General features: G+C 46.8%; 1 protein-coding gene across 1 annotated transcript; it reads right to left on the bottom strand.

Moving 5' to 3' along the window:
• Nucleotides 1–56,090: 56,090 nt before the first annotated feature.
• On the bottom strand, nt 56,091–131,246 carry LOC143768469 (beta-microseminoprotein-like). The gene is made up of 4 exons (XM_077257150.1): nt 131,172–131,246; nt 111,937–112,045; nt 111,347–111,452; nt 56,091–56,357 (listed from the first exon to the last, which is right to left on the bottom strand). Exons 1-4 carry the CDS (start codon nt 131,172–131,174, stop codon nt 56,231–56,233), a joined length of 345 nt encoding a protein of 114 aa, XP_077113265.1. The 5' UTR covers nt 131,175–131,246; the 3' UTR covers nt 56,091–56,230.
• Between the last annotated feature and the right edge of the window lie 12,933 nt (nt 131,247–144,179).

Here is a 144,179-nt window from a genome sequence, read left to right as displayed (position 1 = left end):
GCGCACCCCAAATTTGGGGTGAAAATTGCAGAAAAAAAGATTTTTTATAAGATGGGGGTCCATCTTATTGTCCGAATTTACAGTATCTTACCTGAAGGCTGGCGGTGGCAGAGCAGGGTCACAGGAGGCATGGTGTCGGCAGAGGTGGGGTGATGCGGTACGGCGTGCACCTGAGCAGGGTCCCTTCCTGCTTAGGTGGGCGACGCCACGGCCTGGTGTCCATGGGAGAGTTGCAGCACTGGTTACCGGCAGAGGTGCTGGGATGAGGAGGTGCTGGGATGAGGAGGTGCTGGGATGAGGAGGTGCTGGGATCAGGAGGTGCTGGGATCAGGAGGTGCTGCTATCAGGAGGTGCTGCTATCAGGAGGTGCTGCTATCAGGAGGTGCTGCGATCAGGAGGTGCAGGGATCAGGAGGTGCTGGGATCAGGAGGTGCTGGGATCAGGAGGCGCAGTGACAGGTATGGTGTGAGAGGGTCCCTTTCCCCGGTGAGGTGATGCAGCAGCCCGGTAAGCAGCAGAGCCGGGTGAATGCTGTTGTTATCGGTGGTGGCGGCCATCTTCCGGGGGCCGTGCGTGCGCAGATGAAGCGCTCTGCTTCCCGGGGCTTCAGGTAAATGGCCGCGGGAGGCCGCGCGTGCGCAGATGGAGATCGCGCGGCCATTTTCCTGAAGCTAAGAACTTTAGAAAAATGGCCGCCGCAATCCCCATCTGCGCAGGCGCGGCATCCCGCGGCCATTTTCCTGAAGCCCCGGGAAGCAGAGCGCTTCATCTGCGCACGCGCGGCCCCCGGAAGATGGCCGCCACCACCGATAACAACAGCATTCACCCGGCTCTGCTGCTTACCGGGCTGCTGCATCACCTCACCGGGGAAAGGGACCCCGCTCACTGCGCCTCCTCATCTCCGCACGTCTGCCGCCGCACCTCTGCCGCCGCACCTCTGCCACCGCACCTCTGCTGCCACGGGTAAGCCTGCATTTCGACTATTAGACGCACCCCCCATTTTCCCCCCTTTTTTGGGGGGGAAAAAGTGCGTCTTGTAGTCCGAAAAATACGGTAGTTGCGGTTTCCTCAGCATTTTTCCTCAAAGTAGGCAACATTTTTTTCACAGTTTGGGAAAGGATCACTTTTTCACTAATGTTTTTGTTATGACTTTGGCTATGATAGTGATGCTGTATGATGAGCGGAGGGGGATGTGTTTTATGAGGGGAGGGGGCGTGTAGAGGGCAGAGAAGCAGCGGAGTGTAATTTTTTTTTTTTAAATAACTTAATGTGTGTACATTCCTGCAGCCAATCATGGCACAGAAACCATCCACAACGTCATGACACGAGGGATTCTGTCATTGGCTGCTGAAGTCATATGTCCCTCTCCATATAAAAAGTAGACATGTTGTTTTGCTTGCACCATTTTCTCAGTGTAACAGTGCAGAGAGGCAGCTCCTGCTGCTGCAAGTTAACCTGTTACATAGTTAGATAGGATCCTGTCTTGTTTTAAATCGACTTTCCAGCATATTACCATGTTGGTGCTAATAGTGTTGTGTAGGCAGGAGTCCACATTTCCTATGCAAAATAGTTTGGGCTAAAACAGTGTAGCAGTCAGGACTCAGGAGGCCCCATTTGCTAATGAAAATCGTTAGGCCTAATATTGGGGTGCAGCCAGGGGACCACATTTGCTAATCAAAATTGTTAGAGCTAATAGTGTTGTGCAGTTCGTAGTCCACATTTCCTGCTCAAAATCATTTAGCCTAATACCGTGTTGCAGTCAGGACTCCGGAGGTCCCATTTGCTAATCAAAATAATTAGGTCTAATATTGTTGTTTAGCCAGGAGGCCCCATTTGCCAATCAAATTGTTAGGGCTAATAGTGTTGTTCAGGCTGGAGTCCACATTTCCTGCTCAAAATTGTTTGGGCTAATACTGTGTTGCAGTCAGGACTCAGGAGGACCCATTTGCTAATCTAAATAGTTAGGTCTAATATTGTTGTTTAGACAGTAGGCCCCATTTGCCAATCAAATTGTTAGGGCTAATAGTGTTGTTCAGGCTGGAGTCCACATTTCCTACTCAAAATTGTTTGGGCTAATACTGTGTTGCAGTCAGGACTCAGGAGGACCCATTTGCTAATCTAAATAGTTAGGTCTAATATTGTTGTTTAGACAGCAGGCCCCATTTGCCAATCAAAATGTTAGGGCTAATAGTGTTGTTCAGGCTGGAGTCCACATTTCCTGCTCAAAATTGTTTGGGCTAATACTGTGTTGCAGTCAGGACTCAGGAGGACCCATTTACTAATCTAATAGTTAGGTCTAATATTGTTGTTTAGACAGTAGGCCCCATTTGCCAATCAAATTGTTAGGGCTAATAGTGTTGTTCAGGCTGGAGTCCACATTTCCTACTGAAAATTGTTTGGGCTAATACTGTGTTGCAGTCAGGACTCAGGAGGACACATTTGCTAATCTAAATAGTTAGGTCTAATATTGTTGTTTAGACAGGAGGCCCCATTTGCCAATCAAAATCATTAGGGCTAATAGTGTTGTGCAGGCCGGAGTCCACATTTCCTACTCAAAATTGTTTGGGCTAATACTATATTGCAGTCAGGACTCAGGATTCCCCATATGCTAATAAAAATCATTAGGGCTAATATTGGGGTGCAGCCAGGAGGCCCCATTTGCTAATCAAAATTGTTAGGGCTAACAGGGGTTAATTTTTAATAACTTAATGTGTGTACATTCTGGCAGCCAATCAATGCGCAGAAACTATCCACAACATCGTGACACGAGGGATTCTGTCATTGGCAGTCAAATGTCCCTCTCCATATAAAAAGCGAATATGTTGTTTTTCTGGCACCATTTTCTCAGTACAGACAGGCCGCTCCTGCTGCAAGTTACCTTGTCATATAGTTAGATAGGATCCTGTCCTGTTTGAAATTGAGCTTCCAGCATCTAGCTAGTTTGTGCTAATAGTGTTATGTAGGCAGGGGTCCACATTTCCACATGCAAAATCGTTTGGGCTAAAACAGTGTAGAAATCAGGACTCAGGAGGCCCCATTTGCTAATCAAAATCAATAGGGCTTACATTGGGGTGCAGCCAGGAGGCCCCATATGCTAATCAAAATCATTTGGGCTATTAGTGTTGTGCAGGCCATAGTCCAATTTCCTACTCAAAATTGTTTGCGCTAATATCGTGTTGCATTCAGGACTCAGGAGTCTCTATTTGCTAATCAAAATAGTTAGGGCTAATATTGTTGTTCAGGCACACTATCTCAGAAAATAAATACTGACTGTTCATTTAGTGGCAGGAGACTGACAGGTTTGGGCCTAAAGCTCTGAAACAGCTGGTTAAATGAAGGGTAGGGTGCATGCATCATGAGTGTGGATCATGGTGGAAGGAAAATAGGCTTGGTGTTCGACGTGTGCATGGGTTAAGTGGTAATGTTACTGAAAGCTCTACTGAACAAACATCATTTTGTCCTATCCGAAGACAACTGACAACATTTGTTGCTGGACTGGCTACTTGACTCCCTTTCTTTGGCAGCCACACATCAGGATGCCTTTTAGATGAGGGTCAGAAAAAGCATGCGTTCCAGTGGCTGGCAAGTGCTGCATCAAGTGGCCTCTGCTCCTCTTCCTCCACCTTAACATCACACACAGTACAATCCTCAGAGGTGGCACCCCAATCTGTTATGATCCTAGTGGTAGAGGATCTCAGAAGTTCCAGCTAAGTCCGCAAACACAAAAACCAGCTCATAGGGAGGTGGTAACTTGGCTGACCGTATATCTGATCCTAGCGCAACAACTAGAAGTAGCCAGGGAACGTACCTACGTTGATTCTAGACGTCTCGCACCAGCCGGAGAACTAACTAACCCTTTCAGAGAAAATAAGACTTCGCTTGCCTCAAGAGAAAGAACCCCAAAGTTATGATACAAGCCCCCCACAAATAATAACGGTGAGGTAAGAAGAAAAGACAAACGTAAGTATGAACTAGATTTAGCAAAGAGAGGCCCACTAATTAATAGCAGAAAATAGGAAGAGAACTTATGCGGTCAGCAAAAACCCTACAAAAATATCCACGCTGAATATCCAAGAACCCCCGCACCGACTAACGGTGTGGGGGGAGAATATCAGCCCCCTAGAGCTTCCAGCAAAAATCAGGAATCACATTGTAACAGGCTGGAACAAAATAGCAGCAATGAAAATAAACAAAAATAAGAGAGCAGGACTTAGCTTATCTTGCAAAAAGCAGGAGACCAGGAGTCAGGAGCAAACAGACATAGACTGACTACATCGATTCCAGGCACTAGACTGAGTTTCCAGGAAGTCTAAATAGGAACACCCAAGGCCTAACGAACCAGGTGGGTACCAACCTGGAGAAAGACAATCCAAGTGTCATACCGCTAGTGATCACAAGAGGGAGCCAAGAAATACAGTTCACAACAGTACCCCCCCCTTTAAGGAGGGGTCACCGAACCCTCACCAAGACCACCAGGGCGATCAAGATGAGCAGCGTGAAAGGCACGAACCAAATCGGCCGCATGAACATCAGAGGCGACCACCCAGGAATTATCCTCCTGACCATAGCCCTTCCACTTGACCAGATACTGAAGCCTCCGTCTAGAGAGACGAGAATCCAAGATCTTCTCCACCACGTACTCCAACTCGCCCTCAACCAAGACCGGAGCAGGAGGGTCAACAGCAGGAACCACAGGCACAACGTACCGCCGCAACAAAGACCTATGGAACACATTGTGAATGGCAAACGACACCGGAAGATCCAAACGAAAAGACACCGGATTAAGGACTTCCAAAATTTTATAAGGACCAATAAAGCGAGGCTTAAACTTAGGAGAGGAAACCTTCAGAGGGACATACCGAGAAGACAACCAAACCAAATCCCCAACACGAAGTCGGGGACCCACACCGCGGCGGCGGTTGGCAAAACGCTGAGCCTTCTCCTGTGACAATTTCAAGTTGTCCACCACATGATTCCAAATCCGCTGCAACCTATCCACCACAGAATCCACCCCAGGACAGTCAGAAGATTCAACATGACCCGAGGAAAAACGAGGATGAAAACCAGAGTTGCAGAAAAATGGCGAAACCAAAGTAGCGGAACTAGCCCGATTATTGAGGGCAAACTCAGCCAATGACAAGAAGGTCACCCAATCATCCTGATCCGCAGAAACAAAACATCTCAAATAAGCCTCCAGCGTCTGATTAGTTCGCTCAGTTTGGCCATTAGTCTGAGGATGAAAGGCAAATGAGAACGACAAATCAATGCCCATCTTAGCACAAAAAGATCGCCAGAACCTGGACACAAACTGGGATCCTCTGTCAGACACGATATTCTCAGGAATGCCATGCAAACGAACCACATTCTGCAAGAACAAAGGAACCAGATCGGAAGAGGAAGGCAACTTAGGCAAGGGCACCAAATGGACCATCTTGGAAAAGCGATCACACACCACCCAGATGACAGACATTCCTTGGGACACCGGAAGATCTGAAATGAAATCCATGGAAATGTGTGTCCATTGCCTCTTCGGGACGGGCAAGGGCAAAAGCAACCCGCTGGCACGAGAACAGCAAGGCTTAGCCCGAGCACAAATCCCACAGGACTGCACAAAAGAACGCACATCCCGTGACAAGGAAGGCCACCAAAAGGACCTAGCTACCAAATCTCTGGTACCAAAAATCCCAGGATGCCCTGCCAACACTGAGGAATGAACCTCGGAGATAACTCTGCTGGTCCATTTATCAGGAACAAACAGTCTATCAGGTGGGCAAGGGTCAGGTCTACCAGCCTGAAATCTCTGCAGCACACGTCGCAAATCAGGAGAAATGGCCGACAAGATTGCTCCCTCTTTAAGAATACCAGCTGGCTCTGAGACTCCCGGAGAGTCAGGCACAAAACTCCTAGAAAGAGCATCAGCCTTCACATTCTTCGAACCAGGCAGGTATGAGACCACAAAGTCAAAACGGGCGAAAAACAGCGACCAACGAGCCTGTCTAGGATTCAAGCGCTTAGCAGACTCGAGATACATCAAATTTTTGTGATCAGTCAAGATCACCACACGATGCTTAGCTCCCTCGAGCCAATGACGCCACTCCTCAAATGCCCACTTCATGGCCAACAACTCCCGATTACCAACATCATAGTTCCGCTCCGCAGGCGAAAATTTCCTAGAAAAAAAAGCACAAGGTCTCATCACAGAGCAACCAGGGTCTTTCTGCGACAAAACAGCCCCTGCACCGATCTCAGAAGCGTCCACTTCAACCTGAAAGGGAAGTGAGACATCAGGCTGGCACAAAACAGGCGCCGAAGTAAACCGACGCTTCAGCTCCCGGAAAGCCTCCACGGCTGCCGGAGCCCAATTAGCCACATCAGAGCCTTTCTTGGTCATATCCGTCAAAGGTTTAATAACGCTAGAGAAATTAGCAATAAAACGACGGTAGAAATTAGCAAAACCCAAGAACTTCTGAAGACTCTTAACAGACGTGGGTTGAGTCCAATCATGAATAGCTCGGACCTTGACTGGGTCCATCTCCACTGTAGAAGGGGAGAAAATGAAACCCAGAAAGGAAACCTTCTGCACTCCAAAGAGACACTTTGAGCCCTTCACAAACAAAGCATTATCACGCAAAACCTGAAACACCATCCTGACTTGCTTTACATGAGAATCCCAATCATCAGAAAAAAACAGAATATCATCCAGATAAACAATCATAAATTTATCTAGATACTTCCGGAAGATGTCATGCATAAAGGACTGAAACACTGAAGGAGCATTAGAGAGCCCAAAAGGCATCACCAAGTACTCAAAATGGCCTTCGGGCGTATTAAACGCTGTTTTCCATTCATCTCCCTGCTTAATGCGCACAAGGTTGTACGCACCACGAAGATCTATCTTGGTGAACCACTTGGCACCCTTAATCCGAGCAAACAAGTCCGACAATAGTGGCAACGGATACTGAAATTTGACCGTGATTTTATTCAGAAGCCGATAGTCTATACAAGGTCTCAAAGACCCGTCCTTTTTGGCTACAAAAAAGAATCCCGCACCAAGAGGGGAAGAGGATGGACGAATATGTCCTTTCTCCAAAGACTCCTTTATATAAGAACGCATTGCGGCATGTTCAGGTACAGATAGATTAAATAATCGTCCCTTAGGAAATTTACTACCAGGAATCAAATCTATAGCGCAGTCACAGTCCCTATGAGGAGGAAGGGCACTGGAACCGGACTCACTAAATACATCCTGATAGTCCAACAAATACTCCGGAACTTCAGAAGGAGTAGAAGAAGCAATAGACACCGATGGGGAATCGCAATGAATTCCCTGACAACCCCAACTTGACACAGACATTGCCTTCCAATCCAAGACTGGATTATGGGTCTGCAACCATGGCAGACCCAAAACGACCAAATCATGCATTTTATGCAGAACAAGAAAACGAATCACCTCCCGATGTTCAGGAGTCATGCACATGGTCACTTGTGTCCAATACTGCGGTTTATTCTCCGCCAATGGCATAGCATCAATTCCTCTAAGAGGAATGGGATTTTTTAAAGGCTCCAGGACAAAACCACAGCGCTTGGCAAAAGACAAGTCCATAAGACTCAGGGCTGCACCTGAATCCACAAATGCCATAACAGGGTAGGAAGACAATGAGCAAATTAGAGTTACAGACAAAATAAACTTAGGATGCAAACTACCAATGGTGACAGGACTAACCATCTTTGTTAGGCGTTTAGAGCATGCTGAGATAACATGTGTAGAATCACCACAGTAAAAACACAACCCATTCTGACGTCTATGATTTTGTCGTTCAGTTCTAGTCTGAATTTTATCACATAACATTGAGTCAGGTGTCTGTTCAGACAACACTGCCAGAGGATTAGCAGATTTGCGCTCCCGCAAACGCCGATCTATCTGAATGGCCAGAGCCATAGAATCACTCAGACTTGTAGGAATGGTAAAGCCCACCATCACATTCTTAATGGCTTCAGAAAGGCCATTTCTGAAATTTGCGGCCAGAGCACACTCATTCCATTGAGTGAGCACGGACCATTTCCGAAATTTTTGGCAATACACTTCAGCCTCATCCTGGCCCTGAGAGATAGTCAGCAACGCTTTTTCTGCCTGAATTTCAAGATTGGGCTCCTCATAAAGCAATCCGAGCGCCAGAAAAAACGCATCAATATTTGCGAATGCCGCATCTCCTGGCGCCAATGAAAAAGCCCAATCCTGAGGGTCGCCACGCAAGAAAGAGATAACAATTTTAACTTGCTGAGCTGAGTCTCCAGACGAACGAGGTCTCAAAGATAGAAACAATTTACAATTATTCCTAAAATTCCTAAATTTAAATCGATCACCAGAGAAAAGCTCAGGAATAGGTATCTTAGGCTCTGACATAGGAGTACTAGTAACAAAATCCTGAATGCCCTGCACTCGTGCAGCAAGCTGATCCACACTAGTAATCAGAGTCTGAACATTCATGTCTGCAGCAGAGCTTCAAGCCACTCAGAGGAAAAAGGGGAAGAAGAAAAAAAAACAAAAAAACTCTGAACTTCTTTTCTTTTAATCCCGCTTCTGCAATGCATTAAATATTCACTTTATGGCCTGGAATACTGTTATGATCCTAGTGGTAGAGGATCTCAGAAGTTCCAGCTAAGTCCGCAAACACAAAAACCAGCTCATAGGGAGGTGGTAACTTGGCTGACCGTATATCTGATCCTAGCGCAACAACTAGAAGTAGCCAGGGAACGTACCTACGTTGATTCTAGACGTCTCGCACCAGCCGGAGAACTAACTAACCCTTTCAGAGCAAATAAGACCTCGCTTGCCTCAAGAGAAAGAACCCCAAAGTTATGATACAAGCCCCCCACAAATAATAACGGTGAGGTAAGAAGAAAAGACAAACGTAAGTATGAACTAGATTTAGCAAAGAGAGGCCCACTAATTAATAGCAGAAAATAGGAAGAGAACTTATGCGGTCAGCAAAAACCCTACAAAAATATCCACGCTGAATATCCAAGAACCCCCGCACCGACTAACGGTGTGGGGGGAGAATATCAGCCCCCTAGAGCTTCCAGCAAAAATCAGGAATCACATTGTAACAGGCTGGAACAAAATAGCAGCAATGAAAATAAACAAAAATAAGAGAGCAGGACTTAGCTTATTTTGCAAAAAGCAGGAGACCAGGAGTCAGGAGCAAACAGACATAGACTGACCACATCGATTCCAGGCACTAGACTGAGTTTCCAGGAAGTCTAAATAGGAACACCCAAGGCCTAACGAACCAGGTGGGTACCAACCTGGAGAAAGACAATCCAAGTGTCATACCGCTAGTGATCACAAGAGGGAGCCAAGAAATACAGTTCACAACACCAATCACCCTTGTTTCTCCCTGTGTCACAACTTTCCAACTGCCCAACTAACTGTGGGGAACCACAGATGGGCCAGTCTGCAGAGCTGTTCACACATTATATTCCATGGGCATCAGAGGTCTTCTCTAAAGATTCACAGAAACCAGAGGAGAAAAGCATCTGCACCGATGCCACAAATGTTTTCCTTTTGGATCCAGGCAGAACAAAGTAGGGTCCGCGCAAAATCCAGACCCTTGTCATCAGACTTTAACCCCCAGTGGTGGAGGTGGTAGTGATGAAACTCAAATACCTGAGGCACACGCAGACTGTACTAAGATGTCTGGGCAGGAAGATGAGGAGGGTGACTCTCAGGGTGAGGAGTGGGAGAAAAGATCGGATGAAGATTAGGTTGTAGACCTACTTGGTGTGAACCCAGAGGCACAAAGCTGAGAAGCTCAGCAGAGGAGGTGGAGGAGAAGGTAGGCAAGGAGGTTATGTTGCGGCTTGCAACACAGACACTGAGTGATGCAACCATGACAAGCACTGCATGCTCAGCCATAACTGTGGCTGTGTCTAGCACCAGTCACGAGTCTGCAGTTCACAGGGGCGGAAAGGATTGCCTAGCCTGGGCCTTTTTTGAGACCTCAAAGGATGACCCAACTCACGTTATCTGCCAACTTTGACGAAGATGACTCATTAGATGCAAAAATTGTAATAATTTGACTACTATATGCATGAACAAGCACTTGTGAGATCTTCATACCTTAGTCTGGGAATCACACTGCACAAAAATGCAGACTAGCGGGATTCGCCAACAACCAGCTCTCCCATCAACCACATCTGTTGCTTCTTCCTCCTCTGTCACCATGGCAAGTGTTTTCACACAGGCCTCAGGCCACAGAACCTCCACTTGTTTACCCCCTACAGTCAGGTGAGAGAGAGCCCATCAGAAGTGAAGTGAACGCCTTTACAGAAGTGAAGATTTTTGCTTCACCAAGAAGACCACATCTTTCTCAATCCATCATAACATTGCCTGCACCACAGTCACATTTCAGCAGTTTGTCCTGTTCACCCTTCTCCACTCTCTCTCAACACAACAGCCAGCCCTCAGTTCCACAGTTGTGGTCACGTAAAAGAATATTTCCTCCAACACATGCCAAAGTTAAGAGTTTGAACTCAACCATCTCCAATCTGTTGGCGATGGAAATGCCGCCTTTCTGCCTAGTGGATACAGATGGTTTCCAAAAGTTGATAGCCATTGCAATACCCCAATACCAGATGCCCAGTCACCATTACTTCTCAAAGAAAGCTTCACCAGCACTGCACAAGCATGTTGCAGACAGCATCACCCGTAACCTGAAAAATTCTATATCTGCCAGGGGGTGATTCACCGCCGACACCTGGACAAGCAAATATAGTCAGAGACAATACATCTTGCTGACTGGGCACTGGGTGACTCTCGTGGCTGTGGGGGCAGGCAATCAAGGGGCTGCTCCACAAGTCTTGGAATCCCCAAGGCTTGCGGAACACACCTCTGTATCTAACAGTTCCTTCTCTGCTTTTGGCTCCTCCACCTCCTCTAGGGCTTCCACCTGCACCCTAGCCTCTCCCTTAATGAGACAAGTGTTTCAACAGTGCAGAGAGGATCCCCCCTCCTCTTTACTGTGAAACCAGGGCTCATTGCAATCAAGCAATGGTTAAATTAATACGTCTTGGAGATAGCAGTTACACAGCTCAAGAGTTGTGGACAGCTGTCCAGGCCGAGTTTGAGCAATGGCTGTCTCCACTAAACCTGGAGCCAGGGAAGGCTGTGTGTGATAACGGTGCAAACCTCACACACGTGCCTTATATGGCTCACGTCTTCAACCTGGCGTTACAGCAATCTCTCCACCACTATCCCGGCCTGGATGCACTGTCTCGGAAAACACCGTTGGTGCATGCTCATTTTCATCGATTGCACCCCGCAGATCATTGATTTGTGATGTTCTGATATGGTGGAGTTCCACTCTGTACATGTTGCAAAGACTGTGGCAGCAGCGATGAACCCTCGGGCAGTATGTCCTTGTGCATAGCCTGGGTCAGCACAGTTCGGATGTGGTGCAAATCACGCTTGCAAAGTGGGCATAGATGAAGGACCTCTGCACCCTTCTGCACCCTTCGAAATGGCTAGTAAGATGATTAGCACTGACAATGCCGTCATTAGCATCACTATTCCCGTGATCTACATGTTGGAGCACACTTTGAATAATCTGCAGGAGGAGGTGGTGGTCCCAGGGTAAGAAGTGTAAGCAGCGGAGGATTTGGAAGGAGTAACAATATCTCTTAGTTCCAGACTATCGTCGCACAGGCGCTTGCCATGGGAGGGTATATAACAGTGAGCCTCTCCTGTACTTTTAGACTGGATTCAGAAAATTTTTGAGAGACATTGTCCTGTTTGGGATTCCAAAAATCAGATATAGTCAGAATATTCTATTAAACGCATAGAATCGTTAATCAATTTAGGGTTTGTTTGCTTGTTTTGTTATAAAAATGTAACGGAAGGATGAAGGGGCCTTCATTTTCTGTATATGTTTCTTGCTGGTAAGAAGGCCCCGGTATATGGTACAAGTCTTTCCACACAAAAAAATGCAAAACTGCAGCTTCCTTCAATAGCGCGAAAGGCAATGGAAAACCCACACCAGCAGGATGTTATCAACTGGCGGTAGAGAGAACCTATAAGAGATATAAAATAATGCAAGTAATTGAAAGTCATATTACCAGATACCACTGGGATGTCATTATAGCAAGATGGTAGCAGAACCTTATCCATATAGAGGTATGGGATCATTGTCAGTCATTATACATATGACAATCCCACCACTGACTGAATTCTTATCACTGATTGACATCATGCAACATGTAGCTTGTTATCAAACTTGTCTCTTATTTTCCACCTATTCTACTTTTTCTGAATTTTGTTGTTTTCTCAGTTTTATTTATTTTCTTCTGAACTGGAAATTCTTATCACAGTTAGAAAAACATGTTGATTATACACTCCTAAAAGATTAGCTTTAAATATAGTGGAGAATTGTATTATTGTATTCTGACATTGCAACATAATAGAGCAAAACTTGTCAAATATACATGAGGGGTTATGCATTAGATTTCCCTGCAAACTTAGGCTTTTTTTACATTTCCCGTGTTTTTTGCTGCCCGTTATTGAGGGTATTTTTTGCTGGCCGTATCACCGCAATTTTCAAGGTCTGCCACAATATTGCCGTTTTTCAGGTTCCCAATACTATAGCAAAAGTATTGGGAAAAAAAACGGCAGTCCGCAAAACCGGAAGTCATGGCGCACTGCAAAAACAACTTTCCGTTGTTTTTGCGGCCCCATTGATTTACAATGGGGGCCGTGTCCGCAAGCCTTGAAAAATATTGAGCAAGCTCGATATTTTTTTACTACTGTAAATACGGCCCTCACGGCTATACGGCGTGCGGCGCTCCTACGATTTTTCACAGCCCGTTTTTGCAGACCCATAGAAATCTACTGGGGCTGGCAAAACGGGCCGCAAAAGCACGGCAAGTGTAAAAGAAGCCTTATTAGTATGAGCCTGTGGGTTTTCTGTGTGCTGTCATGTGGTGTCTCCCCTAGGAACTGTATTCACTTACTAATACGGCATTAGTAACAGCATGCCACAGTGATATCATGAAATCAAGTAGATAAAACTTCAGTGTAATTTTAAGAGCATAAAGGGTGTTAGTATGGCCACAATCAAGTTATGAAGGGAACGAGGATTCAAGTGGGACCAGGTTACTAGGATACAACACGCAGATCGAGATGAGGCAGAAGTAGCCAACTAAACTATTTCTTCAGTTGTTCGGATACGGGGTATCAAGCAGGGCCGGACTGGCAATTCTGGCAAATGCCCGAAAGGCCTGTTTGGTTGTGGGCTGCCTTGTCTGCTACATTGTTATCAGAATCTGCATCCTCAAGATGCCCATACTGTTGACAATTGTGAAGGAGAACAAAGATGCTGTCTGTGTCACTTACCCCAGCAGGCCGCAGGCGTCCCTCCTGTCTGCGACCTGTCAGAGACCAGCACCAAAAGGGGACAATGGCGGTGCAATGGCGTCACTGTATTGCACCACCAACATCTACTGCAAGAATGGATAGAAGAGGAGTCAGACGCTACGAAGGATGAGGTGTCTGGATTAGGTGAGTATAGGGATTTTTTGGGGGGTAATGTGGGGGTCCATCCCAATATATAGAGTACTCTGAGTTGGACCATCATAGTATATAAGGAGCTGCGGGATGAACCACCATACTATATAGTGTACTGTTGGGGGGACCATCATACTACATACATGGCTGTTGGGAGGACCATCATACTATATGGGGGGCTGTTGGGAGTATCTTCATACTACAAAGGAGCTGTGAGGTGTACTATCATAATATATAAGGAGCTGTGAGGTGTATCATCATAATATATGAGGGCTGTTGAGGGGACCATTATACTATATAGGAGGCTGATGGGGGGACCATCATACTATATGGGGGCTGTGAGTCGGACAATCATACTAAATAGGGGGCTGTAATGTGGACCATCATACTATATAGGGGGCTATGAGGTGAAACATCATGCTATGTAGGGGGTTGCTGGGGATACCATCATACTATATAGTAGCTGTGAGGTGTACCATCATAATATAGAAGCAGCTGTGAGGTGTACCATCATACTATAGGGAGTAAGCTGTTGGAGGGACCATCATACTATATAGGGAGCTGTGGGAGGACCATAATACAGTATTGGAGTGAAGGGGATCTTTATAGTGTATGGGGGATCTATTATCCTGTGTGGGGTGGCTGTGGGGGGACCATCTTACTGTGTAGCGTGGCTGTGGTGGACATCATCCTGTATGGGGTGGCTGTGGTGGACATTATATTGTCTGGAGGTCTATGGGGTACATTATACTCTGTAGAGGCCTGTGGTAACCATCATACTGTATGGAATGGTTATGGAGGACATCATACTGTATGGAGGCGGTGGGGTCCTCATACTGTGCAGGGGGCTTTGGTGGACATCAGACTTTATGTAGGGAACTGTGGTGGACATCATACTGTGTGGGGGTCTGTAGCACCTCTCGTACTGTGTATTTGGAGCTGTGGTGGATACCATACAGTATGGTGGATACCATACAGTATGGGAGGCTGTGGTGACTATCTTACTGTGTGGGTGCCGTGGGGCATCATACTTTGTTCAAGGTTTGTGGGGCTGTAAGGAGATAGACCGGACCGCGGGTACCTGCATGCCGGGTCCAGAACTGGAAGAGCTGCATCCTCTGTTCCCGTGGGGAAGCCTGAGTGAGCTGGACCTTCCCTTGCTATCTGGGGGAAGCCTGAGCGAGACGGAGCTTCCTGCTGTCCCAGGAGGGCGGGAAGAGATAAAGAAGTGCGAGCAGCGAAGGAGTAAGAGAGGAGGAAAGCGCATGAAGCAGAGCAGTCTGGAGCCGGTGGGGAGCACCGCAGAGAGCAGCACGCAGAATGGTGAGTGGCGCCCTCTGCTTCTCCCACCTGAAAAGACTGACTTGGCCATGGGCCATATAGAAGGCGCCCCCATTGCTTGTATATTTTAACTATCATCTATCATTTCAACAAATTTGTATTGGCAGTGCCATTGAAGGATTTAACAGCACAGACTACACAGTGGTGGAGCAGGGAGAGGTAGGTATTGCAAGTGGTAAAGCACTGTTCGAGCTGGGGGGGAACACTCTCTCGTGGGCGGTGGTACTAGCACAGGGCCCCTCATATTACAACGGTGTGTCTGACGTTGGTTGTGCACCACCACCGTCAGAGACACTTCATTGTATTATGAGGGACCCTGTGCCAGTGCCGTCGCCCAAGAGTGGGCACACCCACCTGTCCAGGCAAACGGCACTCGCATGGGTGCTTGCGCCAGGTGGTGACCACGGCCCTGTGGGGGGAGTCAGCCCATTTAGGGAGGTATAAAAATGGCCTATGGTGGACATTCAGCAGCTGCAAATGGAGGAATTGGAGCAGTCAGTAAGAGGAGGCCAAAAGCAAGACATTTTTCAGGCAAGCTACGTGTCAGCAGGGGAAGGTGGGGCCAAATAATTTGAAATCAATAATTGGTTCATTTTAATGAAGGTTAGATCATCGAAATTTCAGGTAGCCAGACGTGTCCTTTTTTCGGTCAGTATTGAACCAGCAGCACTGAAGACTCTTTCGGATAGCACACTAGCAGCAGGGCAAGTGAGCTCCTGTAATGCATATTCTGCCAATTCAGGCCATGTGTCTATTTTAGATGCCCAGTAATCAAAGGGGAATGACCTGTGAGGGAGAACATCAATAAGGGAGGAAAAGTAGTTAGTAACCATACTGGACAAATGCTGTCTCCTGTCACTTTGAATCGATGCAGCAGTACCTGTCGTGTCAGCGGTCATTGCGAAATCACTCCACAACCTGGTCATAAAACCCCTCTGTCCAAAGCCACTTTGGATTTGTGCACCTCTAACACCTCTGCCATGTCGCCCTATATGGCTCGTGTGAGAACCATCACCACCGCTGTGTGCTGGGATTGCCTGAACCAAACGGTCTACAAGAGTTGCTTGTTTGGTAGCCAATATTTGCTCCAGGTTCTCATGTGGCATGATATTTTGTAATTTTCCTTTATATCGTGGATCCAGGAGGCAGGCCAACCAGTAATCGTCATCGGTCATCATTTTGATAATACGGGGGTCCCTTTTTAGGATACGCAAGGCATACTCAGCCATGTGGGCCAATGTTCCAGGTGTCAATTCACTGCTTGTGCTGGGTTGCGGAGCACTTTTTTGCAAATCAACATCACTTGTGTCCCGCAAAAGCCCTGTACCTGACCTTGCAACACCACCAGTTTCTATTGCCCCCTGAGAAGCATCCTCCTCCCATAAATATTCATCCCCATCATCCTCCTCCTCCTCCTCTTCGTCCGCCACCTCGTCCAGGAGAGTTCCCTGAGCAGACAATGGCTGACTGTCATCAAGGCTTCCCTCCTCCTCGGCTGCAGACGCCTGTTCCTTAATGTGCGTCAAACTTTGCATCAGCAGACGCATTAGTAGAATGCTCATGCTTATGATGGCGTCGTCTGCACTTACCAGCCGTGTGCATTCCTCAAAACACTGATGGACTTGACAGAGGTCTTGTAGCTTCGACCACTGCACACCAGACAACTCCATGTCTGCCATCCAAGAGCCTGCTCGTGTATGTGTATCCTCCCACAAATAAATTACAGTATGCCTCTGTTCGCACAGCCTCTGAAGCATGTGCAGTGTGAAGTTCCACCTTGTTGCAACGTCGATTATTAGGCGGTGCTGGGGAAGATTCAGTGATCGCTGATGGTTCAGCATACGGCTGGAGTGTACGGGTGACCAGCGGATGTGCGAGCAAAGTCTTCGCACCTTCAGGAGCAGGGCTGGTAACCCCGGATAATTTTTCAGGAAGCACTGCACCACCAGGTTCAAGGTGTGAGCCAGGCAAGGTGTTTCAGTTCTGAAAGGGCTATGGCAGCCATAAAATTCCTTCTGTTATCACTGACTACCTTGCCTGCCTCAAGATGTACACTGCCCAGCCATGACTGAGTTTCTTGCTGCAAGTACTCGGCCAGTACTTCCGCGGTGTGTCTGTTGTCACCCAAACACTTCATTTGTAACATAGCCTGCTGACGCTTACCACTAGCTGTTCGATAATGGGACACCTCGTGTGCAACACTGGCAGCTGCGGATGGAGTGGTCATGTGACTGCGCTCTGTGGATGAGCTTTCGCTTCTGGAGGAGGAGGAGGAGGGGTGGCGAACGCCTACAGCCAACTGTTTCCTAGACCGTGGGCTAGGCAGAACTGTCCCACTATGGCTGTCCCCTGTGGACCCTGCATCCACCACATTAACCCAGTGCGCCGTGATGGACACGTAACGTCCCTGGCCATGCCTACTGGTCCATGCATCTGTTGTGTGGTGCACCTTTCCACTGACTGATTGCCTCAGTGCATGGACAATGCGGTCTTTGACATGCTGGTGGAGGTCTGGGATGGCTTTTCTCGCAAAGAAGTGCCGACTAGGTGGGTCATAGCGTGGTACTGTGTAGGCCATCAGGTCTTTGAAAGCTTCGCTGTCAACCAACCGGTAGGGCATCATCTCTAACGAGATTAGTCTAGCAATGTGGGCGTTAAAACCCTGTGTACGCGGATGAGAGTATGAGTACTTTCTTTTCGTAAGGAGAGTCTCTTGTAGGGTGAGCTGGACTGGAGAGCTGCATATGGTGAAACTAGTGGTGGTGGTGGTGGACATGGCGGATTGAGAGAGGGTTGGTGAAGGTATTGTTGATGTTGGCCCACATACAGTGTTTCCTACCAAAAACCTTGTGATTCCCTGACTGCTTTGGCCTTGCAATGATACCTCCACATTTGCTGCTGGTGGTGCCCCAACCGGTGGGCTTACAGTGAGGGAAGCAATATAGCGTTGCTGACTACCTTCATTCTGAGCTGGTGCAGTGCATGCTGGTTAAATGTCTAAGCATGCACGTTGTACTTACATTTTGGAGATTCTTCCCTCTGCTAAAGGTCTTTGAGCATTTCTTACAGATAACTTTGCACTGATCATTCGGATCTTGGTTAAAAAATTGCCACACTACATTCTACCTACTATGGAATACCTTTTCAGGCATTGCACGCTGTGCTACTTTCACCGGATGGCCACGCTGTCCTAAAACTGTTTTTGTTTTTGACAAACGTTTTTGGCCTGATACGGGCCTGCCAGATGACAGCTGTTGCGATGTAGATGGCTGCTGCGGATCATCCTCCTCCACTTCTGAGCTACTGGCAGTGGCACCCTCTTCACCCAATGGCTGCCAATCTGGGTCAACAACTGGGTCATCTATCACCTCCTCTTCAATGTCATGTGCACCTTCCTCTGTGTCACCGTGTAAGGTGCTATAGCGTTTGTCTCATCAGGGTCAGATTCTGGCTCAGTACACTGCGAGGGCAATGTAGTGATCTGAGTCAATGGAACAGCATAATAATCTAGTTGTGGCTGTGCATCAGTTCACTCCATGTCCGATTCATCTTGTAATGGGCAGTTAACAATTTCCCTTTCTAACCCAGGCACGGTATGTGTAAAGAGCTCCATGGAGTAACGTGTAGTGTCGCCTGACGCATCCTTCACTTTTGGTTTGGGTGAAGGACACAAGGAAACGTCTTGTTCCTGACCGGGAGCATCCACTGACGACTCGCTGCTTTTATATTTTGAACTTTCTGAAGAGGAGGCGAAAGAGCTAGAGGCTGAGTCAGCAAGAAAAGCCAAAACTTTTTCGTGCTGCTCTGGCTTTAAAAGATAAGGGAGCCTTCGAGGCCTTGTGTAGCCAGACGATGATGCTGGCTCAACATCTCCAGCCTTAGGGGCTATTTTGCTTTTACCACTACCACGAGATGCTCCACCACCACCATCAGTACCAGCTGGCAATGACTGCCCACTGCCTCTTCCACCAGTCTTCCTCATTTTTGGGAAAATCTAACCAAAATAACAACCGTTATATGGTACTGTAAAAGAAGGTAGAAGGTGTATATAAACTTGTTGAGAATTTGAATCTCCCTTTTTTGGGGGGGAGACTGAACCAAAACTCAGGCCCAGTGTATAACACAACACAATGTAAGTGGCAGAACGTGGCTGGCTGATATACGACAAACTAACAGGGCTAAAGTACATCCACTTTGTGACAATTTGAATCTCCCTTTTTTGGGGGGGAGACTGAACCAAAACTCAGGCCCAGTGTATAACACAACACAATGTAAGTGGCAGAACGTGGCTGGCTGATATACGACAAACTAACAGGGCTGAAGTAGATCCACTTTGTGACAATTTGAATCTCCCTTTTTTGGGGGGGAGACTGAACCAAAACTCAGGCCCAGTGTATAACACAACACAATGTAAGTGGCAGAATGTGGCTGGCTGATATACGACAAACTATCAGGGCTGAAGTACATCCACTTTGTGACAATTTGAGTCTCCCTTTTTTTGGGGGGAGACTGAACCAAAACTCAGGCCCAGTGTATAACACAACACAATGTAAGTGGCAGAACGTGGCTGGCTGATATACGACAAACTAACAGGGCTGAAGTACAACCACTTTGTGACAATTTGAATCTCCCTTTTTTGGGGGGGGAGACTGAACCAAAACTCAGGCCCAGTGTATAACACAACACAATGTAAGTGGCAGAACGTGGCTGGCTGATGTACGACAAACTAACAGGGCTGAAGTACATCCACTTTGTGACAATTTGAATCTTCCTTTTTTGGGGGGGAGACTGAACCAAAATTCAGGCCCAGTGTATAACACAACACAATGTAAGTGGCAGAACGTGGCTGGCTAATATACGACAAACTAAGAGTGCTGAAGTTCATCCACTTTGTGACAATTTGAATCTCCCTTTTTTGGGGGGAGACTGAACCAAAACTCAGGCCACAACACAACACAATGTAAGTGGCAGAACGTGGCTGGCTGATATACGACAAACTAACAGGGCTGAAGTACATCCACTTTGTGACAATTTGAGTCTCCCTTTTTTTGGGGGGAGACTGATCCAAAACTCAGGCCCAGTGTATAACACAACACAATGTAAGTGGCAGAACGTGGCTGGCTGATATATGACAAACTAACAGGGCTGAAGTACATCCACTTTGTGACAATTTGAATCTCCCTTTTTTGGGGGGGAGACTGAACCAAAACTCAGGCCCAGTGTATAACACAACACAATGTAAGTGGCAGAACGTGGCTGGCTGATATACGACAAACTAACAGGGCTGAAGTACATCCACTTTGTCACTTTTTTTTTGGGGGGGGGAGACTGAACCAAAACTCAGGCCCAGTGTATAAAACAGCGCAATGTGAGTGGCAGCAAGTGGCTGGAATATATATGAAAAAATACAAGGACTGTAGTACAATTTCAATCTCCCTACAATGATCTCAGGACAAGTATGGCAGTAATTAAAAGGACTGCTGCACACAAAAGTGTGGACAAATAAACAAGATACTGTGCAGAAAGGAGCAACAGGATTTTTGCTTTTAAAAAAGCAGTTTGTTTGCACAGCAGCGTGCAAACAGCAATGCAGCTATCAGGGAGCCTTATAAGGCAGCCTAATAAGCTACAGAGCTGATGCACAAAAATATAGTCTCCACTGTCCCTGCAAAACAAAGGTGGTGTTGGACAGTGGAAATCGCTACAGCACAAGCGGTTTGGGGGTTAATCTTCCCTCCCTAACTATATCCCTTCTTCTGATGAAGCTGCAGCAATCTCTCCCTATGCTAAGATCGGCAGAAGTAAGATGGCGGTCGGCGTGCACACCCCTTTATACCCCCTGTGACGCCGCAGAAAGCAAGCCAATCACTGTCATGCCCTTCTCTAAGATGGTGGGGACCGAGACCTATGTCATCACGCTGCCCACACTCTGCGTCCTCCTTCATTGGCTGAAAAATGGTGCTGAAAGCGTCATACGAAACGCGACTTTTGCACGAAGATCGCCGACCTCATGGCCGATCCCACACTAGGATCAGGTCGGGTTTCATGAAACCCGACTTTGCCGAAATTCAGCGATTTTTGAATTTGTCCGATCCGTTTCGCTCAACCCTACTCACAATGATAGGCCAGTCACTACAATATTTCTTCAAGTGTTTTTGATTATTATACTGGCACTAAAGGGGATCACCAGTTTTTCCCTCAAAGCTGCAAGTCCTTCGTAGTCAGTCACTTAATACTCTGTGTGCTCCTCCCACTGACCCGTTCGTTGGCCTGCAGCGTCCAGACATCGTGTCTTGACCGATGCAGTCTGGGCTTCGGGTCTTAACCAGCGCACTCTGGGCTATGGGTCTTGAGCGGTGCAGTCTAGGCTTCGGATCTTGACCAGCATAGTCTGAGCTTCAGTGCTTGATACAAGATGTCCAGCTGGTCTCGGTTCCCAGCCACTCCTCGGACACTGTGCCACTGCGTTCCAATGTTCACATGTCCTTACTCTCTCACTGGTTGGTGCCAACTGCCTTCTCACCTTGTCGTTTTTCCCTGCTGTCCCTTCTCCATAATGAGACCCTTCAAGCTGCCACCTATCCACAATGAGACCCTTATTATTATTATTTATTTATATAGCACCATTTATTCCATGGTGCTGTACAGGAGAAGGGGTTACATCAAAAGACAAATATCACTTAAGGTACCGTCACACTAAGCGACGCTGCAGCGATACAGACAACGATGCCGATCGCTGCAGCGTCGCTGTTTGGTCGCTGGAGAGCTGTCACACAGACCGCTCCAGCGACCAATGATGCCGAGGTCCCTGGGTAACCAGGGCAAACATCGGGTTGCTATGCGCAGGGCCGCGCTTAGTAACCCGATGTTTACCCTGGTTACCAGCGTAAAATGTAAAAAAACAAACACTACATACTCACCTTCGCGTCCCCCGGCGTCCGCTTCCTGCACTGACTGAGCGCCGGCCCTAACAGCAGAGCGGTGACGTCACCGCTGTGCTGTGCTTTCACTTTCCGGCCGGCAGCCAGTCAGTGCAGGAAGGAAGCGGACGGCGGGGGACGCGAAGGTGAGTATGTACTGTTTGTTTTTTTACATTTTACACTGGTAACCAGGGTAAACATCGGGTTACTAAGCACGGCCCTGCGCTTAGTAACCCGATATTTACCCTGGTTACCATTGCAAAACATCGCTGGTATCGTTGCTTTTGCTGTCAAACACAACGATACACAGCGATCTGACGACCAAATAAAGTTCTGAACTTTAATCAACGACCAGCGATATCACAGCAGGATCCTGATCGCTGCTGCATGTCAAACACAACGATATCGCTATCCAGGACGCTGCAACGTCACGGGTCGCTAGCGATATCGTTTAGTGTGACGGTACCTTTACAGTAGACAAAACTAACAATGACAGACTGATACAGAGGGAAGAGGACCCTGCCCTTGCGGGCTTACATTCTAAAGGATTATGGGGAAGGAGACAGTAGGTCAAGGGTTGCAGTAGCTCCGATGGTGTTGAGGTGGCCGTGAGGTCATTACAGGTTGTAAGCTTCTTTGAAGAGGTGGATTTTCAGGTTTCTTTTGAAGGATCCAAATGTGGTGGATAACCGGACGTGTTGGGGCACAGAATTCCAGAGGATGGGGGATGTTCGGGAGAAGTCTTGGAGGCGATTGGGTGAGGAGTGAATAAGCGTGGAGGAGAGAAGGAGGTCTTGGGAGGACCAGAGATTACATGAGGGAAGATATTGAGAGAGTAGTTTGGAAATATACGGCGGTGAAAGGTTATGGATGGCTTTGTAGGTCAGTGTTAGTAGTTTAAACTGGATACGCTGGGAAATTGGGAGCCAGTGAAGGGATTTGCAAAGAGGGGAAGCAGGAGTGTAGCGAAGAGAGAGATTAATTAGTCGGGCAGCAGAGTTAAGGATGGACTGGAGGGGTGCGAGAGTGTTAGAAGGTAGGCCACAGAGGCGGATGTTGCAGTAGTCGAGGAGGGAGATGATTAGGGCATGCACAAGCATTTTGGTAGAGTGAGGGATGAGGAAAGGACGGATTCTGGAAATATTTTTGAGCTGGAGACAACAGGAGGTGGTGAGAGCTTGGATGTGCGGTTTGAAGGACAGGGCAGAATCCAGGGTTACTCCGAGGCAATGGATTTTGGGGACAGGGGAAAGTGTGATTTCATTTATTTTGATAGATAGATCAGGTAGGGAAGATATGCAACTTTAAAACCAGAAGGATGCATACAGACTGTGCCCTGCTATCTGCCACCATCGCACTCTAACCAGCATGTCTATTCTTCCTACAGGTATGTTCATGCTCCCAGCTCTCCAGCCTGCTCTCCTGCCTTATCTGTCTATGAAGTGCATATAGCACATCACCCAACTTTCCACACAGACTTTCCTCTGCTTCTAGCATTCACATGGTATGCCTTTCAGCTAACCCCAGCTTACCCCAGTGTTATTTATGACCTTGTTTACTTTGGCTTGATTGCATGCATCTGGTCCACTCATAATTCTCTGACCAAGATGAACAGAGACCACTCCTCTCTGCTTCACACCTGAATGCACTTAGTTGTACAAATATTGCATAGCACAAGTCTGCAATGACTTTAGTCTGCAGTATGATTCCTATAAGTGTGTCCTAGAAGTGTGAAGATTAAGTAGAATTAAAACCAGAATGGAACTGAAGGTAACTGGACACAGTCACTGTAAACAATGTTTCTGTTTGTTTTGACTTTCACCCCTATAATCCTTCACTTTCTGCTAACTCCCCTAATCCCTACACCTAGTAAGGAACTGTTCATCTCTTCCTCAATCCTCCCCATCCATCTCACCTCCTCCTCAGAACTGTTCCTCAACATACAATCTTCTTTCTCCAAGCACAGACAGCCACCTCATGCCCTCTCCTGCTCCCACCTGCTAACACTTTCTCTGCTTCTTCTCACTGCTGGTGATAAATCTCCAAATCCTGGTCCTCCTCACCACATCCCCACAGTCAGTTCTACCTCCCATCCACGCTCTATCACAAATTTCCGTAACCTCTCTAACCTTATACCCATTCGCCCAGCCCCCACTTCCCCAGTCCCACTAACAGGAGCTCTATGGAATGCTCGCTCTGTCTGCAACAAGCTTTTCTACATCCATGATCTTTTTATTACTCACAAACTTTCCTTCCTTGCCATCACCGAAACCTGGCTCACCCCTTCTGACACAGCCTCTCCTGTTGCACTTTTGTATGGTGGCTTCCACCTTTCTTACACACCCTGCCCCAGCAGCAAGCATGGTAGAGGAGTTGGTTTTCTCCTGCCAGATTACTGCTCCTTCACCCCAATCCCACTGCCACCCTCTGTTACCCTCCCCTCCTTTGAGGTGCACTCTGTGCGCATCTACTCCCTCTCCAACCTCCAACTGGCTGTCATTTACCGCCCCCAAGGGCCAGCCACCACCTTCTTTGACCACTTCACCACCTGGCTACTTCATTTCCTTTCTGCGGACATCCCCACTATCATCATGGGCGACTTTTACATACCCATTGACACTTCCCTCTCAGCTGCCACTAAACTTCTATCTCTCACTTCCTCTTTCGGCCTCACTCAATGGTCTTCTGCAGCCACTCACAAAGATGGTCACACACTGGACCTCATCTTCACCTGCCTCTGCTCCCTATCTAACCTCTCTAACTCACCTCCTCCTCTTTCTGACCACAATCTACTCACATTCTCTTCCCTCTCCACTCCTTGTCTACAATCCCCACCCCACAAACTTGCACACCCTTAATCTTAAACACCTCGATCTAAACTCACTCTCTGAATCCCTCCTCCCTCTCACAGACATAAGTTCCCTACACAATGCGGATGACGTTGCCGCTCTATATAACACCACAATAGCTGTAGCTTTGGAATCTCTTGCCCCTCTGACACACACCAAAGCTCGTAAAATCAACAGACAGCCCTGGCACACCAGCCTGACCAAAGAACTGAGGCGAGCTTCCAGGGCTGCTGAGCGGAGATGGAGAAGATCCCACTCCAATGAGCACTTGATCATGTTCAAACAGTCCCTCACTACTTTCAAGACCACACTCGCTACAGCAAAACAAACCTACTTCTCATCTCTCATATCCTCCCTGTCTCACAACCCTAATCAGTTATTCAACACCTTTAACTCTCTCCTCCCTCCCCCAGCACCTTCTCCCTCCTCACTCATCTCAGCTGAAGACTTTTCCTCATTTTTCAAGCAGAAGATTGAGAACATCAGAGACAGTTTTAGTCGACAACCCCCAGAGCCCTTCCTCCCAACTACCCAGCCCTCCACCTCCAAAACCCACTTCTCCAACATTACTGAAGATCGACTTTCCACTCTACTCTCAAGATCGCATCTCACCACCTGTGCACTTGACCCAATCCCTTCCCACTTCATCCCAAACCTCACCACAGTCTTCATCCCAACCCTAACCCATCTCTTCAACCTATCACTAACAACTGTTGTTTTCCCCTCAAGCTTTAAACATGCCTCAATCACACCTATCCTCAAAAAGCCCTCTCTTGACCCATCCTCTGTATCGAGCTATCACCCTATATCACTTCTCCCCTATGCCTCAAAACTACTGGAACAACACGTCCATCTTGAACTGTCCTCCAATCTATCTTCCTGCTCCCTCTTCGACCACTTACAATCAGGCTTCCGGTCACACCACTCCACTGAAACTGCCTTAACTAAGGTCACCAATGACCTATTAACCACAAAGAGCAAGCGACAGTACTCTATCCTCCTCCTCCTGGGCCTGTCATCTGCCTTTGACACAGTGGACCATTTCCTGTTGCTGCAGACACTCTCATCCCTTGGCATCACAGACTTGGCCCTATCCTGGATCTCGTCATACCTAACTGACCGGACATTCAGCGTCTCCCACTCACACACCACCTCCTCACCTTGCCACCTATCTGTCGGAGTCCCGCAAGGCTCAGTTCTAGGGCCCCTGCTCTTCTCCATTTACACTTTTGGCTGGGGACAGCTCATAGAATCTCATGGTTTTCAGTATCATCTCTATACTGACGACACACAGATCTACATCTCTGGACCAGATATCACCACCCTACTAACCAGAATCCCTTAATGTCTATCCGCTATTTCATCCTTCTTCTCCGCTTGATTTCTAAAACTTAACATGGACAAAACAGAATTCATCGTCTTTCCCCCATCTCACACACCCCCCCAATGAACCTATCCATTACAGTAAATGGCTGCCCACTCTCCCCAGTCCCACAAGCTCGCTGTCTCAGGGTAATCCTTGACACTGATCTCTCCTTCAAACCGCATATTCAAGCCCTTTCCACTTCCTGCCACCTTCAACTCAAAAATATTTCATGGATCCATACATTCCTAAACCAAGAATCTGCAAAAACCCTAGTCCATAACCTCATCATCTCCCATCTCGACTACTGTAACCTCCTGCTCTGTGGCCTCCCCTCTAACACTCTCACAAGCCTCCAATCTATTCTAAACTCAGCTGCCCAACTAATCCACCTGTCCCCCCACTATTCCCCGACCTCTCCCCTCTGTCAATCCCTTCACTGGCTCCCCAAGAGGCTCCAGTACAAAAGCCTAACCATGACGTACAAAGCCATCCACAACCTGTCTCCACCATACATCTGTGACCTCGTCTCCCGGTACTTTCCTGCACGCAACCTCCGATCCTCACAAGATCTCCTTCTCTACTCCCCTCTTGTCTCCTCTTCCCACAATCGCATACAAGATTTCTCTCGCGCATCACCCCTACTCTGGAACTCTCTACCACAACATATCAGACTCTCGCCTACCATCGAAACCTTCAAAAAGAACCTGAAGACCTACCTCTTCCGGCAAGCCTACAACCTGCAGCAACCACCGATCGACCAAACCACTGAACGACCAGCTCTATCCTCACCTACTGTATCCTCACCCATCCCTTGTAGATTGTGAGCCCTTGCGGGCAGGGTCCTCTCTCCTCCTGTACCACTTATGACTTGTATTGTTCAAGATTACTGTACTTGTTTTTATTATGTATACCCCTCCTCACATGTAAAGCGCCATGGAATAAATGGCGCTATAATAATAAATAAAAAGAATAATAATATGCGAGATGGAGGAAAGATAATTAGTTCAGATTTGTCCACATTGAGCTTGAGGAAGCGAGAGGAGAAGAAGGAGGATATGGCTGATAGACACTCTGAGATTCAGGAGAGCAGAGAGATGACATCTAGGCCAGAGAGATAGATCTGAGTGTCATCAGCATATAGATGGTACTGGAAGCCATAGGACCTTATGAGTTGTCTCAAGCCGAGTGTATAGATTGAGAAGAGTAAGGGCCCAAGGACAGAGCCTTGAGGGACACCAAAAGAGAGGGGACGAGATGAAGAGGTAATATGGGAGTAGGAAACGCTAAATGTGTGGTTGGTAAGGTATGAGGAGATCCAAGATAGGGCAAGGTCTTTGACCCCAAAGGAAGAGAGGATCTGTAGTAGGAGGCAGTGGTCAACTGTGTAGAAGGCAGAGGACAGGTCTAGAAGGAGGAGTATAGAGAATTGTCTGTTAGCTTTGGCTGTAAGTAACTCGTTAGTAATTTTGGTCAGGGCAGTCACAGTGGAATGGTGAGGACGGAAGTCAGATTGTAGGTTGTCGAAGAGAGAGTTAGGTGCAACTTGAGAGGAAAGTTCAGCATGGATGAGCTGCTCAAGGAGTTTTGATGCAAATGGGAGCAAAGATATGGGGCGATAGCTGGACATAGCGCTTGGGTCAAGGGATGGCTTATTGAGGATAGGTGTGATTATGGCATGTTTGAAAGCAGTGGGGAAGGTACCAGAAGTTTGGGATATGTTGAAGAGATGGGTTAGGGATGGGATTAGTGTGGTGGTGAGGTTGGGGAGGAGGTGGGATGGGATGGGGTCAAGTGCACAAGTGGTGAGGTGTTATCTGGAGAGAAGATGAGCAAGCTCCCCATCAGTGATTTTGGAGAGGGAAGTTATGGGGTTTGTGCATTGGTCTGGTGTACAAAGGGGTTGTGGTGGTTTGACGACAAAGATTTGCCTTGCTTGGTCGATTTTATTTTTGAAGCACGTGGCAAAGTCCTCGGCAACGATTAGGGAAGTCGGAGGGGGCAGTGGTGGGCGGAGGAGGGAGTTAAAAGTGTTGAACAACTGTTTGGGGTTGTGGGATACGAAGGTTTTGAAGTAGGCCTGTTTAGCAGAGGTGAGAGCTGATTTGAATGCGAGTGTTGCTTGTTTGAGTGCAGTTGAATTATCTTGCAAATATGTTTTCTTCCAACGCCGTTCTGCAATTCTGGATACTTGCCAAAGCTTTTTAGTGGGGTTATTGTGCCAGGGTTGTCTATTGGTTCGTTGCACTCTGCTATGCATGACAGGGGCGACCATGTCAATAGCTGATGCAAGAGTGGCATTGTTGAAAGCAGTGGCAGTGTATGTGTCGTGGAGTGAGGATATGGATGCTAGTGGTAGGATAGAGTCAGAGAGCGTGTAGGTGTCTAGGTGTGCTTGGTTCCTGCATGGGTGCACATGTTGCTGGACATGGGTGACAGGTGAGGAGGACAGGGATGAGAAAATGAGTAGATGGTGGTCAGATAGAGGGAGAGGGGAGGTTGTGAAGTTAGATAGGGAGCAGAAACGGGTGAAGACAAGGTCTAATGTGTGTCCGTCTGTGTGGGTGGCTGAGGAGAACCACTGAGTAAGTCCAAAGGATGAAGTAAGGGACAGGAGTTTGGGAGCTGCTGACTGGTGGGTGTCAATGGGAATGTTGAAATCACCCATGATGATGGTGGGAATGTCAGCAGAGAGAAAGTGAAGGAGCCAGGTGGAGAATTGGTCAATAAAGGCAGTGGTCGGGCCCGGAGGTCGGTATATGACGGCCATTTGGAGGTTGTAGGTGGAGTAGTTGCGGACAGTGTGGACTTCAAAAGAAGGGAGGATAAGGGAGGGTAGAGGTGGGATTGGGTTAAAGGTACAGTTGGAAGAAAGGAGAAGGCCCACTTCTCCACCATGTTTATTGCCAGGGCGAGGAGTGTGGGTGAAGTGGAGGCCACTGTAACATAGTGCAGCGGGGAGGCCGTGTCAGAGGATGTCATCCATGTTTCGGTGATGCCCAGAAAGAAAAGATTACGAGAGGTAAAGAGGTCGTGAATCACATTGAGTTTTTGCAGATGGTGCGGGCATTCCATAGTGATTCAGAGAGAGGGTGCAGGAGGGTGGGCGTCATCGGAACGGATTTGAGGTGGGCAAGATTTTGGGTGTGGTAGGAGGGGGTAGTAATGGGAGGTATGAGCTATGGGGGTCCAGGATTGGGAGATATGTCTCCAGTAGTGAGGAGAAGCAGAGAGAGACAGAGCAGGAGGGAGAAGGAGAGTGGGTGGCTTGTTTTGTGTTTTATTAGGAGAGATCTGAGGTTGAGGAGCAGGTCAGCAGAGGAGGTCAGGTGGGGAGGCAAGAGGGAAGGAGAGATTATTACTTGGTTAGAGGGTGCTGGGGTTTGGGGATAGCAAAGGGGCCTGAGGAGTAATGGAGCCAAAACTGTTAGAGCGTATGTCAGCATGATGAGTAAGTGTGGTGGAAAGGGAAAGAAAGTACATTTATTAACAGTGGTTAGCCTTACCTTCTGTTCACTTCTGGCTCATCTCTGGCATATTTCTGCTGTCATATTTGCTGTTATCCTATTAGAGACATCCTTCTACAGACAGACCTGTGTCTCTGAATTTATAGCAAGTTAAGTAGTGCACATGAAATAGGCCAGGTGTGATCAGGAGGGAGGAGCAGCAGGGAGACTGGTCACAGACACAGGAGGGGATTAATTAGTCAGAAGGGAAAATGCAAGGGGAAATAGATCCAAATTAAAAGATAAAGCCAACTGTGTATTGGCATCAAGGAATTAAAATGAGAAAACATGCAGGGGAAGGAAAAAAAAGTAGTAGCAGCCAACAGTCCTACCAGGAATAGCAGGGTGAGGAGGATCAGGAAAGTTGGGTGATGGTAATGGGATTGGGGGTGCAGCCAGAGGACATACCAGGAATAGCAGGGTGTCAGGACTCTGAACATTTTTTACCTTTTGTGCATTAGTGCCCTTTTCCAAGATGGCGTCTTTGGTCTCATGTGCACTGTGTCTTCCTGCTATAAAACTCCACCCCAGCCTTCAGTCTGTGCTAGAGTATTCTGCCTTGCATCCAGCTCCTGACCTCTGATTACTCCCTGGCTATATACCTGCTCCTGTGAACCTGTGCGGTGATCCTGCTACTCTGCTCTGAGTTCCTGCTGCATACACCAGTTCCAGTAATCCTCCTTCATCTGCTGCTCGTGTTTACTTCCATCTGCATTTGCTGGACATGTAAGCTGTTGCTGCTCTGCAAAAACCTGAGACTATTAACCAGGCCTCCCTGGTTGAGCTAAGATATGATTTGAACTGCCTTATAAGCATATCTATCTGTGTTTGGACTAAGACAAGGATTTATTCGTGTCAAGTATCCTCAAGAATAACTGTGCTTCATAGACTTTCTGTTTGATTGCATTTTCCTCTGAAGTTTCCTATAGACTGCTAAGCTGCGTTTAATATTTGCACCAAGTGTTGTGGACTTGAGTTTCTCTCTGCACCTGTTTGAATCACCATGTGTTAATATAGACTTTACCACTTATAAAACTGTGTCCTGTAGTTGTCTTGTTCCATGCAAAGAGTCTCCTGAGTTATCCCCTATAATTATTACAGGATACTCTAGCCATAAAAAAAAGGAGACTGCTGGAACAATGACTGCAGAAAGCAGATTAGAGCAGGTATTTTCCATAATTAGATCACTGCAGAAAGATGTGGAAGGTCTGCAAAAGAAGTTTGGATGCTTTGAACACAATTAACAAGTGTTTGGACAAACTTTGCAGGACTTATGCAACCACATGGCAGCCCAGGAAAACAAACTTGCTGGCATAGAGTCCCAGTATGGACGGGCATTTCAGGACATAAGCACGCAAATAGCTGCAGAAGTGACTTTACCCTCTGGGCAACCGCCACCAGCTAGCCCACCTAAGTTGCCCCCATTCAGATTTAATGGTGATCGCGACAAATTTCGTGGCTTTGTGAATCAATGTATGCTATATTTTGATGTGCATGCTGACCGTTTTCCTACTGATAGATCCAAAGTATTGTGTGTAATAATGCTACTGACCTCACGAGCGCTCGCCTGGGCGAATCCGATGATTGAGTCTTGTGACCCACGGTTAAATGACTTGGATGATTTCTTGGCTGCTATGGCATTAATGTTTGATGACCCCTAATCGCCATGCAACCACTGAATCTGCTTTGTTGTCTTTACGCCAGGCTAAACGTTCTGTTATTGAGTATGCCACTGAATTCAGGAGATTAGCGGTAGATACCAATTGGGACAGTTATGCACAATTGCCTATTTTTAAAAGGGGTCTGTCTAGTATTATAAAAGATGAACTAGCTCGCTCTGAGTCACCACAAGAGCTAGAGACATTTATACAGCATTGTGTGCGCATAGACTTTCGCCTTACTGAGCATAGGCAGGAGAAATTTGCTGCATATAACCGTGTTTCTAACTTTTCCCTTCCTTCCAAAGAGCCTGCAGGTAAAACCTCTCGGGAGGTGGAGGAGGTGCCCATGCAAATTGATTCCGTTCAGAGGCGCGAGATCAATGAGCGCCAGGAGCATCGCCTTCGTGAAAGTCTATGTTTCTACTGCGGCCAGTCTGACCACTTCTTGATCAATTGTCCTAAGTGTCCTAGATGGCCTAACAAGGTGCTAGCAGCAATAGGGGAGTATGACAACTATGATGATGAATCTGACATCTCTGAATGTAGCCTGCCTTTAAACGCTGTATTCCATTTACTTTCTATGACTTCACCCCCCAAGGAGCTGAAGGAAAAGAACTCTCACTGTTCTCTCCCTATTAAGATCCTGTGTTCAGGACAGTGGATTTCCAGTGCAGCTATGAGTGACTCTGGTGCAGGTGGCAATTTCATGGATATTGCATTTGCCAAGGAACATGGTATTGAAATTCAGCAAAGTGCCTCTCCAATTACCATGGAAACAGTGGATGGGTCACCTTTAATCTCTGGGCCTGTGGATCAGGAGACCGTACCCCTTGAAATTTTGTTGAAGCCTAATCATCAGGAGCAACTTTCTTTCTTGCTAATTTCTTCTCCTCATTTTCCCTGTGATTTTAGGCATTCCTTGCTTGCGTTCTCAGAACCCAATTATCAACTGGGAGACCAAGGAGATTATCTTCCGAACAAGCAGCAACTCAGCGTTAACAGAAGCTGTCCCTGAGTCCAAGGCTACAGAACCACATGTACAGGTATTTTCTTTACCTCAAGCATATAAAGAGTTCTCTGACATCTGTGACAAGAAGAATGCAGATCAGGTTCCTCCACACAGGCATTATGACTGTCCCATTGAGCTGCTTCCTGGGGCAGCTATTCCTTTTGGTAACGTATACCCTTTGGTGGCACCTGAGCTTCAAGCCTTAAAGGATGAAAATCTGGCCGAAGGCTTCATACGTCCTTCTTCCTCACCAGCAGGGGCACCTATCTTTTTTGTACAGAAGAAGGATGGGACCCTGAGACACTGTGTTGGCTATCGGGAACTCAATAAGGTAACCGTACGAAACCATTACCCTTTGCCTCTGATTCCCGAATTACTGGAGAGAGTCTACCATGCTAAGGTGTTCTCTAAACTGGATCTTCGTGGGGCTTATAATTTGGTGCGTATTCGTCCAGGGGATGAGTGGAAGACAGCATTCAGATGCCGGTATGGACACTTTGAATCTCTTGTGATGCCCTTCAGGCTTTGAAAAGCCCCTTCAACGTTTCAACACCTTGCTAATGACATTTTCAGAGATTTGTTGGACCAGTTTGTAGTGATCTATTTGGACGATATACAAATCTTTTCTGACTCTCTACAGGAACATGAAGAACATGTCAAAACTGTTTTAAGACGTCTGAAAGAGAACCATCTGTATATTAAGCCGGAGAAATGCGAGTTCCATCGTTCTGAGATACAGTTCTGTTGTGAGTTCTGTTCTCGAGCTCCCTCCTGTGGTTATGAATGGTACTTCGGTGAGTTCTGTTCATGGACTCCCTCTGGTGGCTGTGAGTGGAGCTGCTGGTTCTGGGATTCCTTCTCCAGCTGATCTCGTTCAGGTCTTGGCTGGCTGCTCTATTTAACTCCACTGAGGTCGTTACTTGATGCCAGCTGTCAATGTCCTAGTACTGGTCCAGTTCTCTTGGATCTTTCAGATGACCTGTCTACTTCAGCAAAAGCTAAGTCCCTGCTAGCTTATTTGTTACCACTGTCTTTTTGTCCAGCTTGCTATAATGATTTTATCTTGTTAGCTGGAAGCTCTGGGATGCAGAGTGGCACCACCGCGCCGTGAGTCGGTGCGGTGGTTTCTTTGCACACTCTGCATGGTTTTTTGTTAGTTTTTTATGCTGACCGCAAAGATACCTTTTCTATCCTCAGTCTGTTTAGTAAGTCAGGCCTCCTATGCTGAAACCTATTTCATTCCTGTGTTTGTGACTTCCATCTTAACTCACAGTCAATATATGTGGGGACTGCCTATTTCTTTGGGGAATTTCTCTGAGGCAAGGTAGGCTGTATTTTCTATCTTTAGGGATAGTTAGCTTTTAGGCTGTGAAGAGGCGTCTAGGCAGAGTCAGGAACGCTCCACGGCTATTTCTAGTTGTTGTGATAGGATTAGGGGTTGCGGTCAGCAGAGCTCCCACTTCCCAGAGCTCGTCCTGTATTGCTAGTTTGCTCATCTGGTCATTTCTAGTGCTCCTAACCACCAGCCCAACATAACACAGTTCTTAGGTTATATCATCTCTCCCCAGGGGCTGAACATGGAATCTGGTAAGATTCAGGCTATCCTTGACTGGCCGGTACCCAAGAACGTTAAGGAGGTCCAACGTTTTATTGGTTTTGCAAATTTCTACAGACCCTTCATTTTAAATTTTTCTGATATTGTCCGTCCCATTACTTCCTTGACAAAGAAGGTAAAGCCCTTTAAGTGATCATCACAGGCTCAAGAAGCTTTTGATCGGCTTAAGATCTGTTTCACATCAGCACCGCTGTTGATACACCCAGATCCAACACTTCCTTTCATTGTGGAGGTGGATGCTTCTGATAATGCTTTGGGGGCTATTCTCTCCCAAAGAACTGGAGAGAAGGGTCTGCTACATCCTTGTGCTTTCTTTTCCCATAGACTAACCTCAGCAGAGAAGAATTACGACGTGGGAGACAAGGAATTGCTGGCTATTGCGGCTTTCAAAGAATGGAGGCATCATCTGCAAGGAGCTGCACAACAGATCATAGTGCTAACTGACCATCGCAATTTAGAGTTCCTTAGATCCGCTAGATGTCTTTCTCCTCATCAGGCTCGTTGGAACTTATTTTTAAATCAATTTAACTTTGTTATCTCGTACCATCCAGGTTCTCGTAATGGGAAGGCTGATGCTTTATCCCGAATCCATGCTCCGGATTCCGTACCTGGAGCCCCGTCCAAGACCATTCTATCTGATGCCAATTTCTTCGGAGTTATCCACCATCAGGACTTGTGGAAGGAGTGCAGGGAGGTCTATGAAGGTGATGTATTTCTGGCCAACCCACCTGTGGATATTAATCTTGTCTTTAAGGGTGGCATGTGGTTCAGAGATCGACGTATCTACATCCCTGAGGCCATCCGTCTGCAGATCCTCAAGTTGGTACATGACTCCAAGTTGGCTGGTCACAGGGGGGTACAGAAGACACAAGAGTTCCTGAGCCGATTCTTCTGGTGGCCAACTTGCCTGAAGGATACCAAGGACTATGTTCTCTCTTGCGAGGTATGTGCTCATTACAAGACTCCTCATGTGGCACCTATGGGTCTTCTACAACCATTACCTGTTCCATCCCGCCCTTGGGGGTCTATATCAATGGACTTTATTTTGGAGCTGCCTACATCGGGGGGCATGAATACAATCATGGTGGTAGTTGATCACCTGACTAAAGCTGCTCATTTTGTTCCATGCACCGGCCTCCCTTCAGCTAAAGATACAGTGAACTTGGTTATACAGAATGTCTTTCGGTTGCATGGGGTTCCGGATGAGATCATCTCTGACCGTGGAGTACAGTTCACTTCAAGATTCTGGAAGGGGTTTTGCTCTGCACTCAATATTAATGTCTGTCTCTCTTCCGCTTACCATCCCCAGACAAATGGTCAGACTGAGCGTACCAACCAGACGCTGGAACAATATCTAAGATGCCATATCAGCCATCTCCAGGATGATTGGTTGGAGTTGCTGCCATTAGCCGAATTTTCATATAATTACTCTCAGAGTGCCTCCACTAAATTTACACCTTTCTTTGCCAATCTGGGTTATCATCCGTGTATTTTACCTACGTCTCCAATTAATTCTCTGGTTCCGTCAGTGGAGGAAAGGCTGACTGCGATGAGACAAAATCAGGGGGATATCCCTGCCATCTTATCAGATATTGGAGCCGATTCCTGCGAATCCTGGAATCAATAATTTCCTCCACCACAAATTGTTCTTGCCCATCAATCACCACAGGCTGCGGAGGTGGCACAACACGTCCCTGGAAGGTATTAGGAGATACAGGCTTTAGTAAAGATACATGGGTGTACCTTCATTGTCCTAGGCAGCTTCAGCAGGCAGGCCACAGAGCTCACAATACCGTTGATCTTGAAAGGGCCAATGAATTTCTGTCCAAGTTTTTGTGAAGGAACATTTAACTTCAGATTCTTAGTTGCTAACCACACGGAATCTCCTACCTTGAACATGGGTGCAGGTTTACGGAATTTATCAGCCGATCTCTTATAACGTTCTTGAGTTGTGGTCAGGGATTCCTTCAGAACCTCCTTCATCTGCTGCTCGTGTTTACTTCCATCTGCATTTGCTGGACATTTAAGCTGCTGCTGCTCTGCAAAAACCTGAGACTATTAACCAGGACTCCCTGGTTGAGCTAAGATACGATTTGAACTGCCTTATAAGCATATCTATCTGTGTTTGGACTAAGACAAGGATTTATTCGTGTCAAGTATCCTCAAGAATAACTGTGCTTCATAGACTTTCTGCTTGATTGCATTTTCCTCTGAAGTTTCCTATAGACTGCTAAGCTGCGTTTAATATTTGCACCAAGTGTTGTGGACTTGAGTTTCTCTCTGCACCTGTTTGAATCACTGTGTGATAATATAGACTTTACCACTTATAAAACTGTGTCCTGTAGTTGTCTTGTTCCACACAAAGAGTCTCCTGAGTTATCCCCTATAATTATTACACAGGGTGAGGAAGATCAGGAAAGTTGGGTGATGGTGATGGGATTGGGGGTGCAGCCAGCGGACATACCAGGAATAGCAGGGTGAGGAAGATCAGGAAAGTTGGGTGATGGTGATAGGATTGGGGGTACAGCCAGCGGACATACCTGAGGATGAAGCAGATCAATTGTCAGATTGATAGCAATAACGAAGCATAGTAATAATAATAATAATACTACTAATAATAATAAAGCATCTATAGCAGGGGGTTATTTTTTAAGCATATTTCTGCTGTCATATTTGCTGTTATCCTTTTAGAGACATCCTTCTAGAGACAGACCACGGTCCAGACAGATCTCTGTCTCTGAATTTATAATACTTACACTAGTCCTTACACTGTCCTTATGCTGCCTCCTCTCCATACTGCGATTCATCACACTGCACCACTTTTCATACTGAGTTCCCTATGTCGCCCCTCCTCATAATGCTGCCCTCTCTCCATACTGATTCACCCACACTGTCCCCCACCATACTTACACTAGTCCTTACACTGTCCCAGATCCACTTTGCCCCTCGCACTATCCTCTTACTCTGTAAGCCACTCTAAACTCAAGTCTTCAGTAATAGCCCACCTAAGCACCAGTCTATAGTAATAGCCCCCTAGCCACCAGCCTACAGTGATAGCCCTCTAAACCCCAGTCTACAGTAATAGCCCCTCTAAACCCCAGTCTGCAGTAATAGCCCCCTAATCTCCAGCCTACAGTGATAGTTCTCTAACCCCAGCCTACAGAAATGGCCCACAATAAGCCCCAGTCTACAGAAATGCCCCCCCCATAACCCCCAGTCAATAGTAATAACCCCCTTAACCCCATGAATCTTCAGCTCTATGAGCACTTACCTGCTCTCTTGTGTGTCCCCCCCCCAGCTCAGGTGGCTTTCTTCCTCCTGGCTCCTGTCCTCCTCTGAGCTCCGGTACCTGTTCTCTGCGGTGCCCTGCTGTGACTTCTGCAGCATAGTGAGATTACTTCATCGCGCTGCAGGTACGTTAGCAGCACATCAGAGCAGGGAGCTGATTGGCACTCTTCCGACTGAACTGGCATCGCTAGTACTTGCAGGGTCAGTCAGCTCCCTGAGCTCATGGTTTATTTGTATTTGCATCTTAAGGACTCAAATACAAATTAATGGAGTTGCGTGCTCTCTCCTCCTTTGAAATAACAGCGGATTTATCACATTGTCTAACGGAGTAGGGGGGGACATATAAGAAAAAACCCTTTAACTTCCTCTTTTTGTGTTGCACCTGCAGCCCGCCGCCCTAGGCACCGCACCCCCATTACCTATTGGCAAATACGGGCCAGACTGTGGAGACTATGGGCTTTTGTTCTTTATATGCTGGTTTTATCAGTGTTCTTCTGGATATGTAATATTTCCCTTATTATTTGTCGTTATATTATCTGTGGTTGATTATAAAAAATAGACTGTGAGTGCTACATGATATGAGACAATCCTTAGTGTAGATCTGATACAGGTAGTCCTCGACTTACGACGTTGATCCGGTCTTACACGGCGTCGTAAACAGAATTTTGATGTAAGTCGGACCATACATTGATACAGTACTGTACCATTATAACAGTACAGTACTGCAAACACTTAGCCTATCCAAACACCTATCCTAACACAGTACCCTACATAATTAGGGTGTTATGGCGTCCAGGAGACTCGTTTTCCTCGTGTAACCGGGTACAGTGTACAGTACTGGACTCTATTCTTCTGCCACTGCACGTAGTTGCATGTAGTTCGACTTACGACGCAAACCGTGTAAGTCGAAACGAGGCCTCGTATAAAGCGTTGTAACCACGAAACGATGTAACTCGAGACCGTTGTAACCCGAGGACTAACTGTATATTGAATCATTATGAATATGATTATATTGAATATGATTTGGTAAATATAATCATTAGGGTTTGGATTTTATACATTATATATATAGAGATAGAGAGAGAGAGGAGAGCACAGCAGCACTATATATAAGTTTAGGCCATGTGAAAACACAGAAAAACATTAAAAACATAATCTGGATTTTGCTACTTAAATTTTTTTTTCAAAAAAATGTTTTTAAAACTTACGGAAATGAAGGTTCTTGACCAATTCATGTATGTCTATCAACCACGGCAAGGTGACCTCCCTCTGATGGGTCCCTGCTCTGCTGTACATGCCTTCTCTCGGACTATCAACCTACAATTTTGGGCACTCATGTCTGCTCCTGGGTTTAGCCTACAATTTATGGGCAAGTAGAGCTGATTACGGACACCTGCAGGTCAATGGGAGCAATGCAGAATCAGGCTGGATGTAGCCAACATCCAATAGCTAAATATACAAAAAGACTGATCAGCACCTCCTAAGTGTGAAAATGTGCAAGCTGCTTGCACATGTTCACACTTAGGAGGTGCTGATCAGTCTTTTTGTATATATGTGTTTACAGTATATGTGTATATACACTACCGTTCAAAAGTTTAGGGTGACTTAGAAATGTCCTTATTTTTGAAAGAAAAGCACAGTTTTTTCCAATGAAGCTAACATTAAATGATTCAGAAATACACTCTATATATTGTTAATGTGGTAAATGACTATTCTAGCTGCAAACGTCTGGTTTGTAATGCAATATCTTCATAGGCGTATAGAGGCCCATTTCCACCAACCATCACTCCAGTGTTCTTATGGTACTTTTTGTTTGATAACTGTGTAAGAAGTCTAATGGATGGTTAGAATACCCTTGAAAACCCTTGTGCAAGTATGTTAGCACAGCTGAAAACAGTTTGGCTGATTATAGAACCTATTAACCTGACCTTCCTTTGAGCTAGTTAAGAATCTGGAGCATTACATTTGTTGGTTCCATTAAACTCACAAAATGGCCAGAAACGAACTTTCAGTAAAACTCGACAGCCTATTTTTGTTCTTAGAAATGAATGCTATTCCATGTGAGAAATTGCCAAGAAACTGAAGATTTCCTACAACGGTGTGTACTACTCCCTTCAGAGGAGAGCACAAACAGGCTCTAACCAGAGTAGAAAGAGAAGTGGGAGGCCCCGCTGCACAACTGAGCAACAAGACAAGTACATTAGAGTCTGTAGTTTAAGAAATCGACAACTCACAGGTCCTCAACTGACAGCTTCATTAAATAGTACACGCAAAAAACGCCAGTGTCAATGTCTACAGCGAAGAGGCGACTCTGGGATGCTGGCCTTCAGGGCAGAGTGGCAAAGAAAAAGCCATAACTGAGACTGGCTAATAAAAGGAAAATATTAATATGGGCAAAAGAACACAGACATTGGACAGAGGAAGATTGGAAAAAGTGTTATGAACAGACGAATCCAAGTTTGAGGAGTTTGGATCGCACAGAAGACCATTTGTGAGACGCAGAGCTGAAAAGATGCTGGAACAGTGCCTGACACCATCTGTCAAGCATGGTGGAGGTAATGTGATGGCCTGGGGTTGCTTTGGTGCTGGTAAAGTGGGAGATTTGTACAAGGTAAAAGGGATTTTGAATAAGGAAGGCTATCACTCCATTTTGCAACACCATGCCATACCCTGTGGACAGAGCTTGATTTGAGCCAATTTCATCCTACAACAGGACAATGACCCAAAGCACATCTCCAAATTATGCAAGAACTATTTAGGGAAGAAACAGTTCATCCTACAACAGGACAATGACCCAAAGCACATCTCCAAATTATGCAAGAACTATTTAGGGAAGAAGCAGGCAGCTGGTATTCTATCTGTAATGGAGTGAACAGCGCAGTCACCATATCTCAACCCCACTGAGCTGTTGTGGGAGCAGCTTGACCGTATGGTACACAAAAAGTGCCCATCAAGCCAAACCAACTTGTGGGAGGGGCTTCTGGAAGCATGGGGTGAAATTTCTGCAGATTACCTCCGCAAATTAACTGCTAGAATGCCAAAGGTCTGCAATGCTGTAATTGCTGCAAATGGAGCATTCTTTGACGAAAGCAAAGTCTGAAGGAGAAAATCATTATTTCAAATAAAAATCTTTTTTTCGAACCTTGTCAGTGTCTGAACTAGATTTTCAATTCATTTGGCAACTTATTTGATTAATAAAAGTATGAGTTTTCATGGAAAACACAAAATTGTCTGGTGACCCTAAACTTTTGAACGGTAGTATATATATATATATATATATATATATATATATATATATAGGGTTAGGTGAGATGTAGGAAAGATGATGATGAGTTCAGTTTAGGCCACATTAAGTTTTTGGAAGTGAGAGGAGAAGAAGGAGGATATGGCTGATATGGACAGCATTAAGGTGACATCTGAGTCAGAGAGGTAGATCTGAGTGTCATCAGCATATAGGTGCGAATGGAAGCCATGGGACTTTATGAGCTATAGATATAGATTGAGAAGGTTAGTGGGGCCAATACAGAGCCTTGAGGGACACTAACAGAGTGACGGTGGGATGAGAAGGTCTTATGGGAGGGGAGATGCTAAATGTGCAGTTAGAAAGGTATGGGGAGATCCAGGCGAGGGCAAGGTCTTTGGCGCCAAGGGAAGAGAGAATTTGTAGCATGAGGAATTGGTCAGCTGTGTTGAAGGCAGAGGACAGATCTAGAAGGAGGCGTTTAGAGAATTATCTGTTACCTTTGTGTTAAATCTTTAGAAATTTTGGTCAGGGCAGTTTTGGTGGAGTGGTGGGGATGAAAGCTGAACTGTAGGTTGTCAAAGAGTGAGATAGATGCGAGATGGGTGGAAAGTTTGGAGGCAAACGGGAGCAGCGATATGGGACGATAGCTGGAGACAGACACTAATTTTTTTCCTCGAGTTCCATTAATCTCATTTTATGTACAGTGCTAACCTTTTCTGAGACATTGAGTCAAACACCTTTGAAAAGGCCAGATAGACAACACCCACAGCCTTACACCGTTTCAGTCAGAAACTTGCAGCGCCCCAGAGTCCTGGTCGTTGCAGTAATGTCGCTCTGCCACTAAGGGGGAGTGATGTTATGTCTGATTGCACTAAAGGAGTTCACCTGACCAGGTATCACACACACACTACACTTCACACTCCGGCCACCAGGGGGAGTAATTCTATCTAGTAGGCCACTCCTCACGCTCTGGTAAAACTGGGGGTTGGACAGGAAGTTAGAGAGAAAGCAGCCCGGGAGAGTTCGGGAGGGGACCTGTCAGGGGTGGGATCCTGACAGCGGCCTAGCGAAAAGGACAGATTGTTATGGAGCCGTGCTTGAGTGATATAGCGGCAGGCTTCTTAGAAAGGACACGGAGCGAGGTTTATTGTGGAGAAGTGAGAAGCGAGATCACAGTACAAAGGAGAATAGAACCAGTAGGAGTCATGCCTTAAGATCGTGGCAGCATCCTACTGAGACGCATAGCCGGTGGCCGGGGCACCGAGGAAGTAACAGACTCTACGCATTACTTCGAACTACGGCAGGACAGTTAACTTCAGGTTGGTTGTCTCACCCTTTTACACCTAACGAAGACAACGGAGGCAATTGTGGGAGAGGGGCGTCTCTAGGGTCCCAGAATAACTCCAGGCCTACCCCGTCATACGGGTGCGTCCTAGCCATATCATCTGGGGGACGGAGAGAGAAAGAACATCAGACACAGACACAACAGTTGTGAGGACTATCCCGTGCTGCTCAGCAGGGAGGTACCACAACACACAGGCGCTAGAAGGTAGGCACTGATTTCCACCTGCAAAGGGAACTCTGGATGTACCTTCGGACCGGCCGGTCTCAGCCAGCCCTGTTGCAGTGCTCTGGATTGTGGATCCTGAAGCCTTCAGTAAAGAGGTAAAGAGACTGCAACCCTGTGTCCTCGTTATTCATCGCGACTTGCACCATGCACCACCATCACACCTTTCATTGGACGCCCCTTAGCAGGGTCACGGACCGGGTCTAGCCACCGTGACAACCCCAGGACCGAGACAGAGAGGCCCGGTACCGAGTACCCCGCGGCCCTGCGTCTGGGGGCGCTCCAAATTGGCATCACGAACAGGATCTACTTAAGCCTGAAGAATCAGGTCATGTGTGCCTTGGAACTGTGTCTGAATTGTGCTTGAACCGTGATTTATTGCAAAGACTGTGTATTGTTGCTTGCCGCCAAAAGTGCCCGCCAAAATCCGCCATAGCTTCGTGGGCGGAGTCGACCGAAAAGAGAGCGGAGCGAGGAGACACGGTGAGGTGCCGACTCCGGAAGAGGAACCCCGACTTACACCAGGTTAGCAGAGGGGAGGAGCGGCCATGTCTGACTCGGGAGAAGCGGAGGCGGCGGCCGCAGCCGCAGGGGCACCTCCAGGCCCCGCAGTAGACGCAGCTGCGGGCCTTGTATCACCGCCGGATGCCGCAGAGCTTGCCGCCCCCATCAGCCCGCCGGACACCGCCGTGGCTACGGCAGCCATCATGCCCTTCTCCATGCCATACCTACCTGGAGCAGCCTGGCTCCCGCGATACTCTGGAGAATCCCATACATTAACTGACTTTAAAGAAGCGATTTGTAGCCTGCTCGAGTTTTATCCCTTGACGGAGCCTCAGAAAGTCCATATGATAACCGGCCAACTCTTTGGAGCGGCTCTGAGAGAAGTGAAGTCCTGGCCCGCCGCGGATAAGAGAACTGTACAGCAGGTCTTTGCAAAGCTCAAAGCCACCTTTGACATCCGCACCGCTACGGAAATTAAATTGACGTTCTATGGGTCCAAGCAGAGGCTGCAGAATAGCTTACGGGACTATGCCCTTAATCTCCAGGAGGCACTGCGGGCCATCAAGCAGAGTGACCCAAACAGCATGCAAGATGAAGATAAACTCCTGAAAGAGCGGTTCATCGAGGGGCTCCTGTGCAGTCACCAAAGGGCCCAGCTAACTTCCTGGCCATGCAGAATCCAGACCTGACTTTTGCGCAATTCAAAGATAAAGCCATTCAGGCGCTGCCAGAGCGACAGCCCAGCCTTGCCGTACTTCCCAGGCGTCAGGCCCTCATGTACCACCAGGAGGTGGCGCCAGAAGCAACCGTCTCCGCTGAGGCCGATGCCCAGACCCTGGAAGATGATTCCCCTGCAGGACTGCGCCTCCAGATGCAGGAGCTGACCAGGAGCATTGCTGCCCTAGCCCGGACCGTCTAATCCTTGCAGGAGGCCCCCAAGGAGAAGATCCAGCTGGCTTCCAGACCGGAGGATGTCCCCTGGCAGCGACAGAGGAGGGTTTCATCGACCAGAGGTACAGACGAAGATCGTTTTTATTGGGACGGACGACCTATCTGCCGCCGCTGCCACCAGGTGGGCCATCTGGCAAGGTACTGTCATTTAAACGAGCAACCCCTGGGGCAGAGGGCCAACCCCCAGGAGTAGGACGGTCAGGCCTGCAAAATTGGAGAGCCAAATACATCGGAGGGCGGCCAGTTCTCCCCATTGTGATCGACGGTATCCCCATGAACGCTTTGCTGGATACCGGTTCCCAGGTGACGACTATGCCTTACATCCTTTATAGACGTTATTGGGAGGACACCGACATTACTCGTGGCCCCGATGATGATTTCACCATCATAGCCAGTAATGGTCAGCCATTGCCAAAAGTGGGGTATAAAGAGGTCACCATCAAAGTGGGACGGGTAGAATTGGAGGCCCAAGGGATTGTAATTGTTGATATTGACCGCCGTGAATGTAATCCCATGATGACCATTGGTACTAATGTCATAGAAAATTGTCTTGCAGAAGTTATTGTCTTGTTACAGCAGGTAGCAGAAACAGCTGGCTACAGTGAACAACGCGCCCTGCAAAAAGAAATCAGGGCTCTGATGCAGAGACAGCAGGTGGAGCTGACTGGTGGTGAAATTGGTCGTGTCACAGTGAGTGATTCAAACCCCATTGCGATACCCCCAGGAGTGAAATGTTAATATGGTGTCAGGCAGCCATAGGCCTCAGGGGTAAAGACTATCAGGCCCTGGTAGAACCCGTATATTCAGATAATAGGCCTACCCTCCTGACAGCCAGAGGGGTGGTTGACGTCCGAAAGGGGAGGGTGCCAGTATGTGTCCTTAACTGTGGGGAGGAGGAAGTCCATCTAACCAAATATGCCACACTTGCCAAACTGTTTACTGTTAATAATAGTGTGATACAGGCACCCGGACCCTTGGTCCCTTCCAATCCGGCGGAGAACAACGGTTCTGCAGAGCAACTGAAAGATTGGAGTCGGGAATTGCACGTGGGCACTGACTCTACCCCACCTCACCAGAAACAGGGGGCCTACAGGGTGGTTCATGAGTACGAGCGGGTATTTAGCAAACACCCCCTAGATTTTGGGCAGGTAAAAGGGATTCAACATCATATCCCCACAGGAGATCATCGGCCCATAAAAGAGAGATACCGTCCTGTACCCCCAGCTCATTATCAGTGTGCCAAAGACATGTTGCGAGAGATGAAGGAGGCTGGGGTAGTGAGAGATAGTTGTAGCCCCTGGGCAGCTCTGTTAGTCCTCGTTAGGAAGAAAGATGGCACAATGAGGATGTGTGTTGATTATAGGCAGCTAAATCGCATTACACATAAGGACGCATACCCACTGCCCAGGATAGAGGAGTCCCTGGCTGCTTTAAAATCTGCTAACTACTTCTCTACCTTGGATCTCACCAGTGGGTACTGGCAGGTTCCCACGGCAGAGGCGGACAAGGAGAAGACGGCCTTCACGACGCCGATGGGTCTCTGCGAATTCAACTACATGCGCTTCGGATTGTGCAATGCCCCGGGAACGTTCCAGAGGATGATGGAGTGGTGTCTGGGACACAAGAATTTTGAAACCGTGCTGCTATATCTGGACGATGTCATTGTCTTCTCCAAGACCTATGAAGACCATCTGAAGCACCTGGCTGAGGTGTTTGAAGCCCTGTCCAACTTTGGCTTAAAGGTGAAACTGTCCAAATGCCATCTGCTAAAACCCAAAGTGCAATACCTGGGCCATGTGGTGAGTGCTGAATGAGTGGCCCCAGACCCCGACAAGGTTACGGTGATCAAAGACTGGCCGAAGCCCAGCAACCTTCATGAAGTCCGGCAGTTCCTCGGGTTGGTAGGCTACTACAGGAGATTTATCAAGGACTTCACCAAGAAGGCCACGCCCTTACAAGACCTGTTGGTGGGCCAGTCCAAGAAGACCAAGTGTAAGAATACTCCATTTGACTGGAACGATGGACTGGAGGGATCCTTCTCTTGTTTAAAGTCGGCGCTGATGGGAGAAGAGGTACTGGCCTACCCTGAATATGACCAACAGTTTGTATTGTATACGGACACCAGCAACGTGGGGTTGGGAGCCGTGCTGTCCCAGGTCCAGAAAGGCAAGGAAAGAGTAATCGCTTACGCCAGTAGGAAGCTTCGCCCCACTGAAAGGAACCCTGACAACTATAGTTCCTTTAAGCTGGAGTTCCTTGCCGTTGTCTGGGCCGTGACGGAGAGGTTCAAACACTACCTGGCCTCAGCAAAATTCACCTTCTTCATGGATAATAATCTGCTAACACATTTGGACACAGCGAAACTCGGTGCCTTGGAGCAGCGGTGGATGACCCGGTTGTCCAATTACGACTTCACCATCAAGTACCGGGCAGGGCACAAGAATGCGAATGCCGATGCATTGTCCCGAATGCCCCACTTGCCCAAAACGGAGGAAGATCCAGAAGCATTTGATATGGTAGAGCTGCCCGCTTTCCATCGCCCCAAGGCCACCCAGTGCTCCCATCAGGTGGAGAACAGGTGCAAGAATAAGCAGGGCACCCCGTTGAATCCCCTGCCCCATCACGGGTGGGCAAAGAACCAGGATGGTGACCCTGCGGTCCGTCGGGTGAAAGAGCTCCTGACGCAGGCAGGTTTGCATCCCGGCCCGGATAATCCACCAGAGGCATTACAATTGTGGAAGGAGAGGGGCAGACTGTTTATTCACGATGGTAAGCTGTGCTGGAGGAGCATTGACCCACGCACTCATGAATTGGTATGGCAGATCATGGTCCCAAGACAAGATGTGCCAATGGTCCTGGGAGCGTACCACGATGGGGCAGGACACTTCGGGTGGAGGAAGCTGGAGAGGCTGCTCTGAGGGAGGTTCTACTGGATTGGTATGAAGAAAGCCATTGAGAAGTGGTGCCGAGAGTGTGGCCCATGTAGCCTACGCCGGAAGGATCGTGACAGCCAGCGGGCTCCCTTGCAGCCCATCATCACCAAACGGCCGCTCGAACTGGTCGCGCTGGATCACGTGAAGCTAACACCCAGCCAGTCAGGCTATATCTACGCTCTCACAATCGTGGACCACTACTCCAGATTCCTGGTAGTCGTTCCGGTCAAAGACCTAATTGCTAGAACGGCCACCAAAATCTTCCAGCAGTACTTCTGTCGACCCCATGGGTATCCGGAGAAGGTACTGACCGATCAGGGGCCAGCATTTGAAGCGGAAGTGTTTCAGGAGTTCTGCAATCTGTATGGATGTAAGAAGATCAGAACCACGCCATACCATCCACAAAGCAACGGGATGTGCGAGAAGATGAACCAGGTGGTGATCGACTTGCTGAAGACCTTACCTGTGGAGGAACGGAACTTGTGGCCCACAAAGTTACCAGACTTGGTGGATATGTATAACCACATCCCGGTGAACTCCACTAACTGCACTCCAGCGTAACTGATGCGAGGAAGGTTTAGCAAGTTACCTGTGGATCTGGACATGGGGGTCCTGACCCGCGAAGATATCTCACCAGATGCGGACTGGGATACAGAGAGGCAGCAAAGGTACCGCAAAGTACAAGAGTGTGTGGAAAGAAGTCTCGCCCAAGCCCGACAAAAACAAGAAAGCAACCAGCATGCTCCTGCGACTACCTTGTCACCCAGGGAGCAGGTACTCAAACGGAAGCGGAGACTACACAAGCTTGATGATCAATGGGAAGCGGAACCATATACCATCCTGCCATCTGATTTCGACAATACAAAGGTCTGTCTCATCAGCAAAGATGGAGGAGAAACCTCAACGGCAATATCCAGAGACCACCTTAAGATATGCCCTGATAAGCTGAGAGATGGGGAAACAGACCCCAGGACGTCTCCGTCCCTGGAAGAGGAGAAGATGATAGACACTGTTCTTGGCGATTTTCCCCAGTCTTGGACTCAAATAAACCAGGCCATTGTGGTACCTGTCCTGACGTTTCGTCAACTGACACCGCCAGAACTAAATATGGAGCCAGGTCACCCGGGCCCGCAACCACAGCGAACCCCACCGGAGGATGCCATGCCAACCGTTGAACCGGCAAATCCTCCCTCTGCTATCGGTGAATCTGCCATGCCCACCAGTGGTGACAGCGGCCCTGAGAGCTCCAGCCTGCCAGTGCTACCCAGACTCACTAGAAGTGTAGCTAGAAGACAGTGCACTACACCAGCGGTAGCAGGTATAGCGGGCCCTGTTAGGTCAATAGCAACCCCTGCGCTGCGGAGGTCTACACGCAGCACCAGGAATCAAACTCCACTTCGCTACAAAACTTGGAGATACTAATGATAGCTGTTATTTGGTTAAAAGTGTTTGTGTAAACATCTTTGTTACAAGTTTAAAACAATGGACAATGGAGTAATGGACGGTGAATTGCTCCAAAACTTTCAAAAGGGATCCCTTTGTTTACCCGGGATTCCTGCTGTTTTAAGTTTGCACCCACTGAACTGGGAGTCATGAACTGTGCATGACCGAAACTTTCGCAACGTTCAAGTGTTCTCACCTCCCATAAAGGGAAACACTGTTATATTTACTTGTTCATAGTGTTTAATTGTTTATAGTATTTCAAAATTTTATGTGTTTTTTGCTAACATGTATTGTTGTTCTTGTTTTCCCAGTCCGGGAGTACTGGATTTAACCGGGGGGGGAGTGCAGCGCCCCAGAGTCCTGGTCGTTGCAGTAATGTCGCTCTGCCACTAAGGGGGAGTGATGTTACGTCTCATTGCACTAAAGGAGTTCACCTGACCAGGTATCACACACACACTACACTTCACACTCCGGCCACCAGGGGGAGTGGTTCTATCTAGTAGGCCACTCCTCACGCTCTGGTAAAACTGGGGGTTGGACAGGAAGTTAGAGAGAAAGCAGCCCGGGACAGTTCGGGAGAGGACCTGTCAGGGGTGGGATCCTGACAGCGGCCTAGCAAAAAGGACAGATCGTTATGGAGCCATGCTTGAGTGATATAGCGGCAGGCTTCTTAGAAAGGACACGAAGCGAGGTTTATTGTGGAGAAGTGAGAAGCGAGATCACAGTACAAAGGAGAATAGAACCAATAGGAGTCGTGCCTTAAGATCATGGCAGCATCCTACTGAGGCGCATAGCCGGTGGCCGGGGCACCGAGGAAGTAACAGACTCTACGCATTACTTCGAACTACGGCAGGACAGTTAACTTCAGGTTGGTTGTCTCACCCTTTTACACCTAATGAAGACAACGGAGGCAATTGTGGGAGAGGGGCGTCTCTAGGGTCCCAGAATAACTCCAGGCCTACCCCGTCATACGGGTGCGTCCTAGCCATATCATCTGGGGGACGGAGAGAGAAAGAACATCAGATACAGACACAACAGTTGTGAGGACTATCCCGTGGTGCTCAGCAGGGAGGTACTACAACACACAGGCGCTAGAAGGTAGGCACTGATTTCCACCTGCAAAGGGAACTCTGGATGTGCCTTCGGACCGGCCAGTCTCAACCAGTCCTGTTAGCAATGCTCTGGATTGCGGATCCTGAAGCCTTCAGTAAAGAGGTAAAGAGACTGCAACCCTGTGTCCTCGTTATTCATCGCGACTTGCACCATGCACCACCATCACACCTTTCATTGGACGCCCCTTAGCAGGGTCACGGACCGGGTCTAGCCACCGTGACAACCCCAGGACCGAGACAGAGAGGCCCGATACCGAGTACCCCGCGGCCCTGCATCTGGGGGCGCTCCAAATTTACCTCCTTTTTTAAGCTTCAACAGAATCTGTTACAAGGTTTTGCTACCTCATCTGAGAGCAGCATAATGCAGGAAAAGAGACCCTTATTCCAGCAATGTATCACCTAGTTTATTCGGTGCAGTAGTTGTGACACTATCGGAGTTAGTTTTTATATGCAGCATGAAGCAGAGCTCAGATAGCTAACTGTTATGGACCTGGTAGTTAGGTGCACCAGGAATGACCTGATAGTTAAACACGGAATCGGGACGAGCTCTGGGGAAATGGGAACTCTGCTGACCGCAAACCCTACTCCTATCAACACAACTAGAAATAGCCGTGGAGCGTGCCTGACTCTGCCTAGACGCCTCTTCACAGCCTAAGAGCTAACTACCCCTAAAGAAAGGAAACAAAGCCTCACTTGCCTCAGAGAAATTTCCCCAAAGGTAAAAGCAGCCCCCCACAAGTATTGACTGTGAGTTAAGAGGAAATCACAAACACAGGATGAAATAGGCTTTAGCAAAGAGAGGCCAGTCTAACTAAACAGATTGAGGATAGAAAAGGGATCTTTGCGATCAACACAACAAACTACAAAAACCACGCAGAGTGTGCAAAAAATACCCCCGCACCGACTCACGGTGCGGTGGTGCCACTCTGCACCCCCAGAGCTTCCAGCTAGCCAGGCAGTTTCATGATAGCAAGCTGGACTAGAACTTAGCAAGAAAAACCATAAGTAACAAATGAACAAGCAGGAACTTAGCTTTTGCTGGAGTAGACAGGTCCTCAGAAAGATCCAGGAGAGATCTGAACCAGTACTAGAACATTGACAGCTGGCATGGAGTAATGATCTGAGTGGAGTTAAATAGAGAATCCTAGCCTAGCCCTAAACGAGGGCAGCTGGGGAAGGAATCTCAGAACCAGCAGCTCCCCTCACAGCCACCAGAGGGAATCCAAGGACAGAACTCACCGAAGTACCATTCATGACCACAGGAGGGAGTTCGAGAACGGAATTCACAACAGTACCCCCCCCTTGAGGAGGGGTCACCGAACCCTCACCAGAGCCCCCAGGCCGATCAGGACAAGCCAAATGAAAGGCACGAACTAAATCGGCAGCATGGACATCAGAGGCAACAACCCAGGAATTATCCTCCTGACCATAGCCCTTCCATTTGATCAAGTACTGAAGTTTTCGTCTCGAAATACGAGAATCCAAAATCTTCTCCACCACATACTCCAACTCCCCCTCGACCAACACCGGAGCAGGAGGATCAACGGAGGGAACCATAGGCGCCACATATCTCTGCAGCAACGACCTATGGAACACATTATGGATGGCAAAAGAAGCAGGAAGGGCCAAACGAAATGATACAGGATTAAGAATTTCAGAAATCTTATAAGGACCAATGAAACGAGGCTTAAACTTAGGAGAAGAAATCTTCATAGGAACATAACGAGATGATAACCAAACCAAATCCCCAACACGAAGTCGGGGACCAACACAGCGGTTAGCGAAACATTGAGCCTTCTCTTGGGACAAGGTCAAATTGTGCACCACATGAGTCCAAATTTGTTGCAACCTGTCCACCACAGAATCCACACCAGGACAGTCCGAAGGCTCAACCTGCCCTGAAGAAAAACGAGGATGAAAACCAGAATTACAAAAAAAAGGCGAAACCAAAGTAGCCGAACTGGCCCGATTATTAAGGGCGAACTCAGCCAATGGCAAGAAGGTCACCCAATCATCCTGATCCACAGAAACAAAACATCTCAGATAAGTTTCCAAAGTCTGATTGGTTCGTTCGGTTTGGCCATTTGTCTGAGGATGGAAAGCCGAAGAAAAAGACAAATCAATGCTCATCTTAGCACAAAAGGACCGCCAAAACCTTGAAACAAACTGGGAACCTCTGTCAGACACGATGTTCTCCGGAATGCCATGCAAACGAACCACATGTTGGAAAAATAATGGAACCAAATCAGAGGAAGAAGGCAATTTAGGCAAGGGTACCAAATGGACCATTTTAGAGAAGCGATCACAAACCACCCAGATGACCGACATCCTTTGAGAAACAGGAAGATCTGAAATAAAATCCATGGAAACATGCGTCCAGGGCCTTTTCGGGACCGGCAAGGGCAAAAGTAACCCACTGGCACGAGAACAGCAGGGCTTAGCCCGAGCACAAGTCCCACAAGACTGCACAAAAGAACGCACATCCCACGACAAGGAAGGCCACCAAAAGGACCTAGCCACCAAATCTCTGGTACCAAAAATCTCAGGATGACCAGCCAACACCGAACAATGAACCTCAGAGATAACTCTATTAGTCCATCTATCAGGGACAAACAGTTACTCCGCTGGACAACGGTCAGGTCTATCAGCCTGGAACTCCTGCAGCACCCGCCGCAAATCAGGGGAGATGGCAGACAGAACTACCCCCTCTCTGAGAATACCAGCCGGCCCAGGAACCCCAGGAGAATCAGGCACAAAACTCCTTGAAAGGGCATCAGCCTTCACATTCTTAGAACCCGGAAGGTACGAAACCACAAAATTGAAACGGGAGAAAAACAGCGACCAACGAGCTTGTCTAGGGTTCAACCACTTGGCAGACTCGAGATACGTCAGATTCTTGTGATCTGTCAAGACCACCACGAGATGCTTGGCTCCTTCAAGCCAATGTCGCCACTCCTCGAATTCCCACTTCATAGCCAACAACTCCCGATTGCCAACATCATAATTACGCTCAGCAGGCGAAAACTTTCTCGAAAAGAAAGCACATGGCTTCATTACAGAGCAATCAGAACTTCTCTGAGACAAAACAGCCCCTGCTCCAATTTCAGAAGCATCAACCTCGACCTGAAAAGGGAGTGAAACATCTGGCTGACACAACACAAGAGCCGAAGAGAAACAACGTTTCAACTCCTGAAAAGCCTCAACGGCCGCAGAGGACCAATTCACCACATCAGCACCCTTCTTGGTCAAATCAGTCAACGGTTTAACAACACTAGAAAAATTAGCGATGAAGCGACGGTAAAAATTGGCAAAGCCCAGAAATTTCTGAAGGCTCTTCACAGATGTAGGCCGAGTCCAATCATAAATAGCTTGGACTTTAACAGGATCCATCTCGATAGTAGAAGTGGAAAAAATGAAGCCCAAAAAGGAAACCTTCTGAACTCCAAAGAGACACTTAGATCCCTTCACAAACAAGGAATTAGCACGAAGGACCTGGAACACCATTCTGACCTGCTTCACATGGGACTCCCAATCATCCGAAAAGACCAAAATATCATCCAAATATACAATCATGAATCTATCCAGATACTTTCGGAAGATGTCATGCATAAAGGACTAAAACACAGAGGGAGCATTAGAAAGGCCGAATGGCATCACCAGGTACTCAAAATGGCCCTCGGGCGTATTAAATGCTGTTTTCCATTCATCGCCCTGTTTAATACACACGAGATTATACGCCCCTCGAAGGTCTATCTTAGTGAACCAACTAGCCCCCTTAATCCGAGCAAATAAATCAGACAGTAGAGGCAAAGGGTACTGAAATTTGACCGTGATTTTATTAAGAAGGCGGTAATCTATACAAGGTCTCAGAGAACCATCCTTCTTGGCCACAAAAAAGAACCCTGCTCCCAATGGTGACGACGACAGGCGGATATGCCCTTTCTCCAAGGACTCCTTTATATAACTCCGCATAGCGGCGTGTTCTGGCACAGACAAATTGAAAAGTCGTCCCTTAGGGAACTTGCTACCAGGAATCAAATTAATAGCACAACCACAATCCCTATGAGGAGGTAGGGTACTAGACTTGGGCTCATCAAATACATCCCGGTAATCCGACAAAAACTCAGGGACTTCAGAAGGAGTGGAGGAAGAAATTGATAACAATGAAACATCCCCATGTACCGCTTGACAGCCCCAACTGGACACCGACATTGATTTCCAATTCAATACTGGATTTTGGACCTGCAGCCATGGCAAACCCAACACGACCACATCATGAAGATTATGCAACACCAAAAAGCGAATATCCTCCTGATGCGCAGGAGCCATGCACATGGTCAACTGGGTCCAGTACTGAGGCTTATTCTTGGCCAAAGGCGTAGCATCAATTCCCCTCAAAGGAATGGGATGCTGCAAGGGCTACAAGAAAAAACCACAGCGCCTGGCAAACTCTAAGTCCATCAAATTCAGGGCAGCGCCTGAATCCACAAATGCCATAACAGAATAGGATGACAAAGAGCAAATCAGAGTAACGGACAAAAGAAATTTAGGCTGTACAGTACCAATGGTGACAGACCTAGCGAACCGCTTAGTGCGCTTAGGACAATCAGAGATAGCATGAGTGGAGTCACCACAGTAAAAACACAGCCCATTCTGACGTCTATGTTCTTGCCGTTCAGCTCTGGTCAAAGTCCTATCACATTGCATAGGCTCAGGCCTCTGCTCAGAGGATACCGCCAAATGGTGCACAGTTTTGCGCTCACGTAAGCGCCGATCGATCTGTATGGCCAAGGACATAGATTCATTCAGACCAGCAGGCGTGGGGAACCTCACCATAACATCCTTAAGGGCTTCAGAAAGACCCTTTCTGAAAATTGCTGCCAGGGCACACTCATTCCACTGAGTAAGCACAGACCACTTTCTGAACTTCTGGCCATATACCTCTGCTTCATCCTGACCCTGACACAAAGCCAGCAAAATTTTCTCTGCCTGATCCACAGAATTCGGTTCATCATAAAGCAATCCCAGCGCCAGAAAAAAACGCATCTACATTACGCAATGCAGGATCTCCTGGCGCCAGGGCGAATGCCCAGTCTTGAGGGTCGCCACGCAACAAAGAAATAATGATTCTCACTTGCTGAATAGGGTCACCAGAAGAGCGGGGTTTCAGAGCAAGAAACAGTTTACAATTGTTTTTGAAATTCTGAAATTTAGATCTATCCCCAGAAAACAAATCAGGAATTGGAATTCTAGGCTCCAACATAGGATTCTGAACTACATAATCTTGAATGTTTTGTACCTTTGCAGCGAGTTGATCTACACTAGAGGACAGACCTTGAATGTCCATATCCACACCTGAGTTCTGAACCACCCAGAGTTTAAGGGGAAAAGAAAGGCAAAACACACTGCAGAGAAAAAAAAAATGGTCTCAGAACTTCTCTTTTCCCTCTATTGAGATGCATTAACACTTTGTGGGCCAGCTGTACTGTTATGGACCTGGTGGTTAGGTGCACCAGGAATGACCTGATAGTTAAACACGGAATCGGGACGAGCTCTGGGGAAATGGGAACTCTGCTGACCGCAAACCCTACTCCTATCAACACAACTAGAAATAGCCTTGGAGCGTGCCTGACTCTGCCTAGACACCTCTTCACAGCCTAAGAGCTAACTACCCCTAAAGAAAGGAAACAAAGCCTCACTTGCCTCAGAGAAATTTCCCCAAAGGTAAAAGCAGCCCCCCCCACAAGTATTGACTGTGAGTTAAGAGGAAATCACAAACACAGGATGAAATAGGCTTTAGCAAAGAGAGGCCAGTCTAACTAAACAGATTGAGGATAGAAAAGGGATCTTTGCGGTCAACACAACAAACTACAAAAACCACGCAGAGTGTGCAAAAAATACCCCCGCACCGACTCATGGTGCGGTGGTGCCACTCTGCACCCCCAGAGCTTCCAGCTAGCCAGGCAGTTTCATGATAGCAAGCTGGACTAGAACTTAGCAAGAAAAACCATAAGTAACAAATGAACAAGCCGGAACTTAGCTTTTGCTGGAGTAGACAGGTCCTCAGAAAGATCCAGGAGAGATCTGAACCAGTACTAGAACATTGACAGCTGGCATGGAGTAACGATCTGAATGGAGTTAAATAGAGAATCCTAGCCTAGCCCTAAACGAGGGCAGCTGGGGAAGGAATCTCAGAACCAGCAGCTCCCCTCACAGCCACCAGATGGAGTCCAAGGACAGAACTCACCGAAGTACCATTCATGACCACAGGAGGGAGTTCGAGAATGGAATTCACAACAGCTAACCCCACCCACACCACAGCTTTATATGTACATTGTCTATTAACAGTGAGCTGCTTATCAGAGGAGAGGGTGTGGTCGGACCAGGGCTCACATGCACTGTTGTCCAAGCATTGATAATCTCTTGTGATAAAACATTTATTGTATGGAAACAATAACACTTAACCTAATACGTGATACATGCCTGAAATCCGTGTCTCAGCAAAAACCTGCTGACAGATTCCCCTTAAATTTAAACTCACAGACCCATAGTTTTCAGGTTCAGTTTTTTATCCTGTTCAGAATATTGGTGCCACATATGCTCTAGTCCTGTGGTATGTAATCCTTTTATATTGTATATATAATGTGCTGTCTATTACAGTACTCAGTTCATGCAGTGCTAAAGACTTGTTGATTTCTTTGTTTTTTTTGATGTGATGATGATGTAATTCCTGTTTGGTTAAGCAGGTGACAGCAGGGGTTGTCAAGAACTTTGACATTGATGCCCTATCCTTAGGATAGGTCGTCAATCTCTGATTGGAGAGGGTGCTAAACAGTGGCATCCCTGCCAATCAGCTATTCCCGATGTTGGCAGTGGCTGGAACTGCTCAGTTGCGTAGCTGCACAGCACAGCTCCATCGACAGAGTAGCAGCAGCAGCTGGGTACTACACATCTGCCGCCTTTTCCAATCAGCAGGGGGTGAATGTGCAGTACCCAGCAGTGGACACTGTTCCCTTGACACCGACACCGATACCAGGGGTTGATCAGACATTGATGATTTATCCTAAGGATAGGTCATCAATGTTAAAGTTCCAGACAACCCCTTTAATGAAGCATTTGTAGTAGACATTGCCATTTGTGCTCAGCACTCCAAGATAAACTGTGACTCTTTTACGAACTTGTTACTGGATCAATAGATGAAATATTTGTAAAGCGCATGTCATTTTATCATAAGGAATAAGTTTATTTATTTAGCACATAAGAATACACACAGTGATTAAAATATTGTAAAAATCTGATGTCATTATACATAGAATGTAAATGCTGTATTTATATCAAGTTACATTGTTTATATTTGTGAATGGATTTATCCCACCATTGCGTGTTTACAGCTCCTCTTTGGATTATCTTTTCGAACCACGATGTAAACACAGGCTTCCTTGTAAAACACTTCTTTGCATTTTACCCGGTCATATGCAAATGGTCTGCCAATACTAAATAAAAAAAGAAAACACTAATAGAGTAAGAAATCTATTATACATTGAATTGAATTGTCTATTGAAAAGCTCACGAGTATAAGACAGTATGTAATGCTCAAATAAGAATCCTCTAATATCCTGGGTTTCCATATTATCTTTGCCAATGGATAAATGGTGAAAACAAGTATTTATGGCAATTGTCTTTCAATTCAGGCAAATCTTTAGTGAGGCCCTTGCATTTTACACAGCCTTGCCAAGTCACTATGATTTAATATGATTTAATTCATCCTATAAACTTATCCCCTAAACCATATTTCAATAAGGCAGCCAATATGTAGTCATGGCAGGCGGAGTCCTACTCAGGGCCATATTTGGAACTTTAAGTTCACTTCTAGTAAGTCAAACTAAAAGTGCCAATACTCTGTAGATAGTAGTTAGGTCCTAATACTCAATAGTCAAACGTCAGCCGATCCTGCGGATATTGATGGGTTCAGACGACAATATAATGTGTGTGGGGGCCCCTGACAGATGATTGTTGTGGCAGATAAAGATCTGGCATGTCCAGACTGCAGATCCTTTAGTTCTTAAAAAAAGGAGTGGCTAGAGAAGTCTGACAGAAGCTCTCTCTTAGGGTACTGTCACACAGTGCAATTACGATCGCTACGACGGTACGATTCGTGACGTTCTAGCGATATCGTTACGATATCGCAGTGTCTGACACGCAGCAGCGATCAGGGACCCTGCTGAGAATCGTACGTCGTAGCAGATCGTTTGAAACTTTCTTTCGTCGCTGGATCTCCCGCTGTCATCGCTGGATCGTTGTGTGTGACAGCGATCCAGCGATGCGTTCGCTGGTAACCAGGGTAAACATCGGGTTACTAAGCGCAGGGCCGCGCTTAGTAACCCGATGTTTACCGTGGTTACCAGCGTAAAAGTAAAAAAAAAAACCGTACATACTCACCATCTGATGTCTGTCAGGTCCCTTGCAGTCTGCTTCCCGCTCTGACTGTGAGCGCCGGCCGGAAAGTGAGAGCAGATCACAGCGGTGACGTCACCGCTGCGCTCTGCTCTCACTGTACGGCTGCACTCAGTCAGAGCGGGAAGCAGACTGCAAGGGACCTGACAGACATCAGATGGTGAGTATGTACGGTTTGTTTTTTTTTACTTTTACGGTGGTAACCACGGTAAACATCGGGTTACTAAGCGCGGCCCTGCGCTTAGTAATCCGATGTTTACCCTGGTTACCAGCGAACCTCAGCATCGCTCCAGCGCCGTGATTGCAAAGTGTGACCGCAGTCTACGAGGCTGGAGCGATACTCATACGACGCTGCGACGTCACGGATCGTGCCGTCGTAGCGACGAAAATTGCAGGGTGTGACAGTACCCTTAGACAACACAGGAGCATTCAGCAGTAATAATATACATCTACTTAATCCCTTAAGCCCCAAGGGTGGTTTGCACGTTAATGACCTGGCCAATTTTTACAATTCTGACCACTGTCGATTTATAAGGTTATAACTCTGGAACACTTCAACGGATCCCCGTGATTCTGACAATGTTTTCTCGGGACATATTGGGCTTCATGATAGTGGTAAAATTTATTTGATATTACCTGCGTTTATTTGTGAAAAAAATGGAAATTTGGCAAAAATGTTGAAAATTTTGCAATTTTTCAACTTTGAATTTGTATCCCCTTAAATCACAGAGATATGTCACACAAAGTACTTAATAAGTAACATTTCCCACATGTCTACTTTACATCAGCACAATTTTGGAACCACAATTTTTTTTGTTAGGGAGTTATAAGGGTTAAAATTTGACCAGCAATTTCTCATTTTTACAACACCATTTTTTTTAGGGACCACATCACATTTGAAGTCATTTTGAGGGGTCTATATGATAGAAAATAACCAAGTGTGACACCATTCTAAAAACTGCACCCCTCAAGGTGCTCAAAAACATTCAAGAAGTTTATTAACCCTTCAGATGTTTTACAGGAATTTTTGGAATGTTTAAAAAAAATGAACTTTTAACTTTTTTTCACAAAACATTTAATTCAGCTCCAATTTGTTTTATTTTACCAAGGGTAACAGGAGAAAATGGACCCCAAAAGTTGTTGTGCAATTTGTCCTGAGCACGCTGATACCCCATATGTGGGGGTAAACCACTGTTTGGGCGCATGGCAGAGCAGGGAAGGAGCGCCGTTTGACTTTGCAAAATTGACTGGAATTGAGATGGGACGCCATGTTGCGTTTGGAGAGCCACTGATGTGCCTAAACATTGAAACCCCCCACAAGTGACACCATTTTGGAAAAGTAGACCCCCTAAGGAACTTATCTAGATGTGTGGTGAGCACTTTGACCCACCAAGTGCTTCACAGAAGTTTATAATGCAGAGCCGTGAAAATTAAAATTCTTTTTTTTTCCCACAAAAATTATATTTTAGCCCCCAGTTTTGTATTTTCCCAAGGGTAAAAGGAGAAATTGGACCCCAAAAGTTGTTGTCCAATTTGTCCTGAGTACGCCGATACCCCATATTTGGGGGGGAACCACCATTTGGGCCATGGAAGAGCTCAGAAGGGAAAGAGCGCCATTTGGAATGCAGACTTAGATGGATTGGTCTGCAGGCGTCACATTGCATTTGCAGAGCCCCTGATGTACCTAAACAGTAGAAACCCCCCACAAGTGGCCCCATATTGGAAACTAGACCCCCCAATCTAGATGTGTTGTGAGAACTTTGAACCCCCAAGTGTTTCACTACAGTTTATAACTCAGAGCCATGAAAATAAAAAATCATTTTTTCCACAAAAATTATTTTTAGCCCCCAGTTTTGTATTTTTCCAAGGGTAACAGGAGAAATTGGACCCCAAAAGTTGTTGTCCAATTTGTCTTGAGTACGCCGATACCCCATATGTGGGGGAGAACCACCGTTTGGGCGCACGGGAGAGCTCGAAAGGGAAGGAGCGCCATTTGGAATGCAGACTTAGATGGATTGGTCTGCAGGCGTTATGTTGCATTTTCAGAGCCCCTGATCTACCTAAACAGTATAAAACCCCAACAAGTGACCCCCATATTGGAAACTAGACCCCCCAAGGAACTTATCTAGATGTGTTGTGAGAACTTTGAACCCCCAAGTGTTTCACTACAGTTTATAACGCAGAGCCGTAAAAATAAAAAATCATTTTTTTCCCACAAAAATGTTTTTTTAACCCCCCCAAATTTGTATTTTTCCAAGGGAAACAAGAGAAATTGGACCCCAAAAGTTGTTGTCCAATTTGTCCTGAGTACGCTGATACCACATATGTTGGGGTAAACCCCTGTTTGGGTGCACGGGAGAGCTCGGAAGGGAAGGAGCACTGTTTTACTTTTTCAATGCAGAATTGGCTGGAATTGAGATCAGATGCCATGTCGCGTTTGGAGAGCCCTGATGTGCCTAAACAGTGGAAACCCCCGATTGTAACTGAAACCCTAACCCAAACACACCCCTAACCCTAATCCCAACCACACCCCTAAACCCAACACACCCCTAACCCTAATCTCAACCATAACCCTAACCACAGCCCTAACCCTGACACACCCCTAACCCTAATCCCAACCGTAAATGTAATGTAATGTAATCCAAACCCTAACCCTAACTTTAGCCCCAACCCTAACTGTAGCCCTAACCCTAACTTTAGCCCCAATCCTAACTTTAGCCCCAACCCTAACCCTAACTTTAGCCCCAACCCTAACCCTAACTTTAGCCCCAACCCTAACTGTAGCCCTAACCCTAACTTTAGCCCCAACCCTAAGCCTAACTTTAGCCCCAACGCTAACCCTAGCCCCAGACCTAACCCTAACTTTAGCCCCAACCCTAACTGTAGCCCTAACCCTAGCCCCAACCCTAACCCTAGCCATAACCCTAACCCTAGCCCAAACCCTAACCCCAACCCTAACCCTAGCCCTAACCCTAGCCCTAACCCTAGCCCTAGCCTTAGCCCTAACCCTAATGGGAAAATGGAAATAAATACATTTTTTTAATTTTGTTATTTTTCCCTAACTAAGGGGTTGATGAAGGGGGGTTTGATTTACTTTTATAGCGGGATTTTTATGATTGTCAGCTGTCACACACTAAAAAACGCTTTTTATTGCAAAAAATGTTTTTTGCATCTCCACATTTTGAGAGCTATAATTTTTCCATATTTTGGTCCACACAGTCATGTGAGGTCTTGTTTTATGCAGGACGAGTTGACGTTTTTAGGTAACATTTTCGGGCACGTGACATTTTTTGATCGCTCTTTATTCCGATTTTTGTGAGGCAAAATGACCAAAAACCAGCTATTCATGAATTTCTTTTGTGGGGTGCGTTTATACCATTCCACGTTTGGTAAAATTGATAAAGCAGTTTTATTCTTCGGGTCAGTACCATTACAGCGATACCTCATTTATATAATTTTTTATGTTTTGGCACTTTTATACGATAAAAACTATTTTATAGAAAAAATAATTATTTTTGCATCGCTTTTTTCTGAGGACTATAACTTTTTAATTTTTTCACTGATGATGCTGTATGGCAGCTCGTTTTTTGCGGGAGAAGATGATGTTTTCAGCGGTACCATGGTTATTTATATCCATCTTTTTGATCACATGTTATTTCACTTTTTGTTCGGCGATATGATAATAAAGCGTTTTTTTTAGCCTCGTTTTTTTTTTTTTTTTTTGCGGTGTTCACTGAAGGGGTTAACCAGTGGGACAGTTTTATAGGTCGGGTCGTTTCGGACGCGGTGATACTAAATATGTGTACTTTTATTGTTTTGTTTTTTTATTTAGATAAAGAAATGTATTTATGGGAACAATATTTTTTTTTCTTTATTTGGGAATTATTTTTTATTTTTATTTTTTTACACATCTAAATTTTTTTTTTTTTTACATTATCACATTGTCCCAGGGGGAACATCACTATATAGTGACAGATCGCTGATCTGACACTTTGCAGAGCACTGTGTCAGATCTGCGATCTGACGTGCACTGCTCCAGGCTTACAGGCTCCTGCTCTGAGCAGGCGCTTGTAAGCCACCTCCCTGCAGGACCCGGAAGTAGCCCCGCAGCCATTTTGGATCCGGAGCCTTCAGGGAGGAGACGCTCGGTACTAGGTGAGCACATCGTCTTGTACCGTAGGTCTCAGGGAAGCCCGCAGGGAGCCACCTCCCTGCGCGATGCTTCCCTATGCCCCCGGAACGCTGTGATCATGTTTGATCGCAGTGTTCCTGGGTTTAATGTGCCAGGGGCGGTCCGTGACCGCTCCTGGCACATAGTGCCAGATGTCAGCTGCGATAGTCAGCTGACACCCGGCCACGATCGGCCGTGCTCCCCCCGTGAGCGCGGCCGATTGCATATGACGTGCTATCCCGTCACTGGGAATTAAGTCCCAGGTCACTTCGACGGGATAGTACGTCATAAGGGATTAAGGGGTTAAATGGGTTATTTCCATCATTAAAAGTTATTACCTATACATAGGATGGATGACAACTTAAAAATTGTTATGAGTTCGATCACAGGGAATTGCTGAGAATGAGTTTCTGAAATGCTGCATCAGAAAGCAAGGGTAGACGTGCTCCATTCATTTACTATGGAAATGCTGGAGACAATCAAGGACAGTTCTCGGCTTTTCTCAGAAGTCCCACAAAGAATGAATGGAGTAGTGATGCACATGCACATGCACAGCCATAGCTTCATTCTGACGAAAGCATTTCAGAAGCCTATTCATTGGTGTGGGTCTCAGTGGTTGTGATCCAACTGATCTGTAAGTTGTCACCTATACTTTGGATAGCTCATTACTTTTTATATATTTCAGGATCAAATTATTGGATCATGGGGCTAGCAATGGTCTGGAAGATCCTTTGAAGAGTAGCTGTTGATTTAATTTTTATTTCATAAATCAATAGTACATATGAAAATAAGAAACTTTGTAATATATCTTATCAGAGAAATCTACTTTTTTTCTGATAGGACTGGTTGATCATTTTTAAAATTCCCAGTTTATAGGTAAAATCTGCATTCAGTGAATACAGATTTGTAATTCACAGATGGGACAATGCAGTTGGTGCTAATAAGATTCTATGTAGACGGGAGGGGGTAGAGGAAGGGATGCTGCCTCTCGCTCCTCCCTCCTTATACCCCCTCTCTGCCACATAGAATCTCATCTGTAGCAGCTATCATCTCCTATCTCAGTAATGGGAGAGTCTGTAATCGCTGAAGACAGATTATATTCATTAATTGAGAATTTTGAAAATGACTGATCAGTCCAGGAGGAGAAATACATAGATTTCTCTAATAAGATAAATTACATTTCTTATTTTAATGTGTACTATTGATTTATTAAGAAAAAATTACAATTACTCTTTAATGTAATCAAAGCATCTAAACAAGTAATTAGAGAATCAGTACAATCTCTTTTCCTGAGAAATCCAGTCCCAAATGCAGGAAACTGTAAGGCTACTGCCTAGACAAAGAGTCTACTTCACTTTTCAATCTGCAATAGCAAACTTGGGTAAGTGTAAAGAGATTGAAAAATGAGAAGACCCACACAGGTAATGCCTAAGAGAGTCTACAAGAGAACATTGCCATCTGCTGGTCAAATATTATAGGAAAAGGGAAAGCCTAGAGAATTGCATTAGGAACTGTAGAGCAAAGTGTATGTTTCCTGGGGGAAGAGATTGGAGGAGACACCAGGTCAGATGATAGCTGTGACACAGTTAATAATTATAAAAGGCCCAGGAGGGCAGAGAAGGAGAGAATTCGATGGCTGAACCTGTATCAGGACAGACATATGGAACTGGCTGAGCCAGCTTATAGTCTCAACTACGAGCACAGGATAGACCAGTGACGTGAAGCTTCAACCTTCAGTGAGGAAGAGGGATCCAAGAGAGAGCCAACTGGAAAAATCAAGATGACTTGAGAGAGACGAACAGAGAAATCAAGACAACCCGAGAGTGATAGGGATGAATATAGAAATCCAGACAACCTGAGAGAGAGAGACGATCAGAGAAATCGAGATGTCCTGAGAGAGAGAGCCGACCAGAGAAATTCAAGCACCTGTGGTTAAATTACAGTACTTAGGGTACTTGGGGTCGCACTTCAGGAAATGGAGGCGGCTGGATTAAAGGCATTGCTGAAGCGACTAGTTAATAAAAGACTTGCAGCCTAACGGAGTAGTACGCTGACTCCCGTTAGACTTGTACTGTGATTGTTACTACCGATGTACTGACTAAGTGACAACGGTGAAGAGCACGAGACTGACTGTGGCGCACTACAGACCAGGGTATTGAGGCAGGGATGCCAATAACCATTATTGTTTTTTATTGCCTTGTATGACAGAGTTTTATTGATAGAATAGTTATAGCAACTTCTACCCTTAAAAGGGGTATACATTTCCATTCTAAAATACTTCACTACATTTCAATAATTTGTTAAACCTTCTTAATTCTGTATCCTGTGAGTAAGATTAATATATAATATTTAGTTAAATTGCCACTATGTTCTCATCTTCAGCGCTGTTGCACCCGATCGCCTGTTTACATAAGATAAGGCTCTTTTCAAACAAAGAAAAATGTATTAATCATCAAAGAAAGAAAATGCCTAATTGGTGCTTCCAAACTGGATCAATGCATCAGACTAGAACAACACGGAAGCTATATGCCGTAAAACTATACAAATTTTTTGAAAATGCAATTAAAATATAATATAACATATATTAAAATGCACTGGAGGGGGACATCAGTGCAAAAAAGCAACCATACAACAGACTATAATACCACAATGCAATTCCGTATTGCCCCAATAAAAAATCAATAACAAAATGTTGAATATGAGGATTAAACAACAGGCATATTGTATCAGGATAGTTGGAGCGCCCCCACGTGTAGGGCAGTGGGAATACTCGGTACCGGGTCCTTCGCTGCTCTGGGGATGTCACGGTGGCCCGACCCGGTCCGTGGCCCTACTGAGGGGACGTCCACTTGAAGGGTGTAGCTTGTAGTAGTTTGTACGGTGTTCGTGACGCCACCTGTGGTAATCGGTCAGGATGACCGACGCTGCTTAGGGGTCCGCTGGGGTGATGTTATGGCAGCTAGATGGTGTACCTTCCCACAGGTGAAGTATGTCCCCAGGGCTTCCCAGTAAGGTGGATGGTGATTGTGTAGGTCGCAGTAAATAACGAGGACACAAGGTTGCAGTCTCTTTACCTTTTTACTGTAGACTTCAGCGTCCACAGTCCAGAGCACTGTTCACAGGGCTGGATGAATCCGGCCGGTCCGAAGGCACATCCAGAGTTCCCTTCGCAGGTGGAAATCAGTAGCCTTCCTACTAGCGCCTGTGTGTTGTAGTACCTCCCTGCTGAGCACCACGGGATAGTCCTCACAACTGTTGTGTATGTTTCTGATATTCTCTCTCCGTCCCCCAGATGGTATGGATAGGATGACTCGTATGACGGGGTAGGCCTGGAGCTATTTTATAGGGACCCTAGAGACGCCCCTCTCCCACAATTTGCCTCTGTTGTCTTCATTAGGTTTAAAGGTTGGGCAGCCAACTTGGAATTAACTGTCCTGCCGTAGTTCAAAGTAATGCATAGAGCCAATTACTCCCTCGGTGTTCCGGCCACCGGCTACGCGCCTCAGAAGGAGGCTGCCGATCTCGGGGCAGACCCTCCTCCCGGTGTTATATCCTTGTGCTGTGATCTCATTTCTCACTCTCCACAATATACTTCGCTTCGTGTCCTTTCTTAGGATGCTGCCACAATGAAGTGCAGGCGCAGCTCCGTAACGTTCTAACTCTCGCTCGGTCTCTGCCAGGATCCCACCCTTGACAGGGACCTCTGTCTGCAGCTCAGATGTTCCTCCTTCTCCCCCTGTCTGCCTGACAGGTCTTCCCTGGGTCAAACCCATTAGCGTTCTGCCTAACTTCCCATCCAACCCACCAGTTTTACCTGTGTGTGAGGAGTGGCCTAGTAAATAGCACCTTTGCTCCCCCTGGTGGACAGGAGTGTGAAGTGTAGTGTGTGACTGTGATACCTGGTCAGGTGAACTCCTTTAGTACCATCAGACGTAACATCACTCCCCCTGGTGGGAGAGCGACATTACTGCATCGACCAGGACTCTAGGGCACCGCACTCCCCCCCATTGACTCCAGTACTCCCAGACTGGGAAAAGAAGAACAACAATACATGTTAGCAAAAGACATACAACATTTTTGAAATGCTGTAAACAATTAAATTTAACAGTGCTTCCCTTTATGGGAGGTGAGAACACTTGAACGTTGCAAACAAGAACATATTTACATGAGACTTATAATTTAAATAACACTTGTTAAATAACTAGCTATAGATAACCATTATTACCCATACGGGTATAATATCTACTAAGTGCAAATTCGAAACAGTATCTCTCCTTCAAGGGTGTGTACCCACTAAAGGTATACTATAAAACTTTAAAGTATAAATCGTCATTTTCTTTCTTTCTCTTTTACTTTCACATATGCAGGACTATCTGTCTACCCCTACGGGCCTACTGCATCTTTCTTCAGCTTCTCTTCTCATGAAAATCTAATAATTACTTTAGCTTCAATTTTATTCAAAGAACATTATCAACATTTCTATTATTCTATCTTCTTAAAATAACATTATCTAGGTATAACAGTAAACATTCCCTTTAAGAGCGAGCCTCAAGTCTCTCTGAGGTAGTGCAAATTATCACATCATTTATTTCCAAGTTCACTAAAGGCAACGTGATGTGATGCAATCTGAGGGACCCGTTACAAACCCCCAAACGTTGGTCTTGGGTGAGCTACGAGACGTGTAATCCTGACCCGGAATTCTGCCACACAAACGAGTTTTTCTTCAGCTCTGTAAGGCAAAACAGTTATTTTTGCAGCATAATCAACAGCAGTTCCTGCTAAGAGGCAGTCTCTGTAAGAGCCTCTTTTGTAAAACCAGCAGGGAGCACCTTTAAGAAGGTGCAAACTATTTACAGGCAGTTTGTGAATCATTCACCGTCCATGATTCGGTAGTCTTTCAACAATGATGAACTTGTGCAATAAAACTGAAAACAATAGGGATCCCGGGTAAACTAAGGGATCCCTTTAAGAACTAACCCTGGACAGGTTTTGAGCAGCAAAACAAACAGGAAAAATTTTAAAAGAACTATTTACATACTCAGGTTTCCGAGGCTTATCTTCATAGTAGGTTGCAAGGCATCAGTCGGTAATGAACACTCGTTGACCGGGGAAGCTTTGATCCCGTGTTCTCGTCTGATGCGGTGTCAATATCATTGGGCCCTCACTCAGGTGCGGTCAAGTCACCAGGAGTCAGGATTCGAATGTCAGTTTTGGTAGGAAGTTCAGTAGTGGCTATAATGCACACAGTGGCGTTAGTGTTAGAATTTGTCAGTTCGGAGTTAGTCGTGGTCAGGACAGCAGGTGGCGTTACAGCAGGCTCGCACCGCTTAACATCACGAGCGCACCAGCCTTGTGCACTCCGATGGCGAGTGTAGGTCACATGGTCCCACCGCGTAAGATTCGGTTATCATATCTGTCGCGGGACTGGGCCTTCACGTTGTAACTGGTAAAGAAGACTTCAGTCGGCAGTCCTGGTTCCTGTATAAAGCCCCAACCCCTTTTTGGGTGAAAGGCAAGTACAGTCCCTTGCTTTACCAAGTTCTTATTACCGCGTTCCGTCTTTGATTTTGATACTTTCGGTGGGTCATTTTGTTCTGTCTCTTTTCGTTTTTTCCAATGTGAAATTAAGCATTGTTTGTATTGCTCCCAGGTGAGCGCAGCAATGTAAGTACCCTCCTGCTTGGAGCCGTCCGGTGTAACCCTTGGAGCATCCCATTTAAAGATCACCCCCTCGGAGCTCACGTCTAGTGGTTCTCCCATAGTTGTTGGTAACAGAGGCACTATCTTCTCTATAGTGTTGGGGGCTACCGCGACAAGCTCAGCGGCGGCAGGCTGGTCACTGTCGGGACGGGGACCGGTCAGGGGAGCAGCATCGGTCAGTAGAGCAGGGGCGTTTTCCATACCTGCGCCTGATGTGATTCCACCGATGCCGACCTGTTCCATTGACGAGGACTCTGGAAGCGGCTGCGGCTCGGGCCACGGGTCTTCCGATGCGACCTTCCTGCATAGCTCCGACTTCCATTTCTTCGTCGTGGTCAGCTCTATGATCGGGGTAGGTTGGCTCGGCTCCTCTGCCCGTGGTTCCAAGAGGTCCGGATCCTCCAGCGTCGGTGGGTTCGGATCCGCCTCCGGTCGGCGGGGACAATCCTGGATCACTTCGTCGGCGTTCAGGTACTCGCTGGTCGCCCTCGCTGTTTCGAGGTCTGCGCCCACACACGCACATGGCTCCGCCATTTTCTGGGGGTGGGGCTCCTTCTTCCCCTCCTTCCCGCTGCTGCAGACTAGGGGGCGGATCTCCTCCACCTCGGGGCACGTCGTCCTCTTGCAACAGTAGTCGGAGGGGGCAGTCACCACTTTCGGCGCCACTTTGGTAGTTTCCTCCCATGGCACGCCCTTCGTCTTTTCCTGCGCTCCTCGTGGCGCTGTAATGGCGGTGGTTTTGGCGGGAATTTTTGGCGGCAAGTGGCGATACACAGTCTTTGCAATAAATCACAGTTCAAGTACAATTCTGACACAGTTCTTAGGCACACATGACCTGATTCTTCAGGCTTAAGTAGATCCTGTTCGTGACGCCAAAAAGTTGGAGCGCCCCCACGCGTAGGGCAATGGGGATACTCGGTACCGGGTCCTTCGCTGCCCTGAAGATGTCACGGTGGCCTTACCCGGTCCGTGGCTCTACTGATGGGACGTCCACTTGAAGGGTGTAGCTTGTAGTAGTTTGTACGGTGTTCATGATGCCACCTGTGGTATTCGGTCAGGATGACCGACGCTGCTTAGGGGTCCGCTGGGGTGATGTTATGGCAGCTAGATGGTGTACCTACCCACAGGTGAAGTATGTCCCCAGGGCTTCCCAGTAAGGTGGATGGTGATGGTGTAGGTCGCAGTAAATAACAAGGACACAAGGTTGCAGTCTCTTTACCTTTTTACTGTAGACTTCAGCGTCCACAGTCCAGAGCACTGTTCACAGGGCTGGCTGAATCCGGCCAGTCTGAAGGCACATCCAGAGTTCCCTTCGCAGGTGGAAATCAGTAGCCTTCCTACTAGCGCCTGTGTGTTATAGTACCTCCCTGCTGAGCACCACGGGATAGTCCTCACAACTGTCGTGTATGTTTCTGATATTCTCTCTCTGTCCCCCAGATGGTATGGATAGGACGACCCGTATGACGGGGTAGGCATGGAGCTATTTTATAGGGACCCTAGAGACGCCCCTCTCCCACAATTTGCCTCCGTTGTCTTCATTAGGTTTAAAGGTTGGGCAGCCAACTTGGAATTAACTGTCCTGCCGTAGTTCAAAGTAATGCGTAGAGCCAATTACTCCCTCGGTGTTCCGGCCACCGGCTACGTGCCTCAGAAGGAGGCCTCTGATCTCGGGGCAGACCCTCCTCCCGGTGTTATCTCCTTGTGCTGTGATCTCGTTCCTCACTCACCACAATATACTTCGCTTCATGTCCTTTCTTAGGATGCTGCCGCAAAGAAGTGCAGGCGCAGCTCCGTAACGTTCTAACTCTCGCTCGGTCTCTGCCAGGATCCCACCCCTGACAGGGACCTCTGTCTGCAGCTCAGATGCTCCTTCTTCTCCCCCTGTCTGCCTGACAGGTCTTCCGTGGGTCAAACCCAGTAGCGTTCTCCCTAACTTCCCATCCAACCCACCAGTTTTACCTGTGTGTGAGGAGTGGCCTAGTAAACAGCACCTTTGCTCCCCCTGGTGGACTGGAGTGTGAAGTGTAGTGTGTGACTGTGATACCTGGTCAGGTGAACTCCTTTAGTACCATCAGACGTAACATCACTCCCCCTGGTGGGAGAGTGACATTACTGCAACGACCAGGACTCTGGGGCTCTGCACTATCAATGAGCAAAAACCAGCTTCAATAGCAATCGCATTATGCCTAAGTAGTAAGTAATTAATACATGTCCGGTTTAAAGGAAAGTGTCAATGTTCGTGTGTCCAAATGGAGTATTAAAGTTCTCAATGTGCATATCCTTAGTGGCAAAAAGGAGTAGGTCCGGAACAAATTGCAGCAATATGGGTTAAATAAATCAACAAATCATTGGTGCTCCGTGGGTACTATACCTGATGATGGTGCTGACCTCCCAACGCGTTTCGCGTTAACTTTATCGTTAGGTAACGTAAAAAGCACGTCAGCGTGTCAGCACCATCTTCAGATATAGTACCCACAGACCACCAATGATTTTTGGTTGATGTCATGGTCTGCTGAGTTTCTGGGATTAGGTGGTTTTAGGGTTAACTTGGATGGCCTCACTCTGGGATTCTGGGAGGCTTTTTATAGCCTCATTGTGGAGCCATCCTCGGTCGCTTATAATATCAGGACCCTGTCAGCACCGGCGTGCTGCCACGGCTGAGCAGGGTGACTCACCTACACTGCAGGAGAGCCCGGGGTCAGATGGCACGGGGAAAGCTCGGGGTCAGATGGCACGGGGAAAGCTCAGGCAGACGGGACCTGCGCAGTGTGCTGAAGGTAGCAGAAAACAGAAGGACCTACGATCATGTGACCACAGGGGGCGGAGCTTAGCGTCCTGCTACTGGAGATAAGTGCAGGATTTTACAGGCACCCTGAAATAGAGGAAGGGAAAACTCAAGTCGTACAAATGGGGGTCATACACGGAGAGGGCGGCACGGTACAGAAGGGGCGAGCAGAGAATAGTCAGAACGTAAGCAAGTAGTTGTACACAGAGATAGAAGCACAGTACAAAAGGGACAGACAGAACTCTAAATGGGGACAGAACCAGATCAGAACCAGACAAGCATAAAGTAGCACAGGCATAAAGTACAGGCACAACAGGGTCACACACACTCAGACCCTTGGCCAGGGCCGTATTTGCCACTAGGCACTCGAGGGCACGTGCCTAGGGCGGGGCGATGCTGGGGGGGCGGCACCTGAGCAGGGTTTTTTTTTTGTTTTTTTTTATTATACAGTCCGGTCCGGCGTGGTCACTGTTGTGAAATTGGATTCTGGGCTCCCCCGGTGGCCACTTGTGGAATTGAACTTGTGTGCATCATCCCCTCTGTTCACCTGCTCCTATCAGGATGTGGGAGTCGCTATATAACCTTGCTCCTCTGTCAGTTTCTGGCCGGTCAACAATGTAATCAGAAGCCTTCTGTGCTTGTTCCTGCTACTAGACAACTCCCAGCTAAGTTGGACTTTTGTCCTTGTGTGTTTTTGCATTTTGTTCCTGTTCACAGCTGCTGTTTCGTTACTGTGTCTGGAAAGCTCTTGTGATCGGAAATTGCCACTCTGGTGTTATGAGTTAATGCTAGAGTCTTAAAGGAATTTCTGGATGGTGTTTTGATAGGGTTTTCTGCTGACCATGAAAGTGTCCTTTCTGTCTTCCTGCTATCTAGAAAGCGGACCTCGATTTTGCTAAACCTATTTTCATACTACGTTTGTCATTTCATCTAAAATCACCGCCAATATATGTGGGGGCCTCTGTCTGCCTTTTGGGAAAATTTCTCTAGAGGTGAGCCAGGACTGTCTTTTCCTCTGCTAGGATTAGGTAGTTCTCCGGCTGGCGCTGGGCATCTAGGGTTAAAAAACGTAGGCATGCTACCCGGCCACTTCTAGTTGTGCGGCAGGTTTAGTTCATGGTCAGTATAGTTTCCATCTTCCAAGAGCTAGTTCTCATATATGCTGGGCTATGTTCTCTCGCCATTGAGAATCATGACAGGTCACCTTAAGACAGCACAACTTCCCCTCCCCGTCGCCGCTTGTGCCTCCTTGCTGGCACAGCCCCCATCGAAGACGTGACTGTCTGTCTCATACTCACCTCACCTGCTCCAGCGGTGCCGGCTGGTCTGCTCTCAGCGACTGCATGACTGCAGCTCGCCCTGTGTGAGCGGTCACATGGTGCCGCCTCATTAAGGTGATGAATATGCATGCATATTCATCAGCTTAAATGAGCGTTACCACCTGACCGCGGCGCTCACACAGGACGAGGAGGACGGTGCTGCGCAGGGACACAGCAAGGTGGAGGATTCCGAGGATTCCGTTCTTCTGCTGCGCGGTGTGCAAGATGACTCAGGTGAGTATGATGACAGCCAGGGAGGACGGGGAGAGCCGGGGAGGATGTAGGAGGTCCGCGGTGGATGGGGAGCCATGATACAGAATGGGACTGGAATGGATGAGCCACGCACACGGCGGCGGGGGGGGGAAGATGAGCCAGTGCCTGAGGCCACCCACGCAGATGCAAGGAAGGGGCGATGAGCCACGCATACAGGGGGGGGGATGGGAGATGAGCCAGTGGAGTGCCTGAGCCAGCCATGCATGGGGGGGAGATGAGCCACGCATACAAGGGGGGGGGTGGGAGATGAGCCAGTGGAGTGCCTGAGCCAGCCATGCATGGGGGGGGGGAGATGAGCCATGCATACAGTGGGGGATGGGAGATTAGCCAGTGCCTGAGCCAGCCATGCATGGGAGGGGGAGATGAGCCACGCATACAGGGGTGGGGGGTGGGAGATGAGCCAGTGGAGTGCCTGAGCCAGCCATGCATGGGGGGGAGATGAGCCACGCATACAGGGGGGGGGATGGGAGATGAGCCAGTGGAGTGCCTGAGCCAGCCATGCATGGGGGGGGAGATGAGCCACGCATACAGGGGGGGGGATGGGAGATGAGCCAGTGGAGTGCCTGAGCCAGCCATGCATGGGAGGGGGAGATGAGCCACGCATACAGGGGGGGGATGGGAGATGAGCCAGTGGAGTGCCTGAGCCAGCCATGCATGGGAGGGGGAGATGAGCCACGCATACAGGGGGGGGATGGGAGATGAGCCAGTGCCTGAGCCAGCCATGCATGGGAGGGGAGATGAGCCACGCATACAGGGGGGGGGATGGGAGATGAGCCAGTGCCTGAGCCACCCTTGCATACAGGGAGGGGGAGATGAGCCACGCATACAGGGGGGGATGGGAGATAAGCCAGTGCCTGAGCCACCCATGCATACAGGGAGGGGGAGATGAGCCACGCTGTGCATACAGGGGGGGATGGGAGATGAGCCAGTGCCTGAGCCACCCATGCATACAGGGAGGGGGAGATGAGCCACGCATGGGGGATGGGAGATGAGCCAGTGCCTGAGCCACCCATGCATATAGGGAGGGAGAGATGAGCCACGCATACAGGGGGGGGGATGGGAGATGAGCCAGTGGAGTGCCTGAGCCAGCCATGCATGGGGGGGGAGATGAGCCACGCATACAAGGGGGGGATGGGAGATGAGCCAGTGGAGTGCCTGAGCCAGCCATGCATGGGGGGGAGATGAGCCACGCATACAGGGGGGGGATGGGAGATGAGCCAGTGCCTGAGCCAGCCATGCATGGGAGGGGGAGATGAGCCACGCATACAGGGGGGGTGGGAGATGAGCCAGTGGAGTGCCTGAGCCAGCCATGCATGGGGGGGAGATGAGCCACGCATACAGGGGGGGGATGGGAGATGAGCCAGTGGAGTGCCTGAGCCAGCCATGCATGGGGGGGAGATGAGCCACGCATACAGGGGGGGATGGGAGATGAGACAGTGGAGTGCCTGAGCCAGCCATGCATGGGAGGGGGAGATGAGCCACGCATACAGGGGGGAGGGATGGGAGATGAGCCAGTGCCTGAGCCAGCCATGCATGGGAGGGGGAGATGAGCCACACATACAGGGGGGGATGGGAGATGAGCCAGTGGAGTGCCTGAGCCAGCCATGCATGGGGGGGGAGATGAGCCACGCATACAGGGGGGGATGGGAGATGAGCCAGTGGAGTGCCTGAGCCAGCCATGCATGGGAGGGGGAGATGAGCCACACATACAGGGGGGGGATGGGAGATGAGCCAGTGGAGTGCCTGAGACAGCCATGCATGGGAGGGGGAGATGAGCCACGCATACAGGGGGGGGATGGGAGATGAGCCAGTGGAGTGCCTGAGCCAGCCATGCATGGGGGGGGGGAGATGAGCCACGCATACAGGGGGGGGGATGGGAGATGAGCCAGTGGAGTGCCTGAGCCAGCCATGCATGGGAGGGGGAGATGAGCCACGCATACAGGGGGGGGATGGGAGATGAGCCAGTGCCTGAGCCAGCCATGTATGGGAGGGGGAGATGAGCCACGCATACAGGGGGGGGATGGGAGATGAGCCAGTGGAGTGTCTGAGCCAGCCATGCATGGGGGGAGATGAGCCACGCATACAGGGGGGGGGATGGGAGATAAGCCAGTGGAGTGCCTGAGCCAGCCATGCCTGGGAGGGGGAGATGAGCCACGCATACGGGGGGGGGATGGGAGATGAGCCAGTGGAGTGCCTGAGCCAGCCATGCATGGGAGGGGGAGATGAGCCACGCATACAGGGGGGGGATGGGAATTGAGCCAGTGCCTGAGCCAGCCATGCATGGGAGGGGGAGATGAGCCACGCATACAGGGGGGATGGGAGATGAGCCAGTGCCTGAGCCAGCCATGCATGGGAGGGGGAGATGAGCCATGCATACAGGGGGGGATGGGAGATGAGCCAGTGGAGTGTCTGAGCCAGCCATGCATGGGGGGAGATGAGCCACGCATACAGGGGGGGGGATGGGAGATGAGCCAGTGGAGTGCCTGAGCCAGCCATGCCTGGGAGGGGGAGATGAGCCACGCATACGGGGGGGGATGGGAGATGAGCCAGTGGAGTGCCTGAGCCAGCCATGCATGGGAGGGGGAGATGAGCCACGCATACAGGGGGGGGGGATAGGAGATGAGCCAGTGCCTGAGCCAGCCATGCATGGGAGGGGGAGATGAGCCACGCATACAGGGGGGGGATGGGAGATGAGCCAGTGCCTGAGCCAGCCATGCATGGGAGGGGGAGATGAGCCACGCATACAGGGGGGGGGATGGGAGATGAGCCAGTGGAGTGCCTGAGCCAGCCATGCATGGGGGGGGAGGTGAGCCACGTATACAGGGGGGATGGGAGATGAGCCAGTGGAGTGCCTGAGCCAGCCATGCATGGGAGGGGGAGATGAGCCACGCATACAGGGGGGGGATGGGAGATGAGCCAGTGGAGTGCCTGAGCCAGCCATGCATGGGAGGGGGAGATGAGCCACGCATACAGGGGGGGATGGGAGATGAGCCAGTGGAGTGCCTGAGCCAGCCATGCATGGGAGGGGGAGATGAGCCACGCATACAGGGGGGGGGGATGGGAGATGAGCCAGTGCCTGAGCCAGCCATGCATGGGAGGGGAGATGAGCCACGCATACAGGGGGGGATGGGAGATGAGCCAGTGCCTGAGCCACCCATGCATACAGGGAGGGGGAGATGAGCCACGCATACAGGGGGGGATGGGAGATAAGCCAGTGCCTGAGCCACCCATGCATACAGGGAGGGGGAGATGAGCCACGCATACAGGGGGGATGGGAGATGAGCCAGTGCCTGAGCCACCCATGCATACAGGGAGGGGGAGATGAGCCACGCTGCGCATACAGGGGGGGGGGGATGGGAGATGAGCCAGTGCCTGAGCCACCCATGCATACAGGGAGGGGGAGATGAGCCACACATGGGGGGATGGGAGATGAGCCAGTGCCTGAGCCACCCATGCATACAGGGAGGGGGAAATGAGCCACGCATACGGGGGGGGGGAGATGAGCCATGCATACATGATGGGGGGGTGGGCCATTATACAGTATGCATGGAGCATCATATGTGGTCATTGTACAGTATTGAGCATCATATGGGGCCATTATACAGTATGGAGCATCATGTGTGGCCATTATACAGTATGGAGCATCACGTGTGGCCATTATACAGTATGGAGCATAATGTGTGGCCTTTATACAGTATTGAGCATCATGTGCGGTCATTATACAGTATGGAGCATCATGTGTGGTCATCATACAGTATGGAGCATCATGTGTGGCCATTATACAGTATGGAGCATCATGTGTGGCCTTTATACAGTATTGAGCATCATGTGTGGTCATCATACAGTATGGAGCATCATGTGTGGCCTTTATACAGTATTGAGCATCATGTGTAGTCATCATACAGTATGGAGCATCATGTGTGGCCTTTATACAGTATTGAGCATCATGTGTGGTCATCATACAGTATTGAGCATCATGTGTGGCCTTTATATAGTATGGAGCACTGTGTGGCCATTATACAGTATGAAGCATCATATGTGGTATTATAAAATACAGTATCAGTAATAGAATGATAAAGTCCATATAGTAATCCTACAATATCTGCTGGGCATGGTGTGGGGAGAGTTTATAGTTCAGTTAGTACACACAGACACTTGTTAACCAGTAAATGCTCTCTTGTCCACCACACTGCAGTGTCAAAAGAGGAAGACGGCGAGACAGGCAGTAACATCGCATCAGAGACCTGTTGACCTCGAAAGAGAAGATCCTCAGATCCTGGTATTGTGACAATATTAAGAAGAATATTTATTCATTGATACAATGCTATTAACTCCACAGCACTTTACATGCATCACCAACACTGTCCCCATTGGGGCTCACAATCTAAACATCCTATTAGTAGGTCTTTTGAGTGTGGTAGGAAACCACACAAACACGGGGAGAACATAGAAACTCTGCAGATGTCATCCTTGTTGGGATTTGAACCCCAGACCCCAGTGCTACAAAGCTGTTGTGGTGACTACTGAGCCACTAACTACAGTGCTAAATACAGATACCACTGATGCATGTCAGGTCTTAGAAAGGGAAATATCCTAAAATGGACATGGAATATAACAGGGAAAACTCCACTACATATAAATCCTACAAAAAAAGCTACGGAGTATAAATCACCCTCCAGCGTAGTAATATAAAAAAGATAACTTTATTAAAGATATACAAAAGTAACCACACATATAAACAGACAAGGTACACGTTTTAGCACATGTATGGCGGACCAACCACACTGAAAGTAGCACCTAGGGCTCAAAAAAGACAGAAGCTGATGTCTATTGGAGACATGTTACTCAGTCTTAAAAACTAATGATCGTGACTATAAAGTGCATAGTGCTCCACAAGAGTAACCAGGTCTCCAATACCATCGTACATATTCAATCAGAAGTCAGCCATAATTATACCGGTATCAAATAGTTCTGTCAATCTTACCCACAAGTAGAATGGTGCCAGTGTGTGTCCAGTAGCCCCAACTACTACAGTGCTAAGCAGGAACTTAAGCCACCATATACAGTGCTAATGACTGAGGCAATGTGCTGCCATAATAGCTATACAAGAATATTTTTGCTGGCAGCATTGTGTATTAGCTCTTGCTTTGCACATCATATGCACTAAACATCTGTTTTTAATTGATTTATATGATGATTTAATATTGATATCCTATCCTTATAATAGGCCATCAATATTGACACCAGCACTGATCAGTTGACGGAAGGAGTTGCAGCGCTTCATGGAATAAAGACTGCCATTTTACCATACTTATACGCTATGTTCCAATACTCATTTGTTCATTTTGCAGCATTAAGGCTGGAAACACGGACTGAGGCATGCGAGATACTCGCATGAGTCTCGCATGTCTCACACGGGACTGCTGCAGGCTCTCTGGACGTGAGTGCTGTAGCTGCATAGAAACACATACAGCTGACGTGCTCCCTCCTGCAACCGTCCCAGGGGAGTCATGTAACTTAAGACTCGTACAAGTATCTCGCATGCATCTCACACCGTGTGTTTCCAGTCTAAGAAGCCACATTTACTGAATTCAAATACTGTTTCAATCAAAAACATCTTAGGGTGCTTTAACACTGCTAAATTTCTAAAACGTATCTATAAGTTTTAAAACGGATAGCCACGTATCTGTTTTGGCCTCCCATGTATCCCTATGAGCATGGATTGGTCTTATATGGCCATCCATGTGTGTGAGTTTTGTAATTGATCTATTTGTGTCAGTTTTGTTCATGCACCCAGAATCGGACACTGCTCCGGTTTTGGGCTGCCTTGAAAAACGCCTACACAAACGGACAGACACGGATCCGTAGCTGTCTGAGTCAAATAACATGGATGTCTATGGAGACGGATCTGTATAGATCCGTGAAAGAAACAGATCTGTTTTTCTGTACTGAGCATGCTCAGAAGCAAGGTACAGCTCTGGTCACTGATGTCAGATCCGTTAAAAAACGGTCGGTGGACATACGTTGGCAACTTGGCATAGATCAGTGCCTGTCCAGGGAATCCTGGAAATTCAAGGATTCAAGCATAATCAAACAGGCCAAGTTACAAGTTAACATATCACCTTTCTTTGATGTCACCTTCACAGTTCTTGCATTTATGGAACTTGTGAGTTTTTGGAGAGTTTCTGCTTGTATTTCTTTGCAGGATGTCAGAATTGACTCCCAGAGCTGCTGTTTTGATGGTTACTACCTCCCACCATCTTAGATTTTTGGCTTAGGCCGGTTTCACATGTCCTGATATCAGTGTCCGTGTGCCGCCCGTGTGCTGCATCAGGACCACACGGATGGCTGCTGGGAAACAATCACTACAGTAAGCGCTGTCCCCTGGCAGCTGGTGCTGAAGCCGGCTTTCATGCATTCTCCCTGCTCTGCAGCGATCAGCGTGAGTATAGGAGAATGAATGAGAAACTGACCTGCTGCGACCACCTTACTATGCGAGAATGCAATAGATGAGGTCACGGCAGTTCAAGCTCTGTCACAGTGACCTCATCTCTTGCATTCTCCCACGGTCCAGAGGTCACAGCAGGTCATTTTCTCATTCATTCATTCTTCCCTGCTCGCCGGCAGAGCAGGAGAGAAAAATGACAGCCGTGTTCAGCACCAGCCGCCGGGGAGAGCGGCTTACATTAGCGCTACTTCCCAGCTGGCCAGCCGTGCACACGGAGGACCTCAAAGTGTGTTCTCCATGTGTACGTGTGCAGCATGGTTTGCGCTATAAAGCTTTAGAAAAACAACGTATTAACTTACATATTCCTATGATAATGAGGGCTCCAGGTGACGGCGTAGACTGAGATGGGCAGTCTCCATTTTCTCCCCCTCACTGGTCTTATCACGCCCCGCTGTGCGTCATCATTCCTTCTCTTCTCGCCCCCTATGTTGAAATTCCCACCTCCTCATAGTATGATGCACAGACGGACATCAGTTCCGGTCCGGTGCATTGTGGGAGCTTATCAGGTGTACGGGCCAGCTTCAATATGCACACTGCGCATGCGCCCGGACAGACCCAAGACCGTACAGCCCATACACCCGCAGGGGTATGTTAGGGGCAGCTGAACAGTAGGTTTATGCACAGCTGCAACCTCTGGAGAATCCTGCACCTTGGGGTTCACAGACTCCAGAGACGCCAGCAGCTTTGAAAATGTTTGCCCTTTCTAATGGTATTTTAACAGCAACTCTCTTAAACTGATTAATTTGTATGGCAGAAACCTTCAATATGAACCCATCTGTGCTGTGTATTATCCACAAATCTCTTCACGGTACAATGATCACACCTACGTTTTTTGTGAAATATCTGATATTTTCATACCTTATCCAAGGCATTGCACTATTCAACATTTTTTGGCAGCAGAGTGATCCCTTTTCTTTCCCATATTGCTTGAAACCCATGGCTGCTTAATAATGGCGAACATCCTTAATATTTTTTTCTTCAATTGGGCTCACGTAGAAAACTAATTATCTTGCGTGTTTTTTTTTTAGAACTCTGTGGTTTCCTCTCAGTGTGCTACTCTTTACTGTAGTGCTATATATCTCAGTATCATAGCATCCAACAAATACTTGCTTTTTTTGTTTTTAGTGAAACTTTATTATTCCAAAATGAGCAATAGCAGGAAGAAACTGAGCGGGGCCGAGTATCGTAAACGTGCTAAGGAAAAGACTTTGCGAACTGCAAAAGAGACAGAAAAAGCTGTGAAAATTGATGCTTTTTTTTCGAAGCCTGGAACACCTAGCACAAGTAGCACTGTGGCAGAAATAACAGAAGAAGTTATTGATGTCAGTGAAGATGCCAGACAGGAGCCTGGGAGTTCCAGTGTTCATCAGGAGACTTACCCTCCTGCAGAAGATGTTTCAAGTGCAAATGAATCAGCTGTACTTCCAGGGATTAGTAATGATCCCGCAGAATGGCTGCTAAATAATGCTACAAGAGATTATGTGGCTATCAATGGCTTTAATCAAAACATGGATGCTGACTTCTGCAAATCAAGAAAGCAGTTTGGCACCAAGTACAGGATGCTGACCAAAAATATGTTTGAAAAAGAGCTAGTGAATGATGAAAAGAAAACACGTCCCTACCTGGTATATTCTGAAAGTACAGGCAGGCTTTTTTGTGCCCCATGTCGACTATTTGGTGGTAAAGCAGCTATTGCACTAGTTGGTTTTAATGACTGGAAAAATAGTGGCACAAGACTAAATGAACATGAGCGGTCAATGGAGCATAAAACATGTGTACTTGCTTTTCATACACGGGGAAGCAAATTGGGAAAAATAAATAAACTGCTTACTGAGGAATTGACTTGTGAAATTAATTATTGGAGAAATGTTTTGAAAAGAGTTGTGGCTGTGGTAAGAGCACTTGGTACACACGGACTTGCCTTCAGAGGGAGTAATGACCGCTTTGGTTCCAAACATAGTGGGAACTTTAAAATGCTTCTGGAAGTCATAGCAGAGTATGACCCTTTCCTTGCTGATCATATCACTCGTTTTGGGAACCCGGGTAAAGGAAAGACATCATACCTATCGTTTGCCACATGTGAGGAATTTATCAATGTGATGGCTGATGAAGTCACAAAAAATATCATCAAAGAGATCAAAACTGAGAAATATTTCTCAATCAGTGTGGACTCAACTCCTGATATTTCACATGTTGACCAGCTTGCTTTTATAATACGATATGTCAAGGATGATGGGACCGTTTTCTACTCTTCATACCAAATCCAGGACATTGATCAGAAAGGCTGACAGAAGCGGTGATTAACACACTGAAGCATTTTGACTTGGACATCAGAAATTGTCGAGGGCAGTCATATGACAATGCCAACAACGTCTCTGGTCACTACAGTGGTCTGCAAGCAAGAATTAAGCAAATTAACCCACTTGCTGTCTATATTCCCTGCTCTGCACATTCCCTGAATTTAATTGGTACATGTGCAGCTGAGAGCTGTAAGGAAGCGTGTTCTTTCTTTGAACTTTTACAGCATTTGTATGTGTTTTTTACAGCCTCCTCAAACCATTGGGATGTTTTACAAAAAGAATTATCTGCAGATCCAGGAACTTTAACTGTAAAAAGATTGTCAGAGACACGCTGGTCTGCTCGTGAGGAGGCCTGTCGCAGTTTGAACAAGGACTTTGAACAAATATTAAATGCACTGTCTGCAATCTCAGAAGACAACAGTGAAAAAGCTGCTACACGATGTTCTGCTGATGGGCTACTTAGTCAACTACAACGACTTGAAACTGTATTCATGGCACAGTTTTGGGGGTCCATTTTGGAAAGATTTCAAGCTGTTAGTCGCAAATTACAACAAATAGATATAGATATATGTTTAGTAATAGAACTGTATGATTCTCTTGTGCAGTTTGTGAAGCAGATCAGGGAGATGTTTGACACATTTGAGTCGAGTGCCATGGCTAAATCAAGTGTGAAAGAATATGATCTTCGATTCAGGAAAAGGAAGCGCAACACTACTGAAAGTCAAGAAGATCTACAAAAAGATTTCCGTGTGAATACCTACTTTGTCATCTATGACAATCTAATATCGGAACTGGAACGGAGAAAGTCTGCCTATGAGGAGTTTTTCGAAAAATTTAAATTTCTGCCAAATTTAACCAAACTAGAAGCTTCTGCTATAAGGGAACAAGCTGAAAAACTTGGAGAGCTTTACAACACAGACATTGAGGCAACTGACTTTGTTGAAGAATGCCTACACTTGCGTGGACACCTTTTGACTCTGGAGGAAGAATATAATTCTTCTTTGAGTATCCTTAGGAAAATTCGTAAAGACGACCTTCATAACATTTATCCAAATGTGGATATTGCTTTGAGAATGTTTCTGTGCACACCAGCAACTAACTGTTCAGCAGAACGCTCTTTTTCAGCATTAAAGCGAATTAAAAATTATTTGAGGTCTAGCATGCGTGAAGATCGCCTAAATGCTCTTGCAATGTTGGCCATTGAAAGTGATCTTGTAAGGTCGCTGAATTATGACAAACTCATTGACCATTTTGCAGCCCAAAGAGCACGGCGTAAAAAGTTTTAAAACATCTGCTTCACAGAATGCTAAAGATGTGTCCAAAATGCACAGTTACTTTCCTTGATTATTTATTTTCACCACCATTTAGAAGATAAGCAAGGTTAAAAATAAAGTTTACAATTGCACTAGTTCCTATTGTATGTTAATATTATGGTTTATTGTTAATTACTATTATTTATATAAATAAATATATATATATATATATATATATATATATATATATATATATATATACACACTCACTGGCCACTTTATTAGGTACACCTGTCCAACTTCTTGTTAACACTTAATTTCTAATCAGCCAATCACATGGCGGCAACTCAGTGCATTTAGGCATGTAGACATGGTCAAGACAATCTCCTGCAGTTCAAACCGAGCATCAGTATGGGGAAGAAAGGTGATTTGAGTGCCTTTGAACGTGGCATGGTTGTTGGTGCCAGAAGGGCTGGTCTGAGTATTTCAGAAACTGCTGATCTACTGGGATTTTCACGCACAACCATCTCTAGGGTTTACAGAGAATGGTCCGAAAAAGAAAAAAAATCCAGTGAGCGGCAGTTCTGTGGGCGGAAATGCCTTGTTGATGCCAGAGGTCAGAGGAGAATGGGCAGACTGGTTCGAGCTGATAGAAAGGCAACAGTGACTCAAATCGCCACCCGTTACAACCAAGGTAGGCCTAAGAGCATCTCTGAACGCACAGTGCGTCGAACTTTGAGGCAGATGGGCTACAGCAGCAGAAGACCACACCGGGTACCACTCCTTTCAGCTAAGAACAGGAAACTGAGGCTACAATTTGTACAAGCTCATCGAAATTGGACAGTAGAAGATTGGAAAAACTTTGCTTGGTCTGATGAGTCTCGATTTCTGCTGCGACATTCGGATGGTAGGGTCAGAATTTGGCGTAAACAACATGAAAGCATGGATCCATCCTGCCTTGTATGGAGCATCTTTGGGATGTGCAGCCAACAAATCTGCGGCAACTGTGTGATGCCATCATGTCAATATGGACCAAAATCTCTGAGGAATGCTTCCAGCACCTTGTTGAATCTATGCCACGAAGAATTGAGGCAGTTCTGAAGGCAAAAGGGGGTCCAACCCGTTACTAGCATGGTGTACCTAATAAAGTGGCCGGTGAGTGTATATATATACACTCACCGGCCACTTTATTAGGTACACCATGCTATTAACGGGTTGGACCCCCTTTTGCCTTCAGAACTGCCTCAATTCTTCGTGGCATAGATTCAACAAGGTGCTGGAAGCATTCCTCAGAGATTTTGGTCCATATTGACATGATGGCATCACACAGTTGCCGCAGATTTGTCGGCTGCACATCCCAAAGATGCTCCATACAAGGCAGGATGGATTCATGCTTTCATGTTGTTTACGCCAAATTCTGACCCTACCATCCGAATGTCGCAGCAGAAATCGAGACTCATCAGACCAAGCAACGTTTTTCCAATCTTCTACTGTCCAATTTCGATGAGCTTGTACAAATTGTAGCCTCAGTTTCCTGTTCTTAGCTGAAAGGAGTGGTACCCGGTGTGGTCTTCTGCTGCTGTAGCCCATCTGCCTCAAAGTTCGACGCACTGTGCGTTCAGAGATGCTCTTAGGCCTACCTTGGTTGTAACGGGTGGCGATTTGAGTCACTGTTGCCTTTCTATCAGCTCGAACCAGTCTGCCCATTCTCCTCTGACCTCTGGCATCAACAAGGCATTTCCGCCCACAGAACTGCCGCTCACTGGATTTTTTTTCTTTTTCGGACCATTCTCTGTAAACCCTAGAGATGGTTGTGCGTGAAAATCCCAGTAGATCAGCAGTTTCTGAAATACTCAGACCAGCCCTTCTGGCACCAACAACCATGCCACGTTCAAAGGCACTCAAATCACTTTCTTCCCCATACTGATGCTCGGTTTGAACTGCAGGAGATTGTCTTGACCATGTCTACATGCCTAAATGCACTGAGTTGCCGCCATGTGATTGGCTGATTAGAAATTAAGTGTTAACAAGAAGTTGGACAGGTGTACCTAATAAAGTGGCCAGTGAGTGTATATATATATATATATATATATATATATATATATATATATATATATATATATATATATATATATATATATATTGGTTCTTGCACTATATTATTGTTAATTTTGATTATTTATTTTCACCACGTTTTTGTAGATAAGCAAGGACAGGTTAAAAAGAAAGTTTACAATTGCACTAGTTCTTGTATGTTATAGGGAACCTGTCACCCCCCCCCCCCCCCCCAGGCGTTTGTAACTAAAAGAGCCATCTTGTGCAGCAGTAATGCTGCATTCTGACAAGGTGGCTCTTTTAGTTCTGGTTGCTGTAAGTGCCGAAATAATCAGTTTTGTAATTAGTCCTAAATACCTTTCTTCAGTCCTGGAGGCACGCCTTTCCCCCCTGCTGCAGACGCCACACAGCCGTCACTCAAGTCTTCTTGGCGCCGGGCGCCGGCTCCTCGCCTCTGTTTTGAAATGAGCTGGTGCCTTCGCTCTTTTCTCCTGCCTTGGGCAGGCACAGTGAGCGCTTCCCGTCTGTCCTCATATGCAGTCCAGCTGACTGCGCCTGTGCGGCTGCCCTGCCTGTAAATCCCAGCCTCGCAGTGTCTTCTGATTTATTCACATTGCGGGGCTGGGATTCACAGGCAGGGCGGCCGCACAGGCGCAGTCAGCTAGACTGCATATGAGGACAGATGGGCAGCGCTCACTGCGCCTGCCCAAGGCAGGAGAAAAGAGCGCAGGCGCCGGCTCATTTCAAAACAGCGGCGAGGAGGCGGCGCCAAGAAGACTTGAGTGACGGCTGTGTGGCGTCTGCAGCAGGGGGGAAAGACCTGCCTCCTTGACTGAAGAAAAGGTATTTAGGACTAATTACAAAACAGATTATTTCTGCAGTTACAGCACCGAGAACTAAAAGAGCCACCTTGTCAGAATGCAGCATTACTGCTGCACAAGGTGGCTCTTTTAGTTAAAAACGCCTGGGGGGGGGGGGGGTGACAGGTTGCCTTTAATATTATTATTTATTGTTAATTGCTATTATAATGTAGCATTGTTTATTAGCACTTTATTGTTGCCTTTTGCACATAAACCAATAAAATCATTAAAAGATTATTTTTTGGATTTATTTAAAGGCAGTCTGTCTGCAGGATTTCACCCCTTCAAACTTTTTATATGTGCATGTATGTAGCTCTTTCAAAGACAAATACCTTTTATATGGTCAGAAATCAGCATTTCAATTGATATATAAATAATGCCTAACGACTAGTGTTGAGCATTCCGATACCGCAAGTATCGGGTATCGGCCGATATTTGCTGTATCGGAATTCCGATACCGAGATCCGATACTTTTGTGGTATCGGGTATCGGTATCGAAACAACATTAATGTGTAAAAGAAAGAATTAAAATAAAAAATATTGCTATACTCACCTCTCTGACGCAGCCTGGACCTCACCGAGGGAACCGGCAGCGTTGTTTGCTTAAAATGCGCGCTTTTCCTTCCTTCCGTGACGTCACGGCTTCTGATTGGTCGCGTGCCGCCCATGTGGCCGCGACGCGACCAATCACAGCAAGCCGTGACGTAATTTCAGGTCCTTCAGGATTTTAAAATTACGTTCTGGCTTGTGATTGGTCGCGTCGCGGTCACATGGGCGACGCGACCAATCACAAGCCGTGACGTCACGGGAGGCTGGACAGGCGCGCATTTTAAAATGCGCGCATCTCCTGCCTCCCGTGACGTCACGGCTTGTGATTGGTCGCGTCGCCCATGTGACCGCGACGCGACCAATCACAAAGCCGGAACGTAATTTTAAACTACTGAATGCCTAGAAGGACCTGAAAATTACGTCACGGCTTGCTGTGATTGGTCGCGTCGCGGCCACATGGGCGGCACGCAACCAATCAGAAGCCGTGACGTCACGGAAGGAAGGAAAAGCGCACATTTTAAGCAAACAACGCTGCCGGTTCCCTCGGTGAGGTCCAGGCTGCGTCGGAGAGGTGAGTATAGCAATATTTTTTATTTGAATTCTTTATTTTACACATTAATATGGTTCCCAGGGCCTGAAGGAGAGTTTCCTCTCCTTCAGACCCTGGGAACCATCAGGGATACCGTCCGATACTTGAGTCCCATTGACTTGTATTGGTATCGGGTATCGGTATCGGATTAGATCCGATACTTTGCCGGTATCGGCCGATACTTTCCGATACCGATACTTTCAAGTTTGGGACGGTATCGCTCAACACTACTAACGACTATGGTGGATCTTAACCCTCTATTGCTCCAGCTCTATTTCCCACAGAGTGCCACCTCCTTTGCTTCACTGACAGCCTCTATGCTGTGTTTCCTTCTGGAAAAAAGGGCTGTAAGTTGATCAGGAAGAGGTGGCACTGAGCAGGTATAGAGCTGGAGTAACAGATCTAGTCCCTCATTTGCATATGTCTGCAAACCGATTTCAGATGAATGGACTGAACATGTAAAAATATTTCTGGAATTGTCTTTGAAAGAGCTACATGGGCATACTGCATATACATAGATTTGGACCCCTTACTCATTCCCTAGGCGAACATGTGCAGCACCTGCAGTTTTGCACTTACGATGAGACAAAAAAACACTGCTAGCAGCATTTTTTTTCCATTGCTGCAACTATCGCATTTGCCGGATCGCGACAAAACCGCAAGTGCTGCACATGTCCGCAAGTCCCACAGGGAATGAATGATGAGGCCGAAAACGGTGTTGCCATAAGTGATGCGTTACGTCCGTGGCAGATGCATAAAAACTGTCGGATCTGCCGCAAATGGTAAAAATCGCTGATGTGAAAGTAGCCTAAGTCCCTGCCGACAGTGTCTGCATTAGTCATACTCGCCAATGGAGGAGGCAGCACGAAAAGTGCCTAGGGCAGCATAAACTCTAAATACGGCCCTGCCCTTGGCCGAGTGTGTGTGACCCTGTTGTGCCTGTGTTTTGTGCCTGTGCTTTATGCATGTGCTACTTTATGCTTGTCTGGTTCTGATCTGGTTCTGTCCCCATTTAGAGTTTTGTCTGTCCCTTTTGTACTGCGCTGCTATCTCTGTGTACGACTACTTGCTTACGTTCTGACTATTCTCTGCTCGCCTCTTCTGTACCGTGCCGCCCTCTCCGTGTATGACCCCCATTTGTACGACTTGAGTTTTCCCTTCCTCTATTTCAGGGTGCCTGTAAAATCCTGCACTTATCTCCAGTAGCAGGACGCTAAGCCCCGCCCCCTGTGGTCACATGATTGTAGGTCCTTCTGTTTTCTGCTACCTTCAGCACGCTGCACAGGTCCCGTCTGCCTGAGCTTTCCCTGTGCCATCTGACCCCGAGCTTTCCCCGTGCCATCTGACCCCGGGCTCTCCTGCAGTGTAGGTGAGTCACCCTGCTCAGCCGTGGCAGCGCGCCGGTGCTGACAGGGTCCTGATATTATAAGCGACCGAGGATGGCTCCACAATGAGGCTATAAAAAGCCTCCCAGAATCCCAGAGTGAGGCCATCCAAGTTAACCCTAAAACCACCTAATCCCAGAACTCTCTTGTATGGTTGCTTTTTTGCACTGATGTCCCTCCTCCAGTGCATCTTAATATATGTTATATTATATTTTAATTGCGTTTTCAATAAAATTTATATAGTTTTACGGCATATAGCTTCCGTGTTGTTCTATTCTGATGCAAAGAAAAATGTATGTCAGAAAACTGGATTCATGGAACTTTTTGGATAAATTATTTCCAGGTCTGAAAATAGCCTTATTTGTTAGATTATATAAAGAGTACTGATTACAGTGAAAGAACTGGCAGAAAGAAAACAGATGGATCACATGGTACAGTGAAGAGGAACTACTACATATATCATCAAACTGTTACAGTTGACACAGTGTCATTGACTGTCTTTCCATGATTGCCCCATAGCATAAGCATGCAACTGTTGTATTCGCTAACATAATTTAATGGATATCTGTACTTTCAAGTAACTTTTCAGAATAAGCTTTCTTGTATGTGTACATGAGAAATAACGCTATTTCTAGCCACTATTTCTATCCTGCATTTTCACTAGTTTTCCTACCTGCATGCTGTAATTTGCAATACCCTGAGTGCTTTCAGGGAGGACACTAGCCGCTGTGATCTCTTCTATAAACTTACACAGCGCACAGCTGCTCTTCATTTATTTTGTAGGATGTAGAGACAAGCAGCAGCAGCTTGAAGGAAATGAAACAGCAAAATGAGATATCTGGATTTAAAGGGAATCGATCCTGTAAAATAATGCTATTAGTCTGCAGATATTGGGTTAATCTGCAAGTTAATAGCATTCTGACACCAAGGCCGGACTGGGACTAAAATTCAGCTCTGGCATTTGAAGTTACACAGGCCCACTTGTCGCATAGTGACTGTATAATATCTTTGTATTCACACGATTCACACCGTGACCGTCACCCCTATGTCACGGATCGGGGTGACTTTAGGCCAACAGACGGCTATCACATGTGCAGGGGGGCTTATCCTAGGTATCCCTCCACTGCTACAATGTGATGAAAAAAACACACACAAGGCTATTGACCTCCTAGTTTACAGCAGGGGCTTATTTTAGGTATCCCACTGCTCTTCAATATACCACGAACTGCAGGAATTTATGTATATCCCGCTTTACAGCTCTGCTTGAATTTGCAGCTCTCTGGCGCCCCCCTTACCCTCAGGTCAGATTAGGTACTGCACCTAGGGTAATTAGTCACCAGAAAGGCTGCCTGCTATGTACTGGCTATTGGGCACGCTGCAGCGAGGCGATATAGCTACTCCCGCTCAGGCAGGAACAATAATTATCAATGCCGCAGTTGCTACAACGACACCCAAAGGCCCCGCACACGGTATGCTGCCACCAGCTTCAATTAAACGGGTCCGAAGCTAACCCAAAACAGTAGCGTAATTCCCTTCAGAAGACTTAGGGTACGTTTTAGAGCAGGAGAATGAAACTAGTATTTTGATATTTTACTCCGTCAAAGATTAAAGCAGTGTTTATAAAAAGGTATAAAAGATGTTACAATATGAGACAATTGAAAAATATGTACAAGGTAATTATAAAAATAACAGGGAATAAAGAAGAAAGGTAAAACTCACATGTTCTCAGTTCATGTCAGGCAAGACCATGTGGGCAGGCAGAAATAACAAAAATATTCAACCTTTCTCTCACTTCCGGTATTTTTCCCTCCTCATTTAAGCATGCCATCATACATCCATTACTTAAAAAACCCTCCCTCGACCAAAACTGTGCCGCTAATTATAGACCTGTCTCTAATCTTCCCTTCATCTCTAAACTCCTCGAACGCCTGGTCCACTCCCGTCTTACCCGCTATCTCTCAGATAACTCTCTTCTCGACCCTCTTCAATCTGGCTTCCGCTCTTTACACTCTACTGAAACTGCCCTCACTAAAGTCTCTAATGACCTACTAACAGCTAAATCTAATGGTCACTACTCCATGCTAATTCTCTTGGACCTCTCCGCAGCATTCGACACTGTGGATCATCAGCTCGTCCTCACTATGCTCTGCTCCATCGGCCTCAAGGACACCATTCTCTCCTGGTTCTCCTCCTATCTCTCTGACCGATCCTTCACTGTATGTTTTGCTGGTTCCTCCTCCTCTCACCTTCCCCTTACTGTTGGGGTTCCTCAAGGATCAGTCCTAGGCCCCCTCCTCTTCTCTTTGTATACTGCCCCTATTGGACAAACAATCAGTAGATTTGGTTTCCAGTACCATCTCTATGCTGACGACACCCAATTATACACCTCTTCTCCTGTTATCACGCCGACCTTTTTAGAAAACACCAGTGATTGTCTTACCGCTGTCTCCAACATCATGTCCTCCCTCTATCTGAAACTGAACCTGTCAAAAACTGAACTCCTCGTGTTCTCTCCCTCTACTAACCTACCTTTGCCTGACATTGCCATCTCCGTGTGCGGTTCCACCATTACTCCAAAGCAAGATGCCCGCTGCCTTGGGGTCATCCTTGATTCTGAGCTTTCATTCACCCCCCACATCCGATCACTGGCTCGCCATTTTCTTACTTTTGACTCTGCAAAAACTCTTACTGTTTCACTTATTCATTCGTTCATTCGTCTGGACTATTGTAACTCTCTACTAATTGGCCTCCCTCTTACCAAACTTTCCCCGCTCCAATCTGTCCTGAATGTTGCAGCCAGGATCATATTCCTCACCAACCGTTACACCGATGCCTCTACCTTGTGCCAGTCATTACACTGGCTACCCATCCACTCCAAAATCCAGTACAAAACTACTACCCTCATCCACAAAGCACTCCATGGCTCAGCACCACCCTACATCTTCTCTCTGGTCTTAGTCTACCACCCTACCTGTGCCCTCCGCTCCGCTAATGACCTCAGGTTAGCATCCTCAATAACCAGAACCTCCCACTCCTGTCTCCAAGACTTTACACGTGCTGCGCCGATTCTTTGGAATGCACTACCTAGGTTAATACGATTAATCCCCACAGTTTTAAGCGTGCCCTAAAAACTCATTTGTTCAGATTGGTCTACCGCCTCAACGCATTAACCTAACTATCCCTGTGTGGCCTATTAAAAAAAATATATATATACAGTACAGACCAGAAGTTTGGACACACCTTCTCATTTAAAGATTTCTCTGTATTTTCAGGACTATGAAAATTGTACATTCACACTGAAGGCATCAAAACTATGAATTAACACATGTGGAATTATATACTTAACAAAAAAGTTTGAAACAACTGAAAATATGTCTTATATTGTAGGTTCTTCAAAGTAGCCACCTTTTGCTTTGATGACTGCTTTGCACACTCTTGGCATTCTCTTGATGAGCTTCAAGAGGTAGTCACTGGGAATGGTTTTCACTTCACAGGTGTGCCCTGTCAGGTTTGATAAGTGGGATTTCTTGCCTTCTAAATGGAGTTGGGACCATCAGTTGTGTTGTGCAGAAGTCTGGTGGATACACAGCTGATAGTCCTACTGAATAGACTGTTAGAATTTGTATTATGGCAAGAAAAAAGCAGCTAAGTAAAGAAAAACGAGTGGCCATCATTACTTTAAGAAATGAAGGTCAGTCAGTCTGAAAAATTGGGAAAACTTTGAAAGTGTCCCCAAGTGCAGTGGCAAAAACCATCAAATGCTACAAAGAAATTGGCTCACATGAGGACAGGCCCAGGAAAGGAAGACCAAGAGTCACCTCTGCTTCTGAGGATAAGTTTGACCGAGTCACCAGCCTTAGAAATCGCAGGTTAACAGCAGCTCAGATTAGAGACCAGGTCAATGCCACACAGAGTTCTAGCAGCAGACACATCTCTACAACAACTGTTAAGAGGAGACTTTGTGCAACAGGCCTTCATGGTAAAATAGCTGCTAGGAAACCACTGCTAAGGACTGGCAACAAGCAGAAGAGACTTGTTTGGGCTAAAGAACACAAGGAATGGACATTAGACCAGTGGAAATCTGTGCTTTGGTCTGATGAGTAGTGTTGAGCGATACTTTCCGATATCGGAAAGTATCGGTATCGGAAAGTATCGGCCGATACCGTCAAAATATCGGATCCAATCCGATACCGATACCCGATCCCAATGCAAGTCAATGGGACGAAAATATCGGAATTAAAATAAACCCTTTATAAACTTGTAGGTTCATTCTACATGAAGGAAAACAACTAAGAATAATGTAGGATGTATTGGGGGACGTGGCGGAGATATTAAAGGGACAGAGGTTTAGCCCAATGTAATAGAATAGCAGGATTTTTAATTTTTTTTTATGAAGTTCGGCGTTAGAAAGAATTTGACTATGTTATTTTTTTTTTTTTTTATGTCAGATATTGATGTTTCACTACTTCCACGCCCTTCACCTTCTTTTTTACTTCTCCCACGCTTTCTTCTTAATTATCCTCATCATCAGCTTCTTTGACATCAACTTCTTCACCTTATTCATCTTCTTCTTCATCTTCTACCTATTATTTTTTGGGTTACATTGTTCATATTCTTTTTATTTTACTATTATCTTCATCATATTCAACTTCTTCATCATATTCTTATTTGTGACAGGCATTCCCGTAGTTGTTATCTATAAAAGTTTGAAGATTACACCTTCCGTTCTGCCTGTCACAAACCAGTTACATTTGTCCGCGTTCAGTTTGGCCTGCAGCATCAGGCTTTATCCAGGGGCACCACGAGGAGGAACGGACTCACCCCCATACACTGCTTAGTCTTCTTCTGCTTATAATTTACATAATATTTTTTTGCTCTGATATTTTGTGTTATGCTTAATGTCCTTCTGCTCTTTGTTCTGCAGCCTCTTGTTCTTCTGCTTCTCGGTCTTCCAGGTCGTCGTCGTCTCCAGGGTCGTCGTCTCCGGGGTCGTCGTCATCGGGGTGGTCTCCGGGGTCGTCGTCATCGGGGTGGTCTTCAGGGTCATCGTCTCCAGGGTCGTCGTCATCACGGTGGTTGTCGTCTCTGGTGTCGTCGTCATCTTAGGGGTGTTCTTCCGGGTCATCGTGTTTAGTCTCTTGAACTTGGAAATGTAGCAGAAGGTACAAGAAGGCTGAGAAAATGCCGAGAACCAGCTGATGGAACTGGAACTCGGATGGCTACCCGAAGGTCCAAGAGCCAATGGAACTACCGAGGACCAGCTGACGTTACTGGAACCCGGTTACTAAGCAGGAGGTACCCGTGCCTGAAAGCACTACCAAGGACCACCTGACGTTGGTGGAACTCGGATACCCAGAGGGAGGCACCTAAGCCAAAGGCTCTGCCCGGAACCAGCTGACGGTACTGGAACCAGGATGGGGAGCAGAAGGTACAAGAGCAAAAGACACTGCCGAGAACCAGCTGACGGTGCTGGAACCCGGATGGGTAGCCGAAGGTCCAAGAGCCAATGGAACTACCGAGGACCAGCTGACGTTACTGGAACCCGGTTACTAAGCAGGAGGTACCCGTGCCTGAAAGCACTACCAAGGACCACCTGACGTTGGTGGAACTCGGATACCCAGAGGGAGGCACCTAAGCCAAAGGCTCTGCCCGGAACCAGCTGACGGTACTGGAACCAGGATGTGGAGCAGAAGGTACAAGAGCAAGTGTCTGCGTGGCTTTTGCAGGACACGTTGCCGGCTGCACAGCAGGGGAACAGCTGGCGGTGCTGGACCCCACTGACACATTGGCGAGGTGTTTGGCTCTGTGCAGCCAGCACTTCCGGACAGCAACGAGCGGTGTTGTAGCCCGGGCTCTGCAGGGGGAGCAGAGTGTAGGCCGAAGCCTACTTGAACCAATTTCAAAGGTAACCTTTAACCCCCCCTCAGGGGTTAGAAAGTAGAAGAGCCACAGCTTATGCAGCAGTAGTGCTGCACAAGTCAAAGGTTGCTCTTTTAATTTCGCTCCTTGCACACGCTGAATGAAACACGTATAACATTTAGCCCTTTATACAGTCAAACTGTGTTGGAGGCGCGAGTTCCCTTTGTAATGAGACGCAGCACAGATGTCAAGAATCCCACCTTGGTGCTGGGTGCAGCCTCCTGAGCGTTGTTATTTGCTGTACAGGAGTCTGCGCTGTCGTGTTATCCCCTGGCCTAGCGCTGTTAGCGCTGCCCATCTTCTGACCTCATTTAATGTTGGCCGGTGCGGTTCGCGATGCCCATGAATCACAGCCCCGCAGTGTATTGACATAGTTTAAACACTGCGGGGCTGGGATTCATGGCCTGGCGCAGTACATATGTTCGCCTCTCGCTTGGGTTCTTACACCTGCTTCAGACTATGTGGCGTCAGCTGATCCCTTATCGCATGCCACGGCCATGAAGCCGCACAGTCCGAAGAAGGCGGAAGGAGAGGAGGGACAGGCGAACTGATGCACTGATCCTGCCCATCAATCACACCCTCGCAGTCCCAATAAATAAGACACCGAGGGGCGTTGTGTGGGTCAGGGCGGCCGCAGAGGCGCAGGCAGCCAAACAATGATGCCAGAAGACGGGCAGCGCTACCAAGGGGGTTGCAGCGTGTCATTACAAAGGAAAGTCACACCACCGGGACGGTTAAATGGTCACACAGAGGACACATTGCAGACGTGTTTTCAGTTCCACATGTGCGAGGAGAATACGTTTCTGAGCCACCTTGCACACATGCAGCATTACCGCTGTACAAGGTGGCTGGATAACGTAAAAACGCCTGGGGGAGGGGGGACAGGTTCCCTTCAATTTCAGTTCTTGTGTCTGCGTGGCTTTTGCAGGACACGTTGCCGGCTGCACAGCAGGGGAACAGCTGGCGGTGCTGGACCCCACTGACACATTGGCTGGTGTTTTTCTCTGTGCAGCTAGCACATCTGGGCAAAAACTGGCGGTGTGTTAGAGCCCAGGGACAGCAGGAGGAGGAGCAGGAGGAGGAGGAGCAGGGGGAGGGGAGTGTAGGCCGAAGCCTGCACAGGCGGCAGCTTTGGGTGTGTTGTGTCTGCGTGGCTTTTGCAGGACACGTTGCCGGCTACACAGCAGGGGAACAGCTGGCGGTGCTGGACCCCACTGACACATTGGCGAGGTGTTTGGCTCTGTGCAGCCAGCACTTCCGGACAGCAACTAGCGTTGTTGGAGCCCGGGCTCTGCAGGTGGAGCAGAGTGTAGGCCGAAGCCTAATTGAACCGATTTCAAAAGTCACCTTTAACCCCCCCTCAGGGGTTACAAAGTAGAAGAGCCACAGCTTATGCAGCAGCAGTGCTGCGCAAGTCAAAGGTTGCTCTTGTAATTTTTCTCCTTGCACACGCTGAATGGAACACGTATAACATTTAGCCCTTTATACAGTCAAACTGTGTAATGGAGGCGAGAGTTCCCTTTGTAATGAGACGCAGCACAGGTGTCAAGAATCCCACCTTGGTGCTGGGTGCAGCCTCCCGAGCGTTGTTATTTGCTGTACAGGAGTCTGCGCTGTCGTGTTATCCCCTGGCCTAGCGCCGTTAGCGCTGCCCATCTTCTGGCATCATGTAATGTCGGCCGGTGCGGTTCGCGATGACCATGAATCCCAGCCCCGCAGTGTCTTAACATTGTTAAAACACTGCGGGGCTGGGATTCAGGGCCTGGCGCAGCACATATGTTCGCCTCTCACACTCGGGTCCTTACACCCGCTTCAGACTGTGCGGCGTCATCTGATCCCTTATCGCATGCCACGGCCATGAAGCCGCACAGTCCGAAGAAGGCGGAAGGAGAGGAGGGACAGGTGAACTGATGCACTGATCCTGCCCATCAATCACACCCTCGCAGTCCCAATAAATAAGACACCGAGGGGCGTTGTGTGGGTCAGGGCGGCCGCAGAGGCGCAGGCAGCCAAACAATGATGCCAGAAGACGGGCAGCGCTACCAAGGGGGTTGCAGCGTGTCATTACAAAGGAAAGTCACACCACCGGGACGGTTAAATGGTCACACAGAGGACACATTGCAGACGTGTTTTCAGTTCCACATGTGCGAGGAGAATACGTTTCTGAGCCACCTTGCACACATGCAGCATTACCGCTGTACAAGGTGGCTGGATAACGTAAAAACGCCTGGGGGAGGGGGGACAGGTTCCCTTCAATTTCAGTTCTTGTGTCTGCGTGGCTTTTGCAGGACACGTTGCCGGCTGCACAGCAGGGGAACAGCTGGCGGTGCTGGACCCCACTGACACATTGGCTGGTGTTTTTCTCTGTGCAGCTAGCACATCTGGGCAAAAACTGGCGGTGTGTTAGAGCCCAGGGACAGCAGGAGGAGGAGCAGGAGGAGGAGGAGCAGGGGGAGGGGAGTGTAGGCCGAAGCCTGCACAGGCGGCAGCTTTGGGTGTGTTGTGTCTGCGTGGCTTTTGCAGGACACATTGCCGGCTACACAGCAGGGGAACAGCTGGCGGTGCTGGACCCCACTGACACATTGGCGAGGTGTTTGGCTCTGTGCAGCCAGCACTTCCGGACAGCAACTAGCGTTGTTGGAGCCCGGGCTCTGCAGGTGGAGCAGAGTGTAGGCCGAAGCCTAATTGAACCGATTTCAAAAGTCACCTTTAACCCCCCCTCAGGGGTTACAAAGTAGAAGAGCCACAGCTTATGCAGCAGCAGTGCTGCGCAAGTCAAAGGTTGCTCTTGTAATTTTTCTCCTTGCACACGCTGAATGGAACACGTATAACATTTAGCCCTTTATACAGTCAAACTGTGTAATGGAGGCGAGAGTTCCCTTTGTAATGAGACGCAGCACAGGTGTCAAGAATCCCACCTTGGTGCTGGGTGCAGCCTCCCGAGCGTTGTTATTTGCTGTACAGGAGTCTGCGCTGTCGTGTTATCCCCTGGCCTAGCGCCGTTAGCGCTGCCCATCTTCTGGCATCATGTAATGTCGGCCGGTGCGGTTCGCGATGACCATGAATCCCAGCCCCGCAGTGTCTTAACATTGTTAAAACACTGCGGGGCTGGGATTCAGGGCCTGGCGCAGCACATATGTTCGCCTCTCACACTCGGGTCCTTACACCCGCTTCAGACTGTGCGGCGTCATCTGATCCCTTATCGCATGCCACGGCCATGAAGCCGCACAGTCCGAAGAAGGCGGAAGGAGAGGAGGGACAGGCGAACTGATGCACTGATCCTGCCCATCAATCACACCCTCGCAGTCCCAATAAATAAGACACCGAGGGGCGTTGTGTGGGTCAGGGCGGCCGCAGAGGCGCAGGCAGCCAAACAATGATGCCAGAAGACGGGCAGCGTTACCAAGGAGCTTGTTGCGTGTGTCAATACAAAGTCAAATCACACCTGAGGGACGTTTTAATGGTCACAGAGGACACATTTTAGACGTGTTCACTTCAACATGGGCAAGGAGAATAAGTTTCTGAGCCACCTTGAACACATGCAGCATTACTGCTGTTCAAGGTAGCTGTAAAACATAGAAACACCTGGGGGAGGGGGGACAGGTTCCCTTCAATTTCAGTTCTTGTGTCTGCGTGGCGGTCGCAGGACACGTTGCCGGCTACACAGCAGGGGAACAGCTGGCGGTGCTGAACCCCACTGACACATTGGCTGGTGTTTTTCTCTGTGCAGCTAGCACATCTGGGCAAAAACTGGCGGTGTTAGAGCCCAGGGTCAGCAGGAGGAGCAGGGGGAGCGGAGTGTAGGCCGAAGCCTGCACTCGAGCAAGTTGAAAGGAAACCTTTAACCCCCCCCCCCCCCAGGCGTTTGTAGCTGAAAGAGCCATTGTGTACAGCACTAATGCTGGAAAAGGTAAACTTAGCTCTTTTAATTATGGTCCTTGTACATGCGGAACCAAACATTTATGAAATGTGTCTCCTCACAGCGTTAAACCGTCCGGTAGGTGGAACTTTCCTTTGTCGTGTGACGCAGCACAGCCATCATTTTTACCCCCTTGGCGCTGTGCGCCCCCTCCTCAGCGTTGTTTGAATCTGTCCCGGAGCCTGCGCTGTTAGGTTAGCCCTTGGCCATGCACACATGTTGCGCTGCCCGTCTTCTGACCTCATTTGGTGTCAGGCTGGCTGCGCCTGTGCGGGTGCGCTGGCCGAGATCCCGCCTCGCAGTGTCGTCTAATGTAATCCCACCGCGGGCCTGTGATCCGTGCCCGTGCGCAGTGCATATCCTCTCCTCTCACTCCCCTCCCTACGGCTTTTTCAGACTGTGCGGTGTCACGGCCGTGGCATGCTATTAGGGACCAGCTGACATCGCACAGTCTGAAGAAGCCGTAGGGAGGGGAGTGAGAGGAGAGGATATGCACTGCGCACGGGCACGGATCACAGGCCCGCGGTGGGATTACATTAGACGACACTGCGAGGCGGGATCTCGGCCAGCGCACCCGCACAGGCGCAGCCAGCCTGACACCAAATGAGGTCAGAAGACGGGCAGCGCAACATGTGTGCATGGCCAAGGGCTAACCTAACAGCGCAGGCTCCGGGACAGATTCAAACAACGCTGAGGAGGGGGCGCACGGCGCCAAGGGGGTAAAAATGATGGCTGTGCTGCGTCACACGACAAAGGAAAGTTCCACCTACCGGACGGTTTAACGCTGTGTGGGGACACATTTCATAAGTGTTAGGTTCAGCATGTGCAAGGAGCATCACGAAAAGAGGCACTTTTTCCCTTTGCATTGTTACTGCTGCACAAGGTGGCTCCTTCAGTAACAAACGCCTGGGGGGGGGGGGGGTCAGGTTCCCTTACATTTAACTTGTTGTGTCTGCGTGGCGGTCGCAGTACACGTTGCCGTATACACAGCAGGGGAACAGCTGGCGGTGCTGAACCCCACTAACACATTGGCGAGGTGTTTGGCTCTGTGCGTACAGCACTTCTGGACGGCAACTAGCGGTGTTGGAGCCCAGGGACAGGTGGAGGAGGAGGAGGTTGGAGGAGGTTGGAGGAGGTAGGAGGGATTGCCACACACACAGCAGGGGAACAGCTGACGTTACTGAACCCCAATAACAGAGGAGGGACTGTTGACTGTGCGTACAGCACTTCTGGACGGCAACTGGCGGTGTTGGAGCCCAGGGACAGGTGGAGGAGGAGGAGGTTGGAGGAGGTAGGAGGGATTGCCACACACACAGCAGGGGAACAGCTGACGTTACTGAACCCCAATAACAGAGGAGGGACTGTTGACTGTGCGTACAGCACTTCTGGACGGCAACTGGCGGTGTTGGAGCCCAGGGACAGGTGGAGGAGGAGGAGGTTGGAGGAGGTAGGAGGAGGTAGGAGGGATTGCCACACACACAGCAGGGGAACAGCTGACGTTACTGAACCCCAATAACAGAGGAGGGACTGTTGACTGTGCGTACAGCACTTCTGGACGGCAACTGGCGGTGTTGGAGCCCAGGGACAGGTGGAGGAGGAGGAGGTTGGAGGAGGTAGGAGGGATTGCCACACACACAGCAGGGGAACAGCTGACGTTACTGAACCCCAATAACAGAGGAGGGACTGTTGACTGTGCGTACAGCACTTCTGGACGGCAACTGGCGGTGTTGGAGCCCAGGGACAGGTGGAGGAGGAGGAGGTTGGAGGAGGTAGGAGGGATTGCCACACACACAGCAGGGGAACAGCTGACGTTACTGAACCCCAATAACAGAGGAGCGACTGTTGACTGTGCGTACAGCACTTCTGGACGGCAACTGGCGGTGTTGGAGCCCAGGGACAGGTGGAGGAGGAGGAGGTTGGAGGAGGTAGGAGGGATTGCCACACACACAGCAGGGGAACAGCTGACGTTACTGAACCCCAATAACAGAGGAGCGACTGTTGACTGTGCGTACAGCACTTCTGGACGGCAACTGGCGGTGTTGGAGCCCAGGGACAGGTGGAGGAGGAGGAGGTTGGAGGAGGTAGGAGGGATTGCCACACACACAGCAGGGGAACAGCTGACGTTACTGAACCCCAATAACAGAGGAGGGACTGTTGACTGTGCGTACAGCACTTCTGGACGGCAACTGGCGGTGTTGGAGCCCAGGGACAGGTGGAGGAGGAGGAGGTTGGAGGAGGTAGGAGGGATTGCCACACACACAGCAGGGGAACAGCTGACGTTACTGAACCCCAATAACAGAGGAGGGACTGTTGACTGTGCGTACAGCACTTCTGGACGGCAACTGGCGGTGTTGGAGCCCAGGGACAGGTGGAGGAGGAGGAGGTTGGAGGAGGTAGGAGGGATTGCCACACACACAGCAGGGGAACAGCTGACGTTACTGAACCCCAATAACAGAGGAGGGACTGTTGACTGTGCGTACAGCACTTCTGGACGGCAACTGGCGGTGTTGGAGCCCAGGGACAGGTGGAGGAGGAGGAGGTAGGAGGAGGTAGGAGGGATTGCCACACACACAGCAGGGGAACAGCTGACGTTACTGAACCCCAATAACAGAGGAGGGACTGTTGACTGTGCGTACAGCACTTCTGGACGGCAACTGGCGGTGTTGGAGCCCAGGGACAGGTGGAGGAGGAGGAGGTTGGAGGAGGTAGGAGGGATTGCCACACACACAGCAGGGGAACAGCTGACGTTACTGAACCCCAATAACAGAGGAGCGACTGTTGACTGTGCGTACAGCACTTCTGGACGGCAACTGGCGGTGTTGGAGCCCAGGGACAGGTGGAGGAGGAGGAGGTTGGAGGAGGTAGGAGGGATTGCCACACACACAGCAGGGGAACAGCTGACGTTACTGAACCCCAATAACAGAGGAGCGACTGTTGACTGTGCGTACAGCACTTCTGGACGGCAACTGGCGGTGTTGGAGCCCAGGGACAGGTGGAGGAGGAGGAGGTTGGAGGAGGTAGGAGGGATTGCCACACACACAGCAGGGGAACAGCTGACGTTACTGAACCCCAATAACAGAGGAGCGACTGTTGACTGTGCGTACAGCACTTCTGGACGGCAACTGGCGGTGTTGGAGCCCAGGGACAGGTGGAGGAGGAGGAGGTTGGAGGAGGTAGGAGGAGGTAGGAGGGATTGCCACACACACAGCAGGGGAACAGCTGACGTTACTGAACCCCAATAACAGAGGAGGGACTGTTGACTGTGCGTACAGCACTTCTGGACGGCAACTGGCGGTGTTGGAGCCCAGGGACAGGTGGAGGAGGAGGAGGTTGGAGGAGGTAGGAGGGATTGCCACACACACAGCAGGGGAACAGCTGACGTTACTGAACCCCAATAACAGAGGAGGGACTGTTGACTGTGCGTACAGCACTTCTGGACGGCAACTGGCGGTGTTGGAGCCCAGGGACAGGTGGAGGAGGAGGAGGTTGGAGGAGGTAGGAGGGATTGCCACACACACAGCAGGGGAACAGCTGACGTTACTGAACCCCAATAACAGAGGAGCGACTGTTGACTGTGCGTACAGCACTTCTGGACGGCAACTGGCGGTGTTGGAGCCCAGGGACAGGTGGAGGAGGAGGAGGTTGGAGGAGGTAGGAGGGATTGCCACACACACAGCAGGGGAACAGCTGACGTTACTGAACCCCAATAACAGAGGAGCGACTGTTGACTGTGCGTACAGCACTTCTGGACGGCAACTGGCGGTGTTGGAGCCCAGGGACAGGTGGAGGAGGAGGAGGTTGGAGGAGGTAGGAGGGATTGCCACACACACAGCAGGGGAACAGCTGACGTTACTGAACCCCAATAACAGAGGAGGGACTGTTGACTGTGCGTACAGCACTTCTGGACGGCAACTGGCGGTGTTGGAGCCCAGGGACAGGTGGAGGAGGAGGAGGTTGGAGGAGGTAGGAGGGATTGCCACACACACAGCAGGGGAACAGCTGACGTTACTGAACCCCAATAACAGAGGAGGGACTGTTGACTGTGCGTACAGCACTTCTGGACGGCAACTGGCGGTGTTGGAGCCCAGGGACAGGTGGAGGAGGAGGAGGTTGGAGGAGGTAGGAGGGATTGCCACACACACAGCAGGGGAACAGCTGACGTTACTGAACCCCAATAACAGAGGAGGGACTGTTGACTGTGCGTACAGCACTTCTGGACGGCAACTGGCGGTGTTGGAGCCCAGGGACAGGTGGAGGAGGAGGAGGTAGGAGGAGGTAGGAGGGATTGCCACACACACAGCAGGGGAACAGCTGACGTTACTGAACCCCAATAACAGAGGAGGGACTGTTGACTGTGCGTACAGCACTTCTGGACGGCAACTGGCGGTGTTGGAGCCCAGGGACAGGTGGAGGAGGAGGAGGTTGGAGGAGGTAGGAGGGATTGCCACACACACAGCAGGGGAACAGCTGACGTTACTGAACCCCAATAACAGAGGAGCGACTGTTGACTGTGCGTACAGCACTTCTGGACGGCAACTGGCGGTGTTGGAGCCCAGGGACAGGTGGAGGAGGAGGAGGTTGGAGGAGGTAGGAGGGATTGCCACACACACAGCAGGGGAACAGCTGACGTTACTGAACCCCAATAACAGAGGAGCGACTGTTGACTGTGCGTACAGCACTTCTGGACGGCAACTGGCGGTGTTGGAGCCCAGGGACAGGTGGAGGAGGAGGAGGTTGGAGGAGGTAGGAGGGATTGCCACACACACAGCAGGGGAACAGCTGACGTTACTGAACCCCAATAACAGAGGAGCGACTGTTGGGACTGTGCGTACAGCACTACCAGGCAACAACTAGCGGTGTTGGAGCCCAGGGACAGGTGGAAAAGCAGAGGAACACAATGTAGGCCGAAGCCTGAGAAAGTCGAAAGGGAACCTTTAACCCCCCCCAAGGCGTTTGTAGCTGAAAGAGCCAGCTTGTGCAGCACAAAAGATGCAAAAGGAAAAGGTGGCTCTTTTCATCATGCTCCTTGCAAACACAGAACTAAACACTTATAAAATGTGTCCCCTGCAACCGTAAAACCGTCCCGGAGGTGGGACTTTCCTTCGTAATGTGACGCAGCCCAGCCGTCATTCCTACCCCCCCGGCGCCGCGCACCGGCTCCTCAGCGTTGTTTTATTCCGTCCAGGAGCCTGCGCTGTTATGTTATCCCGTGGCCAGGCACACTTAGCGCTGCCCGTCTTCTGGCATCATTTGGTGTCTGGATGGCTGCGCCTGTGCGGCCGCGCTGGCAGAGAGCCCGCCTCGCAGTGTCTTCTGATTTAATCCCACTGGGGGCCTGGGATCCATGGACATGCGCAGTGCATATCTGAACCTCCACCTCTCACTCATCTCCCTATGGCTTCTTCAGACTGTGCGGTGTCACGGCCGTGGCATGCTGTTAGGGACCAGCTGACACCGAACAGTCTGAAGAAGCCATAGGGAAATGAGTGAGAGGTGGAGGTTCAGATATGCACTGCGCATGTCCATGGATCCCAGGCCCCCAGTGGGATTAAATCAGAAGACACTGCGAGGCGGGCTCTCTGCCAGCGTGGCCGCACAGGCGCAGCCATCCAGACACCAAATGATGCCAGAAGACGGGCAGCGCTAAGTGTGCCTGGCCACGGGATAACATAACAGCGCAGGCTCCTGGACGGAATAAAACAACGCTGAGGAGCCGGTGCGCGGCGCCGGGGGGGTAGGAATGACGGCTGGGCTGCGTCACATTACGAAGGAAAGTCCCACCTCCGGGACGGTTTTACGGTATCAGTGGACACATTTTATAAGTGTTAAGTTCTGCGTGTGCAAGGAGCTAAACAAAAATAGCTACCTTTTCCTTGGGCAGCATTACTGCTGCACAAGGTGGCTCTTTCAGTAACAAACGCCTTGGGGGGGGGGGGGGACAGATTCCCTTACATTTCAGTTGTTGTGTCAGCGTGGCGGTCGCATGACACATTGCCGGCTACACAGCTGGGGATCAGCTGACGTTACTGAAACCCAATAACACTGGGTCGTATGTTTTGACTGTGCAGACGGCACGTCTGAGCCTCAACTGGCGGTGTTGGAGCCCAGGAATTTAAGTTCAGGTGGTAGAAAGATGAACACAACAGGAGACCTGGATAACGTATACAGTGACCTAATTATTCAATCAGGAGGAGGAGTGGCAAATTCCGGCGAGATCCAGGCCTTGTTCATTTTCAGGAAAGTAAGCCGGTCAACGTTATCGGAGGATAGTCGCATGCGACGGTCAGTTAGTACACCACCTGCAGCACTAAAGACACGTTCCGATAATACACTGGCCGCAGGGCAAGACAGCACCTCCAATGCATACTGGCTTAGCTCTGGCCATGTATCCAGCTTTGAGACCCAAAACTTGAAAGGGGAAGAGCCGTCTGGGAGTACAGCAAGAGGGCAAGACATGTAGTCTGTCACCATCTGACGGAACCGTTGCCTCCTGCTGACTGGAGCCGTCTGTGATGGTGTAGACTTTTGTGGCGGGCACAGAAAACTGTGCCACAGTTCGGCCATACTGGTCTTGCCTTGGGCAGAGGCACTGCTTCTGCTCCCTCTTTGTGCAGAGCCTCCACCACGGCCTGGACGCACTGAGCTGCTTTGGAATGCACTAGCAGCACTTCTCTCAGTTGGAATGGAGAAGATGATGGAATTGACCAGTGTGTCTTGGTACTCCCGCATTTTTCGCTCCCGGTTCAACGGTGTGATGAGGCTTTCTACGTTGTCCCGGTAGCGAGGATCGAGGAGGGTGAACACCCAATAATCAGACATGTTGAGAATGTGGGCGATGCGGCGGTCGTTTCTCAGGCACTGCAGCATGTAATCCACCATGTGCTGCAGACTGCCAACTGCCCAAGAAACGCTGTCCCCTGCTGGAGGCGTGATCTCTGCCCGCTCGTCATCACCCCACCCTCGCTGTACACACTGAGTACTGGACAATTGTGTAACTCCCTCCTCTGGACGGATGTCTTCCTCCTCCATTGACTCCTCCTCATCCTCCTCACAAACGGTCCCCTGCCTACGCGTTTGTGAGGAACCACGTGGCGCTGACTGTCCAGAAGATGATGGAAATGGTGAATCCTCATCCTCCACCTCTTCCACAACATCATCCCTTAGCGCTTGCAGTGATTTTTCAAGCAGGCAGATAAGGGGGACAGTCATGCTGACTAGTGCATCATCTGCACTCGCCATCCGCGTGGAATAATCAAAGGGACGCAAAACCTGGCAGACGTCATTCATAGTGGCCCACTCTGTGGTTGTGAAGTCTGTACGGCGCTGACTGCGACTTTTTTGCGCCTGAAGCAGCTGGTACTCCATTACAGCTTGCTGCTGCTCACACAACCGCTCCAACATATGTAACGTGGAATTCCACCTGGTAGGTAGGTCACATATGATGCGATGTTCCGGCAGGCGGTGTCGGCGCTGCAGAGCCGCAATGCGCGCTTTTGCCGTGCTGGAACGCCGCAAGTGAGCACACTCTAGGCGGACCTTGTGCAGCAGTGCATCAAGATCCGGATAGTCCCTCAAAAAGCTCTGCACGACCAAATTGAGCACATGTGCCAGACATGGGATGTGAGTGAGGTTGCCGAGGCCCAGAGCTGCCACCAGATTTCGGCCATTATCACACACTACCATGCCTGGCTGGAGATTCGCTGGCACAAACCACACATCGCTCTCCTGCTTGATGGCATTCCAGAGCTCCTGTGCTGTGTGGCTACGATTCCCCAAGAAAATTAATTTCAAGACGGCCTGTTGACGTTTGGCCACGGCTGTGCTCATGTCGGTCGTAACAGGTACACGTTCATCACGGGTCCATGTGGAGGTGGACTGTGACGGCTCCTGCAGCGATGATTCTGAGGAACTGGTGTAAGAGGAGGAGTCAATGCGTACAGAATGGATTCCTGCAATCCTTGGAGTGGGCAGGACACGTCCTGCGCCACTCGCACGGTCTGTACCCGGCTCAACGACATTAACCCAATGGGCAGTGAGGGAAAGGTATCGCCCCTGTCCATGTTGACTGGTCCACGCATCGGTGGTGAGGTGGACCTTGCTACTGACGGCGTTCAGTAGCGCGTGTTTTATGTGTCCCTCCACATGCTTCTGCAGGGCAGGGACGGCTTGCCTGCTGAAGTAAAAGCGGCTGGGCACATTGTACTGTGGGACTGCCAATGACATCAAGTCACGGAAGCTGTCAGTCTCCACCAGCCTGAATGACAGCATTTCCAGTGACAGAAGTTTGGCAATGCCTGCAGTCAGAGCCTGTGCTCGTGGGTGGTTTGACGAGAAAGGCCGCCTTTTCTCCCATGCCTGTACTACCGATGGCTGTAGACTGGGCTGGGAGTGTGTGGATGACTGGGAAAGTGGCGCTGCGGGTGGAATTACAGCGGGTCTCTGGACAACAGGGGCAGAGGTTCTTCCACGGCGATCCTGGGAGGACGCCGAACCAGCTGCGTGTGAGGTAGAGGAAGAGGCAACACGAGCTGAAGAGGTGGTAGCTGCCGCTGTTGGTTGGCCTACCTCTTCAGTGTGTTTTTCTAACTCCGCCGGGTGCCTGTTGCGCACATGTTTCCACATGTTGGAGGTATTGAGGTTGCTGACATTTTTCCCTCTTTTGACTTTTTGATGACACACGTTGCATCTGACATAGCAAATGTCATCTGCAACTGTGTCAAAAAAGGACCAGGCACTGCAAGTCTTGGGAGCGCCCTTTTTGGCTTTTGGAAGAGACATGCTCCTAACGGGTGCCAAAGCGGAGGCTGCAGGATCCGCAGTCTTCCCCCTCCCTCTCCCTCTTTGGGCCGTACGGGGAATCTCTTCCTCAGAGCTGCTCCCACCACCTTCCTGTCCCTCACGCCATGATGGGTCGAGGACCTCATCATCTACACTACCCTCTGCCCCCAACTGCTCCTCCTGGGTAGTCTCAGCAGCAGAGCACGCACCAGTAAGTGGCACCTGAGTGTCATCATCAGCTGATGCGGCCTGCGATGTGGTGACCGGAGCCACTGGCCCACCCGCCTCTTCAGAGGAAGACAGAAAAAGCTGTTGGGCATCACTGCACCCTGCCTCTTCTTCCATTTCTCCAATGCTGCTTGGCTGGCCCCCTGTTTCCAAGCCAAGAGATTCAGAGAACAGAAGTAGAGACGGCTCCTGTCCTGGGCTCTCTGTCTGCCTGGGCAATTTGGCAGGTGGTGAAGAGACAGATGGCTGCTCTCCAGTGCTCTGTGTCTGAGAGGATGTGGCACTAATGGAAGTTGATGCATTAGCTGCCATCCATCCGACAACAGCTTCAATTTGTTCTTCACGCAGCAGCGGTGTACGGCGCTCGGACACAAAGCTTCGCATGAACGACTGTTGCCTGGTGAAAGTGGGTGCTGATGAGTCACCGGTGCCCGCAGCAGGCACAGAATCCCCACGTCCCCTCCCTGCTCCGCGACGGCTCCCACGCCCCCGTGCCTTACTCACTGCCTTCTTCATCTTGGTTGACTGATAAAGATAAGCAGAAAAGTACTAACGGATTTGTGTGCTTATTCCTGAGCAACTCCTCCTAACAGGTATAAGAAGCACTAATTATCTAAAGTGTGGACTAGACTTTAATATGAGCTAATGTGGCCTACAGAAATGTAAAGTGGTGTAACTGGTGTGTTTGGTGAACTTTATTATTTATTTATTTTTTGGGGGCTGAACTGACAACAGATAGAGCTGCAGTCACACGGAGACCGTGCAGACAGACGTAAACGGCGCTACAAGGCCCAAAAACCCTCCTCTACTTTATCCTATGTAGTGTTTTTCCACAAATTAGCTGGAGACGGGTGGAAAGACACTAATAGGATTTTTTTGAATAAATTAGCAGCAGACTACACTATTTGGAAAAAAAAGAAAATTGATTTGGCGGTATGACGCAGTGAAAAACCCTGAGCTGGAGACAACCAGGCTATAGCTGCTCACAGATTACAGGGCGAGCTGCAGTCACACGGAGACCGTGCAGACAGCCGTAAACGGCGCTGCAAGGCCCAAAAACCCTCCTCTACTTTATCCTATGTAGTGTTTTTCCACAAATTAGCTGGAGACGGGTGGAAAGACACTAATAGGATTTTTTTAAATTAATTAGCAGCAGACTACACTACTTTGAAAAAAAAGAAAATTGATTTGGCAGTATGACGCAGTGAAAAACCCTGAGCTGGAGACAACCAGGCTATAGCTGCTCACAGATTACAGGGCGAGCTGCAGTCACACGGAGACCGTGCAGACAGCCGTAAACGGCGCTGCAAGGCCCAAAAACCCTCCTCTACTTTATCCTATGTAGTGTTTTTCCACAAATTAGCTGGAGACGGGTGGAAAGACACTAATAGGATTTTTTTAAATTAATTAGCAGCAGACTACACTACTTTGAAAAAAAAGAAAATTGATTTGGCGGTATGACGCAGTGAAAAACCCTGAGCTGGAGACAACCAGGCTACAGCTGCTCACAGATTACAGGGCGAGCTGCAGTCACACGGAGACCGTGCAGACAGCCGTAAACGGCGCTGCAAGGCCCAAAAACCCTCCTCTACTTTATCCTATGTAGTGTTTTTCCACAAATTAGCTGGAGACGGGTGGAAAGACACTAATAGGATTTTTTTAAATTAATTAGCAGCAGACTACACTACTTTGAAAAAAAAGAAAATTGATTTGGCGGTATGACGCAGTGAAAAACCCTGAGCTGGAGACAACCAGGCTACAGCTGCTCACAGATTACAGGGCGAGCTGCAGTCACACGGAGACCGTGCAGACAGCCGTAAACGGCGCTGCAAGGCCCAAAAACCCTCCTCTACTTTATCCTATGTAGTGTTTTTCCACAAATTAGCTGGAGACGGGTGGAAAGACACTAATAGGATTTTTTTAAATTAATTAGCAGCAGACTACACTACTTTGAAAAAAAAGAAAATTGATTTGGCGGTATGACGCAGTGAAAAACCCTGAGCTGGAGACAACCAGGCTACAGCTGCTCACAGATTACAGGGCGAGCTGCAGTCACACGGAGACCGTGCAGACAGCCGTAAACGGCGCTGCAAGGCCCAAAAACCCTCCTCTACTTTATCCTATGTAGTGTTTTTCCACAAATTAGCTGGAGACGGGTGGAAAGACACTAATAGGATTTTTTTGAATAAATTAGCAGCAGACTACACTACTTGGGAAAAAAAAAAAAAAAAGGAACAGTATGAGGCAATGAACCACCCTCCCTGAACTGAATACAACCAACTATGGATGGCCTATGTGGCTGCACTCAGACTGGAGACTGGGCTGCACTCACACACACACACACACAGACCCTGCAGATCGCTGTGAAAACAGCGCTACAAGGCAAAAGCAAGGTGAATAGTAGGTGAACACAGCGGTTGCTAAATTAGCCTTTGGAAAGCACAAAGAAGCAAATCGCTATCTCTAAACTGTCCCTCAGTCAGCAAACAGCGTCCTGTCACTAACTGAATTCACAGCAGAGTGATCGCAAAATGGCGCCAGCGACTTTTAAACTGCATCATGACATCATTACACCAGCCAATCACAGCCTTGCCAGTAGTTTCATGCCCTCCATGCTAAACAGGATGTGCCCACACTTGGAATCAATCTCATTGGCTGAATTTCTGCTTTTTGAATCTTAGAACTTCCGATTCCGGTATCCGATACGCGGCAAGTATCGGAATCCCGGTATCGGAATTCCGATACCGCAAGTATCGGCCGATACCCGATACTTGCGGTATCGGAATGCTCAACACTACTGATGAGTCCAAATTTGAGATCTTTGGTTCCAACCACCGTGTCTTTGTGTGATGCAGAAAAGGTGAACGGATGGACTCTACATGCCTGGTTCCCACCATGAAGCATGGAGGAGGTGTGACAGTGTGGGGGTGCTTTGCTGGTGACACTGTTGGGGATTTATTCAAAATTGAAGGCATACTGAACCAGCATGGCTACCACAGCATCTTGCAGTGGCATGCTATTCCATCCGGTTTGCGTTTAGTTGGACCATCATTTATTTTTCAGGACAATGACCCCAAACACACCTCCAGGCTGTGTAAGGGCTTTGTGACCAAGAAGGAGAGTGATGGGGAGCTACGCTATAGGACCTTGCCTTCACAGTCACCAGACCTGAACCCAATCGAGATGGTTTGGGGTGAGCTGGACCGAAGAGTGAAGGCAAAAGAGCCAACAAGTGCTAAGCATCTCTGGGAACTCCTTCAAGATTGTTGGAAGACTATTCCTGGTGACTACCTCTTGAAGCTCATCAAGAGAATGCCAAGAGTGTGCAAAGCAGTCATCAAAGCAAAGGTGGTTACTTTGAAGAACCTAGAATATAAGACATAATTTCAGTTGTTTCACACAATTCCACACGTGTTAATTCATAGTTTTGATGCCTTCAGTGTGAATGTACAATTTTCATAGTCATGAAAATACAGAAAAATCTTTAAATGAGAAGGTGTGTCCAAACTTTTGGTCTGTACTGTATATAAAAAAATAAATAAATAAAAATCAGGTTCCTCTCATCATGTTCTCATACACTTTATGCAGTTAATAGCCCTCTGTGTCTGTACTGCTACATACTTAGGCAGTTAACTAGTTCATGCAGCTTTACATGAACACCCGAGCCTTACACTATGGCTGGTCCAAATAACTACAGCAATTGTTACCATCCACCTCTCGTGTCTCCCCTTTTCCTCATAGTTTGTAAGCTTGCGAGCAGGGCCCTCACTCCTCTTGGTATCTATTTTGAACTGTGATTTCTGTTATGCTGTAATGTCTATTGTCTGTACAAGTCCCCTCTATAATTTGTAAAGCGCTGCGGAATATGTTGGGGCTATATAAATAAAATTATTATTATTATTATTATTATTATTTGTACACTTGTAGGTTACAAAAAGTGAGGGGAGTGTAACATGACTATATAACATATAATCACAGCTGTATCCAGCATTATAATAATACAGCACAGCCCCCATAGAATGTAATACAGCCAGCCCCCATAGAATATAATGCAGCACAGCCCCATAGAATGTAATGCAGCACAGCCCGCATAGAATGTAATACAGCCAGCTCCCATAGAATGTAATGAAGCCAGCCCCCATAGAATGTAATACAGCCAGCCCCCATAGAATGTAATACAGCACAGCCCCCATAGAATGTAATGCAGCACAGCCCCCATAGAATGTAATGCAGCACAGCCCCCATAGAATGTAATGCAGCACAGCCCCCACAGAATGTAATGCAGCCAGTCCCCATAGAATGTAATGCAGCCAGTCCCCATAGAATGTAATGCAGCCAGTCCCCATAGAATGTAATGCAGCACAGCCCCATAGAATGTAATGCAGCACAGCCCCCATAGAATGTAATACAGCACAGCCCCCATAGAATGTAATACAGCACTGCCCCCATAGAATGTAATGCAGCCCCCCCCCCCAATAGCCCCACAATCCAGTTATCACTCATTGATATATATATAATAATAATAAAAAAACCCACTCTCCTCACGTCTCCTCTTGCCCCGCGTTGCTCCTGGCTCCGGTCTCACCAGCTGCAGTCTGCCCGCCCGACACACAGCAGGTGCGCGATGATATGACGTCATCGCGCATCCGCAGTGTCAGAGGCAGAGCGGGGAATGATGGGAGAGGGAATGACAGCAGACGCTCTCTCCTCCATCATTGCTTTCAACTGTACCGGCGTCTATGATGAGGCGGGGAGTGTGCCGACAGCGGCACACTCGAGCGGCCCACTACTGCCACCGGCCCTTCTGGCATTTGCCAGAACTGCCCGATGGCCAGTCCGGCCCTGTCTGACACCATGCTACCTCGGCACTGAAAGCCCCTCTTCCAGGAGGAAATGAACATTATTTACCCTTGCAGGCTCGCTCTTTCACAGAGGTGGAGCCGGCATGGGGGTGCTGGGGGGGCTAAAGTTAATTTCCTCCCGGCAGAGGGTCTATCAGTGTTGCGGCCGCCCAATGTCAGAACTTTATTAAGTTGCATAATAACCCCATAAGTGCAGGTTAATAGCATTATTTCATATCACAGGTTCTCTTTAAATCTGCTCTGGGGGGAAGTAAAAGAGTTGTTAAAAAGCTCACTACTGATGTTTCCATTTCTTCTTTGCCTGTTTCCTCTCACTGCTCCTCACTTCTCCTCCCCCTTGGCTAATTCACATGACACTTGCAGTCTATCATGTCTTGGCAAGAAGATTCAAGCTGCTTTTTTTAGTGTTTGTGAGTGAATGATAAGTTCAGGAAAAACGCAGGAGGAGAAGACGTGTCTGATTAGTGGGGATGGAAGTAGACTTCTCTGCTAAAATAAATTTTGTTTTCCTATAGTCACCTATAAGTAAAGTTCCTTTTTTACAGGTTATTTAAACTCAAAAGTAAACAACTTACCTAAAGCAACATTGTATAGTCCCATCATCATCACAGTTACATTCTAGACAGTCTTTTGCTCTCCACGATGATCCATATTCATGAAGTTTTCCATCATAATTACATCCTAGAAAATAAAAGTACTTATTAATAACAAATTGCTCATGCAGAACCAGCAGCCCTCTTGTCTATTACTTTTTCTCGTATAGCATTGGCTTTTATTGGGATAAGCTATAATGCCAATAAAGAAATAGCCAAAAAACTTTTATTATCCTGGATAACCCCTTTAACTAGGTGTTTATAAAGATTTTGAAAATCCCTTCCGAATAGAGTGAATGGTATATATAACTACTAACATAGGTTGTCTACTTCCTGAAAGTGTCCAACAAAGAGATATTTTATTTAAGGTGAAAATGACAGCTTCTCCCAGAAGGATGCAAGTCCATTTTCTCCCCATAACTGTGCTTTAAGTAAAACTGCCAACCTGGAGATTAACCCTACATGTGCAGGTACATAGATTTTTTACACATGACAGATTCCCGGTAAAAAATGTAAAGTAAAAACCAGCCAGACTGTACATGATCTTGTCATCGCCCTACTCTCAAACTTACCTCCAGGATTTCCATCACTAAGCCTCTCATTTGGAATCAAAACGCAGGCGGCATTACAAACACCAACAAAGATCCCAGCACCAAACAAAGCAATTGTCAAGGAGAATTTCTGAAATAAAAGACAAAGTTTTTCAGGCTGTAAGTGTAACTGATAATTTATAGTATGTGCCCACAAGGACATTAGTACCCACTCTCCTCAAAATGGTAGTAAACCTCATGAGGATTTGTGATGGAAGTGTTGTCATTGACACATTAATAATAAACTTCAATATCAGGCTCAAAAGTAAATGTAAGATATCTGGACATTTTTGTCAGATCTTGTGCCTTAGGCTAGTTTCACATTAGCGTTTAAAACGCATCCGCAAGTGGTGGAAAAAACACATATAAACGCGTACAAACGCGGCATTTTTTAGACGCATGCGGTGTCGCATGCGGTTAAAAAAACGCCTCGTTTGTACGCGTTTATATGCGTTTTTTCCTGCGTTTGCGTTTTTGGTACGCATGATGAGAAATTTCACAAGAGAAAAATCAAGATAACCAGACACCGCCAATGGGACTACAGAGGGCGTGTATTATGGAATCTCTATATATAGACCCTAGGGCTACTGAAATTTTAACAGTTTGCTACTGTATCCTGTGTCATGATGGATCTTCGCATGGAGAGCTTTTATTTCAACCTGGATTTCAGCTTCAAGCTGTTTCTTGCCTGTGCTTTTGCTTGGGAGCTAGACAGAAATCGCGAAAGATGGAGGAGACAACGTAGGTGTTTTTTGGAGGCACCCCATTATCAAACTACGTGAGAGCCGTGGAGCCTATCACACGCTCTATGCCGAGCTTAATGCCAACCCAGAGAAATTCCAGGAATACACTAGGATGTCGCAAGACTCGTTCCGGGATTTGCTTTCTCGTGTCCAAGGAGCCATACGGCGACAGGACACCCAGCTCCGTAGAGCGATTCCACCGGAGGAACGTCTGCTGGTTACATTAAGGTACGTTCAAAATCTAAACCAATGACAGTCCAAATTTAGTGTTTTCTGACATGTTTTTTTGGGGTATTTTCCTTTCTTTCTTTAGTGTAACCACACCATAAAAAGAATAGATTGTAATGTTTTTTGTGTTTGCTTTTCTTACAGATTTCTGGCAACCGGAAAGAGTTTATCATCTCTCCACTTCCAATACCGGCTTGGAATATCCACCCTGTCCGGAATAGTTGTGGACACCTGCCAGGCTTTGTGGAATGTACTCTGGGATGAGTTTATACCCCTACCCACCTTGGACATGTGGCTTGAAATTGCGGAAAAATTCTGGCGTGTGTGTGATTTCCCCAACTGTTAAGGAGCGGTGGATGGAAAGCACATTCGCATTATCAAACTAGCCAGAACAGGATCGGAGTACTTCAATTACAAAAAATATTTTTCTGTTGTGCTCACGGCAATAGCCGATGCGAACTGTTGCTTCATCGCCGTGGACATTGGAGCTTTTGGCCGTGGCAACGATTCCCAGACTTTCAAGAACTCGGATATGGGCCGCCGTGTGTATGGCAACAATTTCAATTTTCCCCCGCCACAACCTCTCCCCAACACTCAAGGTCCACCGATGCCGTTTGTTATGGTTGGGGATGAGGCCTTTCAGATGTGTTAAAACCTACTGAAGCCCTATTCCAGTCGGGACTTGAACCACACTAGAAAGATCTTTAACTACAGACTGACCAGGGCCCGAAGATCTGTAGAGTGTACCTTTGACATTCTGGTCGCTAAATGGGGCATTCTTGCATCAGCCATAAATCTAAAAGTGGAAACAGTCGACGAGGTGGTCAAAGCCTGTGTGGTTCTGCACAAAAATATAATGGTTAAGGAGCAACCCAACATTGAACTGGATGAACCAGTTGCACACCCACTGCCCGATTTCCAGCATCACCCGCTGCGGTCAACTGCAGCCGTTGGTCACATGCGGGACCAATTTGCTGCCTTTTTCGATTCAGATATTGGACGTGTGTCATGGCAGGACAATGTTGTGTAATGGTCCTGTTGTAATTCGATCTGTACCAGTAATTTTCTACAATGATAATAATATTTCTCATTAAAAAACTTTATAATATTTCTCATTAATAAACTTTAGTTTTGGTTGTGTTGACCGTGTCTCCGGTCTTTTTCCTCTCCAAACCAAGGCTGTCCTAAAACTGGCAGAATTTGATCTGTACTTAATATCAGTTTTTGTAATCCAAAACCAGGAGTGGGTGATAAAAGCAGAGGTGCTAGTTATTATGTTAATATCATAATTTACCTCTAATTGTTCCACTCCTTGTTTTGGCTTACAAATACTGATATAAAACACTGGCCACATACTACTAGTAATGGCAGCCATAATATAAGAATGTGTAGATACTCCAGCTCCGATAAAAGATGAATGTCTTTATTAATCCAGAATTAAAAAGGTAAATCCAAAACACATACTGGACACACGGGTGAAAGCAGATGTACGGCAACGCTTTTCGATCAAACGATCTTACTCATGCCTAAGAATTTGTTACAATGAATAATATACTTATAATGGTAAAAGACCTATCACGTCGCTCTACACAGTCATGTGATCATGTTTTATGCCAAAATGTTTTGAAACCATGGGAATATTTTTGTGTGTCGCTTTACAATTATTAGCATCTCACAAGTGTTCAGTCACTCTGGTTTTTTATTTTCTTGTTGTACATCCTACATACGAGACACCGCAGGTTATACAATCCACCTTATAAACTACATTTTTGGTGTGACAATTTATGAAACTTTTAATATTATAGCTGCTAGTTTTATCTGAGTTTTGGAACGTATTCCCCAGCTATGAGTGTGCACAGGTACTACACGCTGTAGTGCCACACTTGAAAAAGCCTTTATAATCTAGCCAGGTTCTAGATATCGTTTTGAATGGCTGGGAGTTAGGGGCAATAAAGTCTCCAATCGTCTGCGCTCTTCTAGCTACCACACTTACACCATCTTTAAGAATATGCATAAGCGTGGAATCCTCATAGAGGACAGGTAACCTTTTGTTGATGATTTCTCTGATTTGATTGAATTGTGGACTGTATTGTAAAGATACATATGGCTTGTTGTCATATTTTTTCTTATTATGATTAATTTTCTTATTTGTATTTGATCTTAAAAGGTCCTCCCTAGTTTTTTTATTTGTTATAGCAATAGCTCTATCCAAAGACCAGACTGGGTATTTGCGAGCCCTAAGCTTATTCTTTAAACCATTGAATTCTCTATCTCTATCTTCTTCCCTACTACAATTCCGTTTGAGTCTCGTGAATTCTCCAGTCGGTATTGATTTAATTGTATGTGCAGGATGACTACTAGCTGCATGCAAAATCGCATTGCCGCTTATTGGTTTAACATGTGTCCTACTAGAGATACACTCTTCGACAGTACCATACAAATCAAGATCCAAAAAAGAAATATTATGTCGATCAGACACATATGTAAATTTAATACCAAAATCATTTGTATTAATGTAGTCCACAAATCCTGGTATGGCAGACACATCACCCCCCCAAATAATGAGGGTGTCATCTATGTATCTGCCATACCAGGAGATGTGGTCCACAAATGGATTATCGGCCGAATATATAAATTTTTGTTCCCAGTACGCCATAGTCAGGTTCACCAAAGAAGGTGAATATTTAGCCCCCATCGGGACTCCCGATTTCTGAACATATATTTGTCCATCGAATGAAAAGATGTTATTCTTCATAAGGAAATGTGTCACCTGTAAAGTAAAATCAATTAAATCTTGAGAAAAACTACCAGACTCCGACAAATGAAAATGCAATGCTTCCATAGCCACATTATGTGGTATACTCGTGTATAGTGACACGACATCACAACTCAACCATGTATCGTTATTTTTCCATCTCCAATTGCCGAGTGTTTTTAAAACCTCCTTTGAATCCTTGATATATCCCGGCATTTTGATGACTAATGGTTTCAATAGTGAATCCACCCATTCCCCAAGATGTTCCGTCATGTACCCAATGCCCGATACTATAGGACACATTGCTGGTATACCTTCGCTGTTATGCACTTTTGGTAAGCCATACATGATAGGCAGTTTGGGAGAATGTACAGTACATATATATATTCAGCTTGTTTTTTGTTAATAACTGCCAAACTAAGACCTTCCTCAATTATTTTTTCGATTTCTGTATTAATATCTATAGCTGGATTTCTCATTAATTTTTCATATGTAGAGGCATCTGATAAAAGTTCATACATTTTATCTGTATAATCTTGTTCATTCATGATGACTATAAGGCCTCCTTTGTCACTTTTCTTTATTATGATATTATTCAACTGCTTCAATTCATTCAACGCCCTCATTTGTTTGTGAGACAAGTTTTTACGATTATCTACATTCCAGCCATCTTTTAAAGATTTTAAATCCTTTTCAATTAGTTCCTGAAATTTGTCCATGCATTCAGCTCTCGTCTGTAGAGGATAAAAATACGGATTCTTAGTTTTAAAACCTTCCGAAAAATTGCACAGGCCAACAGTAGATTCTTCTTGTTGATCTCTAGATAATTTCAATAGGCAATTTAATGCCACTTGTTCTTTGAATTCCATATTTTCAAATTCGTTAAATTCTTCAGGAGCTAGATCATCATGCTTTATTATATCAGGTTCAGCAAAAAAATGTTTCTTTATCGTGAGATTTCTCATTAATTTATTTATATTCAAAATTGTCAAAAAAAGATTAAAATCAGAATCTGGCGCAAAATTAAGTCCCAAAGCTAATACATCAAGTTGATCTTTGGTGAGAGCATGGGAAGATAAGTTGACCACATTGTTCTTATTTATTGTTTGTGTTTCTTCTTGTACCGGGTCATTATTCCCTGTTGGTTTCTTGTGTTTTCTCCCAGCTCTTCTTTTCCGTGTTTTGATGTTTTTCCAAATCTTTTTCTGTTCTCTCGGGTGTTACTCACTACAGAGGCATCTGATGTGCTGGCATTAGAATTCGAAGAATCAGGCTCTGTTGATGTAAAATACACCTGTGGTCTGTCAGTAGGTTTATTACGAGCATGGCTATTTCTCTTTTTCAAGATGGGTTTTGGTAATTTATATAAATTCTCCCATTTTCCCCATTCATAAACATTATCCGTCATATAGTCATTGAGATCTCTCTCAAACTTGCGTCTCTTTCTACTCATAATCTCATTTTCTAGTGTACTGACATTTTCTCTCATTTGTTTTAGTGAGGATTCATAAAGTGGTAACATCTTAAATTCTTCCAAAGTATTTTTTATTTTTCACATTTATCTGAGTTTCCTCTAATTTACTTTGTTCATTTTTTATTAGTAATTTCATTAGATTGAGAGAACAATTCGAGAGGATTTGATTCCATTCCTTTTTAAATTCCTCAGACTAAGGAGTGGTTAAAATTTTTTTAATTCTCAAACCTCGCGGAATCATGTCTTTCGCAACATAATTTTGCAAAGTGGTTTGATTCCACCATAATCTCATTTCTAATTTCATGAGTTTTTTGGCTTCATTCAGATGTGTGATAAAATCACTGCTCTCTGTTAATTCAGAGCCTGTGTCCTATAGTATCGGGCATTGGGTCCATGACGGAACATCTTGGGGAATGGGTGGATTCACTATTGAAACCATTAGTCATCAAAATGCCGGGATATATCAAGGATTCAAAGGAGGTTTTAAAAACACTCGGCAATTGGAGATGGAAAAATAATGACACATGGTTGAGTTGTGATGTCGTGTCACTATACACGAGTATACCACATAATGTGGCTATGGAAGCAATGCATTTTCATTTGTCGGAGTCTGGTAGTTTTTCCTCAAGATTTAATTGATTTTACTTTACAGGTGACACATTTCCTTATGAAGAATAACATCTTTAAATTCGATGGACAAATATATGTTCAGAAATCGGGAGTCCCGATGGGGGCTAAATATTCGCCTTCTTTGACGAACCTGACTATGGCGTACTGGGAACAAAAATTTATATATTCGGCCGATAATCCATTTGTGGACCACATCTCCTGGTATGGCAGATACATAGATGACACCCTCATTATTTGGGGGGGGTGATGTGTCTGCCATACCAGGATTTGTGGACTACATTAATACAAATGATTTTGGTATTAAATTTACATATGTGTCTGATCGACATAATATTTCTTTTTTGGATCTTGATTTGTATGGTACTGTCGAAGAGTGTATCTCTAGTAGGACACATGTTAAACCAATAAGCGGCAATGCGATTTTGCATGCGGATAGTAGTCATCCTGCACATACAATTAAATCAATACCGACTGGAGAATTCACGAGACTCAAACGGAATTGTAGTAGGGAAGAAGATAGAGATAGAGAATTCAATGGTTTAAAGAATAAGCTTAGGGCTCGCAAATACCCAGTCTGGTCTTTGGATAGAGCTATTGCTATAACAAATAAAAAAACTAGGGAGGACCTTTTAAGATCAAATACAAATAAGAAAATTAATCATAATAAGAAAAAATATGACAACAAGCCATATGTATCTTTACAATACAGTCCGCAATTCAATCAAATCAGAGAAATCATCAACAAAAGGTTACCTGTCCTCTATGAGGATTCCACGCTTATGCATATTCTTAAAGATGGTGTAAGTGTGGTAGCTAGAAGAGCGCAGACGATTGGAGACTTTATTGCCCCTAACTCCCAGCCATTCAAAACGATATCTAGAACCTGGCTAGATTATAAAGGCTTTTTCAAGTGTGGCACTACAGCGTGTAGTACCTGTGCACACTCATAGCTGGGGAATACGTTCCAAAACTCAGATAAAACTAGCAGCTATAATATTAAAAGTTTCATAAATTGTCACACCAAAAATGTAGTTTATAAGGTGGATTGTATAACCTGCGGTGTCTCCTATGTAGGATGTACAACAAGAAAATTAAAAACCAGAGTGACTGAACACTTGCGAGATGCTAATAATTGTAAAGCGACACATAAAAATATTTCCATGGTTTCAAAACATTTTGGCATTAAACATGACGGGGATACCTCAGGTTTGAGAGTCCATGGTATAGAAAGAGTATATCCGCAAATTCGGGGTGGCGATATTAAGAGACGCCTCCTGACTAGGGAGGCGTTTTGTATATATAGCCTTAATACTCGTTTTCCCGCAGGCTTAAATAAAAGGAATGAAATAATGTACCATTATTGTTGATATTTTAAGAAATATTTCTTTTTACTAATGATATTGTGCTAATATTTTGTACTACTGTTTTATATATATATATGTTTAGGACCTTTCCGGGTCGATCACATGACTGTGTAGAGCGACGTGATAGGTCTTTTACCATTATAAGTATATTATTCATTGTAACAAATTCTTAAGCATGAGTAAGATCGTTTGATCGAAACGCGTTGCCGTACACCTGCTTTCACCCGTGTGTCCACTGTGTGTTTTGGATTTACCTTTTTAATTCTGGATTAATAAAGACATTCATCTTTTATCGGAGCTGGAGTATCTACACATTCTTATATTGCTGCTGCTGGGCGTTCCGGTCAGGACGAACTCTCGTGCTCTGCATCTGATGGTATGGTCGGTGAGCTGGCTACGGCTTTTTTAGCCGATTATTTTTTGTATTAAATGGCAGCCATGTTGCTTTATTGGTAAGCTTGTTGACGTCATTGCATCATGATTCTCTTCTCCTGTATCCATTGGACACAAACTGAAGAGACAATCACTGACACACTATCTATACTCATCAAGTCAGGTGTCAGAAATAATGAATTCATGATAAACATATACAGGCTCATGAATTCACTATTTCTGACACCTGTGCAGGTGAGCATAGATATGTAGTGTGTGACCACCATTGTCCCTCAAGTTGTGTGTAATAGATTATGTATGAAGAAGAGAAAATGGTGGTTATACAAGGCAGTTATCTACTCAACAGGTCAGGTGTCATAACTAATGAGTTTTTTGACTCCTGACCTGTTCAGTAGAGGTCTGCACTGTATTTCCACCATTTTCTCTTAAGACTGCCACACTAGGCACAGACAAAAAGAGATTATGGAGATACATGTAATATTTTTGGGCCACCTCATATCTGTATACTAAAGACACACAAAGCTGCAGTCTTTTTATTTTTAACTACTGGAGATATGATGTGGCCCAAAAAGTAAGTGTGTGGCGAAGTTTCTTGGTGCACGGTGTGTGTTGCCGGCGGCGGAAGACACAATAAACCAAACATAACTGTGGCAAATCAAACTTTTTTTAATTTGTAACAACCCAAAAATTGATTTACTGCGCCGGCTTGGGGTAGAGTGATGTAAACGGGGGGTGTGTAGCACTGAGGCCTGGCTAACCGTGGACGACGCAGAGGTGGCAGGGGAAGGGGCAATGAAACTAGAAGGGTCTGGAGGTTCGGGGATGGGGCTTGACACATGAGAGGCTTGAGACGCACTGGAAGGGTGAGACAAAACTGACATTACAGACACATTGGGAGGTGAAGGGGGAGGAATGCTAAGAGTCCTCTGTTTTTTTTTTTTTGTAATTTCTTTTTGGTTTGCCTGGTTGTGGGAAGTCTTGGTGGGCTCATATGGCGTGGCGTGGTGGCGGGTGACCTGTCGGCGTCCAGCTGCACTGTGCCAGAGTCCATAGTGCTCATAGAGCGTGCAGCCATGCCAGAGTCCATAGTGCTCGTAGAGCGTGCAACCATGCCAGAGTCCATAGTGCTCGTAGAGCATGCAGCCATGCCAGAGTCCATAGTGCTCGTAGGGCATGCAGCCAAGCCAGAGTCCATAGTGCTCGTAGAGCGTGCAGCCATGCCAGAGTCCATAGTGCTTGTAGAGCGGAAGGCCATGCCAGGGTCCTGCTGCATCGTGGAGGTGGTGGTGCTGAAGGCCATGCCAGGGTCCTGCTGCATCGTGGTGGTGGCGGTACGGAAGGCCATGCCAGGGTCCTGCTGCATCGTGGAAGTGGCGGTACGGAAGGCCATGCCAGGGTCCTGCTGCATCATGGAGGTTTGGTATGGAAGGCCATGCCAGAGTGTTGCTGCATCGTGGTGGTGGCGGTACGGAAGGCCATGCCAGGGTCCTGCTGCATCGTGGAGGTGGCGGTAAGGAAGGCCATGCCAGGGTCCTGCTGCATCGTGGTGGTGGCGGTACGGAAGGCCATGCCAGGGTCCTGCTGCATCGTGGTGTCAGTGGAGGAGGTCCAAGCAGGAGCAGCGGATGTCATGGTGGTGGCGGTGGGATGTCCAACTGCACTCGGCATGGTGGTGGTGCTGTAGTGGTGTCCGGCTGTGGAAGGAATTGAGGTGGCCGTGCAGTGGGATGCAGCAGAGGTCGACATTGAGGTCAATCGTGACAGTGAAGGCACAGGTGGATATGCCCCCACTGTCTTCTGGAAATACTGACTCTGCTGCATAGCCTGTATGTAAGCAGCATTGCAGGCCTGCATGAGGCTCAGCTGGAGATCAGGAGTAAGGTGTTCCGACATGCCCTGGTCAATTTGATTAAAAAATGATGTGCTGGCCTCTGGAGGTCGACTTTCACTTGATCAAGGCTTTTGCTGACCTCATGGATACGTGCATTTAAGAGGTTTTGTGAAACATCCATTCGGTCACCCAAAGCCTTGATTGTGTCGTGTAAAACCGAGCTCAAGTGCAAAAACTCGGGCATGAGTGACCTGTCCGAAGCCCTCTGCCGCTGCCGGGATGAGCCCAAAAAAAGGGGGCAGTGGAAGAGGACTGCGAAAGGGGAAGACCTGATGGACCAGCTCCCTGGTCTCCAGTTAGTGTGGAAGGCCCACTTGCTGCTGTGCTGCTGGATGACTGGGACGGGTCCGTGGCTGTCGGATGAAGGACCGCTCCAGAACCTGGGCCAACAGTAGTGCTGTATGTGCTGTGAAAAAAGAAAAAAGAAAATTACTATCAAAAAGTTACCAGACGCAAAATCCTGTGGAATGTAAAAATACAGATTATGACAATACAATACAACCTAATGCACGTGATAAATACTTACGTTCTCTGGGCAAGGACCGGTCTTAAAAATGACAGAACGCGATGGTTTTGTAGCATCTGATCCTTGCTCCTGAACCACTGGGAACACGGCTCTCTTGACGCAGGTCCTTGTTGAAGCGGTCCTTCATCGAACGCCAACGTGTTTTGACTTTGGATACTGTTAAAAAAAAATTGTCGTCAGAAAAAGTACTTTTGGCCGTGCTCACACAACTGTGTGTGATGAGAGAAACTCCAGAGAGTTTCTTTCATCACACACAGTCGAGTGAGCACGGCCAAGGTCTCTGCTACTTCACACTGCAGTGCAATACTTACCAAATGCAGTTCGGACCCGTGTCGGGGCGTTGTCCCAGCCATCCCACATCGCTTGGGCCACCTCATTCCATAACCACCGGATCGTGATGTTGTTCGAGTGCAGTGGATCCCGGGTGTCCCACAACGGGACTCGCTCCTGAACCAGGGTGATAAGGAGGTCATTCTCTATCAGATCATCCTCCCGTTGTGAAACCTAAAAATTAAAGAAAGTCATTAAAGTTTGCTCAATTAACATAAGAAAAAGAAAGAAAAAAGATGCTGAGAAATGGCATGAATAGGAAAGTCAACATACAAAAGGATTTCAGAAGAAAAAAGTAAAGAAATACGAGTGGAAAGAAAGGAAGATTCAAGAATATTACACTATTCACTACACTATGAGGACAGTCAGCCTTGTATACGTACCCGCTGCCGTCTTTCCACCGGACCTTGACTCCGCTGCTCCTGCCCTGTCTCTGCCGCATTAGAAGAGCTCTAAAAAAAAGAAAAAATCAAATTGTCACATGTGTCGATGTGACAGTGAATACTTACCAATCTGACGAGGCAAATACTCACCTCACTGACATGCTCCACTTCCGACTGTCCTGGCCGAAACTCCTCACCAGATGAAGAATCCGAAGAAGACATTCTGATGCATGTAGAAAGAAAGAAATGGCAGAAATTAGGACATGTAGAGACAGAAAATAGAAAATGAAGGCATTGGCTAGGATATACTCACATTGTTCAGGGTCTTGTTTTCCTCCAAGATGTAGCCTGTCTGTGTCTCGTCTGCTTCAGAGTCTGGTGAGAAGTGACCTGCAACTGTCCACACCCTCCCTTTATCACCTTGATGGTGGGGGGTGGCTTATCAGTGTCTAGACATGTTTTTGTCTATTGAAACGCATGCGTTCAAAAACGCAACAAAACGCATGTGCTTAAAAACGCATGCGTTTACATTGACAGCAATGCGTTTTTTTGTCGCAATCCTTGCGCAATCAAACGCATGCATTTCCTGGCGGCAAATAGATGCCTCTAGAAATTACTACATGTTGCATTTTCGCGCCAAGCCGCAAACGACGAGACGACGCATGCATCGTCAAACGCGGCAAAATGAGAACCAAAAAAAACCGCATGCGTTTTTAATGTTAAATATAGGAATACACGACGCATGCGTTTATATGCGGTACAAACGCTGCGGCCACAAACGCAAATGTGAAACCAGCCTTATTCAGTACATAACCACATCTCCAATTATAAAAGGGCATTTATACAGATTATGAACTACATTAAGGCCATGTGCACACGTTCAGGATTTTTCACGTTTTTTCGCTATAAAAACATGATAAAAACGCGAAAAAAACGCTAACATATGCCTCCTATTATTTACAGTGTATTCCGCATTTTTTGTGCAAATGTTGCGATTTTTTCCGCGAAAAAATCGCATCGCGGAAAAAAAAGCAACATGTTCATTAAAAATGCGGAATTGCGGGGATTCCGCACACCTAGGAGTCCATTGATCTGCTTACTTCCCGCACGGGGCTGTGCACACCATGCGGGAAGTAAGCAGATTATGTGCGGTTGGTACCCAGGGTGGAGGAGAGGAGACTCTCCTCCACGGACTGGGCACCATATAAGTGGTAAAAAAAAAAGAATTAAAACAAAAAATAGTGATATACTCACCTTCGATGTCTTCCCGCCTCTCAGGTGCATGCTGCCGCTTCGGTTCCTCCTGTAGCTGGTGTGTGGTGAAGTACCTGCGATGACGTCACGTCACTGTGATTGGTCGAGACCGGTCATGTGACCGCTCACGTGACCGCAACGTCATGGAAGGTCCTGCGCGCACATACCATCTATACGGAACGGACGCCGCTGAGGTCTGCAGGTGAGTATAAGCATTTTTTTATTATTTTTAAACATTCTATCTTTTACTATAGATGCTGCATAAGCTGCATCTATAGTAAAAAGTTGGTCACACTTGTCAAACAGTATGTTTGACAAGTGTGACCAACCTGTCAGTCAGTTTTCCAAGCGATGCTACAGATCGCTTGGAAAACTTTAGCATTCTGCAAGCTAATTACACTTGCAGAATGCTAAAAAAAAACGCGAAAAAAAACGGAAAAAAAACGCAAAAAAAAAAATGCGGATTTCTTGCAGAAAATTTCCGGTTTTCTTCAGGAAAGTTCTGCAAGAAATCCGGACGTGTGCACATACCCTAAAGGACAAAAAATTCTGAAATGATTCTTCTTGGTATGATTTTTTTATATGACAAAACTGACCTTTTAATAAGAGTGTGTAGACTTTTTATATCCACTATGTATGATAAAGAATGGTAAGAGAGGACTGCGAATGGGATATTTTTTTTTTTTTTTTCAACTGATAGTCATAATTTTTTTTTATAGAATTAAAGCAAACTAGATGGAGGTCCGTTGCTATCGCATCAGGAGGGCGGTAATGTCATGATGGGGGCAGGCTTTGCAGCGTTGAGAATCTCTCCCCCCATGTGCTCACCCACCTATTCACTCTCTCTTTTCCCATGTGCTGACTTCTCTTGTCTGTGCTCTCTTCTTTGACCTGCCTACCCCATGTGCTATCCCCCTTGTCTGCTGTCTCTCTCCTTCCTGTGCTGTGTTCTCCCCTCATGTGCTGTCCCATTTGAGCTGTGTCCCCCCTGTGCTCTGTCTCTCTCACCCCTGTGCGCTTTCTCTCTCCCCATCTGCTGTCTTCTCCTCTCATGTCATCTCTTCTTTGACCTGTGAATTGTCTTTGTCTGACTGTGATCTGACATTGCAGCAGGAGATCACAGACGATCCATTTTGTGAGGTAAAATATTGTTTAAAAACAGTCAGTGAAATATTTTACCTGACAAAAGAAATCCGCTGTGATCCGCTGCTGTAATGTCAGTATTGTCGTTTGCCTCCTCCCCTGCCCAGGAGATGTGGTATGCTCCGCACACGGTCACAGACGATTTTTAAAATGAACTTTTGTTTGTGGAAAAACCCCTTTAATGTTTTTAAAAACATTGCCTGTAGACTCGTCACGTGTCTGCCGCCGGGATCAGCCGAATGATTCACTGCGCCTGCGCGGAATTCATGCAGGCGCAGTAAATCAGACCACTGCCATCTTTGTGCAGACAGATAGTGGCAGTCACATTAAAACTGTGCATGCGCTTCTCCTGTACAAAGATGGTGGCGGTCAGTGAATCATTCGGCTGATCCCAGCGGCGGCGTGTTCACGACGGTGTTCCGCTGGTGGTTCCGCGCAAGAGGCTGCATATGGTGTATACAGTGTGTGTGTGTGTGTGTGTGTGTGTGGTGTGATGGTGTTGCGCTAACCACGCAAGAGGCTAGTACCACGAGCAGTTTCCATATTGAGCCACCCATCACTTGCGTGTCCCAATATGGAGGTCTGTGAACTTCTGCCGCTTGGAATTCTGGGATCTGGACACAACTGGACGGAACAGGATGTGATGACATTACAAGGTAAGTATATATTAAGAAGATGTATTTATTCTGTGTCATTCCCAAACTATTCAATAACACCGCTGCCTGTCCTACTTGTTTACAAGCTCTATGTAATGACTGTTGGCTTCAAATAAATAGGATACAATCAATAAGCTTCAATTATTTGTGCTTCTGTTTGCATTTTCTATAAAATAAAAACCTATTTGGGGCAGTTATTGTAATATTTTATGGGGTGTTAACAAAGTTTTTTCTGTTTCAAAAATGTTGCAACAAGATGTTATTTTAAAGTCTATATCGAAATATCAATAACACTGCATGCAATGTTCATTACACTTTGGTGTTTTGCACCAAAGGAAGATGTAGGTGCACTGCTAGTAAGGAGTTCACTGAATTCAAATGGATACAGATACTGTATAATGCTGTATAATACTGTATAATCATAGAATTTTAGTGGAGCGCCCGCTAGGACCGTGGGGTACTCGGGCTGGGTCCGGCAGTACTTAAAGGGGTGGTCACGGAAGCGGTGACGCGGTCCGTGGCCCTGGGCATCCAACAAAAATGATGAAGGGAAGTGGACAATAAAGTCTATGGGGGACAATTTGTGACGACAAGTCACACCTGTGGTATTCGGCCAGGATGGCCGACGCTGCTTAAAGGGACTGCTGGGGCAGATGGTAAAGCAGCAAGGATGGGTCTGCTCCCCACAGGTGGAGTGGGGCCCCAGGGCTACCGATGCAGTTGGTAAGGGATGATAGATGGTGAGGTGCAGGACTGAGGGTGCAGGAAATAATTGGAGGACACAGGGATTGCAGTTTCCTTTACCTTTTACTGATGAATTGCAGGTGCAGTCTGGGGCACAGGTTATAGGTGTTGATGGGGTCCGGGCAGCCTGGAGGTAACTTGGGATCCACCTAGCCAGGTGGGTTCGGAGACCTTCCTTCTGCACTGAATTCTCTGTCCCTTGCTGCTTGAAGCTTTACACAAGTACCTCTCAGTGTCTGTTACTACTAACCCGTATGGTTGACAGCATGAGCCTTTCATGGGCACTGTCTTCTCACTAGCAGCCCCAGGCTCCAGACTTGCTGTGGTGCCTCCAGGTGATAGATGGGCCAGGAGACCTGCAATCTCCTGCCCTCCAGTTCTATTTGCTGGGCGTTTAGTACCTGTGCAACCACGGACTCCGGTGTCCGGTTTCTTTTGCGCTTAATCCTGGGTTGAACTTAGTCACAGCTCCTCTCCCAGTCTCTCTCCTCACTTGCTTCCTCTGCCTTCACTGTCTCACACTGAATTCCAGCTGACTAACCCCACCTCCAGACCAGAACTTATAGGGAAGTTCCCTGAAACTGGGTTTAGAGCTCCTCCTTCTTCTGGTCTGGAGTCAGGAAGGTGTTTTATGTTTGTGTTACCTGACAAGGGGATCCCTCCTTACCTCCAGGCATGACATCACCCCCCCCATGATGAAGGCAATGCCATTGTGGCAACCAAACTCCTGGGGTGCCACATTAGACTTGGCAGGGACCTCCTAGGTCATCGTGTCCAACTCCCTTCTCAATGCAGAATTCCCTAAACCTTCTCAAGCCTCTATTTGAAGACTTCCATTGAAGGAGAATTCACCACTTCTCTTGGAATCCTGTTCCACTCATTGATCACTCTCACAGTCAAAAAGTTTTTTCTAATATCTAATCTGTATCTTCTCCCTTTCAGTTTCATTCCATTGCTTCTTGTGTTTCCATGTGCAAATGAGAATAAGGATGATCCCTCTACACTGTGACATCACTTCAGATATTTGTAGACAGCTATTAAGTCTCCTCTGAGCCTTCTTATTTTGCAAGCTAAACATTCCCAGATCCTTTAATGGTTCCTCATATGACATACTTTGCAGTCCGCTCACTATCCTGATAGCTCTTCTCTGAATTTGCTCCAGTTTTCACCTTCTTTTTAAAATTGTAATGCCCAGAACTGGACACGGTATTCTACATGAGGCCTGATCAAGGTGGAGTAGAAGGAGATAATTTCTTCATGTGGTCTAGACTCTTTGCTTCTCTTACTACATCCCAGAACTGTATACTCTTTGTTTTTCTCACCTAGATGTAGAATCTTGCATTTCTCTGTTAAATACCATTATATTAGTCACTGCCCATTGTTCAAACTTATCTAGATCCTTCTGAATCCTTTCTCTGTCTTTTCTAGTGTTAGCTATCCCTCCTAGCTTTGCATCATCTGCAAATTTGATTAGTTTACTTTCAGTTCCCTTATCTAGATCATTTATAAAAATGTTGAACAACACTGTCGCCAGGACAGAGCCTTTTGGTACCCCACTTGAAACACTACTTTGATGTGCAACCATTTATTAGCACTCTTTGAGTGTGATCATTGAACCAGTTATGAATCTACCTAATCGCAGCCTTGTCAATCCCATACTTCGTCATTTTTTCAATAAGGATAGTATGAGATACTTTATCAAATGCTTTGCAGAAGTCGAGATACTATGTCAACTGCTTTTCCCTGATCTACTCAGTCAGTGATTCCATCATAGAAGGAAATTAGTTTAGTCTGGCATGACTTGTTTGCTACAAACCCATGCTGGCTCTGGTGAATTACTGTATTCTTATCCAAGTACTTACATACACGTTGTTTAAAAATTTGTTCAAAGATCTTTCCTGGTTTAGAAGTAAGGCTCACTGGCCTGTAATTTCTTGGCTCTGTCTTCTTTCCTTTTTTGAAGATAGGAACAACATTTGCCCAATTTTCTTGGACCTCCTATTCTCCAGGATTTTTCAAAGATTCTGGCTAGTAGTGCTGCAATTTCCTCTGGTATCTATTTTATTACCCTAGGATGTAATTCATCTGGACCAAAAGATTTAAATTGCTATAAATTTGCTAAGTGTTCCATCACCATCTCTCTCTTTATAGTGTGGATACTTTTACTCCTTCAATGTCACCATGAAGATCAGTTAATGTTACAATTGCTTTCTTAGAGAACACAAATGCAAAATAGAAATTTAAAAGTTCGGCCTTCTCAACCTCATTTTTAAGCACTTCAGAACCTTATCATCCTATAAAAATCCTATAGCAACTTTGCCTTTTCTTTTGCTTTTAACATATCCTTTTTTATTGCTTTTGGTCTCGCTCGCAAGCCTCACTTCATTACTTTCTTTAGCTCTTCTATCGCTTGGCCTGGAATTCCCGGCACACAGCTTTATATTCATCTTTAGATATGCCCCTACTCTTTCCATTTAATATACATTCATTTTTTCCTTTTCAACAAGTTTTACGTTGTTTAAAAACAAATGATATCTTTTTAAAAAACATTAATGCCTTACATTTTTTCAATTGCTGAAAAATTATTTGTTTATGGCACCTTCCCTTTAACCGCTACAACATTAAGAGGAGTGTATATAATAGAATGTTGCATGGATATTATAATTAGTCACATCGCTGTGTCATAATATGCTGTATTGACCTTACTACTGTTAGCCACAAAATAGCGTGCACACGTGTGTGTGTGTGTGTATATGTATATATATATATATATATATATATATATATATATATATATATATATATATATATACCATATTTTTCAGACTATAAGGGGCACTTTTTTCCTACAAAAATGTGGAGGAAGATGGGGGTGCGTCTTATAGTCCCAATGTACCGGCTGTGGTGGGGAAGCGGTTTCGGCAGAGCAGCGGCTCACAGAGGTAGGAGCCGGCTGCTGCGGCTAACTCCTGTGCCCGCTGCTAAAAAAATGAATATTCACTGTATTCCACGCCCATGGGCATGGAGGGCAATGAATATTCATTTCTCTTTAATGGCATCCTGATATGATGAGCCCCCATCCCGGCCCTGGTATGAATGGTCCCATCCTTTCCTTATCCTGGTATGATTGGCCCCCACCCCCATCGTGGTATGCATGGCCCCATAAGAAAACATTAAAATAAACAAACCATTGCACTTACCTTCCCGGCGTTCCCTCGCAGCGTCCTACTCCGATGACGCCGGTCACATGTGACAATACTTAAGAAATGAATATTCATGGAATGGGGTGAATATTAATTTCTCTTAAATGAAGAAAGTCTCCGGCTGACATTGTGCTTGCTAGAGAGCAATCAATACTCACTGCTTTGCACGCACACAGTCCCAGCATGCAGAGCATTGAGTATTCCGGCAGCTGCTCTTCAGCTTGCAAGCAGCACATGATGTCCCTGCCATGCGCTGCTTACAAGCATAAAGCAATTGCTGGCATTGGAACAGCACGTTGAGAGGGAGTGCTACGTCATCACAGGTCATTGCCGCTAAGCATTATTGGGAACGGGAGCATCGCGAGGAGCGGGAAGACTGCCGGGGATGCTGGAAGGTGAGAATATCATGATTTTTTATTTTAATTCTTTTTTTTAACAATAATATGGTTCCCAGGGCCTGGAGGAGAGTCTCCTCTCCTTCACCCTGGGTACCAACCGCACATGATCAGCTTACTTCCCGCATGGTGGGTATAGCCACATGCGGAAAGTAAGCGGATCAATGCATTCCTATGTGTGCGGTATCCCCGTGATTCCGCACAAAGAATGAACATGCTGTGTTTTTTTCCGAAATGCGATTCCACCGTGGAAAAACACGCAGCATGTGCACAAAAAATGCGGAATGCATTCTAATAATAGGATGCTTAATGTATGCATTTTTTTCGTGGTTTTATTGCATTTTTATAGTGAAAAAAAACGAAAAAAATGTGAAGATTCCTGAACGTGTGCACATAGCCTTAGTGTTTCCTTTATTTTTTTGAGCAGTGTATTATATGGAGCATTATATGTGGATCAATATACTGTATGGAGCATTATATGGGGTCCATTATTCTGTATAGAGCAATATATATAGCTCATTATACTGTATAGAGCAATATGTGGGTTCATTATTCTGTATGGAGCAATATATGGGGTTCATTATATTATATGGAGCATTATACAGTATGTGGCTCAATATACTGTATGGAGAATTATATGGGGTCCAGTATTCTGTATGGAGCAATATATGTGGCTCATTATACTGTATAGAGCATTATATGGGGTCCATTATTCTGTATGGAGCAATATATGGGGCTCATTACAATGTATAAAGAATTATATGGGGTCCATTATTCTGTAGGAAGCAATATATGGGGTTCAATATAATGTATGGAGCACAATGTGGTGCCCATTATACTGTATAGAGGACAATACTGTCTGGTTTCTGACATAGAATTTACAAGAGATATCACTCATGTAATGTAAGAAGTAAGTGAAATCTTTGGCATTGTACTATACCTATATTTCTCTGCTGTATCTGTACATCATGAATTGTGGTATGTGTTAAAGGGGCCCCCTGAGACTTTCACCTAGGGCACACGAAAACCTGGAGCCCGCCCTGATCACATATATATCAAAATTGCCTTTTGGGACCTAAAATGAATATAGTAATAGAGTACTCACCATCGTGACGTGTTCTCTGCAGCTGCTGAACCTTTGTACTGAATGTTATTTCAACTCTTTGTTGCACAAATATTGAGAAATTTCTTTTTCCAACAAAAAACAATGTTTTTCTCATTGCATCTTTCTTGGCTCCGTCATTTGGCTGCAATTCTGAAATCCAGAGCAGAGTAACTTACTTCCTTTGCACAGTTAATCTGAAATATTCCAATTTAATACACTACATGTGCAGAATAATTAAGTTTTATTTTTATTTGTGCTGCCTATCTACTTTTCAGCCTTTATTAGTTTTTTTTAATGTTCAAGAAAGCTATAATGTAGATATAAGCAAGTGCTATGTATTTAAAGATGAACAAATTAAAGGGAAACTGTCACAATGTTTTAACCCTCACATAATGCTGTTCTCAGATTACATAGCATAAACCTGCTGACAGATTCCTTTAAACTGCCGAAATATGCTGTACATACCTGAACATGTATACAAATTGTTTTCACCCCTTAGGCCTCTTTCACCCTTCTGTCTTTGAGCTCCCGTTGAACGTATGCGTCTGCGATCAGTTGCGTTTTGCCGCGTTAGACGACGCATTTTTCGTTTCGTTCGTCTGCGGTTTGGCGTGGTAAACGCTACATGTATTAATTTTAGAGGCATCAATTTGCCGCCTAGAAATGTATGCGGTTGTTAGCAAAAGGAATGCGGCAAAAAAAAACGCATTACGGTCTATGTGAACGCATGCCTTCGCAAGCACATGCGTTTGCTTGCGTTTGTGAACGCATGCGTTGCACCACAGGAAAACATGTCTAGACACTGATTAGCCACCCCCCACATACAAACTGATAAAAGGAGGGAGTGGAGATTTGCAGATCACTACCCAGCAGACAGAGAAGCAGAGCAGACGCAGGCAAGAACCTTGGAGGAAACAAGACACTGAACAATATCCTAGCCAATGTCTTTATTTTCTATTTTCTGTCTGTATATGTCCTAATTTCTGGCATTTTTTTCTTTCTGCATACATCAGAATGTCATCTTCTTCTGAGTAGGAGCAACGTCCTGGGCCTGCACAAGCCGAACATGTCAGTGAAGTGAGTACTCACCTCCTCAGATTGTTAAGTATTCACTGTCACATCTACACATATGATTTTTTTTTTTCCTTTTTTTAGAGCACTTCTTCCACTGTAGCAGAGGCTGAGCAGGAGCAGTGGGGTCACGGTCGGCTGGCAAGGTGGCAGTGTGTAAGTATACCTGGCTGACTATTGTATCCTGACTTTACTATTCTTGAATGTTCATTTTTTTACTTTCCTCTTTCTTTACCTTTTTCTTCTTGACTCCTGTTTTTCTTGACTTTCAATATTCATGCCAGTTTTCTGTCTGTTTTCTTTCTTTTCCTTATGTTAATGTCTCCTACATTAATGTCTTTATTTATTTTTTAGGTTCCAGAATGGGATGAGGACCTCATTGAAAATGACCTCCTCATCTCCCTTGTCCATGAGCGAGTCCCGTTGTGGGACACCCGGGTTCCGCAGCACTCGGACAACGTGACGATCCGGCGGCTATGGAATGAGGTGGCCAAAGCGATGTGGGATGGCTGGGACAACGCCCCGACTCAGGTCCGAAATGCATTTTGTAAGTATTGCAATGCGGTGTGCTGCAGCAGTGACCTTGGCCGCGATCACACAACTGTGTGTGATGAGAGAAACTCCTGAGAGTTTCTCTCATCACACATAGTTGTGTGATCACAGTCAAAAGTGCATTGTCTAACCATTATTTATATTTTTCAACAGTGCTCAAAGTCAAAACACGTTGGCGTTCGATGAAGGATTGCTTCAACAAGGACCTTCGTCAAGAGAGCCGGCTTCCTAGTGGTTCTGGAGCAAGGATCCGCAAATACAAGTATCACCTCATCCTTGCATTTTTGAGACCAGTCCTTGCCCAGAGAAGGTAAGTATTGTTTGTGGTGTAATGGGTTGTGTTGGATTGACTGATCTGTATTTTTCTATTCCACAGGAGTTGGCGCTTTACTATTGCAAATGTTTGGTAGTAATGAGTTTTTTCTTCTTTTTTCACAGCACATTGAGCGGCACTCTTGACCCTGGTTCTGGAGCGGTCCTTCATCAAACAGCCACGGACCCGTCACAGCCTTCCAGCAGCGCTGCAGCAAGTGGGCCTGCCACACAGACTGGAGACCAGGAAGCTGGTCCATCAGGTGTTGCCCTGTCCCAGTCCTCTGCCTCTGCCTCTTTTTTTTTGGGCTCTTCCCAGCAGTGGCAGAGGGCCTCAGACAGGTCACTCATGCCCGAGTTTTTGCACTTGAGCTCGGTCTTTCATGATGGACTCAAGGCGATGGGTGACCAACTGGATAGTGCCATAAACAATATGAATACACGTATCCAGGAGGTCACCAAAAGCCTTGACCAAGTGAAAGCCGACCCTCAGAGACCAGCACATCATTTTTTCAATCAAATTGAACAGAGCATGTTGGAACACCTTACTCCTGATCTCCAGCTTAGTGTCATGCAGGCCTGCAATGCTGCTTACGTGCAGACTATGCAGCAGCGTCGGTATTTTCAGCAGACAGTGGCGGCATATCCACCTGTGCCAACACTGTCACGCTTGACCTCAATGCCGAGCTCTGCTGCATACCACTGCACGGCCACCTCCATTCCAAGCACTGCCGGACACCACTACAGCACCACCACAATGCCGAGTGCTGTTGGACAGCCCACCGCCACCACCATGACAACTGCTGCTCCTGGTTGAACTTCCTCCACTGCCACCACCATGCAGCAGCAGGACCCTGGCATGGCCTTCCACTCCACCACCACAATGCAGCAGGACCCTGGCATGGCCTTCCGCTCCACCATGCAGCAGCAGGACCCTGGCATGGCCTACCGCTCCACCATGCAGCAGCAGGACCCTGGCATCGCCTTCTGCTGCACCACCACAATGCAGCAGGACCCTGGCATGGCCTTCCGCTCCACCACCACCACAATGCAGCAAGACTCTGGCATGGCATTCAGCTCCACCACCACCACGATGCAGCAGGACTCTGGCATGGCTGTCCGCTCTATGAACACAATGCAGCTGCAGCAGTCAGACCCTGACAGGTCGCCCACCATGACCAGGCCGGAACAAATGAGCCCACCAAGGCTCCACAGACTATCTAGATCCCAAAAAGGGAAAAAAATAAAAAGCAGCTGACTATCACTATTCCTCCCCCCTCACCTCCCAATGTGTCTGTAATGTCAGGTTTGTCTCACCCTTCCAGTGTGTCTCAGCCCTCTCATGTGTCAAGCCCCATCCCCGACCTCCCAGATCCCACTACGTTGATTGCCCCTTCTCCTGCCACCACTGAGTCGTCCACACTTAGCCAGGCCTCACAGCTACACACACTCCCAGTTCCATCACTCTACCCCAAGCAGGCGCAGTTAATTTTTTATTTTGGTTTAAAAATAAATAATAATGTTTTTTGCCCCCAATAATGTTTGCTTATTTGTGTATTTCGCCGCCGGCAACACACACCGTGCGCCTAATAAAACACTGCGCTGCACACTATATTTTTTTGCCAAATCATAGCTCCAGTAGTTATTAAGTACAAGACTGCAGCTTTGTGTGTTTGGTATACAGCTATGAGGAGGCAAAAAATAAATATAACTTGTATTTTCTCCATAATCTCTTCAGTCTGATTAATTCGGTGTCGCAGACTGAAAAGAAAATGGCGGTAATACAAAGCAGAACTATACTCAACAGGTCATGTGTCATAAATAGTGAGTTCAGTAGAGAACTGCCTTGTATAACCTCCTCTTCAGTGTACGTAATCTATTTCACACGAACCGAAGAGACGATGTAGGTCATACAAGGCATATCTATACTCACCTGGACAGGTGTCAGAAATAGTGAATTCATGAAGCTGTTATTTGTGCATCATGAATTCATTATTTATGACACCTGACTTGATGAGTGTAGATCTGCTTTGTATTATACCTCCATCGTATCTTCAGTCTTTGTCCAATAGATACTGCAGAACAGAATCAGGACGTAATGACATCAACTACCTTTCCACTAACAACCTAAGTGGTTTTTAGAGGAAATACATAGGAGACTCGGTCAAGATATCAAAACACAAATTTTGTTAACAAAAAATATTATTAACATTTAAAACATAACTGGTACAGGGCCAAACCCAACAGGAAATTTTACATGTCTTGCCATGCCACACGTCCAATATCAGAATTAAAAGAGGCAGCAAATTGGTTCCGCATGTGGCCAACTTCCATAGTTGACCGTAGCGGGTGATGTTGGTAATCTGGCAATGGGTTTGCAACTGGTTCATCCAGTTCAATGTTTGGTCGCTCCTTAGCCATTATGTAATTGTGAAGAACCACACAGGCTTTGACCACCTCATTGACTGTCTCCATTTTTAGATTAATGGCTGTCGCAAGGCAGCTAGCGTTCCCATAACATAATTTTATATTTGGGGATGTATATATAGGTAAAAAAAAAAAAAATCACAACATAGAGACAGCATTATCTTGCCAGGGAGTAGCACCCTGAGGAGAAACAAAATAATTTATATAAATATCCCTAACTTTTAGGCCAGAAAGGGGATGCCGCTGAGGAAGGCCATGTGGTGTAGGCCTACCCACATTTGCCAACATGCCTTCACCACTATCAGCTGAGGAGCACTCATGAGTTCTTGTGTAAAACAACACAAGCTTTTATAACTTCATTAACATTTGCCTCACTCAACTGAATGGCAGACTGGAGGATCCGCCATTTGGCACACAGAATGCCAAAGGTGCACTCCACCAGTCGTCGCGCCTGTGAAAGTCTCAAATTAAACACCCACCGCCGGTGGTCCAGGTTGCGCCGGGGATAAGGCCTCATGACATGCCTGGTCAATTGGAAGGCCTCATCTGCCACAAGTAAATATGGCATTGCTTCAGCTTTGGAGCCTGGGAGTTGCCGTGGTGGTGGGATGTCCAACTGGTTTTCACGTAGCCGCCGACCGATAATGGATAAATTGAAGACTCTAGAGTCTCCAGTTCGCCCATAGGCCCCAATATCTACAATTATAAACCTGTAGTGACTGTCAGCTACAGCTAACAGAACTACAGAGAAAAACTGCTTATAATTGTAGAATTGGGAGCCTGAGTTCGGCGGCTTACGCACCCTGATATGTTTCCCATCCAGGGCTCCAATACAGTGGGGAAAATCACAAGAGTCATTAAATCTATGGGCTATTATCAGCCAATCCTCCCTTTTGGGCTCCAGCATCACAAGTTCATGTAGTTTTTCCCATATTTGAAGACATGTATCCCGCACTATGCCGGAAATAGTTGACCTCCCTATTAGAAATTCCAGATGGATTCCGGCATAAGACAATCCAGTTGACAGGAAGCTGAACACACACAACCAAAAAATATATTAGCAATGTAAGAATGCTTGATAAAAAAGCATAGTAAAGCCAAGTAATATGAGGATATAAAAAGGCAGGATACCAGTGTACCTTCCAAAAGGTACACTGGCTACTTACATTTTACATTAAATACATATTTGTATCTGATTTTGGTTATATTTAGTAATATAATTTAAATCAGATGCTAGGAAAGTCAAAATAGGACAAAAAACATCATCAACATACAGTATGTGAGGATGGTGAATACATACCGTAAGGTGAGGATAAGACGCTCCTCTGCTGATATTCCGCATCCTGGTATCCTGATACGTTATTCCTGGATGTACTGTCTCCAACAAGATGTCAAAGGTGGGTATTGTCATGAGACAGTACTGAAAGAATTTGTCCAGATGTGTCCGCAGAGCTGTATACAGCCTGTGAAAATGGCCTTTAGTGAGGCGTTGCCTCAAAAGTGGATGCATCCATATTCTTCTCCATTCTTCGCGGATCCACTATCACGGGGTATGGCTGGCCAAAGCGACATGACAACACCCAATTAAATAACACCCGCTGAGTTTGTGTGAAATGCAGGAGGTCACACATGTTGGCCAAGTACCACCAAAACACCTACACAAGCACAGCAACAAAATGGCCAGATGGGAGGGTGTCACCTATTGTATAGGCCTTAAATAGGGTTGCTGCTGATGATTTAAATTAATTTCAGGCCTCAAAACCGTTAAATGTCCATTTTGTAAGGTTGCGTGAAAAAAACGCAGTACAGATAACATACGGATTACATACGGAGGATGACATGCGTAAAATACGCAGCCACACCCTGCCTACGGATTACATACAGATTACTGTTTTGGGATCATTTCTGCGTATTACGCCTGTAAAAAACGGACCGTATTTCCCTACGCTATGTGTGACCCCAGCCTAACAGTAAAATCTGCACTATAGTATGGCGCTCCTTCTCTTCTGAGCCTTGCACTGTGCCTGAAAAGTATTTCCCGATTACATTTAGCTTATTGCAAGACTAAGAAACTGAGGGCACCGCTAATTCATAATTGAACTAAAGGGGTTCTCCTAAAAGATGCTGTATAGGAATGGAGAAAATAGAAGAGAAAAAGATGCATGCTAAAAAATAGGGAACTCCCAGGACAATATATAAAATTTGAACTTTATTGATGTACATAACAACAAATCACGTGCAACAAGACAGACTAAAAAAAAATTTAAAAAACAGTATGGTAATAACCTGCCTCCACAGAAGTTCACAAAAATCCAAATGGCAATATATTAGTATATAATACTAGCAGAAAAATTTAACTTAAACAAAGATTCATGAGAAAACAGAACATTAATATATACTCTTAGTAAATGGTTAAACCCATGAACCAATAGATGCGCAAAAAAACACGCACAATATGAAGGCAGTAAAAGGCTAAATAACCCTATTCACCACACCTTGTCAGTATTTAAGGGATAGCAGCTGTGTCTAAAATACAAAAAAAACGCAGCTCGCTGTGGACTACCAGAAGGGTTTAGGCTATGTGCACACGTTGCGGATTTTAATGAATTTCTACAGCATTTTTGGATGCGAGGAATTGCATCAAATCCGCAGTGTAGTGCACAAGCAATGTTAGTCAGTGGTTAATTGAGAATTGTTGTGCACATGCTGCAGAAAAAATGCACGGATTTGCAGCGTTTTATTTTCCGCAGCATGTCAATTATTTTTGCGGATCTGCAGCGTTTCTGCACCCATTGACTACCATTGAGTCAGGCAAATCCACAGCAAAACCGCAGGTTTAAAAAGATCTGCAGTTTTGCTGCAGAGTTGCGTGCGAGAAACGCTGCAAATCTGGAGGAGGAGGAGTGTGTGGGCAGAGTGTGGGCGGAGACTATGTGTGTGGGAGGAGACTGTGTGTGTGCGAAGAATATGTGCATGTCTGTGTGCGGGTGTTTGTGTCTGTCTGTGTGTCTTCGGGGTCTTCGGGGCTGTGGGTGTCTATGTGTGTGTATCTGTGTGTGTGTGGGGGGTCTGTATGTAGGCAGGCATCGTTCGATGGGACTACTAGTCCCATCCGGCTATGCCTGCCACAGTGACAGCTAGCCAATGATGGGACAGCAGTAGTCCCATCATCTTGCTACTGTGTTCAAGTGTAAAAAATACACACATACACAGTACATACTCACCAATCACCTAGTCCCCGACGCCCTCGATCACCTGTAAAAAAAACTAAATAAACCAAGAGTATACTCCGTGTTCCGATGTAATCCATTTAATAACGAGTGTCCCACGACGATCTTCCGTGCAGAGCTGTCACATCAGCAGATGTGACCGCTCTCTTGGGGTTCCAGTCATACAGTGACAGGAGATAATCCTCCGCACTGTATCCCTCCTCCGTGAGTTCAGCAGAGTTCATACTGTCACTTGCGGCCCCGCTGCATGGGAAAATTCTCACGCAGCAGTGCCGTAAAGTGAAATCATGAACTCCATTGAACCCTCAGTGATAACACTGCAGGAGCCATTATCTCCTGTCAGCGTGTCACTGGAGGCCCTGTAGAGTGGTCACATCTCCTGATGTGACAGCTCTATAGAGGAGATCGTCGTGAGACAGTCGTTATTAAATGGATTACATTGTGTTGGTTTATTATTTTATTTTGTTGCAGGAGATCGAGGGTGTCACAGGAATTAGGCGTACAATAAAGATGGCAAATTGTGTAGTTTTATTTCACTAAAATACTTTATTCTGCCTGTGTGTTTATTTAACCCTTTCACAACTATAGGATTAGTCATGGATAGGTGTCTTATTGACACCTCTCCATTACTAAGCCAGTTTGATGTCACCTTACAATTCAAAGGTGACATCAACCCCACAAATATTATCCCATATGCCACCGCTACAGGGCAGTGGGAAGATAGAGGCTAAGTGCCGGAATTGGCGCATCTTAGAGATGTGCCATTTCTGGGGCGGCTGTGTGCTGGTGTTTGTAGCCAAGGGGGGCCAATATCCATGGTCCCTTCTTAGGGTATGAATATCAGCACACAGCTGTCTGCATAGCCTTTTCAGGCTGTTAATTATAGGGGGACCTCACGTTGTTTTTTTTGGGGGGTCCCCCTATTTTAATAGCCAGTAAAGGCTAAATATACAGCTGCGGGCTGAGATTCATAGCCTGGGAAGATCCATGGGTATTAACCCCTTCCCAGACTATAAACATCGGCCCCCAGTCACTGGCTTTCCCTCTGTCGCAGAAAATTGCGCAAGAGCCCACGCCATTTTTTTTTTCATTTTTTTTTTAAATTAAACAGATATTGTGTTTAAGGCCAGGGTCACACTTGCAAGAAACTTGCATGAGTCTCATACCTCAATACCCGGCACTGCCACCAGCACACGGGACCGGAGTGTGTGGCTGCATGTATTTCTATGCAGCTGAATGCTCCAGTCCTAGTGCCGGTGGCAGTGCTAGGTATTGAGGTGCGAGACTCATGCAAGTTTCTCGCAAGTGTGACCCCGGCCTAACACTAATTTTGTGCGTGTGTGTCTTTATTTAACTCTCTATCTACCATTTTATTATGTTTATTACTAAACATCGGGCTTGGTATTATCTATCTATCTATCTATCTACCTATCTATCTATAGATATATCGATCTATCTATCCATCTATAGATATATCTATCCATCTACTTATAGATATATCTTTCTATAGTCGACTTTAATTGTTTAACTCTTCGCTTCATTTCAGGCATTTGGTAAATTCAAAAAAGTTCATTTTTTTCTCATTAATGTACACTCTGCACGCCATCTTGACTGAAAAAAAAAACAGAAATTTTGAAATTTTTGCAAATTTAAAAAAAAAAGAAAAACTGAAATATCACATGGTCATAAGTATTCAGACCCTTTGCTCAGTATTGAGTAGAAGCACCTTTTGAGCTAGTACAGCCATGAGTCTTCTTGGGAATGATGCATCAAGTTTTTCACACCTGGATTTGGGGATCCTCTGCCATTCTTCCTTGCAGATCTTCTCCAGTTCTGTCAGGATGGAAGGTGAATATTGGTGGACAGCCATTTTCAGGTCTCTCCAGAGATGCTCAGTTGGGTTTAGGTCAGGGGTCTGGCTGGGCCAGTCAAGAATGGTCGCAGAGTTGCTCTGAAGCCACTCCTTTGTTATTTTAGCTGTGTGCTTAGGGTCATTGTCTTTTTGGAAGGTGAATCTTCGGCCAAGTCTGAGGTCCAGAGCACTCTGGAAGAGATTTTCATCCAGAGTAACTCTGTACTTGGCCACATTCATGTTTCCTTCAATTGCAACCAGTCATCCTGTGCCTGCAGCTGAAAAACACCCCCATAGCATGATGCTGCTACCACCATGTTTCACTGTTGGGATTGTATTGGGCAGGTGATGAGCAGTGCCTGGTTTTCTCCACACATACCACTTAGAATTATCACCAAAAGTTCTATCTGTATCTCATCAGAGCAGAGAATCTTATTTCTCATAATCTGGGAGTCCTTCATGTGTTTTTTAGCAAACTCTACGGTATGCGGGCTTTCATATGTCTTGTATGTACATGTAATCCCCTTAAAACTTCACTTTTAATATTCACATATATAAAACCCAGACCCAGTATTCAAATTTGGTTAGATACCATATAGATAGAAAAATTATAATAACCAAAAGCAGTTGCCTAACAAGGCCCTAAATTAGGCCTACTACTCACACCTGCCTTGCTGTGGAGGTTGGCACCCTAAGAAGCGATTTTTTGGCGCCCCCACTCAATGCAGACTCTCCTTCTCTTCCCTACAATCACCCTATCCATATAGGTGGGAAAACAATATAGCCGAGAGCAGTGATGAAACATAGATAATAATTATTAGTAAGCAAAACGATTTCCACTTAGGCCTTGTGGGGCACCTCTGAATAGCAAAAAACTATACCAACACAATGATTCGATTCACAATAAGCTGTCTATTCCTATCGCCATGTGTTGGTATCACACATGCTAAGTTATTTTATTCTATACCATTTTATGGCTGTTCTATGACCCGAAATAGAGTCTGGTTTGATATATATCTGGAAAAGGATTACAAGCTGTGGCGATAGGAATAGACAGCTTATTGTGAATCGAATCTCTGTCAGCGTGTCTGAACTATGTGTATTGTGTTGGTATAGGTTTGTGCTATTCAGAGGTGCCTCACAAGGCCTAAATGGAAATCGTTTTGCTTACTAATAATTATTATCTATGTTTCATCACTGCTCTCGGCTATATTGTTATCCCACCTATATTGATAGGGTGATTGTAGGGAAGAGAGGGAGAGTTTGTGTTGCGTGGGAGCGCCAAAAAAATCGTTTCTTAGGGTGTCAACCTCCACAGCAAGGCAGGTGTGAGTAGTAGGCCTAATTTAGGGCCTTGTTAGGCAACTGCTTTTGGTTATTATAATTTTTCTATCTATATGGTATCTAACCAAATTTGAATACTGGGTCTGGGTTTTATATATGTGAATATTAAAAGTGAAGTTTTAAGGGGATTACATGTACGTATAAGATTTATGAGTTCCTGATTTGATTTAGTTTGAGAGTGATTCTTTCATATGTCTTGCACTAAGGAAAGGCTTCCGTTGGGCCACTCTGCCATAAAGGCCCGACTGGTGGAGGGTTGCAGTGATAGTTGACTTTGTGGAACTTTCTCCCATCTCCCTACTGCATCAGTGGTGCTCAGCCACAGTGATCTTGGGGTTCTTCTTTACCTCTCTCACCAAGGCTCTTCTCCCACGATTGCTCAGTTTAGCTGGACGATGAGGTCTAGAAAGACTTCTAGTGGTCCCAAACTTCTTACATTTAAGGATTATGAAGGCCACTGTGCTCTTAGGCTATGTGCACACTTTGCGGGGTCCTCTGCGGGTTCTCCCGCAGCAGATTTGATAAATCTGCAGGGCAAAACCGCTGCGGTTATCCCTGCAGATTTATCACGGTTAGTTTTGTGGTTTCCGCTGCGGGTTTACTCCTATACTATTGATGCTGCATATGCAGCAATATGCAGCATCAATAGTGAGGTTAAAAATAATAAAAAATGGTTATACTCACTCTCTGACGTTGCGATCTCCTCGGCGCTGCACGCGGCGGTCCGGTTCCAAAGATGCTGTGCGAGAAGGACCTTCGTGACGTCACGGTCATGTGACCGCGGCGTCATCACGGTCATGTGACCGCGACGTCACCGCAGGTCCTGCTCGCACAGCAACCCTGAGACCAGACAGCCGCGTGCAGCGCTGAGAGGTGAGTATATCATTATTTTTTTTTTTTATTCTTTTTTTTTACACTAATATGGTTCCCTGGGCCTGGAGGAGAGTCTCCTCTCCTCTACCCCGGGTACCATCTGCACATGATCCGCTTACTTCCCGCATCGTGGGCACAGCCCCATGCGGGAAGTTAGCGGATCAATGCATTCCTATGTGTGCAGAATCGCAGCGATTCTGCACAAAGAAGTGACATGCTGCGGAATGTAAACCGCTGCGTTTCTGCGCTGTTTTTCCCACAGCATGTGCACAGCGGATTGCGGTTTCCATAGGGTTTACATGTAAATGTAAACGCTATGGAAACTGCTGCGGACCCGCAGCATCAAAATCACCGCGGATCCGCGGTAAAGCCCGCAAAGTGTGAACATGGCCTTTAGGAACCTTGAGTACTGCAGAAATTCTTTTGTATCCTTGGCCAGATGTGTGCCTTGCCACAATTCTGTCTCTGAGCTCCTTGGCCAGTTCCTTTGACCTCGTGATTTTCATTTGGTCTGACATGCACTGTGAGCTGTGAAGGTCTTATTTAGACAGGTGTGTGCCTTTCCAAATCAAGTCCTATCAGTTTCATTTAACACAGCTGGACTCCAATGAAGGAGTAGAACCATCTCAAGGAGCATCACAAGGAAATGGACAGCATGTGACATAAATATGAGTGTCTGAGCAAAGGGTCTGAATACTTATAATCATGTGAGATTTCAGGGTTTTTAAAAAAAAAAAAAAATTTGCAAAAATTTCTACATTTCTGTTGTTTTTTTCAGTCAAGATGGGGTGCATAGTGTACATTAATGAGAAAAAATATAAACTTTTTTGAATTTACCAAATGGCTGCAATGAAACAAAGAGTGGAAAATTTAAAGGGGTCTGAATATTTTCCGTATCCACTGTATCTATCTACATTGCTCAAAAAAATAAAGGGAACACTAGAATACCACATCCTAGATATCTCTGAATTAGATATTCCAGTAGCAAATTTTTATTCATTGCATAGTCGAATGTGTTCAGAACATTAAAACATAACAATTATCTATGTAAATCAAAATGAATATCCCATGGAGGTCTGGATTTGGAATGATACTCGAAATCAAAGTGGAAAATCAAATTACACGCTGATCCAACTTCAGTGGAAATGCCTCATGACAAGGAAAAGATGCTCAGTATTGTGTGTGGCCTCCACGTGCCTGTATGACCTTCCTACTGTACAACGCCTGGGCATGCTCCTGATGAGGCAGTGAATGGTCTCCTGAGGGATCTCCTCCCAGACCTGGACTAAAGCATCCACCAACTCCTGGACAGTCTGTGTTGCAATGTGACGTTGGTGGATGGAGCGA

This window comes from Ranitomeya variabilis, chromosome 4 (genome assembly GCF_051348905.1).
Source record: "Ranitomeya variabilis isolate aRanVar5 chromosome 4, aRanVar5.hap1, whole genome shotgun sequence".
Taxonomy (NCBI): Eukaryota; Metazoa; Chordata; class Amphibia; order Anura; family Dendrobatidae; genus Ranitomeya; species Ranitomeya variabilis.
This window is presented reverse-complemented; position numbering and strand designations above follow the sequence as displayed.

Coding starts and splice junctions, on each gene's coding strand:
- LOC143768469 (XM_077257150.1), bottom strand. Junction 111,453..111,936: donor TAGTGATGGAAATCCTGGAG/GTAAGTTTGAGA, acceptor TTTATTTTCTAG/GATGTAATTATGATGGAAAA. Junction 56,358..111,346: donor ACTATACAATGTTGCTTTAG/GTAAGTTGTTTA, acceptor TTTTTTATTTAG/TATTGGCAGACCATTTGCAT.